We start from the raw sequence: 121,896 nt of genomic DNA, 5'->3' as shown, positions 1-121,896 counted from the left end.
ACTGTACATTTCATTTTAAAAAATGCTTTGAATTTGCAGAACAAAGGGGTGGGGAAGGATTGGTGTGGTGCGTTTTTCTACTTATGGTGGCATCTAAATTTCAGACTGACATTTTCGAAGAAGCAGCAACTATTATTATTTTAAATCCTTATCCAAACCTCCCCACAACTTCTCCTTTTGAACTTGTGGGATGATCAAACAGCAACTTTCTGATCTAAGAAACCTCTTATGTGGATGGTGGCTGCAGAGAGAACTTCATTGATTCAGAAATGGAAAACACTGCAGGACTTCAACCTCTCATTGTGGTACAAAAATATGTGGAGTCTGGATTCATGTTTTATGGTAAGAAAGACCTGTAAAATTTCTGTGCCGTTTGGTGGGATTTTATTTCTTATGCAGTGGTACCTCATGTTAGATACGCTTCAGGTTACATATGCTTCAGGTTACACACTCCGCTAACCCAGAAATAGTGCTTCAGGTTAAGAACTTTGCTTCAGGATGAGAACAGAAATTGTGCTCCGGTGGAGTGGCAGCAGCAGGAGGCCCCATTAGCTAAAGTGGTGCTTCAGGTTAAGAACAGTTTCAGGTTAAGAACGGACCTCCGGAACGAATTAAGTACTTAACCCGAGGTACTACTGTATGTCAAATTCTCTTACCCAACCAGATTGCAACATTTGGCTTTCATGATGTGTTTTCCTTTATTTTTCTCTCTTTATTTGGAAAATACAGCCTCTGTACTGCTCCTGTGCTTTGTAACTTTATTTGTTTTGTTTTGCCTATGGTTTTGATTTTATGTTAATAAAAACTTTATTTAAAAAAGAAAGAAAAAAGCATAGAAAGCCCTCTAGCTCCAAATTGCTGATTCAAATTAAAGTCTAATTTTATAATGCCTCCCCTGCCACACAGGTGGTTTGCACATAGCCAAACCAGTTCCTTTGTTAAGGTAAGGCAGCCTTAAATACAAAGAACCCATCCACACCTTAGTTCAGTGTGGAATATGTATCCCCTGTGCACCCTTTTATTCCCCCACCCACCCATCCATGCAATGGTTGCCAGAAACTGCTGCTTCCCCCAATTTCTGCCAACAAAATCCATAGCAGGCCTACCATCAGAAAATACGAAAAGGATTTAAAAGTGCTCCTACCAGATTTCTTTGTCTCTCTCTGTGTTGTTGTTTTTAAAATGTGGGTATTTTTTTTTGTATTTCTTTATTTTTGTGGAACAGCTTTTACAGAGGCAGGGTTTCCTGAAATGACAAATAGTGGACAATGGGGAGAATGAACATAAAGGTTAAAAATCACATCCAAATATATGCTTGGGTATGGAATGTCAAGGGGGCAAATTGATTACATAAAATGTGGGATTTATGGATGTGTGGATGGGCCCAAAGCTGGGGAGGGGGAAAAATATAGAAATGAATAAAACTGCTTTTAGAGGAATGTTAAATCATCTAAGCCCTGTTCTGGAAATCAGTTGCTAGGTGGCAGCATTGCATAAACAAAGATGAGAAGAAGTGAGTTGCTGACTTTCTTGCACTGGGTGGCTCCTAGTTTCAGCTGAATTTAAGGAAGCCAGCAGCTCTGATCTGATCAGTTTGCTGCCTCAGGAAAGGGAAGATGCTCCCTGTTAGCCCTGGAATAGTTAGAATAGGGTATGGCGTGCAACCTTAATTTTTCTAGTTGGGGCAAGTCTACCCCCCTACTTTTAGAGTATTTATCATTATCTGTTCATGTTTCTAGTCCCTAAGCATGTGATACAGGGTTGGTGAGAGTGCCCTTTAATACCCTAGCTTGGGAAGGCTCTTCTCTTGTCCTTCTATGTTGTGATTTTCCCATCTTTTCCTTGCTGATTAATCTTTGGCACTTTATTGTACTGTCAGAATGGCATTAACATGAGGGAATTGCAGGGGAACAGAAGCACACACGTGAATAAAAAGGTGGGTGTCAGTGTGGCATGCCCGATGACATCCACTGTTGTGTCACAGTCAGCATAAAGGTAAAGGTAAAGGAACCCCTGACCATGAGGTCCAGTTGTGGCCGACTCTGGGGTTGCAGCGCTCATCTTGCTTTATTGGCTGAGGGAGCCGGCGTACAACTTCCGGGTCATGTGGCCAGCATGACTAAACCGCTTCTGGCAAACCATAGCAGTGCATGGAAATGCCGTTTACCTTCCTGCTGGAGCAGTACCTATTTATCTACTTGCACTTTGACGTGCTTTTGAACTGCTGGGTTGGCAGGAGTCACAGTCAGCATAGCATGGCAATATAATCCCCATGTCTGAATGTTCCCTTGGTCACGTCAGAGAGTCTTGCATGGACAGGACTGTTGATTGGCTATGACTCCCACATTCACTTTCACAGAGAAGAAAACATCTCTGTAAACATTGGGTTGTAGCCAATATTAGTCATACTCAGAGCAGACCCATTGAAATTAATGGACATGACCAGCTCATGTCCATTAATTTCAGTGCGTCTTTTCTCAGCGGAACTTACCCGGTAGTTGAAGGGAACTCATAACTTTCTCCATTGTAGGCCATGAAAGATTCTGGATTAACTCCCTATATTACCCTGCTGCATCATCATTCTGGGATGTTGTAGGCAATTTAAAACTGTCAGGTGCTGTGGAGACTTATTTGGTTCTCTGAAGGAATTGAGAAAATTGGGGTGGGGGGATTGGTGAGCCAGGATCTCTTGTTTAGGTTGGTTAATGCTGGAGGAAGTATGGGAAGTTCCATTTGGGACAAGAATTGGGGATGGAATGGAATTTGTTTGGTCTGCTTTCTGAAGTGGTCCAACTCAATTTAAAAGCCCTGAACTTCCTAGTAGATAGAAATGTAGCTTCTAATCAGATCATGCACTTCTCTTGGTTTTTCAATGAGGATCTGGTGTGCAAAAATAAACATTTTATGGTGAAAATGCATTTGACAAAAAAGTACATTGAATCCCCAGTTTATTCCTCATTGGCCAATCAACTGATCTGCATACACAGAAAATAAAACCAAAGCAAAATGGCTCTTTATGAAATACATTAAGGCAAACTATATTAGGATTAAAACTTGTGTCATTGGCATATCATCATCTAAGGAACTTTAGCTTCCCTAAAGCTAATATAAGAAACTTAACAGTCCTATATGTCACATAGCAGCAGAACAATTTTAGATAATTATATATGCTAATAATTGTCAATGAATGATTGCAATGGTATAATTTTGTAAACATATGTTCGTGTATTGAAAAAATACATACTTTGAGAGGATTGAGTGCAAAAATGCATATAATACATGCAATTTATATGAGAACTCATAATGCATTTTCTCAAAAAACCTGCAGAAAATGAGATGAAATGGATTGATGACTGAGCGCTAAATAAAATAAAATGGGACAGCCTTAGGCTGCTTTGTCTAACCTTAACTAGGGATCAACAAAGTGATCTCTACGGCCAACTCCCAGGCTGTTTTCATCCGTTAGTGTTAGTATTTTAAAATGTTGCCTTTTTAATTCTTTTCTTTTCTTTGTTTCTTCTTCTTTTTTTTTTGCTGACTCTCAGCATGTAAGTTCTTCTGTTTGCTTTCATAGCCATATCTTCAGAAACAAAAGAAAACAAAATTTCAAACCCCCACGCATCTAGACCTTTTCCCTTTCCTCCCCCCCCTTTTGCTGCCTTATTTTGTCATTCCCCCAAGAAGCATAAATGCAGATACACAATACTGAGTAAGTCCAATTATGCTTCATTTTTTCCGGCAAAAAGCAACTGAACATCAACATGGGAGAGCCAAATTAAATATGTACTTTTGTTTAGTGTAAGAGGAGCTGATGTTCTGGAATGTACAAGAGTGTTTCGGAAAGGAACAGCAGTTCTCAACATGCAGCCCTGCTGGCCAAAACCTCTGTTGTTTCTGTCTGAAATGCCCTTGTAAAGTCAGGCTTTTTAATTTCATGTTTCTTTTCTTTATTCTTTATTCTTTCTTTATTCTTTATTCTTTATTCTTTATTCTTATTAGCCAGGAATTCCTAAAATGAAGCAAGGTGCAAAAAAGAATGATGTTCAGTGTTGTGACATAAATATGCCCTGATTGTCAGGGAAAGAGTTCAAGGTGATGTGAATAGGTGATGTGCAACTAAATAGATCATTTGGTGCAAAGATTTCCACAGGGGCAGTTGAACTTCCCCTTCCTCTCCACTGGGAGACCCTGGAGAACTGCTGCCAGTCAAAGTGAACAGCTCTAGGCTAGATGGGCAAATAGTCTGACATAGAAACAGAATTATAGGGTTGGAAGGGACCACGAGGGTCATCTAGTCCAGCCCCCTGATGTATAAGGCATTGCTTTGCCTTTCCATTTTTCTTGTTAGCAGAGGTTTCATTCATTAAAACTATGCTGCAAGGGATTGTGAACATACCTGCTTATTCACTAATCTGTGCGTTTCACAAGGGTTCTTCTGCTTTCCTGCTTTTACCCCATGCTGCCAACCTCAGTGAAGTTAGCACTATGAAAAGGGATGTACCTACATGCAATTAGCTAGACACATGAAACCATGTTCAAAAAGTGCAAATGCCAAACTATTGAGACACTGGAGGATAAAAAAGCTCTTGTTTTGCATAAAAAGGTAAAGGTAAAGGTACCCCTGCCCGTACAGGCCAGTCTTGCCAGACTCTGGGGTTGTGCGCCCATCTCACTCAAGAGGCCAGGGGCCAGCGCTGTCTGAAGACACTTCCGGGTCACGTGGCCAGCGTGACATCGCTGCTCTGGCGAGCCAGAGCTGCACACGGAAACGCCGTTTACCTTCCCGCTAGAAAGCGGTCCCTATTTATCTACTTGCACCCGAGGGTGCTTTCGAACTGCTAGGTTGGCAGGCGCTGGGACTGAGCAACGGGAGCGCACCCCGCCGCGGGGATTCGAACCGCCGACCTTTCGATCAGCAAGCCCTAGGCGCTGAGGCTTTAACCCACAGCATAGCAAGCCGCAAATCGGCAAGAAGCAATATGCTAGAAAACAAAATGCTAAGCATTTAAGCAGTGCATTTGAAAAACACATTTAATACAAATCAACAATACATATTTCTGTCCTGAAGCAGGCACTGAAAAAAGCAGCAATGTAATGTTTCAGTATGTTTTGGTTTGAACTGGGGAGGGGAGAGAATGGTGGAGGAGGGTGCCTATTTTCTAGCAGCTGTGACACCAAGAACACATCACCTCCTAATCCCTGGGACAGTTTTGTAACTGCTCTGTGTGGTGTGTGTGTGTGTGTGTGTGTGTGTGTGTGTGTGTGTGTGTAAACCCTACATGCATATATGCTGCTTATCATTTTTTTCTAGGGTGGACAGCATGCCTGAAATAAGAACGGTGCAAGATGGTTGGCTGAACCAGACTTGACAGCATATATATATGGACAAGGCAAGCTGTGAAGCTGGGATAGCACCACAGGTGAAAGAGTTACTCTACCCACTGTTAAAATCTCTCTTCCCAGAAAAATGAGATATCCACCACTGGATGTGTGAAGTTTTTTCCATTGCATAAAAATGAGCACGGCATGAAAGGAATGTAGATGTTTAGATAAACATCTGTGCCACTGGAGGATCTCACATCTCTCCCAATTTTGTGTTTAGACAAAACAAATCTGATCTTCCTATCCCTCCTTTTCTGAGTCTACTCTCTGAAACTAACTGGAAATAATGGCAAATGCTGCACTGAATAAATGTGTAGAAATGCAGGAGCAGAGAAATAGTAAAAATGGCATTTTCTGGGCACAAGCCATGGAGCTCTGCTTCTTTGCAAATACCATTAAATGAATGTGGGACAGAGCAGGGAAAAGAAGGACTTTCCTTTTGGTGCACTGCATTTTCTCAATGTCTTTTCTCTCTCTCTCTCTCTCTCTCTCTCTCTCTCTCTCTGGGCGTGTGGGCGTGTGTGTGTGTCTTCCAGTTATCAAGAAGCAAAATACACACCCCATAAATACAGAATATAAAATGCACCTTTGAAATTCCATTTTTGGTTGCCATAGTCTTGTGGTCTATGTGTGCAATTCAGTCCAGCCAGGCAACTACAGCTGAAGTCATAACTCCACTTAACCTCCACTTACCTAGGGATGGAGCCCCATTTAATCCAACAGGGCCAACTTCTGAGTAGACATTTCAAGGTCTAATATTAGGTAACCAAGGTGTTCTGCTTGTTTGTTTTTTTAAGTAAGAAGATTCCTCATCAACGAGTTTCTTCCAGTAGTGTAGTGGTAGCTCAGCCAGGCAATGCTTTTGGGGGAATGAAAAGTTCTTAGATTTCAAACTATATCCATTTCTACCTGTATGTGGACTATTAAATATGTTAAACAATTTCTATCTTCCCAATCTGCGTGAAAGAGATTGTGAATGTGGATATATAGGTAGGAATTCAATGTTGTGCTATTCTGACCATTCCATCAGCAAATGTGTTTATGCTTGCTAAGCAGAATAATCCCTTCCCTACACTGCTCTGGGGATACTCCTGGCTGCCCTGAGCAGATGGGTGTGGAGATGGGGAAAGCCCCATTGTGCTAGTGGGAGCCCTCGTGCTGGCTTCTGCTAGTGTGCTGGGTTAATTCGAGTCATAACCCTCAATATGTAAAAGGACCATATCCTGCATCAAACCATTGATCCATGTAGTCCAGTACAGTGTTACTGAACATGGCTCCAGGTCCTTCTGTGTTTTGTTACCTGAGATCCCACTGGGTGCAGGCAGGGACTGAACTTGGACCTTTCTATATGCTCTTCCACTGACCTGTGCTCCTGTTTTATGCAAGCATGAAGTCACTATTTATATACAGTGAACTCTCCATTTACGTGGGGTTTACATTCCAAGGCACCACATATCTACAAGTGAAATCATGTATATTTCAAACACCATTGTGAAAGCATGCAAAGACCCTGTCCCATTCTGCCCCCTTTGAATGACATTTCTATGACATTTTCAGTTCACTTCAGGGTTCAGCGCAATGTGTGTGTGCATGGTCAAATACCTATTGAACACACGTAAATGGTAGGGGTTGACTGTATGATGGAGCTACATCATAATATTGCACTTGTAGTAAAGGCTGCACCCCTATGTACATATATATCTGGGAGAACTCCCACTGAAAGTGGGGCTTACTTCTGAGTAAACATACATAGGATTGCACTGTAGAGAGTTTGTCCAGAGGCACGCCCCATTGACTTCAACTGGAGTTGCTTCCAGCAGGTATTAAGGGTGGTTAACCTGTGGTCTACCTCCAGATATTATTGGTCCACAATTCTCATTAACCTCAACCAGCAACATGGCCATTGGTCAGTTGGAGTTGGAAGGTGGAGTCCAAAATGTGGAAAACCAAAGTTTCCTTGCACCATATTTATAGGATTGCAGCTTCATCAGCCCAGTTCTAACCTTGGACTCAGCTATACAGCTGCAAATGAAACGCTTTAAAGTGTGTTTTAAGTGCAATATACATAGTGGCACTAGTTGGCGATGGTGAGCCTTATGGAAAATTCAATGTATTTTTTAAAATGCTTTAAAAAAGCATTTTCAGAACGGTTTTTATATGTGTGTGGATTCCACCCTTGTCTAAGTAAGTCCCATTGAATTCAGTGGGCTCACACTCAGGTAAATGGGGTTAGGATTGCAGCCTTGGTTTTTTAATTGTTACATCTCCTGTACTGCTCTTGATTAGGGATGGGTGGATCTGTCAATTTTGTTTCCTCTCAGTTTCTCATTTTTCTAATTTTAAATTGTGTTCTCCATATTGCCATATTAGTTTGAAAATTCATTTCCTTTTTCAAAGTCTACATGAAAACCCACCAGCATTTTAGTCCTTTGCATTTTTGCAAAGCGATTTCCTCTACAATAATGCGTTTTTCTTACTTTCACCAATTTATGATTATTATTTTTTGGTGCACATTGTACCCTAGTACAGTGGTACCTCGGGTTAGGTCTGTTCCGGAGGTCCGTTCTTAACCTGAAACTGTTCTTAACCTGAAGCACCACTTTAGCTAATGGGGCCTCCCACTGCTGCCATGCGATTTCTGTTCTCATCTTGAAGCAAAGTTCTTAACCCGAGGTACTATTTCTGGGTTAGTGGAGTTTGTAACCTGAAGCGTATGTAACCTGAAGCATATGTAACCCGAGGTACCACTGTATATGCATTTCTGTTGACATTATTTGACTGCACAACTTAATTGTATAACTTGGGAGAAGTGAGAATTCTGAAGGATGACTGTGTTTGGTTCATAACTTGTTTTGGAATATGCGAATCAGGTAGGCTTCCCATCATAGAAACTAAATTGCATTTAGTCCCCCCATCCCGCTTGATACATTAGCTCTTGTCACTTTCCAGTAATGTTGCATTTGGCAGGAAGATAAAGCCCACTGTCGCATCTACTCACTGGGGCTGGAGAAAGATGATGGTGAGAAAATGACGAGAGAGGCTTCACTTCCCATTATAAATGCCAAGAGAGATACCCAGTTGCAGTCATACTCAGAGTAGATCCACTGAAAGTAATGGATCTAAGTTAGCGATGACCATTAATGTCAATGAGTCTACTATGAGTAGAGCTAACATTGGATATTTTCCATTTATTTCATTTGACTTGTCCAATCACTGCTTCTAGTCAGTGAAAATGGATTTTATTTTTAAAAAACCCTTCTAATTTAGTAGAGGCTTTAATGGGATGAGGAAGACATGTCGGGAGCAATCCTGAACTCAGCTCTCTGCAGAAACTATTGTTGGTCTCCAGCACATACTGCAAAAAGGGAATGGAAAGTTTTACTCTTCTGTTTTGGTACAGAGCAACCTGATCTGCACAGGCTTTGCTATTTTTGTTCTCCTTTGTTTACATTCTCAGTGCCTTTTCCTTTTTTAAAAAAAAGACATGCAGCCACTTATCCTCACATTTACCCTGATCATAATGAATACATCATAGCCAAGCACATCCAAAGGTATATAAATGGTGAGAATCATTGCTGCATTATTTGAGCTGACATCCCCTATGCAGGCCCTAGAAAACTAGCTAGGTCAAATATGTCCCTATGGATCTGGTTTATCAGCAGAAAGACCACTACATCTCCTGCCCATTCCCTTCCCCCTGCAAGCACTTTGCTGTGAATTTCTGACTACATTGTATGTTCCACACTGACGCCAGCACTCCTTCAGTGGAAGCCCTCTGAGCTGTCCTAATATAGCTGCAAAAGCAAAGCTATTGATTCTAGCCAAGGTGGTTAATCTCTGACACTGTGGATATTTAAGTTTTGTTATCTATGTTGGGAGGGAGCTCCTAACTTCCAGTCTTGAACTGAAGGGAGATGTGTGTTAATATCTCCAATTTATGGAAATATAAATCCAAAATATGTTGCTTCACCAAATCCAAAGTTTGCTTTTCGCCTTGCTTTAGCTAAAATTCTATTGAGAAATCCTGCTGTAGCTATCAACATATGGACTAATTTAACCCAGACACTATCTGGAATGCTAATGAGTGCTAACCTGGAAAGTTTCTGGCACTCCCCATAAGGCAATTTGATCCAATAAGTCGTTGTTGTGGTTATCAGTTCTATACTGATATAAACACATATATCCAGAACTAAATATTACAAAAGAAAGTTTAAAAAGGTATACGTTCTACATAAATAACAGGAAACTAAAATACTATCTTAAAGATTTCAAAATAAAACATTAAAAAGGTCACTACAGAATGCACATTTAACACAGCAAAGTTAAAAACAGAAAACGGAGCAAGGAGCAGCATGGCTAACAGCGATACCTGGAGGCCCCCATGAACCTGCAATGACTACTGGTCTGAATGGAAACATTGCAAGAGCATCCCAAATCTGTTCCATTACTACTATACCTATGGGGAGGCACCTTCCTGTAAGCAGTGGAAGAGGGATTATGAGAACTGCAAAGCATGGGAGAAGACAAAAAGTCCAGGGGCTAAGGACTCCCTATGCAAGAGCGAAAGAGAGTGGGTTATGGAGAAACAGAAGTATGCTCTGGTGTGGAACTTGAGGAAAGGTCCTCCCGTAAGCTGGTATCTGCCTCTGGATGAAGACAAACCCAAATGTTGAGGCCCTGGAATACCAGGTGTTGGACTTCTGGGCGATGCCTTCTATGGAATCCTACCACTGTGCTGCGTAGAAGAGTTCTCAGCCATAAACCAATGCTCCCAGCAACAACAACAACCCCCCCGAAAACATTACAAAAGGAAATCAAATATAAAATGTGCATTTAAAACAGCATAATTCACAAGATAATAAATTATCTTATACTATGTACTAAAGATGCCAAGTTTGGCAAATTAGCCAATGCTGATAACAGGAAAGATAGTGTACAGTTAGGTACTTGAAATATTGTTCTCAGGTATTGATTTTGAAAAGATTCAATTGTTTGCAAATCTGTTACCCCAGAGCTATACAGACCAGCTGTTACACTGCATTTGTCTGAAAACTTTAAGTGTAGTCTGAATTACTCGACCTCCTTTGCCAAAATAAGAATTGACTATTACCTTAATTGTTTGGCCAACATTTCTCTAGTTGACTATGCAGGCACTTTCAAGTACCCTGAACTAGTAAAAGTGATCTCTAAATATTTAAATTGTTTAATTTGAACTATGATAGCGTTCCATTCATAGTCCACCAACGTTGTTTCCAATCCTTCCCAACCCCCGTGCTTTACCATAACTGATAGCTAATAGTTCAGATGCAGAGTCACATCAAAAACACAGAGGCAAAGGCTCAGTGTAGCTTAAAAGTCAGGGGAGGGGAACCTCCGGCCTTCAAGCAAAATTTGGCCTGCCAGGCCATGAGCCCCAAATCATGCTCATTTGCGCCACATCTGCCATTACACCTAACAATTGGATCCTGAGCTGGAAAGCAGGATCGGACTCCGTGTCTGAGTGGCCCTGAGGAGACCAGAGAAGAAAGACGCTTAATCAACTGTCATCATCTAGCTCCCATAGTGGCCCCTCAGTGGTCACCACTGAAGAACCTGAAGAACCACAGAAGAACCTGAAGAACCATCTTGCACTGAGGGGAGGGGAGAAGAAAGAAGTCTGAGGAATTGTAACTATTTAGCTCCAGCCACACTCTCTTTCCTCAGAGCTAAACCTGGCACTGGCCTCCTTTCTGGTTGGCATGTGTCCTTGAACTCTGATTATGAGTCTTGCTTTCCTGGATGGATGATACGGAGAGGTGTGTGTGGAAACTATCCTACCACAAAAAGGTAACATTTACATTTGTTGCGCTACCCACCGCCTTGGGCAACTGGCCCCTGGAAGGTTTCCCTTGGCCTGGACAAAAAGGCTCCCCACTTCTGGTCTATATCAACGGGCAGCAGCTCCCTGGGGGTTCAGGTCAGAACCTTCTCCAGCCTTACCTGGATGTGATAGAGCCTGAAACATGGGCCTTTTGCATGCTCTACGCCTGAAGTATGGTCCTTTCCAGTAGTGGAGGAGTTTGTGTCCCAGAATGACTCCTCCAGGGTGAAGGTTTCCAAGTGTGGGTCTTGGGCCATGATCCGATGGAAAAATTTCCATTCTGCATTTGCACCGCCCTGCTTGGAAAATTTTCCATGACTATTTTTTTCCATGGAAATGTTTCCACTTTTGGAAACGTGCTGTTTCATAAAATTAATCAGTAACATAACATGAATTAACATAAAAGAGATCAAACTGGGCACCAGTAGAGAAATATGAATAGTTGGTACAAATTATATATTTTCCCCATTTGTTTTCCTCATTCATGACTTACTTTATTTGTGTATCCCCTCCTTACCCTTTTCCTTGCAATTTTTTTGTTATTACTCTTTCATCTTTTTTTTAAAAAAGTGTGTGTGTATTATATTACACACACACACACATACACAATTTTTTTTGTATACCTACAATACCCATGATTTTGTTTTTATTTTTAAAAGCAGTAAAGCTGTTGAATTAAAAATAAACAGTTAAAATAATTTTCTTTTTAAAAATGTTTTTTTATTACAGTAAATATTTCTTAAATATACAAAAACAGTATGATGTCTCTTTCTTCAAGTTGTGATTTCTACAATTCAGTTGCATTTGTTATGAGACGTTACTGATACATACAATGTTAGGTTAGGGGGGAAAGAGGGGGAGTGATGCGTGAGGTGGGGTCGGGTGGTTATGTTTCTATTCTTCTGTTTAGTGTATGTGTGGGGTTTTGTGTCAGCGTTACTTATATGGGTTTTCTTACTATTCACTTGTTTTGTTTCCTTGGTGATGAGAGAGGTAGAGGGTGGCCTAGAGTGTGATTGGTTGTCCTTGGGTGGCTGTAGTGAGATTTATTTGTGTGTGAGAGTGGTGTGTGTGTGTGTGTGTGTGTGTGTGTGTGTGTGTGTAAAATCAGGTTAACCAGATTGATTTGTATGCTGTTGGTGGAGTTTTGTCATTATCTTGTTGGGCTGTGTATGTGATAAAGGGGAGCCATACTGGGCTGAAGGTGTCTTCTTCTATTTGTCCCCGTGTCAGTTTCAGTTTATTGGTTAATTTTTCTAATAGGGCTGTTTCCCATACTACTTGATACCAATGGTCCATAGTTACTCCTGACAGTTCTCTCCAATGCCTGGCTATGATGATTCTGGCTGCTGAGAGTAGGTGGGTTATGAGTTCTTTGTGATGTGAGTGGGCATTATTGTCTTGGAAGATGTTTAGCAGGGCCAGTTCTGGCGTGACTTCTAATACTTGCTTAGTTATTTTGCATATTTCTTGTATGATTGCTGTCCAGAACTGTTGGATTTTGGGACATTCCCACCACATGTGGAGGTATGTGCCTGTGGAGGCGCATCCTCTTCAGCATTTTGGCAAGGTTCCTGGGTGTATTAGCAGTAGTTTCCTTGGTATTAGTTATCATCTATAGGTGAGTTTCAGGGTGAGTTCCTTCCTTTTTGCTGAAATGGATCTAAAGAGAGGTTTAGACCACATTCTAGTCCACTGAGTGGGGTTAATCTCATAGCCCATGTTGTCCTCCCATTGTTTTTTGATTACGTCAAGGGGTTTTTTGGAGTAGTATTTTGTATATTGTGATACTATCCCTTTGCCGTGTCCCTTTGTTGTTAGGAGGAGGTTTTCGAAAGTTGTCAAGGGCCTAGTTGCTGTTGATTTCACTACTGAGTAGTTTAGGAAGGCATGTAGTTGATGGTGTGATAGCAAGAGCATTTGGGTATCTCCTAGTTTGCATTTTATTTCCTGTGTTGATATGGGTTTACTGTTTTTGTAGAAGTCTGCTGGGCGGTATAAGCGCTTGGCATGCCAAGTTTTTATCTGGAGGTTTTGTTCTGCGTGGTGGAATAGTGGGCGGTGTGCCGGGGTATTAGTGGGGTTGGGGTTGGGATTGGGGACAGTTTACCTACTTCTTCTTTCCATGCTTTAAGCATGGTCTGTGTAAACCTGTTCAGTGTTGTGGGGATTTTCCTTAGTTTGTTTGGGAGGAATGGGTATGCTGTGTTGCGGGTATTTTCAATTGTGTCTCTTTCCAGGTGTACACATCTAATCATGCTCTTACTTGTAGCAGTATTTGTGGAAGTTGCTCACATGCATTTTACTCTAAAGTTTTGGTGGAGTAAGATCTGGGGATTTAGTTTTGGAGCAGAAATTGTCAGAGCACAATAGACAGCAGTGGCGTAGCGTGGGTTGTCAGCACCCGGGGCAAGGCAAGTAATTTGCGCCCCCTAACCTGTGGATTTGCGCCCCCTAACCCTAACCCCCAGATGTTGCGCCCGGTGCGGCCGGCCCCCCCTGCACCCCCACGCTACGCCACTGATAGACAGACTAAAAGGTAAAGGTAAAGGTACCCCTGCCCGTACGGGCCAGTCTTGACAGACTCTGGGGTTGTGCGCCCATCTCACTTAAGAGGCCAGGGGCCAGCGCTGTCCGGAGACACTTCCGGGTCACGTGGCCAGCGTGACATTGCTGCTCTGGCGAGCCAGAGCCGCACACGGAAACGCCGTTTACCTTCCCGCTGGTAAGCGGTCCCTATTTATCTACTTGCACCTGGAGGTGCTTTCGAACTGCTAGGTTGGCAGGCGCTGGGACCGAGCAGCGGGAGCGCACCCCGCCGCAGGGATTCGAACCGCCGACCTTTCGATCGGCAAGTCCTAGGCGCTGAGGCTTTAACCCACAGCGCCACCTGCGTCCCTGTGATAGACAGACTAGAGGAGCTCAAATATGGAAATCTGTCTTCATTACCTGGTACCCCTTCACTGTTTATATGAATAAACAAGATGGTAAATTACTTCCTCTGATTTAGCAAAGATCCTTGTGGTCAGACATGATTCCTAACCATTACTGGTCATTGGTTTTATGAGAACTTAGCCTATTTTACATTCTATTGTGCATTCTGCCTCAGTTGTGAGAGTTTACAGCATCAAATATCAAATCTGTACCAAGAAATGAAAAATTTCCTTAATAAAGGATTGTGGTTGGGGGAAGATATGTAATAACACCCCATTTCATTTGGGGGGGGGGGACTTCACATGGAAACATGCACACTGAGTCACGTGTGCACAAAGACACATCCTCCCATTTTCCAAAGCATTCCAGATATTTTCCTTTCACAACGCCACCAAGCATCAAAAGGACAGACTGCCGGCTCTTTGGGAAAGTTTTGCAACAAATAACTTCTGCAGCTGTTGAACATAATGGCTTAACACCACAGAAGGGTAACGTTTCCTTAAATAATTTGCCTAAATAGGCGGCACATGGCTGAAAGTGATGCCAACATTTAAAAAAGAACGAGACAAGCAGGAAAATTCGCAAAAATAGCCATGGTGTCAGCAGGGCCAGCCCAAGAAATTTCAGCGACTAAGACAAGTCATCAAATGCATCTCTTCCTGCCATGCAACCTGACTAGTACATTTTCCACATTTATATAGCACCAAGCACTCACCAGCAATTTGGCATCTCCACAGTGCGGAGCGCCTGATAGCAATTATAATAAAGAGGAATATTTCTGTGGTTGTACAACAGCAAGCACTCTCCAGCCCCTAGGCAGCATAGGCAGTGGTCAGGGATGATGTAACACTGAAGAGTCAGTGTGGTGTCATGATTAGAGTGTTGTACTAGGTCCTGGAAGAGAAGAGTTCAACTCCCCATTCAGCTATGAAGTTCACAGTAATAAAGGTAAATTAAATCACAGTTACCCAGTAATGTGCCACTCTGGTTTAATGGAATGCCAGGAATGAAGTGCAAAACAGGTGAGCAAGGCCACAGAAGAGCATTCCACTTTTACTCTTGTTACTGGGGTTGATAAACCATGGCTTGTGTGAATCTGGGAAAGATCATTCAAACTTAGCTTGTTCGCATTTCCACTTGTCCTGTGACTTCCACAGTTCCACAGCAGTTTTGCCTTTGCCCCACTGCTTTCCCCTGGAAAACACACTCTTTAGTGATAAATCTGAACAAACAGCAATTGATTGTCATTTGTTCTGATTCCACACTAAACAGTGGGTTTTCCCAAGGGAAAGCAGCAATGCAAACTGAAATATGGATAAGCCCCCAGTCAGTGAGGGCTGGCAGAAATGGAGTCAAAATGACCCAAAGGACAGCATACTTGGAGATCCTTGATATCTTCCTTTTTTAAAAAAGAAAGGAACAACTCCCCATTCCCTTAGCATATGTGTCAATGGCACTGCAGCCTTCTGAAATCATTATAGATTTTATTATAGAGATTGCGAAACTATAATTTCCAGACTGACATGCATCTTTTGTTTTAATTCCCCCTCTTCAAATGATGACACAATTTTAAAGCTCCCCCCACTCCTGCTTGTAATGGGAATAAAAGGTATCATTTACTTCAGTGACCAAAGAAAGGCTTTTCCAGGATTTCCAAAGACACTTTCCAGTTGACTCACTGTTATATTAACTTTTTTTTTTTAGTCTTTCTTTTTTGGAGTTGGGATAGTGGATGAGAAAAGAAGTGGAACATGGTTTGCTTTCCCTGGTTTTTATATTATACTGGCTAACCCCACTCCAAGAAACCCCTTGTTAAACACTATCAGGGTCTCTAGGCATGGTGTTAATGCTGGTGGCACTTTGAAAGACAGACGTGGGTAGACAGCCAGCCTATATAATCCTTCCTAGGCTGCCTTTAAAGGTCTATAAAATGCAATAAAGGAAAGAGTCTCATTAGTTGGAGGTAGGGGGGCTGATTGCATTGCCGACCACACTCAGCTTACAGCTGCTTCGTATGCAACTGTTTACCCACACAGCAAGACATGGGCTTAATTCACTTAGTAGACATACCATTTTAATTTTCTTACCTAGTGCAGCTTGTTCCATATTACCTAGCATACAGATAGGTAGCCGTGTTGGTCTGCCATAGTCAAAACAAAAAAATTCCTTCCAGTAGCACCTTAAAGACCAACTAAGTTAGTTCTTGGTATGAGCTTTCGTGTGCATGCACACTTCTTCAGATAACTGTATCTGAAGAAGTGTGCATGCACACGAAAGCTCATACCAAGAACTAACTTAGTTGGTCTTTAAGGTGCTACTGGAAGGAATTTTTTTGTATTACCTAGCATGTATCTCAGACTGCAATCCTAAACCCACCTACCTTGGAGAACACCCTTTGAATTCCCTTCCAGCTCTAAAACTCTATGGTTCTATAAGACTTACAGTACTTCTGATTAGACATGATAAGGATTACTGCCTAAGTGAGACTGGTGGTCTTTGTCTCATTTCAGTTTAAGTCTCTTCTGTGTTTGAATGCATGTTCATTTTGGATGCACTCATCAGAATGTCATTTCTGACTATGGGGGGGGGGTGAGAAGATTCTCAGGGAAGTTTGAAGGTCTGCTTCTGTATATGTTCTGTGGCCCCCCCTTTTGGGTAGAAACACTTTTCTTCCTCTCTCATAATACTGGAACTTGTGAACATCCCACAAAGAATGTTGGAATATTCAGAACAGATAAAATAAAGGACTCCTTCACACAGCACATGGCTAAACTATGTGGCAGTGGTGGCCACCAACTTGGATGGCTTTAAAAGAAGATTAGAGAAATTAAGGGAGAGCAAAGCTACCAATGACTACCTGCTGTGATGGCTCTGTTCTACCTTCACTGTCATAGGCAATATGTCTCTGAATACCAGTTGCTGGAAATTACAGGTTGGCAGAGTGCTGTTGCACTCATGTTCTGTTTTGGGATATCCAACAGACATCTGTGCTGCACTAAATGAGTCATTGACCTGACACAGCAGGCTCTTCTTCTGTTCTTCTGTTCATACAGACTGACTTGAACTACTGGTATATTGGAAAACCAACAGGAAGTAAAGCCTAAAAGCAAGTGATCTACTTTACCAACAAGTTAGTTTGCCTTTCTGCCTGTTGTCGCACCCACCCACCGGTTCAGGTCAATTTTGCTTTACTCCCTATTAAAACAACATACTATTGAGACTAGGGGAACAAGTGTGCTAGCTCCACCCTTCATTCCTGATGCCCTGCACAAGTTGGAGGGCTATCTTGTTCACCAGGGAGCTGTTCTATCATGTAGCTTCCCTTGCATGACACAGAACCCTGGAAAATCACGGTTCTACATTCTAGAGCAGGCATTCTAGAGCACTGCAGGCAGAGGGCAACCAAGAAGGCAAATATGGTAGGATCTCCAGTCCCACATCTCTCCTCCCCTTCACGTAGTGATTTCATTCAGAAGACTAACATTTCTAGCTTGGGTCAGAAGGTAGAGAGGCCCTGGGAAGCAAACATCTGGAAAGTTAGGGACAAATCCTGGAGGAAATTGGGAAGGCAGGAGTGGATACAACATTGGTTCTGCAGAGTGCAGGGAAGGGCAAAGATGAAATCTGACGAAGTTCTGATCACTGCCAGAACTTTGATTTTACTGGATTTTCAGACACTAATACAGGCTGATACAACATTGGGCGTGATTTTATTTTTCTAACTCATTGGATCAGCAAAATACTGGCTGCGTTAACAAACAACATGAAAGCTGATCAAAGCAACAGAGGATTAATTTCATGCACAAATTAACAGTCACCATTGGCTGCAGTAGCAGAAAAAGCTTGCTTACATACCAGTAGCTATTGTGCAATTAAGCAGATCCTTGCACTACCTTTTAAAAAAATCTTACATCAATCCTTGATTATATATTTGAGATTAGGATTACTTCCCCCCTGCTGCCTGCACAATATGTAATAAATCTATTTCTTCTTCATCATAAACTGGCTGGGAAAAGAGCCACTGTGCTTGAAGCTGTTTGTCTGCTTTTAGTGGCTGACACATTAGCTCTTGTGGCTGACACATTAGCTCTTTTATGTTGTGAAATAAGTCTTCACTTTCTTAACATCAGCCAGGCCTGGTACATAAACCTCTTGCCCTGAGGGAGGCCTACCTTTGACTGCTTAAGTGGCAATGTTTTTGAAATTCCACCCCAGAGCTAAACTGGGCTTATGATCATCCCAGCATGCATTGCACCCATGCTGATGGCACAAGGCCTGCGGGGACGAGGTGAAGTGATTGCTGGCAAAATCCTCAAACTCTGTAAATTGCATTTCCACTTACACTGGCTTACAGGTGATTTCAATTGTACAAACACAGATTGGCCTTTCCTCAGATATATCACTTCAGACTGTAGTCATAGTTGTGGGAAGCTTCCCATGCATCGTTGTGAAAACAATAAGCAAACTCTCTCTGCATACCAGCAGCCAGAAAAACCATCTCATCAGGAAGGAGGCTAGGCTACAACATTATTTATACATTGTGTTGTTGTTGTTTAGTCGTTTAGTCATTTCTGACTCTTTGTGACCCCATGGACCAGAGCACGCCAGGGCACTCCTGTCTTCCACTGCCTCCCGCAGTTTGGTCAGACTCATGCTGGTAGCTTCAAGGACACTGTCCAACCATCTTGTCCTCTGTCGTCCCCTTCTCCTTGTGCCCTCCATCCTTCCCAACATCAGGGTCTTTTCCAGGGAGTCTTCTCTTCTCATGAGGTGGCCAAAGTATTGGAGCCTCAGCTTCACGATCTGTCCTTCCAGTGAGCACTCAGGGCTGATTTCCTTCAGAATGGATGTGTTTGATCTTCTTGCAGTCCATGGGACTCTCAAGATTCTCCTCCAGCACCATACATACATACATACATACATGCATACATAGTTATAACCCAGCCTTCATCAAATGGTCCCTGGGTCTCTGACTTACAGAAACATCACACTTAAAATAAGCACAATGTTCCTTTAAAATAATAAAGTAAAACCACAAACACCACCAATAGGAAGATTACAAAACAGGGGGACAGAACTGCAGTGCTCAGACATGCACAGGAATACAGAAGGATAGTGAACACATATGCAAACAAAGGTCTGGGCAAATATGTGTGTCATGACTGATCATTGAAATAGCACCTGGTCATGGCCCAAGAAGCATCCATTCAATAAATGGGGAGTCACCACGGAGAATGCCCTTGCATGTGTCACCACCCCTTGAACCACAGAGGGTGGTAGCACTTCCAACAGGGCCTTCCCTGCTGCTCCCCTTCACGCCTAGGCAGGTCATTATGGGAGGAAGCACTTTCAGATAAACCCCTCCCCCTGACTTTCTAGCTTTTCTTTCAAAGTAAATGGAGATTTTGTATGGTTGTTTTCAGCATGGAGGAGCACTCATGAAGGACCATACTATGTATGATTCCTACCTATTTGACTCCATATTTAGTCCTGCTGCTAAATTGGGTTTAAAAGCAAGGATGCTGGGTTAAATGACATCTGCTGTAATTGGCTGCATTCACACAGCAGTTTATTCCATTTTCCCGATGTTTCTCTAACAGTTAATTTCTGCATTATATTTGACTATAAAACACAGCATAAAAGCCACGTCTGGAAATATAGTACAATACTGTATAGGGCATGTTTAGCTCTTATTTCCGGGTTACTTGTTTTCAGAATAATCTGTTTGCAAATAACACAGAAATTAGCACTAAATTGCAATTATAAGTACTTATAGTAAGAACAATATATTAACAGTTAACTATTCCGAAATCAAAGTACTTTTTTGTTTGTTTGTTTGTTTACATAGAAGAAATTCAGATTCTTTGAGTGTATGGGGCACAATAGAATTGAACAAGTTTCCTCCTATAAATATCTAGGCATATGGTTTCATGAAACTGTAAGGGTGGAAGGTATGGGAAAAACATGCCAGGACTAAAGTGGAACGAAAACAATTTTCTAAAAGGATGGGGAATTTCTTCCAGTAGCTATCCAGGTTTATAAAGCCAAATATTGTTTTGGGGGCACAAACTTGGTTTCCTGATTTTAAGCATTCATTCAAAGAAACTCAAACTTTTCCCCCTTAAGGTTAATATTCAACATTTCAAGGCATGCCACTTGAGCCACCCTTAATCTGGAAGCCAGCCTGAACTCTTTAAAGTGCCTAGTGTGGATTTATTCTATTCATTTTTTGGCTTTGCTGCTATCTTGTGTTTACTCCTAATGCCTTGGCTTCTAAGGTAATGTTCTGCTCTTTTGAATCACATTGGCTGAAGGCTGTGGTGCAAAAGGTCATTTCAAGGGTTTTTCACCTTCTTACCTGTTAACTCAGGATCTAAATGGTGCCAAATCAATTGTTTAACAGTGGCTTTCTGAATATAGATTTCCAAGCGCTCCAAGGAATTGCACAGGGATCCTGCTTCTCCCAGTGGATGCGGTTAATCATGTCTCCCCTGCAGAGACTGAATGCCATATTTGGGATGGTAAACTATGTATCTCTGAACGTAGGAAGGTTTTATCTTTGGCAAAGTTTAATGTTCTTCCTTCCAATTTGTTATAAGGTAGGTACCCAATGAACCATAGATGCTGCCCTTGTAAAAAGGCCGAGAAGGAGTCTGTCTTCCATGTCCTTTTCTGGCAAGCAGTTACGAGAGACCTAATAGATCCCATTATACAGCTACTGCCTGGCCACTCTTCTGAGTCTCTTATGGTCGGTTTGCTCCAGGGATTCAGTCATGGGGCAAGTGTCAAAGTTTTTGACTATGTCCAGCCATACTAGACCACTTATGACTCTATCTTTCTATATCTAATCTATCTATCATCTATCTATCTACCTGTCTGTCTGTCTGTCTATCATCTATCTATCATCTATCTATCCATCTATCCATCTATCTATCTATCTATCTATCTATCTATCTATCTATCTATCTATCTCTATCATCTATCTATCTATCTATCATCTATCATCTATCATCTATCTATCATCTATCTATCTATCTATCTATCTATCTATCTATCTATCTATCATCTATCTATCATCTATCTATCTATCTATCTATCCATCTATCCATCTATCTATCTATCTATCTATCTATCTATCTATCTATCTATCTCTATCATCTATCTATCTATCTATCATCTATCATCTATCATCTATCATCTATCATCTATCATCTATCATCTATCTATCATCTATCATCTATCTATCTATCATCTATCATCTATCTATCATCTATCTATCTATCTATCTATCATCTATCTATCTATCTATATCTATCTATCTATCTATCTATCTATCTATCTATCTATCTATCTATATCTATCATCTATCATCATCATCTATCTATCTATATCTATCTATCTATCTATCTATCATCTATCATCTATCTATCTATCTATCTATCTATCTATATCTATCTATCTATCTATCTATATCTATATCTATCTATCTATCTATCATCTATCTATATATCATCTATCTATCTAATCTATCTATCATCTACACACACACACATTTAGCATTATATTTCTGTGTTTTTCATTTGTATTAATGTGTACTTTTATTACTTGTCAATTTTTATAAAATTAAATGGTCTGTTGAATGCAAATAAAGTGTTGTTGATGGTGACTACTGCAATGCATTGTTTGTGGGGCTGCCTTTGAAGACAGTTCAGGAACTACAGCAAGTGCAAAAGATGGTAGCTATATTGTTAATTGGGACAAGAAGGCACAAGTTCTAGCCTGACTGCACTGACTGCTGATTTTGTTGAACTCAATTCAAACAGCTGTTTTTGACCTTCTGTGGCTCAGGGTCCTGATAGCTAAAGTCGCCTTTCCCCAAATGAACTTTCCTAGACCCTGATATCAACTGAGGCCATTCAGGAAGGTCTGGTGAGTAACACTGAGAGAACAGGCCTTCTCTATATTAGTAACCCATCTACAGAATGCTTTACCCAAGGAGGTCATCTGGCATCAACTTTATTTCTCATTTGGTACCCGGCGAACATGTGTTTGTTTTTCCAGGGTAGCATCAATGAATGGATGTTTTACTCCAGTTATGTTTCAATTTGTTTATGTATATTTATTACTGTTTTACATTCCTGTTGTAAATCACTTTGGGACTTTTGTTGTGGGAAGCGATTCATAAATTCAATAAACCTAACCCAGCTAAGCCTGCCTTTCATTGGTCACCAGCAGTCACTGACTAACATGCCTCATGGCATTGTGGTAATGACCAAACAGAGGGGGAAGTTATGCATGTCTCCCTCAGTTCCTTAGAGGAAAGACCAGGATAGATAATGGAAAATGTTTGGCTCATTCTGTAAAGAATACATTACATAGATGTTGGTTCTGAGAAACTGCCAAATTAGAATATGTGTTGCCTCTTTTGTGTCAAAGACTGCTTTACAGAATAGCAATTGTCTAACACAATGAAATGCACATTAGGCCCATCCCCATGAGAGAGAAACTTTCCTGTTTGGAACAACTTCAAGTTTATTAACTTATAAAAGTGATAGAACAAATACATAAATAATGGTTACAAGTATGTGTCTTGGGAAGTGGGTGGGGAGAAGCCCAACCTAAACCCAGGCTATGGTGTATATTTGTTAATCTTAAGCAAACTCACTATATTGGTGCTTCCTTTTCCTTAAAAAGTTGTTATCATACAAATAAATACACAGTCTGCACCCCACCTTTCTTGTCACAAATACAGAAAGTAATTCACTTTTCTTTCAAAAATAAAAAATAAGTACTGTACACTTTCCATGAACTTCCCACCTCACAGTGGTATACTCCAGAAATAGGTATACCACACCTTATCTGCTAATAATTAGGCCTAAGTGCTCATTAAGTTTCCACTGAGAGAGGTGCTTGATGCTTCAGATTATAATTCCATGTCTGGGAAGAATCACTTTGTAGACCACTCTGGCTATGGTGGGACTAAATCCAACGCTTCTCTTCTGTTTGCAAAACAACTCCCACTTGCACAACATAACTTCCCCTCCCTGCTACAACCCCCTCATGCAAAATCTGTTCCAGATGGGTTTTTTTTTGGGGGGGGGGGTCCTCTGGAACAGCCTTTGTGTATGTATGGGGAGAAGCAGAGGAAGGGGAAGTGGGGTTTGGGATACAACTCCAGCATTGCACCTGACAAAGTAGGCCTTTGGCTATGAGAGCCCAACACAGCAGACTTCAAATGTGCACCAGCTGTTGCCGTAACTTTACTGTGATGCAGGAAGGTGCCTTCTGCTGAGTCAAACCATCAAGTTCAGTATCCTCTACAACAGGGACAAGACAACATGGTGTCCTCCAGGTTGCTGGACCACAGATTCCACATTCCTGACCATAGGCCATGGAAGTTGAGGGCTGATGGGAGCTGCAGTCCAATAGCATCCGGTGGGCTCCACGTTGGCTATCCCTGATCTGCACTACTGACTGGCAATGACTCTCCACTGATTCAAGCAGGAGTCCCACCCAGTCCAGGCTTACCTGGAGAGTGAACCCAGGGACTAAACCTGGAATAAAGTGTGAGTTCTACCACTAAGGTAAGGCCCCTTCCTTGCTGTGGCATTTGCCAGTTTTGGTGAGTGCTACCTTCCTGAAACGAATCATAACTAAAATATTGATCAGCTCCTACCTTCCGTTTTACATGGTGTGAAACAATGGACAGAAGCTGATGGCAGGGAGGTTGCTTAGAAAGCCATGTGCAAATGATATAGCAGTGAAGCCATTAGCATAGCTTAATGCATGAAGCATAGTATAGTTGAAAGGATCGGTGGGAATGTGGCCTGCAGTTCTGGCAAGAAATGATACTTCCTTCCCCAGGCCAAACTGGAGGCTCTTCCAGACCTACTGTTTACAGCACTATAGGTACTGTTACTTCTTGTTTTCTGGAGTGAAATTGTAGCAGACTGCCCACCCCATTGGTCACTTGTCATTGTTCTTTGGAGGGTGGTATCATATTTTCACATTGAGAAAAGTTCTGTGCCTGTAGCCACACCTCTTCCATTCTCTTGTTCCACCAACCAGTAAATCTCAGAATTATGAGCACAAACACAAGTTACTGATAGGCTTTTTGCAGCTGGGGTGTCTGTGTGCATGTGCATGTAGGTATATAACACTTGGAATTCTGACTCTATGGGAATTTAGGAGCATAGGCAGTAGGAACTACTTGAGTTCACTGCTTCAGACTCAGCTAGCCTCTAGTGTCACTCTATCAAAAAGGATAGGGGAAATATGGGAAACAGAAACTGCTGAAACTCACCCCCCCCCAAAAAAAAAGAAATTGGGAAATTGCATGACACCTTCCTCACAACGCAGATCTTGCAGAACTGTTCCAGAAATTCCATAAATGCTGGAAATTTTGTGACGGAAGAAAAAGTAGTCTTGAGGACTGCAATGTTGCAGAATAGCAATGGAATGACAATGATGCCATGTGGAAACACGCAGAAAAATCTGGAGAAACAGCAGCTGAAGGTATGATTGGAAGGTCCCTAAACTGTGTGGTTACATTGTGTGAATGTATTTTTTAAAGACTAAATAGCAGAAGTATGCATGTAAAGGAGCTGCAGCTCTTCATTTCCCAGCTACTCAATGCACAGGATTGGGCCCCCTGGCCTACCATTTACTCTTTAAAAAAACCATTCACAAAATGCACCATTTCTTTTTCTCCTCTTCTCCATCCCTGCAGAGCATCACAAGCAGTTTAAAGTTCTTCATGTGCTCCAGGGATTATGACTTCATTAAGGCTGCTTGGCGGCCAAGATGCATGCTAAAAGGGACCACAGGAATACAGCTTTGAGCTACCTATACCGAGTTGGAAACGAGTGAAAATGATTTAAAAAGGAGCCTTTCCCTCAAATTAGTAGAAAAATAGAGTGATTTGTGCTAATGTCTGCTATTTCAACAGTTAACAGGAAAACTATGCATTACATGCTCATGCACGCAACAACGCCCTGATGCCAGTTTTTGGAAAGCAAGGTTAAGAATGGAGAAGCAGGGGAATGGACAGGGAGTGCTTAAACTAAGGTCAGAGGCAAATTATGCCCTGCCTCCGCCTCTCTGTCTGCCCCTTGGAACTCTCCTCCAGCCACAATCCCATCACCCTGCCTGTCGCATGAACTGTAAAAATATCCCTGGATTGCTTGGATAGAGATAACATGCCCAGAAGGCAGCATGGCTGGACTGGAGCCTACTCTGTAAAGGTAAGAGTCACATCCATCGCCACATCCACCCCTGGCAGGTTGCACATGTGGAAATGTGACCCTTCAGCTGAAAAATGTTCCCTGCATCTGGCTTAATCCTTTCATCACCAGCCCTTTTTATGATGATGATGATGATGATGATGATGATGATGATGATGACGACTAAAATCATTTCCCCAAGCTACTCCACCTGGGCAGGGGGGTTGTTTTCCACATCTGTGTTTATGAGGGATAAGCACCTTTCCTGCCTGCCTGCCTGCCTGCCCCCACTCTTGAAGCTGCTTTGCTCTTAAAACAAAACAAAACAAGACCTGCATCAAGGCAGTATTGTACATTTTAACATGTAATGTGTCATTAGCCCCAGAGGCACTGCGCCAAAAGCCATGGTACCTGTTAGTCTGAAATCTCACTTTATATTCCAAGCTCTCCAATATTGCTGTCAGAGTCATTTCCAGATCTGCATATAGAACGTTTTCATTTTTGTTGTTAGGCCTTTTCTTGATCATTAAGCTTGCCGGATCTAATTACTTTTATTATTATTTTTCCCAAACCAGTAAAGCCACGACCCTTTACATGAAGCTAAACCCTCCCGTTGTCTCCTGCCAGTAACACAGCCTCCTAAGTCTTCCGGAGAGATACTGAAAAGCCTGAGACAGATCTACATGAAGGAGCAGGTTACATTGGGCATGAGATGAATATTGACTTGCATTATAAGTTTGGCTTTTAGGGCTTTTAGGAGAAGCAGATTAAGCCCGCAGTCCAGCTGCAGATCCATGCCTTCATCGGCTTTCTGGCGTTTCTCTCTTAGCAGTGGTCCTTCTCAGACTTCTCCAGGTACAAAACCTTTACCAAATCTTCCAGCTCTGTCCTGCACACCCGAGCTTCACACATTTGGCTTATCTGAGCTTCTCCCTCGCTGAATATTTTCCACTGGCCTAAAACAAAACACAAAGAAATATTTCACTTCAAAGCAGGGGCACCAAATATGTCACAGCACAGAGAAGCTTTTTATCACGTGGAAGCACATCTGAACGCCAGAAGGTTGATGGGAAGAGCCTCTATACGTTCATGTCTTTCCTAAGAGAATTTTCATACCAAAGACATTTGGGTCTCACTGGTTTACATTAGCATCACACAGTTCCCTAAAAGATCATGGAAACTGTAGTTTGCCCTATGCAGAGCTACAGTTCCCAGTGCCCTTAACAAACTACAGTTTCTGGGCTTTTTTGGGAGAAGCCATGTGCTTGAAATGTACGGTGTTGATGTGACCTATAGTTATCATTGGAGGAGGACATGGCTGCCTGTCTGGAAGCTTGAATAGCAGCACTTCTGCTAAGTGGTGAGGAAACACACGACAACCTTTTGTTGTAGATATAATACCAATGAAAGAACTACATATCGACTCAAACCACAAGGCTTTAAGGAGTCAGCCCATCCATTCAGTTGCCTAACATCAACTCTAGAACTGTGAAGTGCAGAGAGATTGAGAGATGTATGTGCAATGGTAAACTTTATATGCCTACTTTGCTACTCTTTGCTGTAGCCTTGATGTCAAGCTAGGCATTATTGGGAAGCCCTTGAATAAACTCTCTTGTGGGCTTCAAAGGCATTAATAATGGCTACAACTCCTGCCAACCTAGCAGTTCGAAAGCACGTCAAAGTGCAAGTAGATAAATAGGTACCGCTCAGGCGGGAAGGTAAACAGTGTTTCTGTGCACTGCTCTGGTTTGCCAGAAGCAGCTTAGTCATGCTGGCCACATGACCCGGAAGCTGTACTCCGGCTCCCTCAGCCAATGAAGTGAGATGAGCGCCGCAACCCCAGATTCGGCCACGACTGGACCTAATGGTCAGGGGTCCCTTTACAGACAGAAAACAGAGAAAATCCTGTTTGCTATTTGTTCTTTCCTGCAACTAACTGTGGAAACATAGGAAGCAATGCATAGGCAGAGGCAGGTGCTTTCCCTTTTGTATCATGCTCATTCAGTGGAATCTATTTGGATACCTCCAAGGTCTTCTTTACACAGCAAAAAAATAATAATAATAAAAATATATATATATATCCAGAGATTGCAATTTGAGAGCAAAGGCATCTGGCAGCACAGACAAGGAATTCTAGGGTGTTCTAGCTCTTTCTGACTATCTCTGGTCAGATTACAATTTGGCTCTAGGGAACTGTGTATCCCACCCACTTGCTACATATCAGAAATTCCTGGAAGAGATCAGTTAAGAAGGCTTAATTTTGCCAGTCATTCTTGACTTTCAGTAGGCTTCAGCTTTTGACTCACTCCACGTACATGTAAACAAATCAGAGGCTGAAAAGAATCAAGGGATTGTTTGTCTAGTACCACTGATCATGTAAACAACCCTTTGATTCACACAAATGAAATAAAGATCAGAATATTTTCAAAATATTCTGCCTTGGAATTTTTCTTGGTAGGGTCAGACTGTGGGCTTCTCTAGGCAACCTGTTTATTGAGCACCCATCAGGGCCAGATTTAGATGAAGAGAGGCCCTAGGCCGCTCCACTTGTGAGGCCCTCCCCATCCCCCATCTCACGACTAGAAGAAATGGAAGTGTTATAAACAAAACTGAGTGAAGCCAAGGATGATGATGGGTATTTAAAATTCTGCAATTCACAATTTCTCCTCTAAAGGACATAAGATATTATTGTTTAATACCACAGTGATTTTAAAAAACGCATAAATGTTAAACTTTTGCAATAACTGAACTTTGTAAACCTTTTGTGGAATAAGCATTAATTTTTAGGAAAATGAAGTTGTAATGTTATTCTTAAAAAAACCCCACATTGAGTTTACAAAATTTATTGCCTGGGAATTGTAAATAATATGATCATGGTTACCTGACAATGTAGCACTTTTAAAATCTGCTTTATGTTGTCATTAAACAGTCAGTTTTAAAATACATATTAAGAAGTAAACTACAACCATCAAATACAGTAAGACTAAAAATGTTTTCACCCTAGCCTTCTTTATAGCAAAATCACCCAAAACTTCATCAAAATTTGTTTGTCTAAGTTTGTCACTTTCAATGTACAAAATGCTAAGTACGGAGAACCTCTCTTGAGACACTGTGGCCCTTAATTCATTTTTAATTCTTTTGAGTCTTGAAAAACTCCTCTCTCCTGAGCAGTTAGTGACCATAAGGCTAAGAAATAGCCGCAAGATTGTTTCCACATTAGGAAAGGCCATCTGAATTTTTTCCTTGTATATAATTTGATAAAGGTCTGTATGAGACAGAGAGTGCTCTGCTGTAATCCTAAGGCTTTGTGTCATGTACAGGTGAAAGTGCAAAAGTTCCTCTATATGTTTCATGTCAATATCTTCTGGGTATGCTTCAACAGTTCAACACCTTGCTGAATTTCTTGCTTAGATGCTGTCAGATTAGCAAGAATGGAAAACAATTGTGCAATATCACTGTACACATTACTTATTCTTTTTAAAATGGCTTCAAGTGCATCTAATATAGGAATTAAGGATTTTATCCTAAATTTATCTCTTGAAGATAGTGCATCTAAGGCATCAGGTGCACTTCTGTCATTTCTTTACCATTCCCCCACTCTTTGTCTCCTTGTTTTGTAGTTGACATTTGGCAAGGTGGCTTTTGCTTGTTTCTCAAGCTCATCAAAATCTTCTCTAGTTTTCCTTAAAAAATCCAGAAGTGAACTGTACAAACTTGCACAAGAACTCAATAACAGGTCTGATTTCTGAAGGGCTTTGCTGACCTTGTGAAAATGACCTAGCACATGGGTCAAAAAATAGGGCCCCACTGGCTGGCCCTGAGTCTCATAGTTGCTGGGCCTGAGATCCCCTGCCCTTGCATGAAGTCTTGGGTTTGCAATTTTGGGAGAGGGCAAACTGCTTGCTGGGGGGTGGGTGAACTGGGGAGGCCCCCTAGATTTAGAGGCTCTAGGCTTCATCCTACTTAGCCCATACATAAATCCAGCACTGGCACCCATCTTGATTTGCTTGCAGGAAGCTTCTGTGGAAGTTAGATTATATCCCATCTGGACCGAGCACCCGTTCTGATTTGTTTGCCTTGTGCATATATGGCAAAGGACACCCTGACTTGCTCGGAGGGTGTTTATAGGTCTTCCTATTATTTGTTCACTCCACTTTCTAATACATTTGTCTCACTTTCTAAATTGCAAAAAGTCAGATTCTTTTTTTTAAAAGTGGTTTTGTTTCGCTAGGGTAACAAAGCCTTTAACTGTGGAAATCTAAAGTTCTGATACGTGCTTAAATTTCGCCCACAAAATAGTGACAATGTGGAAGCACCCTTTATCGAGACATTGGCAAGCGAAGTTAATTTGCTTGATGTGCTAATTCATATAAGGACACAAGAAAAGCCTGCTGGATCTCCTCAATGACCCATCATCCTGTTCTCACAGTGACCAGCAAAGCATGCAATCAGGATTCAAGCACAAGAGCACCCTCCCCTGCTGTGATTTCCAGCAACTGGTATTCAGACACATTACTGCCTTCAGCTGTGGCATCTCCACTACTGCCAGTAGCCATTGATAACCTTCTCCTCCATGAATTTGGCTAATCCATTTTTTAAAAAATCATCCAAGATGGTGGCCATCACTTCTTTCTGTGGAAGCAAGTTCCATAGTTCAACTATGTGCTACATGGAGAAGTACTTGCTTTTGTCATTCCTGAATTTCCCAACATTTGGCTTCATTGGAAGTCCACAAGTTCTAGTGTAACAAGACAGGGAGAAAAACATTTCTCTAGCCACTTTCTCCATGCCATGCATAATTTTATAAATGAGGGCTGCCATACATCCAGATTTTCACTTTTTAAAATATGGCAACCCTATATACTGTAAACATCTATCACAATAATTTTGCTTTATGTTCCAGAATGATCAGATCCAAACGTCTCAGAGACAATGGTACAATTAATCCAATAAGTAAATTGAGGATGCAACCCTACGTACACATTGAAACCATTGGGACAGACTGAAGACATAAAGTTCTAGGCTCTGCGTATGGTGTGTGTGTGTGTGTGTGTATGTGTGCGTAGGAGAACGTATTTCTTCACAACTAAGTTTTTGTGAAAAAATCAAAGAAGGTATTTGACTTACTTAAAGTGGTCTTTGTGATCTGCTTGAAGTGGCGTAGTTCGCTGAACTCATCTTTGGATACCGTTTGCTTGTCAAAGTGGCTCAGGATACCTGCAGCAAATGGTTAGAAGAACACACTCAAGAACCACCTTCTGCTTCTTGACGCAGCCTGAACCAGCAGCGAACTACACCATATTGTGCAGCAACTGGGCACCAGTAATTATCAGGATTTTCGACAGGCTTTAAATGTTTCCATTTGCTCCAGCTTTGCTTAAAAAAGAATACTCTCGTACAGACAGATCTGACAACAGGCTTTCCTTGTTTTATCCACAAAGCTTCAGCTCACCCTGGCTTGACTAAAAGCAAATCCCTTATCAATTGTGGGCTGGGGGAGCAGGTCTGCATATTTTCTGCTAAAATGTTTTAACAAGTAAGAAAAAAGTCGAAACATACAGTGGTTCAACACAACCCTCTGTACCTTGTAAAAACCAACAAGCCAACCAAACAACAACCAAGTAGACTTTGAAGATTGCCTACCTTTGTTTGCCCATGAAAATTTGTGTCAGAATAAAGTGGTTAGTTTGTTAAGGGGACACAACTAATTTTTTGTGTTTTTTTATGCCAGATGCAGAAACTTGTTTTTATATCACATTTGGAAGTGGTGCAGGGGGAGTGGAGAGACATTAACCTAGAGCATGGGTTCCCAAAAATTTTGGACCAGAGGGCAATCGTTTTGGACCCATGACAGAATTGCTGCTGTGCAGGAATTATCTCAGATGGATGTTGAAAGGACATATCATAATGGCTGATCCCTATTAAAGAGAGAGGGGACCACAAAATGCTGCATCAGTTGGGGGGAAAAGCACCTACACGAGCCACCAGCATGCTTGTTCATTTAGAGAAATTCTTTACACTCTTCTCTGCTCAGAACAGAACTGGGCATCAAATGAAACATGGGTATCCCTTTCTTCCCAATTCCCCCATTCCTTATCATCTGCATAGAATAAGGCTGAGAACCACAGGTTGCCAAGCTCTGCTTTAAGTTCTTAAAAATACCCAATTCCATTTTGTTTGCTTTAATCCTAAAGTCCAAAACCCACTTGCTTGGGAATAAGCCTCACTGAATTCAATACAACTTCTGAGTAGGCATGGTAACACAGATCCATCCCCCCCCCCCAAACACACACCTTGATGATGGAAAGAGAATGTTCCCCGCTCACCTTTTCTAATGGTCCACATGTGGATTTTGACTTGCGGTGGTTGATCTGTCTCCAGCGCTATCTTGCGTATGGTTTCTCCTTCTTCAGAGAGAACAGCTTCATAGACAGGGAGCATCTCTTCACCACAGAAGTAGTCTTTGCTGTCAAGGTTCTGACTTCCAATTTCATCTGTAAGGGAAATAGGTTGATGCATTCATATTTTACTTATTACATTTTATTCTCTCATTTACTCCAAGGATTCCATCCCCCCCTCCCCGTTACAACTCACAACAATCCTAGGTTGTAGGTTAGGGTTAGGTTAGACTGAAATGCCTGCCAGGTCGTGGCTGTTCCCCTGTGCCCCGTTCCACAGATGCTAAAAGACTCAGGGTCTGAGAATGGGGTTGTGGGCTGCCCTTTTAAACCCAAAGCAACCTGTTATCCATACCTGGGCAGACTTTACAGCACTTCCCTTCAATTTTCTTTGGATGCTTGCAAGGATATTGATCAGGGCAATTAATTTTTTTGCATTCTTGCTTGGTGACGTTGCAGGTGCACAACACACACTCCACAATTCCGTAGGACCGAAGGTTAGGGTGCCAGGATTCTCCGTGGGAGTAGGTTTTTCCATTGGAAACACAAACTGTGGTGAAAAATGAGAGGGACGGGAGGACAAAACAATTAGAACTTAAATAGCTGCAATAGGGATAAAGTATCTTGCCCATTAATTACTCAAAAACCATGGCACATTTTACCAGCCCATATTTTACCCGCTTTACCACAAGAATATTGTGTGGGACTTTATCAAAAGCCTTACTGAAATCAAGATACACTGCATCCACAGCATTCTCCTGATCCAACAAGCTTCTAATTCTTTTTTAAAAAAAGGACTGAGTTTTGTCTTGCATTATTTGTTTTTGAGAAACCTTCTCCCTCAACTGTTGGCTACTTGTGTATACTCTTCCTTCGTGGTTTCCCAATTTTTCCGTTTCTTATACATGCCCTTCTTAATTCTCAGCTCATCTTTAAGCTGCAACCACACTGGTTTCTTTAAATGCCTCCCACTTTTCTTTCTTGTTAGAATTGACTGCCTTGGTGCCTTCAATATTTCACCTTTAAGAAGCTCCCATCCCTCTTGGACTCCCTTCTCTTGGAGCATTTCTGACCATGGAAACACAATCAATAGTCCCTTAAAAGCTTTTTTAAATCAGCCTTCTTAAAGTCCAGAGTACGTCTCACTACACTCAGCTTTCCCTTGCCACTGTATAATGAAACCCAGAAGGACATGATCACTTATTCCCAAGGTTCCCTGTACTTCCACTTTGTTGATCAGTTCCTTCCTGTTGGTGAGGACCAGGTCCAAGACCCCCTTGCTGCTTCTTTCACCTTCTGGGAAATGAAATAGTCAGCGAGGCAATTGAGGAATTTGTTTCACCTTACATTCTTGGCAGAGTTTGAGTTCCAACAGATATTGGGGCAGCTGAAGCCTCCTACGACTACTATATCTCTCCTTTTTGAATGTTTGGTAATCTGCTCCAAGTCTTCAGTCTGGTTTGGTGGTCTGTAGGGTTAAGGTCAACATTGCTTCCCTCTCCTACAATTTTTAGCCATATACTCTTAATCTGCCTCCCATGCTCTAGGATCTCTTCACAATTGCACACATCATTTACATATATGGTCTGCAAATAAAAAGCCAATGGTGCAACTGTTTAAAAACAAAACACACAACCGACCATTGAGAACTGAGCATGCTCAATAGCCATGTAATGCTGAAAGTCAGTGGGGTGGGGGAGCCGAATGCCCTGTCTGAGCCTCTAACATGGCTGACAGGTTGGGATTCCAAACAGGAGCACTCCAGTTAGGAGGTGAGGAGGTACACAGCAACATTTTGTTGCAGTTTTATATGTCACTAGTAATCTTAAAGGTATGTTTAGGTTCTAATGCTTAATACAGTGCTATCTTCTAAACACATACAGTATGCATGTATGTTTAGGAGATCCATAAAAGTTTAACACTGCAGGCCTGTGCATGTCTACTCAAATGCAAGACTCACTAAATACTCTCAAGTAAGGTTGCAAACCTAAGCATGTCTACTCAGAAGTAACTCCCACTGAATTCAATGTGGTTATCTGCCAGGTAAGTACGTCTGGGATTGCAGCCCAAGCATGTGTAAGACTGCAACCTAAATGTGTCCCTATTTAAATAATAATAATTAAAGCAATACTTTCTGCATTGGGACTTGAAAAAGCCAAGCACATCTAGCTGTGAGAAGTCTACAAACCCAAGCCGAGTAACAAATTTGTCTGGCTGGCATCCAAATGTGCCTTTCAGACCTTTCTAAACATCTGCAATGAACTTCATGGTCATTGATTTGGTATTTCAGGAATCTGGAGTTGTGTCGTTTGGCGCCAAATGTGTGACAATAAGACCGTGACTTCAAAGGGGAGCCTCTCACCCAATGAGATGTTCTATCCCCTCTTTCCCCTGGATTAAGTAGCCAACCAGTCAGTAGATAGCAATATGTCTGATCTATTTGCACAGGCTTAATAGCAATTGCTTGCTTGTCGACTGATACAGCTGCCTCCATGTCTCTGCCAGCTAGAGGTGATCATTTTAAAAAAGTTTCAAAAGACTCTTATCAAGTGTATACATTCTATCACCACCAAATAACCATAGAAACCTGCCTTATTCCAAATTAGATCATTTGTCAACCTGGCCCATAATTTTTCAACACTGACTAGCAGTGGCTCTCCAAGGTTTCAGATAGGGGTCTCTCTTCCACCCTCAAATCTGGAGATGCTGGGAAGCTTCTGCATGCGAAGGATGTAGTCTGACGCAAGGGATGTAAGAAGGCATCATTTTCTATTCTGCCCTTTATTCATCCCTAGCAGAACTGTTTCCACTATGCTGCAGTTCAATTTCCACCGGAATTGATACTATTTATTTCACATTCTTCTGTGGCATAAATATGTAACTTACATAATTTATTCAATTCAATATGTCAGTTATTATGTTATTCCATGCAAAGGAAATGCAATGCAAATGAGGACAATACATAATCAATGATGTATTATTTGCAGATTGAAAGAAGCAGCAGCAGCAGCAACAACAGTGAATACTAATCATATTCATTGGTTTGATTTCTGTTCTGGACATGAATAAGTAAACATTAGTAATCTCCACTACCATTTCTATTTTCGTTGGAATTATTTGACATCCTTATCTCGCAGTTAGCTTTTTACCTTCCCCTTGCATGTTCCTAAATTAGGGGTGTGGCTCTGAGTCTTACTTTGGACCCCCCAGTCCCTCTTTTTCAATATTAGTTCTCAGGTAAAATCTGACCTCTCAACCACTACTGCTGCTTCTATTTGGATTCCCTGTTCTACAAATACCCCAGCACAGATGCCTGCATTTTATAAAAAACAAGATTTTGGGCAACTTCCAAAAATCATTGTTGGAAGTGGGGAGGAAGGGGGAGCACTGATGTTGGCATGCCCTTTTCTCGCTAGATAGGGTGGGTGCCTGTAGAAAGTGGAGCCCTTTGTCTGCATTTACAATGGGCCATAAGAACCTCAAATCCTATGGCATTCATGCCCATGACCTTTTTGAAGTTACCTCTCCAGTTAATTAATAACACTCACACTAATTGCATAGAACAAAAGGAAAAGACCTCATCAGCATTCTTGCTTCCATCTGGGGGTGGGGAGGGAATCTTGGACTCTGTGAGAAGCACATACAAGCCCCCCAAAACTGCCCCCCCCATTGATGTGGTATCGTGCATGGGAAATGTGCTATTCATTTGGAGGCTTTTTATGTACTGAAGCAAATCAGTTAGAAATTGCTTTGATGATATCTTCGTGTGTGAACTGGAGGTCGGAGACATTGCAGCGGGCGGGGATTTCTTGCTTTGAGATCCAACATGAAACATCGGCCTGAGCTGAATGTTATTCCATGATTGTTCAGGTGGATAATAGACTCTATAGCCAACATTCCTTCAGTTAGTTAATACCTTGAAAGATTAGCTGGCCATAAATCAAAGGCTTTTACCATATTGTAGGCCACTTTTGAGAGCCCGTGGACTGTTGCCTTTGTGCAGAACGGCTTTTTCTACTTCAAAACCTTTTTACTACCCTTTTGGGTTTCACTTTGCAAACCTCCGGGCTCATTCACACAATCACTAGTGGGAAATCCTATGCATAAGTTGGGGGGAGGGTTCTGCTTTGTGTGTGTGTGTGTCATCAAAGCTTTGGCACCATCCTTTAGTCTGCATATTTTGCTGCGGAGGTAGCCAATATGGCTCCCTCCAGACAGTTTGTTGGCATTCCAATTCCATCTGCTCCATCCAGCATGGCCAATGGTCAGGGCAGATGAAAGGCACAGTCCAACATATAGAGGGCACCACATTGGCTGCCCTTGCTCTGCTGTAACTAAGGATGCTTGTAGAATTCATTCTGCATGACTTCTGATCTGCACCTTGCAAACTAATATATAGATTGGAATGTGGTTATCCTGTGACACAGTTAGACATGGATGAATACCAGTTTCTGGGAACTGCAGGTGGAGAGAGTTGCTGTTTTGCTCATGTCCAGCTTGCAGCCTCCCAGCAGGAATCTGGCTGGCCATAGTGAGAATCGGAGGCTGGACCAGATGGGCCACTGGGCTGGTCTACAAGGCTCATCTTATCTTCTTATGAACCTCTCTATTTGGCTTTCTTTCACTTTCTCATTTTTCCAGCCTTAAATTCAGTTCATTATATTTCCATATCAGTTTGTGAATTCTTTTTCAAATGTCCTCAAGAAAATTCACCAGGATTTTAGTGTGAATTCATTTGAAGATACACATATTTGCATGCGATTTGACCCAATATACACTTTTTTGCAGAACTGTTTCTCCTAATATAATGCAAAATTTGGAGAAGTGTGAGTTTTGGAGGACAGTTCTTTTTCTGTTTGTATATTGCTTAAGAAAGTGTGAATTTGGTGGCTCTATCTTTAAATGCAAAACAGAATCAAATTTCTCCTTCACTCCTAGGTACAGTACTAAGGTGCATGTAAAAATGCATGATTTAGGATAAAACAGGGTTATAAATGCCTATTTTTGTGAAGATTCTTCAAAAAGTACATACTGAAATACCAATTTTAATGCAGAGTTGCTGTTTTAAAGTAGCAGATTCGTGCAGAAATGGAATGCAACGGACTTAGGGAATGAAAATATCTGAAAAACCAGAAAGAGTATGCTTAACCCTCCCTAATTGTAACAAGCTTAAGCCCATGTAATGGGGGTAGAGGGGTTAGAAATTGATATCCCTATCTACCCTTACTTTCATCTTCTTCCACCCTGTGCTGAAATTTAGATTGCAAGATCCTAGAGGCAGGGACCTGCCCTCTTATTCTTTGTAAAGTGCCATGCACACTGATGAAGCTCGACAAACAACAACAATAATGTGTGTATTGTGTGGGCATAGATCTGATGGGGTTTGCGTCTACTCCCTGCAAATTCTTCCCCCATAAAAAGGGTGGATATACTGCTGGAATCAAGCACATGTGATGTACATGCATGCGGGCCTGCTCTGCACTTGATGCACAGGAGCCTTGGCTGATGATGGTGTGAAATGGCCTTCAGTTATTTCACATGTATTTCTGCAGCAGTACTGTATGAATCCTAACACTTTGCTGAAGCTGCGCAAGTTGGAAGAGGCATAGCATAGGAACATAAGTAGCTGCCTTATACTGATTCAGATTCATTGGTCCCTCTGGCTCAGTACTGTCCACACTGATGGGCAGCAGCTATCCAGCATTTCATATGCAGAGGGCATTCCCAATTCTACCTAGAGATGCTGGGGATTGAACCTAGAACCTTTTGCATGCAAAGTAGATGCTCCCTCGGTCTAGTCAGTGCCTGAGCTTTTGACTACTGGGTACCACATGCTTTGGGTTCTGTGATGGAAAAATGTGGGATATAAATGTAAGCAAAACAATAAATATACTAAAATTAAAGTCCCCCCCTCCTTCTCCCTGCACCTGGAGAACAAACATTCCATTATAATAAAATGCTGACTGATGTTTGAGAAAACAAGGCACCACTCCTGACTAGTGTAAGTCACTCTTTGCTACACCTAGCTCAGGACCCCATCCCTCCCTGAAACTTTCCAGGTAAAAGTGCAGCATGGCTTGCTGACGAGAGAAAAAATGATTAAAATAAAAATAAGCTGGAGAAACAAAAATACTTTCACTAGTCAGCAAAAGCAAGCTGCCAAAGGTGTTTGTAGAAGCTCCATAAAATGTTCAGGAATCCCAGAGATTGCCTAGGGAAGACTTCCTCAGCCTCAGCCCTCCAGATGTTTTGAGACTACAGTTCCCAGCATCCCTGACCACTGATCCTGGTAGCTAGGGATCATGGAAGTTGTAGGCCAAAAACATCTGGAGGGCCGAGGTTGAGGAAGCCTGGCCTAGGAGTCCCTCCAGCCACAGACCTGAATCTGGGGCCTTCTGAGTTGTGTGTGTGGTGCTGGGTTCTTTCCTCCAAACCCTCTAAGAAGACAATTACAAAAAAAAAAAGACATTCCACTTACTTCGCCCATGCTTCTGTTTGCTGTTGAGGACAATCTGTACAATAGTTCCAGAGGCCTGTTGCATATCTGGCAGGGCTCCTCTGTTACTTCTGCCACCAGGGGCCCGTGGAATGCTGGCTGCCTGTCGGGAATTGCTGGGTGGAGAGTCATAATGGGAGCGATGAGGAGAGTGCCTCTGCATGAAAGAGAGAGAAAGAGAGGAAAAACCCTCTGAGAACAGGAATAGTAGAGCTTCATGAGACTGAAGGTTTTAGAAGAACAATCTTATGAGCTCTGTTATGGAGCTTCTGTTGTCAGGACCACATTCCAGGAGGGTAGCTCTGCCACGGGTGCCTCCAGACTGTTGGTATTTTGCAGGAAGGAACTTTAGGCTTGTGCCTTTAAAGTGGATTAATGTGCTCAGTTGCCCTAGCACGACAAACCCATTCCACAAAAGACTTTGCAGTTAGGAAAGTAATGGGGAAAGGCATTGAGAAGTGTGGGGTGAACTAATGATTAATGGGAAGAAGTTTAAATGCCACTTGAGTAAATCAGGATAATTGTTGGATGAATGAGCTTTGTTGAAAAACCTCCCAGCAAACAAATCATAAGAAATGCTTGGGAAAGACTGGGTACAATCTGAGCTCCTTGCAGGCTTTGTGCAAGAATCCATGCCGACTGGGGCTAATGGGAATTGGAGCGCAGCAACATCAAGATGCTAAATGGAAATAGGTTCATAAACAGCTTGTCTTCACTGTACTCTTTTTGGTGCCTGCTAAAAACGTTTTTGCTCCAGCAAGCATACCTAGATGTGCAATCTTGATAATGATGATGATGATGATGATGATGATGATGATGATGATGATTTTATTATTTATACCCCGCCCATTTGGATGGGTTTCCCCAGCCACTCTGGGTAGCTTACAGCATATCTAAAAACATCAAACATTAAAAACCTCCCAATACAGGGCTGCCTTCAGATGTCTTCTAAAAGTTGTATCTCCTTGACATCCGAAGGAAGGGTGCCACTACCGAGAAGGCCATCTGCCTATTTCTCTGACGCATGTTTTAATCTGGTTTTTAGCTTATTTCAGATTTTAATTATGTTTTGAATGTCTTAAACAGTTGTTTTTAATTGTTTCATTTATTTATTTTTCTCATGATTTTCTTAATACATTCTTTTTGCAAACTGCTTTGAAGTTTTATTGCAATCAAGTGGCATATAAATCTTGCGAAATAAATAAACACTAACAATAGCTATACCTGGAGGGCCACATGTTTTCCACCCATGCACCAATACTGTTAGTACAGAGTAAGGTACAACCTCTTCTTCTCTTGGACTTGGATAATCCACTTTTGGGGATGTTGGGAAGCATTTCAGGGAAAAATAACGCAGCTGCCTGCTCTACTTATCTCCAGGCAAGGCTACCATATGCATAGGCTAGCACACAACAAGCTACTTTCATAAGTGCTTTCCTATGGATGGAGTCAACACACCTAAATCTCAGTTTATGATGATTTTGCCCATAATTGTCATAGATACTTCACAGATGCATTTTGCTAAAGGTCTTAATATCACATAGGGATGGCTCTGGAGTTACAGGAGCTCTCAATAAAGTATTGTCTGGTAAGTCCCCATAGGGTTTATGGTGCACTTTCTTTGGTGATGCAGTGCTGGTGGCCAACCCAAATGGCCAATGAAGAATTTTCCATGTTTTGTGTGTGTTTAAAATGGTGGTCACTTCTTCCTGGTAAGGTCCTGGAAACTGTTCTAACTTTGTTGGTGTTGTTGGGTGGAGGAGATGGTGGCAGCTGGGAGATGGTATGAGCATTTTTTTAAAAGACAAAAAAGAGTCCAGGGCAGGGATCAATTATTTGCTCTAACACACTGGGTTCTCAGATTCTCCCCCTTGTCAGATTAGGTAGTAATTTGGGGTTCCTTTCCATTTCTTGCAGAGTTGAGGGCACTTGAGTCCATTGATTCTAGTGGACTTAGGTTTGCCTAAATCTGTTTTGGATTACAGCCATTATTTTGAGCAATGAAAACATTCATTCTCTCCATCCCCACCCCACCCCCACCCCCACCCTCCCTCTCTCTCTCTCTCTCTCTCTCTCTCTCACACACACACACACACACACAGAGGCATTTGTTTGTTTTTGTTAGGTTTTGCTCCTCACATTTCAAAATACTGAGCTTTCATTTCAAATTACTCTGTTGTAACAATCAGTTCTGCTGGACTGAATATCTGACAGTTTGGTTTCATAATACAGACACCAAAATCATTGCAGACCCAGATTTAGTTCCTCAGAATGAGTTGGATATACACACTTCAAGCAAGGACTTTGCTCCAAACTTCTGTAGCCCTGCGGCTGTGGTTGGGGAGGCATTCTTTATCATCACTGGCCAGAGGTCAAAGAGCTGTTGGGGAGTACCTCCATCTCAGCAAGAAGGCCAACACAGGAAAGGAACAGCAACAGCTCATTAGTAGAGCATCTGTTTTGCATTCAGAAGGTTCCAAGTTCAATCCCTGGTGTTCCCAGGTAGGGCTGGGAAGGTCCTTATTCCAAAATCCTGAAGAACCACTTCCAATCCTCAGCCTGTCCCCAACTGGACACAGAGTCATGAAGTTGGAAGGGACTTGGAATGCCACCTAGCCCCAACCCCCCTGCATTTCTGCCAATGCAGAAAATCTGCTGCTACCACATCACAGATTGGTGGCCACCCAGTTTCTGTTTAATAGCCTCTGACAAAGGAGAGTCCACCACCTTCTGAGGCTGTCTGTTCCATTTTCTGCTTTTGACCTTTGAAATTTATCACTCTGCCACTGTACTCCACCTCAAAAGTCTCCCCAAATGCTTGCTGATTCAGTGGCCACAGAAATGGATACAGACGCTCTTCTGATTGGCAATTCAGTATACTCCAACCACAGAAAATAAGCAACTGTTTATGTTTCCTTCACTGCTAATTTTTTTTCTTAAACAAAGGATGTTTTCTCTCCTTCCCTCCTCCCCAGATACATGAGATATACTCATGGCCTTGATTGCATTTCAACTATTCATGGGCTAATTTTTTTTTATAGATTTTCTTTGTCTTTTTTTCCAGGAAAAGAAAGCCAGGCCTCTTCCAGTTTCAAGCCAGTGAACTTCAAAACGAGCTTTAAGTTTTCTATCAATTTAGTCAACGCTTCAACTACCAGAGGACGTCTCAATCACAAAGATAAGTCCTGCTACTATGAAAACATCTGCCAGAAATTCCCCCTTTGAAACAGGATGGGTGTGAAATGAACAAAAGACACAACAGCCTTGGGTGTGCGCACAACTCAGTAGGAAAGTTCTGTTTCTTTTGATGAGATCATGGACTTCACTTACAGCTTCTCTGTTGGCTGGTTGCCGAAAGATGTCGCCATCCGAGTTGTCCCACGAAGACTCCCTGTCTCCTGTAATCAAGAGACAATGATGTCAAGAATTACTGGGGCCATTTGTGATCCCCACCCTGATGTCCCTGTGTTTAATGAATGTGAAGATATCAACATGGAGGAGTTATATTCCAATGATAGCCTTGAGGACATTTCTATGGAGCTTTCTACTGTTTAACTAAACTGGAAACAGAACTGTCCTAAATTCTGAAACAGCCTCAGCCTCACTCTTGAATAAGAGAATTGACTTTTGGCATGTTTCTGGGGTCTGGGGCTCCAGGTCTTCATGGTTTCCAGGCTCAGGCTCAATATCAGGACTTGGGCCACACACTTCTACATCTAGTACTGATGGCTAGAAGTGCTTGCAGATTTCAAAGCACACCAACCTGGGTCACATTCACAACATATTTTTTAAACCACTCCCATGCCACTTTTAACAGTCATGGCTTCCCCTAAAGTTCTGGGAGCTGTCCTTTGTTAAGGGTGCTGAGAGTTGTTGGCAGACCCTTGTTCCCGTCACAGAGCTACAAGTCCCAAAGTTGTTTTGCCAATCAATTCCTCTTCCTTGGAAACTGTGTTGACAACTAAGTATTGTGATTTCTGCATTACAGGGAGTTGGGCTAGATGACCCTTGGGATGCCTTCCAACTCTACAGTTATCTACAGTGGTATCTCGGATTAAGTACTTAATTCATTCTAGAGGCCCGTTCTTAACCTGAAACTGTTCTTAACCTGAAGCACCACTTTAGCTAATGGGGCCTCCTGCTGCTGCCGCGCCGCCAGAACACGATTTCTGTTCTCATCCTGAAGCAAAGTTCTTAACCTGGAGCACTATTTCTGGCTTAGCAGAGTCAGTAACCTGGAGCGTATGTAACCTGAGGTACCACTGTAATGCTATGACACTACTTAGCTAGGTGGACCAATGATCTGGCTTCTTGGCAAGGCAGGTTCCTGTGTAAAAGTAACTTTAGGGGAAGGATCATAGCTCAGTGCTTAGAGCTTTCTCAACATCTTCAGGTAGGGTTGCAAAACAGACCCCTGTCTGAAACTCTGGCTGGCTGTTGTCACTGTCGACAGAACTGAGGTCAATGGACCAGTGGTTTGACTCAATATAAGGTATCTTCCTTATACTTATGTTCCTAAGTTTCCTTCTACCTTAGTGGAAGTTGCTGATAAGGCTGCCCCAGCTACATTAGTCATGCTGATGAATTCAGTGTCTGAAGAAAACAGTGACATTCCAGCTGCCTCAATGCCATGCTTAATTGTCGAGCTCTTTCAAGACATGGGCAGGTTGGGCTTGGCATGTAAGAAATTGCATACATATATATTTTACCTCTGCAAACTGGGCAGCACGATTCTGGTGTGGACACTGGAGACGTGCAAGTTAATTTGGGACATGTCTTCAAGCCACAGTACACATTTCCTTCCTGCCATTAAACACACACAAACACAAAAAGATAAGAGTAGGGCTAGTTAGTGCTTGATGCAGGCGCACAGATTCAAATGGCAGATGGTTGCCATAACAGCAAAACAATCCCATGCGCATTCTTTACCTTTTATGAAGCGTTATTTAATTGCAACAAAGCTTAAAATGATGAGCTGCTGTCTCTCTCTATATATATCAAAGCTCTGGAATCCTCATAATGCTCTCATGTCACTGACCTCTCAAATAATCAGATGTAGAGGAGGACTGAGAATCTCAGTAGCAGGAAGAGGTACATCCTACCTATTCCCTTCAGCACTATGAAATGTGTGACAGGCTGAAACTGCCCAGTTGCCTTATTCTTGTGACTTTCAAAAAGTTCTTTTGGGCGGGATGGGGCACTGGAGTTTCTTTGAAGATTATAAATTCCTTAAAACAGGGATGGGGGACATGTGGCTTTCCAGATGTTGTTGGACTACCAACCTCCATCAACCCCAGCCAGCATGGTCAATGGTCAGGGATGATGGGGCTTGTAGTGTGGCAATGCCTGCTCCATCACAGGTTCTGCAGCCCACCTGATAACTTTTTCCGAGAAATGTTCCATGTTGGATACCTCATCTTTTAAAATAGAGAATGGAGAAAAGAATCACACTGGTTCAAAACCAGAGGTCAAAGTGACTTACAAAGGATATATATTGCTCTCCTCACCCAACTGGAGAAGCTGTTTCATAGATGAAGCCTTGGCAACGTATTCACTGATTCAGTTACTTGACAGTGTCCCTGCTCCATTTCCCTTCTATTATTAATAACATCAATGAATTTATTAGTCACTTATTTGCCACAGTAACTCAAAGTGACTTGCAACATTTTAAGCAAAAAAACCAAATGCACACATTAAAATCAGCATTTAAAAAAACATTAAAACATCCCACCCACAAAAAAGGCCATAGAAATTTGAAAGTCAAAGGCCTGATTAAAGAGGAATGATTTTGCCTTGGGTTTGAATATATGCAACAATGATGCCAGGTGTGTTTCTCTCAGCAAAGTATTCCACAAGTGTGCAGGCAGCATTGAGAAGGCCTGGTTCTCATCTTGCCACCGTCCAGACCTCCTGTAGCAGGAGCGCATGTAGAAGGGCCTCAGATGACAAATTGCAGGGGCTGGGTTGGTTCACATGGGGAGGGAAGGTCCTTGAGGTATTGAGGACCTAAGCTACATAAGACCTTATAGGTCAAAACCAGCATTTTGAAGTGCACCCAGAGACTAATTGGTAGCTGGTACAGTCAAGCCAAGATTGGTGTTATGTGCTCAGACATGACTGAAGTTTGAATGTAATGTTCTGCAGGTTTTGCTGAAGTTGACTGATGTCATTCTATTATAAAACTAATAAAATATTTCACGCACATGAAAATAATTCTCCCCAGACCACACACCTTCTCCTGGTTCAACTTTGTACCCTTAGTATTTTTGCCTGGTTGGAATGCGTCCTTGAACTCTGATAATCCTTCTTGCTTGTCTGGATGGAGATGAGTGTGGATGTGGAAACTAGCCTACTGTGCAAATGTAAAATTTACATTCCTTGCTTTGCATTTGCCTCAGGCCCTGCCCACCATTGGCACAAAGCCCTTGGAAAGTTGCTCAGAAGGGAATGGGCCACAACACTGGTTTAACACAATCACGTGACTTACGGAACAGCTGCATTGGGCACACTGGTTGGCTTGTCTGTTCTGGAAGAGCCCCTCTGCCACAAACATCTCCCCGTGGTAGTAGGTTGTGCCATTGTACTCACAGGACTTCCGGGTTATCTTACTGCCAGTAGAAAAAAGCGAATCATCTGCAAGAGGGCAGGAAGAAGAGGCAATTTACTAAACAAAGTTATCTCATGTGTCTCCTCTGGTGTGGCAGGTAGAAGGGCTTCCCAACTCACAGAGGGAACATTCTGCTCTCGCTCTGCCTGGATCCCTGCTCAACTCTCCCAACAGGGTAGTAATGGCAGATTAATCCCCCAGAGATAGACTGCCTTATCTCTTAGATCTGTTGTCTCACTTTCATTAAGAACATCAGAAGAACCCTGCTGCATCACGCCAAGGCCCACCTAGTCCATCACTCAGTTCTCACAGTGGCCAGCACCAGGGTTCAAGCCAGGGTTCCCTTGGGCAATCAGGAAGAGCACCACCAGCTATATCGGGGTACCAGCGTGGTGTCCTCCAGACATTTTTGGACTTTGGCTCCCATCGTGTCAGGCATGTGGAGAAGCGGAAGAACCAGATGGGTCTAATATGGTATTGGTGCCCCAGCTCTGGAACACTCTTCTGGAAGCATGGATAGTCACAGGTCTGTTGGGAGTTCAATGTTCAATGGAAGTTTGCTTGCTTTTTCTAGCTTTTGGGAACTATGGTTTAGAGCCTTGAATCGGTTTTGTTCTGTAGTTCTAATTTTGTGGTTCTGTGATTTATATTGATATTGCTTATATTTTGCTGCCCTCTCAGCTGTATTCTGTGGCTTGCAATTTATATGATTTTTTTAAAAAAAATGTAAACTGCATTTTTGAGGTCACTTGTGACAAAAAGCACATTAAATTAATGAAGTGAATCACAGAATTCTTAGAATCAAAGAGTTGGAAGGGACCACGAGGATCATCTAGTCCAACTCCCTGCAATGCAGGAATCTTTCACCCAATGTGGGGCTTGAACCCACAACCATGAGCTATCATGCCTGTCCATTGGCCCTGCTGACTGAGGTTGATGGGTGCACTAGGCTGAAATGCACTAGGCTGGCTTCATTAACAGATCTTAGTTAGCATGGCAATGAAAGACCCCCTATTGAGACCCTTGTTAAAGGCCAGCTAAAGTGTCACCCTCCAGAAGTTGGCAGATGAAAGCTCCCATCATCATTGTTCATGATGTCTGGAGCTGATGGCAGCTGTAGTCCATGACATCTGGAGGGCACCATTTTGGCTACCTCTGTCCTAGAACCACTGTGTGTCACAGCAGGCAATACAAGGCTAGTTGGACCAGGGGTCCAATCATCCCACTTGTTCATTTGAGTTTGTGTCTCTGAGGACTTCACAGAACAGAATTCTGGTTTTAATAACCCCAAGCAGCCAATTATTCCTTGCTAGTTCATGCTCAATCTCCGTGTTAGTTCATGCTCAATCTCAGCATCTCCAGGTATGGCTGGGAATGTTTCCAGCCTGAAATCCTGGAGAACTTCTGCCAATCAGTATAGACAAGACTGAGTTGGATTAGCCCATGGTCTGACTCAGTATACAGCATTTTTCTATGTTTCCTAATTTCTGTTCGATGTGCTTCTAGAGCATAGGATTAGTTTGCCTCCCCTACACACTGGAAATATTATACGTTTGCTTTCATGCACAGCCATTTGAAATAAAAGCTTTATGTAGCACTAAGAACAAAGTGTTTGTTTGTTAGAACTGAAATAATGTTGGCATGCAAGGAATTCATTGGGTTTGAAGGCCCAGTGCAAAAAAGATGCCCCCCCCCAATTGGGTTTCCTTGACCTCCAGAATTCACGGGTGACTGCAGTTCTTTTACATCAGTGGCATAAAATCATGTAAAAAGAAACTCTCCATAATTATTGTGCTACTGAGGAATGCATGAGGTTTTTTCCCTTCTTCTTCTTCATTTGTTAAGCTGGGCACTCAACCAAAGGAGCAAGAGGTTTCAGGTTTTAGGCATATGAGCTAAACAGTGACATTTAGAGGGCTCTGTGAACCATTTACTTTGTCATGCAGGCACCTCAAAGCCTTTGAACCACCTTCTGAAGTAACAGGAAAAGTAAATGCCAGGACCTCTGTGTTGTACAGTATGCACAAAATCCAAACAACTTACAGCCTCACATGCCTACTTGATCTCCTAAATCCTAGATGGCTCCTTTTGTTATCTATATGTCCCTGGTGCATTTTTACTACCACACATCTCATACACGAAATATTAAAATATTCAGCAATTTGAAAGCCAGAATCATGCCACTCAGTACATGTAAAAGGGTCATATAGAGCTATACTATGAAATACAAAAATGGTGCACAGTGTGAAAATAGATATGGGGTTCAGGGGACACCTCTCTTAAGATATTGTAAAGCTAAAATGGCACTCAGGTAAGGGCAAACAGGAGCAAGTACAACTCAGGTGTAGAGTTCCCACCTGCCGGACCGGTGAGGGTTTTTTTGCAGATGTAATTCTGCAACGTAATTGGCACAATTATAGTGCATTAGTTGTGGATTTATACAGGATCACACACACAGTTCTGCTTTATCAGCAATGCTTCCCCAATGTTATTGTATTACAGCTACCTGGACAGGGACTCTTGAACAAAAGCGCAACAAAAGTGAGAAAATAAATAAATCAGAATGTTTGCGTTATGAAAACTTACAGCATTTCAGGAAAACTGCAGGACATGCCCCACTTAAAAAGGAAGCAGCATTACTGTCCCAAAACCTTTCCACTGCAAACATTTTTGAAAACAGGAGCACCTAAATACCACCATAGTACCACCATGAGGACAAATCTTCATAAATATATTATGAGTGTTGGATGTTCGTGGGTTTGGTTGACCCTCTGACTTACTCAGGGAACAAAATTTACTCTAACTCTTTTATTTTCTTCATTCTTGGTTGATAAATGCAATGTCTATCCTTTGCGAAGAGATAACAGGGAAATGGAAGGAATGTGATGCTGGAAAAATTATATTTGCCTGGCTAATCTTTTTAAATGACAATACAATTAAAATAGCAAAAGGTTTAAACACTGAAAGAAGAAATGATATTCGAACCAGGAGCATAAACTCCTTGAATGAAAGAAAAAAACACTCCTGATTTTTTCCCTAAAAGGGGAGTTTGTTTTTTTACTAATTAACATCAGAGCTACTGGGCAATGTTATTTTCAAAGCTGACGGGAAACTTTCCAAGGATTTAAACGTGCTTTGAAGCAAATGGGGAATCCATCTGCCGATAAATCGAACCCCAGCAGTTCCAGCCTCAAATCCTTCAGCATGCTGTAATTTAATATTTAAATAAAATACAAAGTGATTTGGGTGAGAGCCCAAGATTTGCTTTCTAGAGTCAACTCACTGGGTTACTTTTTCAGCAGTGGCTGAGAGCAATGAGACAGGATTGGGAAGCGATCCAGCATCAAGCAACTGCAAATGTGGATGCTAACTGCCTCCATATGTGCAGCCTTAAGGCGCAGGTGTCAAACACATTATGCTACCCAATGCTTTTTGAAAGCAACTTCAAGGGCTCCGTTAAGCTTGCAAAAGCCAATCTATTCCAGCAACTTGTCCTTTAACACAGCCAGCCAGTAGCACACGCAAGATCACCCACCGCTTGGAGTGATTAAACCAGTGTGCGGGACGTGGCCAACCCAACTGTATCAAGTTATTGGTGAAGTTTCAGTTCTGATGCTCAGGTTTCTTCAAGCTTTTCCTCCTCAATGGTTTAATGTTTGTGGGTGCACATGTGGCTTAATTTCCTGTGTTTTTCTTTTTATAGTGGTCTAAATAAATCATTCAAGGAGAGCAAGAGGAAGCCTCCATTTCAATTTGCCCCTAGAGCAGGCACGTCCAACAGGTAGATCGTTATCTACCAGTAGATCACTGGACGTCTGTAGTAGATCACTGGCTTCCCCCAAGGAAGCTCAACAACTTTGGCTCCCCTAAAAGAAAGCTCAACAACCTTGACCTGAATCCCAGTTTTTAACCACAGTCTCTTGGAAGTTGGCCACCCCTGCCCTAGAGCATAGAAAATTCCAAGCAGATTCCATGGGGAAGATTCCACCTTGAACTAGGGATAGGGAAGGCCATCCTCTCAGTACCACCACCCACACAGATGTGCTTGGTGGGGACATGGGAGAGGACCTTCTCAGTGGCTGCTCCCAGACTCTGCACCAAAAGCAGCACAGCAAAGTCACCTACCTAATGTCCAAAGGCAAGGAGTCCTACAGTATCAATGCTGCCACACTGAAGGATTGTTGCCTTGAAGCAAACATTATATGGCACTTGGAAAAGTGCCAGCTCTATAGATCAAAGTGGACATACATGGGGTAAGGTGATCCTTAAAAAAAAAAAAAAAGCTTGTTCCCTTAAGCTGTTAAGGGCTTTACATTTCAACATTAACACCTTGACTTTGGCCTGGTAATGAATTGGCAGCCAACATCACTCTCAGGGCGGAGGTGTAATATGCTGGCAGGCTCTCACTCCTGTAGGCAATATTTAAAAAGCAATTTAAGCCACCCAAGAGCAGCTCCTGGTGCCGCCTGCATTATTTAAAAGAAGTACCTCCTTTTCTCAGTCGCACAGACTTCTAAGCTGAGGCTTGGAAGGACAAACATACATTGACTAAAAGCAAAGCACACAATCACTACGCCTCTCAGTGCTTGGCCACTCCAAGAAGGTGGGTGAGCAGAGAGGAAAAAGCAAGGAGGATGAGTTAGGCCAGGAAGCTCCAGAGATCAGCAATGGAGCCCCTGTTGGGATGTGGGCCACAGTCGGTGCCCAATGGTGAAACGTTCCTAGGAAAAAATGCCCCTTGTCTAGGGATGGGCCTAAAGGCATCCTCCATATTGAGCCAGTTTGTCATGAGATGGAACTAAAGTCTGTACCCTCTTATTTCAATGCAGGTTTTAAAGGACAAATTAATATAAATACTTTAAGATATGCATGGAACATGTTTATGTAAGAAAAGAAAAGGTTGTCTGAAGGCTGCCTATCTGACTTCTTTTGCTGTTTTACAAAGTGATTTCAGTTCCCTAAGAGCAGCTATTGTCTTATAGTTAAAGCTATGGTTTTCCCAGTAGTGATGTACGGAAGTGAGAACTGGACCATAAAGAAAGCTGATCGCCGAAGAATTGATGCTTTTGAATTATGGTGCTGGAGGAGACTCTTGAGAGTCCCATGGACTGCAAGAAGATCAAACTTATCCATTCTTAAGGAAATCAGCCCTGAGTGCTCACTGGAAGGACAGATTGTGAAGCTGAGGCTCCAATACTATGGCCACCTCATGAGAAGAGAAGACTCCCTGGAAAAGACCCTGATGTTGGGAAAGATGGAGGACACAAGGAGAAGAGGATGACAGAGCACGAGATGGTTGGACAGTGTTTTCGAAGCTACCAGCATGAGTTTGACCAAACTGTGGGAGGCAGTGGAAGACAGGAGTGCCTGGCGTGCTCTGGTCCATGGGGCCACGAAGCGTCGGACACGACTAAACAACAGCAACAACAAGAGCAGCTAGCAAGGTTATGGGACTCCTGGTGCTGTGACGCACATTGAAATCAATGTAGGAAGTTCTCTGAGAGTGACAGGTTTTGATGATGTGTTGTCACTCTCTGGGTGGGATTTATGTATTTAGTGTGTGTGTGTGTGTGTGTGTGTGTGTGTGTGTGTGTGTGTGTGTGTATATATTCAATTTCCCTTTAGTCTTAGAGCAAACTGAATGCAAAATACATAAAGTTTACGTTAAATATGTAAAAAAATCCCCCCCTTAGAGCAATGGCACATTGTTAAGATCATTTGCTCCCAGCAGATCTTGCCATGTTGATTTCAGTGCATATGACAGCAGGAGCCATATGCACTAGATAGCTGCTGGTAGGTGGCTGAAATTAGTTGTTAAAGATTGACAGCAGGAGTGAAACCCTGCCAGCATATTACACTTCAACTCCAAGAGCTGCTCTGGCCGCCACTTTGTTACCTGGCCAAAGTCAATGTGTTACTACTAGTATATAAAGCCCTTAACAGCTTGAGGGGCACCTTTTGAGCCAATCCAATCAAAGGGCGACTAATCCATTAAACATTGCAGCAATCATAATCATGCTGCTAATTTACTGCCTTTCCCAGGAGCTGGAATCTCTGTGTGGCTACCCCATGTGGTGAGTCACTGAACTGCAGGTGACAGCCTTCTCAATGAAAAGCTTTCTGGGCTGACTCTGCCCACCCTAGGGTACTCTACCAGAAGCTGCTCTTAGCCCCTGATGGACCCCAATGCCTTTGAAATGCAAAAGCATATTCAATGTGGGGAATTTTTAGCCAGGGTTGTGGCAGGCAGAGAAAGAGTGGAACTCACAGTGTTTCCCAAATGTGGGTCTCCAGCTGTTTTTGGACTACAACTCCCATCATCCCCAGCTAGCAAGACCAGTGGTCAGGGATGATGGGAACTGAGGTCCGAAAACAGCTGGGAAACACTGCTCTAGACCCAGTGCTCAACATGTTAATTGCATTTGGGCAACTCACATCTTGTCCAGTTTGGCCTTAAATGCCAGTAAAGGAGATGAGAAAGTAAGGATGATTTAGAACCATGCATTTCAGTGACTGCTCAAACTATTTTTGTCTAGGCAAGTCTATCCAAACACGTAGGTATTGATAGGTTTTTTTTTATCATCTTTAAAGGTTTTCCATTTTTCTTAACTGATTTTATTGACGATTTTAATATTTCTTCTAAACTGCTGAGAAGTTTTACCACCATCAAGCAGTATATACATTTTGTTAAATAAAAACAAAAACACCAAATGCTACATCCAGTCTCAACTTCTCCTTGTCCTTATGTGGGTGATCAAAAACTGTGTCTTATCTGTCCTGCTTTTGCTTGCTTTTTTGTTCTTTCCATACTGGAATAGCAAAAGAATAAAAGGGAGGGGGACTGAAAAGTGAGAAGGAAAACAGGTTGAACTTGAGACGTCCCGAAAAACCATAAATTCACAGGAGTGTGGGCATAAATATGTAGCTAATCATAAAAAGTTGCTGGAAGGCTGGATATAGTCTGGAGCACAAGCTGAAAAAAGTTCTTGGAGCCAGATGGTCTGACCCACATGGCAAAAGATGGTGGTATCCAGTCAAATATAACTGGAGATCAAAGCAGGAGGTGGAAGAACCAGTGGCAGTGCTAAGGACTGCTGTGTACAGGTCTTATTTATTCCTGTTGGAAATTTGTTTGACTTCACTGTCAAGCAGTCAAGATTTGTTTGTTACAGTTGGATTAGTAACACTTAGTTACTTTCAGATGTAAAAATGAAAGCCTGAATACACCTACCATGCTTATAGCAAGTCTCTAAAAGTATGAATGGTATTAATAAATCCCATGTGTATACATGAAGAGCTAATGATTCATGGGCACGTGCCAAATTTATGGTGATATTTATGAGAAGCTGTGGGCAAAAGGTTTCCAAATGGCCTGTAACCAACATAATGTGACCAACATAACACGAGACAATTAATTGATAGGCACCCACAAATAAATGCCTCCTAAGCAAGACACTGTGCATACATACAACACTTTGGAGCACCCAAACGTAGCACTAAGCAGGATCGCAAACTTTCTTAGTGCTGGACTCAGGAGAGTGAATGGGCACACTAGGGAGCTCCCTGCAAGGAGCTCTTGGGCACGTCATCATCACAGTAATAGTAATAGTAATTGTTGTTGTTGTTGTTGTTTATACCTCACTCATCTGACTGGGTTTCCAAACTCCACACTGAAAAGGAAAGAAGTCTCTTCCCTTCCCTTTTAAACCCAAACTTGTTGTGATCTTAAAGAGGGATGGAGAGACTCCCAAAACCTTTTCCCTCTCATCCATGTGAAGCCTGATCTTGTTGTGACCTTAAGGGGTGGATGAAGAATCACAAATGTTCTCAAAAGCCTTTGGAAGTCTCCTCTCTTTAAGACTTCAATAAAATTGGGCTTAAAGGGGATGATGGAGCTTCTTTCTCCTTCCCCATTCAAGCCTGATTTCTCTCTAATGGGGGCAAAAGGTATTCTGATAGGCTCGTGGCCCCGCACATCTGTGAAATTTGACCCATGAGGGAGATCCTAATAAGGACCTGGCCCATGGGGACAAAAGTGGTTCCCACTGCTGCTCCACATGAATCCACCTATTTAGCCTAGCTAGGGAGAGCTTGCCTTTGCCACATGGATCTTCCCACAGGCAGGAGGAAGCTGAATGAAATTGCTCCCCTCTCTACTCAGCCTGAGCAGCTTTTTGGTCTCAGTGGATAAAGATGAAATTCTGCTCACGTGAATTGCTAAAATGGTACAAGAGCCTCTGCTCAGTCCCAGTGTTCAGTCCTGTTCAACATTGGCTGCTATCAGCAACAAAGCAACCCTGTAGCCCTCTGGAGAATGCTGAATAAATACCTCCTTTGCAACCCTGTGTAACTAATACCCTTTTAAAACTGGAAATGGGGAGCTGGAGAGACGGTGGCAGGAGCAGAGGCCAAGCATCAAGCCTGCCAGACGTTAGGCCATGTCGGGAATTTTGCAACAAATCCAAGAGAGATCTCGCTTCGTCTGCATTGTACAGTGGTTCTTAACAATGAGCATATAATAAATGTACAGTCTGCAGGAGTTTATTACGCAGTGTATGACCCAGTTTATATAGCCATAAACATCACCAGCTCTCTGCTTCTCTGATTTACAGTTCCCCAGCCTAATTATGAAGCTATGTTACGTTGCAAGAAAGACTCCAGTTGTATATGGCTTTTATTTAGGGTTACTGCCTCTCCCAGACAACCATTCAACGACAATTTTCTGCTCATATGGGCATGGGGCCAGCCTTTGATATAGTCTGCCAGTAGGATTTAGAGCAGGACCCTGGGACTGGAGGACAAGGACGAGGATGACATCATCAGTGCAGGGTGGCTCCCCAGATGTTGCTGACCTGAAACTCCCATCAGTCCTAGCCAACATGCCGAATTGTCAGAGATGGTAGGAGTTGTAGTCCAGTAACATCCAGCAATATATGGACACTGGGCGCCATTTTGAATCACAATCGTGGACCAAAATGTCACTTTGGAATGACTTTGCCTGTTTTCTGATGTAGGTTTGACTGCCTCTCAAAATATCACTGCAAAACTCAGCACAAGGGGAGTAGTGGAGGAAGGGGAGTGGAGGGGGTGGAGCGCCATGGGTGGCACGGGGGCTGCAGGGCGCCCTCCAGCACGGGGTGTGACGTGGGACGCATGTGGCACACGGCCTGCAGAGCTCCAAAGTCACCGCCTCCTTTCTGGCCACCCTCCAGCTGAGGGGGAGGCAGCGGGCAGACTCCCTGCAGGGAGCAGTGTGCCCTCTCCCAGCTTGGCCCCCCCAGTTGGTGGCTAGCCCTATCCCCTGTGCGTGGCGCCTGGGTAGCTAGCTATGCCACTGCACAAGGGACCCTGGGGTGAAGATGAAGGAGATGTCAATGTATGGGTGCCATTTTGAATCAAGATGGTGGACCAACAATAGGACTTGGGCATTCTTGCACAAGTTTTTTGGCGTAGGTTTGGCTACCTCTCAAGATATAATTGCCAAACTTGGCATGAGGGTTCCTAAAGTGGGAGCAGCAAACGTCACTGTTGTTTGGATTCCAGGTGTCATTTTGAATCAACATGGCTGACCCAAACATCACCTTGGTGTGACATCACCCATTCCTCCCTGCCCCTGTTTTTTAAAATATAGATTCTTAGAGAGGTTTAGCAGCCAGTACCTCTTCACAGGGAGCACCATGGATGGTAGCTCTGTGAGGGGGAATAGTGGTCTCCTAACAAATCTCAGCACCCTTGGCAAACCACAGTTCCCAGAAGACATGCCTGTTTAAAGCAGTATAATAGTACTTTAAATGTATGCTGCATGAATGTGGCCCAGATGGGCCTTTGGCCTGATCCTGCAGTCAGGCTCCTCTTGCATTCTAATGAAATACAATTCCTAGGACAAACAGGACAGCATCTAAAAGGTGGGTTATAGTGCCAGATAAACAAAAACTGAGTGCTCTGCATGCACAGAGGAACAGCACTATTTGATGTGGGATTTATCTAGCCAGCTTGCTCTGATAAAATGAGCAGAGGCCATATAGAAATGGTAATGACGGCTTGTGGGGAGGGCTAGGCTCCCCTCCAGGCTCCCTCAGCCAGTCATCTCCTGAGAATATGGGCCTCTCTTGTCATAAATGGAGTGTATAACAGCGTTTGCTGCATGAAAGCATTCCATTGTTATTTTTAGATGGGGAATTTGTCTGTTTGCTCTGCCCCAGCAGCATCCCAAGCTGAGTGCAGTTAAGGAGCTTTGTTATACTGGAAATAAGACTTTACCTGGACACCGTGGGCAGCAGAGCTGCGGCACATGCACTGGATTGGGGCAATGCAAATTCGGGCACCTTATTCTGTTGCACAACACGTTCCCATTCTGGAGAAATAAGTTGAAGAGAAGAAGGGTTATTTCTGTTCAGCAACTTCAGCATGCTTAACATCCTGGCCTTGCAATAGCTTTCCCATTTTATGGATGAAGATTCATAAACCAAGCAAGATATCCTTCCTAACTTCAGGCAAGTTCATGTAAAATTCCACTATGGTGAACAAGAAATTGAGCCTGATGTAGAGTTATGCAAATGAATGGGTGGAGTTTATACAGACATTGGTCGTCATGATCCTCAATAACTTCCATTGAATTCTATGGGGCAAAATAATTGGGGTTCAATTTGAGATACCCTTGGGAGCAGGGATGGATTGATGTGCCCATTCAATATCTCCATTCCATTCTGCATTAATCTATGATTTTTTTAAAAAATAAAAAATGCATATTTGAATGTATTTTCTCATAAAAGGCAAAGGTAAAGGGACCCCTGACCATTAGGTCCAGTTGCGGACAACTCTGGGGTTGTGGCGCTCATCTCGCTTTACTGGCCAAGGGAGCCGGTGTACAGCTTTTGGGTCATGTGGCCAACATGACTAAGCCACTTCTGGCGAACCAGAGCAGCGCATGGAAACACCGTTTACCTTCCCGCTGGAGCGGTACTTATTTATCTACTTTCACTTTGATGTGCTTTCAAACTGCTAGGTTTGCAGGAACAGGGACCGAGCAACGGGAGCTCATCCCGTCGCGGGGATTCGAACCACTGACCTTCTGATCGGCAAGCCCTAGGCTCTGTGGTTTAACCCACAGCACCACCCGTGTCTTAGATACTTCTAAATCCACAGTCCCCAAACACAAATTTTAACATGCATTTTGCTGCATTGTTGAGTCAAGGATTGAGCCAAGGCTTGCAAAACCCAAATGATAACTGTGTCCCTCTCTACATATTAGCCAGGGCAGTACAAATCAGGTTACTTCACTTCAAAAGGCAAAACTGAATAACATCTTTTACAGTGGTACCTCGGGTTACAGACACTTCAGGTTACAGACTCTTCTAACCCAGAAATATTACCTCGGGTTAAGAACTTTGCTTCAGGATGAGAACAGAAATCGTGCGGCGGAGGCACGGCAGCAGTGGGCGGCCCCATTAGCTAAAGTGGTGCTTCAGGTTAAGAACAGTTTCAGGTTAGGAACAGACCTCTGGAACAAATTAAGTACATAACCAGAGGTACCACTGTAGTTGGATCACTAGCTAAATTGTGAAAATAGCATAGAATTTAGCTAGGTTTATAGCAATCCCTGTGACACATAGCTTGCCCATCATAACAAAGGACATTCCTCTCTTGTGCACAATGGTCACCATCTGGCTGTCAGGGCTGAAAAGCAATAGAATTAGCTTCAAGGAACGTACCTCTGAGCAGAGACAGTTAACGCAGTAGACAATCCCATAAGGCTCTAGGTATGGATGCCACCTTTCGCCTACACGATACTTTTTATCTTGGAACACACAGTAAGTCTCTGAGTCTGCAAAAGAGAAGAGGCCAAGATGTGAAGGGTGAGCAAAGGGGTCTGTGCAAAAGCAGAGTGGGTAACCATCATTTTAGGAACATAGGAAGCTGCTGTATACCAAGTCGGACCATTGGTCCATCTAGCTCAGTATTGTCTACACTGATTGGCAGCAGCTCTCCAGGGTTTCAGGCAGACAGAAGACATCCCCAGTCCTACGTGGAGATGAACTTAGGATCTTCTGAAGGCAAAGCAGATGCTCTACCCCTGTGCCCCTTGGGGATATCTTACTGTAGAGCTAAACTTCCACATGTTTATTGATTTATTTAGCAATATTTAAATTCTCCTTAATCCACAAATACCTTCACATGGCTTCCATAACACATAAGAAATTAGTGGTAAAATAAAACTTTAAAAGCAAGTATGCATAAAGATGGTCAAAGTATAGATAACACCAGCAGTTGCAAATTGGAAATTGCATTTGGAAATTGATCATACTTTTGTAGGTTTCCATTCTGTTATTGCATATTTTATTATTCCATTCTATTTTAGATTCTAATTGAAAATGGACAGAATATTTTGTGGAAAACCAAATGCCATTGTTGAAGAAGAGGAAGAGGAACTTAAAAGATGCCAAACATTTGCTGTTCAAGGAACCGGGGAAGAGGACAAGCTTCCATTTCTGGTTGCATCTTCTAGCCTTTGTCCTTAGCTTTGCCTAATCTCCTGCTAAGTGATAAGCTACTGAACCTGATTGTGTGTCTCTGTGTGCTCTTTAACCTGCTTGCCTTCCTTTCTAAGACCCTGCTTCTCTCCAGGCAGACATACAGTTAGCCAAAGGGCCCTGAAGCCTTAAAACAATAACAACAACAAAACCACCAACCACCTCAAGGTTGTGCTAGAGGGTAAATGTACCCAACAACCCACCCACATATAGTGTCCTCCTTTATAGAGAACAAGCTGCCAGAGGGCAGGGCTCCATTTGAAGGCATTCTCTATTTCCAGGGCTGCCTGTCCCAAGTCTTGTTTAAAACTAAAGAACACTAAGAAGGGAGAGCAGGAAGGCACTTGAAGTTGTTTATCAACAATCAGCACTTGGATAGCAGACTGAGCAGAGGAACATAGGAAGAGCCTGCTAGATCAGACCAAAGGCTCATCTAGTCCAGCAGCCTATTCTCACAGTGGCTGAACAGATGCCTTTTGGAAGCCTGCAAACTGGACATGAGTCCAATGACACTCTGTCTACTTGTGATTCCCAGCAACTGGTATTCAGGGGATGAATGCCTCTCTCAGTGGAGGTAGAACATAACTGTCATGGCTATTGCCTTGTCCTCTATGAATTTGTCCTGTGGGAGTGAGTTCCACAGATTAACTATGTGCTGTGTGAAGTACTTTCTTTTGTCAGGCACAGCAACCACCTGGTCACAGTCTCTTTCACTAGCATGACATATACTCCTGTTTAAATTTGCATTTATACATAGTAATCATTACAGTGCTACCTCGGGTTACATATGCTTCAGGTTACAGATGCTTCAGGTTACAGACTCCGCTAACCCAGAAATAGTACCTTGGGTTAAGAACTTTGCTTCAGGATGAGAACGGAAATCGCACAGCGGCAGCGGAAGGCCCCATTAGCTAAAGTGGTGCTTCAGGTTAAGAACAGTTTCAGGTTAAGAACGGACCTCTGGAACAAATTAAGTTCTTAACCCGAGGTACCACTGTATAAGCAAATGTTATCCACCTTGAACCCCACTATTGTTTTGAATATCTCCACAAGAGATAACATACATCACAGCAGTGGTTCTCAAACATTTTATTTTTTTAATGTCACTCCAATGGAAATTGCTGAGGGTCTTGGTGAACCACTGAATAAAGTTTTTGTTTGTTTGTTCTACAAATCAAACCACACATACAACTCATATTTTAGTGGCTGTGGTCTTCTCTTTGTAAAGGAATGGCCTCTTGTCAGCAGAGGCCTGTGACGCAGGGTGGAATTAAACTTAAAACTTCAACTCAGGTTCAGCATTCATTCAGCTTCTGTATTTAGGATTGAGGGTGGCAAAGGATGAAGAGCCCATGCTGTACTTTGGCTGGAGCAAAGCGGTCTCAATCTCCATTGCCAGAAATAAATAAAATCAAATGCAGGGCCAAGTAGGTACATTCACAGGTCTCGCTATCTGAGCACAATGCATTCTCAGGAAATTGTTTGTTAGGTGTACGTTCGCATAATTAATTGACAATTTTCATTGAACCCTATTGGAAAAATTCCAGTGCATCCTGGACCGTAGAATTTTGACCCCAAAATGATGGGGGGGGGGGCACGAAGACCCTTTGAAACTTTGCAAAAGGCAAACAAGAAAGGGGGAAAATTCTCTTATTTGTCAAATCTCCCTCCCTCTCCTCCCGCTCCTACCCACATGGTTTCTAGCAGCAAAACACAAAAAAGTAATGTTTGTTTAAGGTTGCTTATTTGTTTACAGTACTACACGCAGGTCTGACTGTTTGGATATCTGAATCTGTGCTGTGTATAGCAAGGTTTGGGTACTAATTCCTCGTGTTTGGATAAGTGAATTTTCATTCGAGTGTTTGGATAGCAGGACCTGCATGCATTCTTAACAATTTTGCAAGTTTCCTGAAAGCACTTGAAGGAGCCTGCAAAGTAGTATTAGTCAACAGACCTCAGATTGATAACTTCTGCACCATAGAAGAGTTGTTGAGAGATGGTCATTTAAACCTGGCCAATATGATCTGCTTTCCTTCCTTCTGCCTAAAAACAGAGTGCAGGCTGTGTGGGGCACTGTGGTGCAAGCTGTGTGGGGCACTGTGGTGGTTTGTGTGAAAAGATCTGCTTCCACTTCAGTCGGCTGTGGGATGAATGAGGCTTTCATGTCTGAGAAGCAGTGAACTGGGGATGCCACCGACAGCCCCTTGGTGATGCTCCTGCTTTAGACAAAGCTATTTGCACAGCTCGTTCTTGTGAATAAGCTCAGTCGAGCAGAGAGAATGCCTCCCTTGGATCACGTCCATCTTGTCCTTCCCTTTTGTATCCCTCTACTTGCCAGGGAAGTTTGGTTAGAGTTGGGAAATATGCTTGTTCTATGGTCAACTACTATCACATAATGTTGAGCAATACAAGAAATAAGCCAGAGAAAAGTGGCACCTACAGGTACAGCAAAGAATTCCATGGTTTACAAGTAGCTTCAAATGAGATTTCCATAGCTAGCCCTACCATGAGGCAGAGTGAGGCAATGGCCCCAGGTGGCCAATGCTATGGAGCTGAGAGTGGACAGAACTATGGGAAGAAATCAACATTGTGCTCTTCCAATTGCTCTGTCAGTGCAAGCGTTTCAGCTTGCCCAACAGAATGATCTCCCTCAGCTCCTGCCTTGCACTGTTCTGGGGGTTTCCAGACTCCCCAGAGTTTTGGGCAGGTGGTGAGGAGAGAGGAAAGGGGGGGGGGGGAAGTCCCACTGCACTAGTGGAATTCATTTTGCTGGTTCCTTCTGGCACATGTACATCTAGCCCTATGTATTCTACATGGTCTGTCCTATGGCCCCTAAGGTGGGAAATGTTGAGGGAAAAGGCTATCTAAACAATCAAAGGGGGCGGAGCAACTCTCCTGGGAGGAAAGATTACAAAATCTGGGGCTTTTTAGTTTAGAGAAAAGGTGAGTAAGAGGGGACACGGTAGAGGTGCATAAACATAATCTTGATATGCAAAAAGTGCACATTCTGTCTCATAATACTAGAACTCAGGGTAATCCAATGAAACTGAATGTTGGAAAATTCAGGACATTTATTTGCACAATGTATAGCTCAAGTGTGGAATTTTCTCCCACAAGAGGTGGTGATGGCCACCAACTTGGATGACTTTTAAAGAGGACGAGACAGATTCATGGAATGCTATTGCACTCAGGGCTTGCTTGCAGGCTTCCCACAGGGGTATCTGGTTGACCACAGTGAGAACAAGATGCTGGAGTAGATGGCCCGTAGTCTGATTCAGGAGGGCTCTTCCTATGTTCTTAAGCTAACCTGCTTTGCTCAGGTGCAGTGGAGGCAATGTCAAAGCAAGATTCAACTGTCACTCAAGTCTGGGGTGGGGTTGTACATGGAATGGGGGCAGCCAGTGGCGTAGCGTGGGGGGTGCAGGGGGGCCGGCCGCACCGGGCGCAACATTGGGGGGGGGGCGCTCACACTCGCAGCTCTCTGCCCCTACTAAAATCCACGGGTTAGGGGGCGCAAATTACTTGCCTTGCCCCGGGTGCTGACAACCCATGCTACTCCACTGGGGGCAGCAAAATGTCTTGAACAATTTCCAGTGATCACCAAGTATGTCACCTGCCATTCATGACTTTTGGCAAGCAATCTCATGTCCCATAGATTGCTAAGATCAGTGAAAACTATTCTCAGATATATACGGTACTTTTGTTTCCAAAGACCCCATTAATATGTTTTACTAACTGCCTAGGCAATTTGTTTCCTTAAATGGTATTGCATCTTTTATTTGATTTATCTTAGCTAAATATGACCTGAAAACTTCAGCACATGACTTCAAACTCATGGGATGGAACCCAGGTGACCTCGGTGATGTGTATAGCTGTGCTTAAAATGGAATGAAGCAAACTCTGCATTTGTTATATCTGAGGTAAAACAGACCCTCCAGCTATTACATTAGATTCTTGACAAGGCAATGAAAAATATACTCTTGGGGAAAACAAAGAGTTCATTAAAGATAAAATAAAATTTATCAGCTAGCTAAATAGGGGGAAAACAGTTAAACATGCTTAGCATAAAGGCAAATGTAACAATAGGAACATGCAGAGTAAGGCAATCTCGTGGGGAAACCAGTCCCAAATTATTAAATGTGAATCAATCCCCCCCATCACCACTAAGTCCCTCTGAACTCAGTGAGACTTACTTCTGAGTAGACATGGATAGATTTATGCTGTAAATGTTATATTCAAACAAATTCAAAGTTCAGTTTCTGTATTAGTTTTACTGCAGTGCTTATAAATATGTTAAGATTATGAACATGATAATTTGTCCTTTGCTGGAAGAGTTGTGCACATAAGTATATGTATTTCCTAGGGATGGTCACCTGACATTATTTAATTGCAGCTTTCATTTTGGATTGGGCTGGCATTGCATGCATTTCCAGATGCTCAAGTTGGCTTGCATCATGTTCATTCATTATGTTAGTAATTAATTTTATGATTGATGCATTTCTACAAATGGAAAAAAAAATCCATGGAAAAATAAAGTAGTGGAAAAAGTTGCAGAACATGTTTTCCCTTTCCTTTCCCCAACATTTCCCTCTGAGAACAGTCTACCCCACATAACTGGTGCTGGATGGGGATCAACAATGATGGTGGTAGTCACTGCTCTTTTCCTGGGAGCTTCAAACCAAAACTTGTGCTCTATTGGCCAACTATTAAGACTGGATTTTGAGAAATAGTGTTTTCATTTCTCTTCAATGTTCCGGAATTCATTGTCTACAGAAGGGAAAATTCTGGTGGGTGGGCATTCTTGCTGCCAATCAGCAGTGAATGAATCCATCAATACCAGTTGTTGGTGAGCACAAGTAGTTGTTACACTCAGGTCTTGCTTATGGGCTTCACTTTGGGGCATCTGGTTGAGCACTGTGGGAAGAGAATACTGAGCTAGATGGTCCTTGGGTCTGATCCAGCAGCCAGCCTCTCCTTATGTTCATCTACAGCTCCACCTGCCTCTCCATCTGGAAGCCTAATATCTTAGCTGTGTCATCATCTGCCAGGGGATAGACAATACCACCCCTATCCATGGATCCCTAAGATCAGCCTTCCCCAACCTGGTGCCCTTTAGAAGTTTTAGACTACAGTTTCCTTCATCTCCAGCCAATACAGCTGTGCTGTTGAGAAGATTAATCCAAATAAGCTGGAGGGCACCAGGTTGGGGGAGGATGTCTTATATTCTATATTTATGATGGATTTTAATTGTTGCAAGTTGCTTTGGAGATCCAGTCTTGATTGAAAAGTGGGGTGTAAATAAACCAGTTAAAAAAACCTTCATATCTTCTTTAGAAAAACCAAACATTTTTGGTGTTGGAATACCGTTAAAATGATATACACTGAAATTCAACCAGGGGGATACGAGGAAGTCACTTAACAATGTTACTAAGTTTGGTTGAAATATAGTGAGATTTTTGTTTGTTTGTTTGTTTGAAAAACTTTTGGAAAAACCAATAATTTTTTTTGAAAAAAGAAAGAAAAACAAAACATTTATATTTCTGGAGTATATCAGAACAAAATAAAAATGTTTTCCATGTGCAATACTGTCTTTGCAAAACAATAATGACGACTGTAATCCCTTGAGAGAACAAGACAACATCACCATCTTATCATTGGATCTTTTTTTCACTTCTCTGATGAATCAGATGGCCTTGCTCTCATAGGTAAAGGTAAAGGGACCCCTGGCCATGAGGTCCAGTCCTGGCCGACTCTGGGGTTGCGGCGCTCATCTCGCTTTATTGGCCGAGGGAGCCAGTGTACAGCTTCCAAGTCATGTGGCCATCATGACTAAGCCGCTTCTGGCAAAACCAGAGCAGCGCACAGAAACACCGTTTACCTTCCCACTGGAGCGGTACCTATTTATCTACTTGCACTTTGATGTGCTTTCGAACTGCTAGGTTGGCAGGAGCAGGGACCGAGCAATGGGAGCTCACCCCGTCGCGGGGATTCGAAACGAAAACCTTCTGATCGGCAAGTCCTAGGCTCTGGGGTTTAACCCACAGCGCCGCCCACGTCCCATGCTCTCATAACTACTGTTTATTCAATTTATTACTACAATTATATCCCACCTTTTCCCTGAGGAGCTCAAGGTGGAGTACATGGTTCTCTCCCTTCCCATTTTAGCCTGTGAGGTAGAACAGGCTGAGAGGCAATGTGTCCTACTTATTGTAAACTGCTACACACAGTGCTTTTTTCAGGGGGGGGGGGGACAGGGGTACGCATATTCCAAAACTTTTTGTGAATCTTTGTACTTTTGTCCATTTACTGTATTTATTTTTCCCAATTTGATCCATGATCATTTTCATTAAAATGTGGACCAAATCTAATTTCTCTCCCCTGCATTCCTGCCAGGGCTGGCCCAAGACATTTTGGCACCTGCGGTGAACTACAAAATGGTGCCCCCTCCCAGCCAGGGAAGAAGGGGCGACTGAAAGAATAAAGATCTACATAAGGACAGGCTGCACCTGTGGATCCTGCCACCTCAGCCAGTTGCCTCACCTTGCCTCATGGGTGGGCTGGCATAATCTCTACAACCCATCTGTCTGCCACTGCTGTCAGATAAGCTTTCCAGGTTCAACCTACAGAGGAGGTTGACCTGGAGGCTGACCCGACTGAAGAGCACTTTCCCCAGGGCTTTCTTGGAGCCACCCATACCATAGACTCTGCCCTTTGCAGGTTTAAGGGCCATGTGTGTGCAGAACCAATTGATGTACATCACATGCACATGCAGGGCATGGATTGTATATGCAGGAGCTTACATGTATTCAGGTGTAAGTACAGTACAGTGGCTCTTGATCACCTGGAGGTTGGGATGAGTCCTGTATCCACATTTTCAGTCTACACCTTTCCATTCTACACAGATGAATGTATGGTCAGGGCTAATGACACCAAAGACAGTAGGATTCTAGCTGGCCTTCAACAAGAGTTTTACTCACATTTTCCTTGTTCCGTTTTACTTCCCTCAATGAAAAGAAGGCAGAGCACACAGGCCAAAAGGAATCGAACGTTTTCCAGTGTCCACTTTTTCCTCATCTTTGCTGTAAAGAAAAGGAAGGGGGGAAGGAAAACAAAAACACATTTGCTGTCAAAGAAAGTTGGAGCTGTAGAAGAAAACCCAAAGGCTATTTACAATGAAGTCCTCAAAGATTATTAGACTCAGACTAGAAATCAGCGGAACTGCTGGAGCAGGAGGGAACTCTGTTGAGGTCTTTTGCTAGTGCAGTATTTTTCAAGCTTCCTACCCTCTGGGAACTCCTGACACATTGATTTGTCCACTGCAGAATCTCTTTGGGATTGCAAAAGATTCTGGGATTCTAGGACACACTTTCATCTGATGCAAGGCATGAGTATAGCTTGTTGCAGATACAATGCTAAATGATGGTTTAGTGCCCAGTGGGGCCACCTATGGCCCAACCTCAGCCTCATCTTAGCCTGCTCAAGTGATCAGTTCAGACCTCTAGCGAGAGTAAACTTTCACTTCCCAGGCTGCCTGCTAGGTGAGGATGGAATGGAGATTGTATGTGTGTGAGAGAGTGCTAGGTTAGCTCCGGCCCTTCCCACAGTCAAAATGTGCAGGTGTTCACTTCTAGTTTACCATCATGTGAATGCGGTTGTGCAAAGCTTGTGCTTGTCTGTCCCCCTCTCCTCACTTCTTATTTTGCACACCGCAAGGAGAAGATAGGAAACTTTAGATTTTCATTTTCAGTTAACTGCAGTTTAGCTACGGTTTACTGAAACAAGCCAGCTTCATAAACCAAGTGCTGAAGTTGGCTTGTTTTAGTAAACCATAGTTTAAACCAATCACAGTTTGTTGAGGTTCATGTGAAAAGAGAAAACTCTGGTTAGTTAAAAACAGAAGCAAAAACTTCTGTCTCCTCCTCACAGTCACTTCAGAAGAGGGTCAGGAGGTACTTGAACCTAAAGATCTTGCAGGCTTATTCTCATTACATAATAAACCATAATTTATCTTTATATCTGAGGGAGGGCAATGATCATGCCCTGCAAGGTACCCAATGCTCTGCTGAGGTCAAATTTGCAGGGGAAGATTAGTCATAATAGACATTGATCAAGCTCTGGTACCACCAGAACTGGAATCATGCTTTGAGCAGATCAAAATTGAACTCAGCATCTTTGCTTGCTGGTGTCTCAACATATATGCATGGTTAATGGAGACATATGTGGACTTTTTTTTTTAAAGAAACAATTGGAATTCGGATCTGGGTTGGATTTTTTTAGGTGTTATTGCTTTTAAAAACCTTAGAGCTTCTCATTTCTTATCAAAGAAATGAGATAAAAAGGTGTGATGAAACAACAGAAGCTGTCTGATACTATTTCGTACAGATTAATGAAAACTGCTTCTGAGAATTACAATAAATTAAAATTAAGAGCTACATTCAGTGCATGCCATGTTTTGGAATTTCTGATGCAACCTTTAATTCCATTCATCCACTTTAAAAGTTGCTTAATGAGAGGAATGCTACGGAAACCAGAATTTCCAGAAGACAATACTCTGCATGTGCATAACTATTTGTTAATTTCCTTTTTTTAAATCTGAAGTTTCCACTCTTATAAATATGCATAATTAATTTTAATAAGAATCACGTGGTTTTTTTTTAAAGTGTTTTCGGCAATAGCTTCTTTAATTCCTGTATTACTTTGTAGGCATCCGCTTTTGCAACTGTTTCCACCCCTCTTCATTATAATCAGACCAGCAACCCCCCTTTCACAACTGCTAAAATGTGGGGAGGAACATCTGCTTTCAAGGAAATGGATTAGCCTGTTAGCGCACAATATTACCCAATACAGTGTGTGACAGCTTTTACTAGTCCAGTGTCCTCCAGATGTATAAGACTACAACTCTCATCAGCCCCAGCAAGGCTGGCTGGGAGTGATGGGAGTTGTAGTTCAATATATTTGAAGGGCACCAGATTGAGAAAGACACGAGTATGGCAAAACCAAGCGAGTCATGCCAACCTCATCTTCACCACTGTCCCTGCTCCCCATCCACATGCTTTCTCTATCCAGACCCAACCCACACAATCACCCAGAGGAGAGTGCAAGGCAGGCAGAGAGAGCAGATCTATCTCTTCAACCTTGTCACTGCTTGCATACTCAGAAAGTGGAGGTGAGTAGGCAGGGACAGATTATTGCATTGCATTTATATCCCACCTCTTCTCCAAGAAGTTCAAGGTGGTGTACATGGTTCTCCTCCTCCCCATTTTATGCCATACAACAACCCTGTGAGGTAGGTTTGGCTGGGAGGCAATGACTGGCCCGAGCTCACCCAGTGAGCTTCATTGACATGGTGGGATTTGAACCCTGGTCTCCCAAAATGCTGCACTACCACTGGCTCCCAGGAGGAGCAGCAGCAGCAGGAGGAGGGACAAGAACACTGAGGTCACCAGTGGCAGAACTTGGCGTCTCAAATTTCAGCGACACCCTGTGCGATTCCAGAATCCATCATCTCCCCATCTCTAAAATGACCTTCCAACATAGGAAACTCCCTAATACCTGCTCAGATCATTGGCCCACCTAGCTCAGTATTATCTACACAATCTGGCAGCAACTCTCTAGGGTTTCGGATGGGGCTGTTTCTGAACCTTACCTAGAGCTGCATGAGACTCGTAGAGGTTGGTTTTTCTGTGATAACCATGTGCTCAGCCAATGAGCTCTACAGGCTCTTGCTCATCCCAGTGGGGCTTTAGATTTGTGTTTCTCAAATCCCTTATCAGCAACACTGGTCAGAATTTTGCAATGTTTTGAAGTAGTTCTGGGTTAGTCACTCCCTCCACCTAACCTGCTCTACAAGGTTGTTGTGAGAACAAGTGAGAAAAAAATGGCAAAGCATTTCACATGTTGTGAAGAAAGCACTGCAAAAGAAATTTCTAAATACTACTTCTATCATGGCTTAGCTGAATTTCCACCATGCCTTTGGAGATCTGCTCATAAGGTCTGTGTCCAATCTTAGGATGGAAACCACAAATCTTTAGCCCTCCAACTCTGTCTTCTTTCAGCAAGAATCCCTTATTCGATCTAAGCTAAAAAGCAACAGCCAATTGCCGGTACCTGCAACTTTGGCGACAAGGCAGATCCTTTCATTTAGCTGTCCCTTTATTCTGACTGTGTTTCGTGCCAAGATAGCATTCCAACACCATGTTACCAAGATCATATATCATCATTTAAAAATTGTTGGTATACCAGGGGTGGTATGGGGAAACCCCTGCCCCCGCTCCAAAAAAAGAGATACCAACTAAATAATACAAAGAATTTGCAGAAATGTACCCAATCAGCTCAATTTGAGCTGGGGGTTCCTGTCACTCAAAGGTTTACATTTGTACCAGAATCCACCCTAAAGCTGTTTCCAGTGAACCTGGTAGATTTTACAAAATGCTTTCCCCCATCACTGAGCTTCTGAAACCAGTGCCTAAGCTTTCCCAGCAAAAGGCATGGCTTAATGAAATGCAGAACTCAGCCACAGGGGCAGTTTAATTCAGTGCCAATGGTTATCTCAGTGTTAGAGCATCTGCTTTAAGTGCAGAAGATCTCAAGTTTAATCCCAGGCATCTCTAGGTCGGTCTGGGATGCTCCCTGCCTGGAACCCTGGACAACCTCTGCCACTCAGTGGAGGCAATACTGAGCTAGGCAGACAAATGGTCTAACACCAGCTTCCTTTGTTATCTCTGGAGCATGTGCCTCAGATCATGTGCAGAGTGTTTTTCCTCATCACTGGCTCACTGTAGGTGGCTTCTTTGTATCTGGGATTGGGCCTAAAGGTAAAGGTACCCCTGCCCGTACGGGCCAGTCTTGACAGACTCTGGGGTTGTGCGCCCATCTCACTCAAGAGGCCAGGGGCCAGCGCTGTCCGGAGACACTTCCGGGTCACGTGGCCAGTGTGACATCGCTGCTCTGGCGAGCCAGAGCCGCACACGGAAACGCCGTTTACCTTCCTGCTGGTAAGCGGTCCCTATTTATCTACTTGCACCCGGAGGTGCTTTCGAACTGCTAGGTTGGCAGGCGCTGTGACCGAGCAGCGGGAGCGCACCCCGCCGCAGGGATTCGAACCGCTGACCTTTCGATCAGCAAGTCCTAGGCGCTGAGGCTTTAACCCACAGCGCCACCTGCGTCCCTACTGGATTGGGCCTACTGGTTTCTTAAGCAGAAAGGATGCTTGGGGGATTGATAGTACCTTTCTGCTCAGTGGGGCAGGTGGGAGGCAGGTAAAAAGGGGCCAGGAGGACAAACTGCAAGGTAAAGAACCATTCAAACACATGCAGCAGCCAATCCATCTTTACCCAGATGTAAGCACCACTATTTTCAATACGACTTCCCACCAAGTGAGTGTGCATAGGACTGCAGCCCTAAAGTGCTCCAAGTGTATATTGAAGGGAGGGAATGAAAGAAAGGTTTGCTGCTACTATTGTTACATCAATGTGTTCAGTCAATTTTTTAAATGAAAAATTCAGGATGGGAGACCTAGTTATGGTGCTACAGGAAGCAAGCAAGTACACACACACACACACAAGAGAGAGAGAGAGAGAGAGAGAGAGAGAGAGAGAGAGAGAGAGAGAGATGGTCTCACTGCATCTTAAAGACCCACAGTTTCATTTTGGCCTTTTGCCACAGTTGTCCCAAGGGTACCACACGATATTCTCATTCTCTCTCTCTCTTGTCTTTTGCAAGATATTTCAAGCAATATACAAAGGATACCCCCCCCCCCAAAGATATCAGTTCCAACTGCAGCTAGGCAAACAATATCCATCTCAAAGGAAGCAATGCTAACCTCTCAGAGCCTATTTACATTGGAGAGACATCATGTCCCCACAATATGACATAAGAGTTCAGCTGGATCGGACCAAATGGGGCATCCAGCATCCTTTCCTCACAGTGGTGACCAACCAGATGTCTTTGGGAAGCCCACAAACAACAGGTATTCAGAAGCACACCTCCGTTAGGCTGCTGGAGGCAGGCAGAGTCTTGTGCCAGCTTAAAGCGCGTGCCTAAAGCTACTCACGAATTCAGTGGTACAGACTTACTCCCAGGTACGTCTATGAAGCCTATGAAGCCTTACCTGGAAGGGAAGTCCCAGGGAACTCAATGCGGCTTGCTTTCATTGTCGACATGTGCAAGGCTAGGGGTGTGCTGTAAAACTGCGGTCCTAAGCACACTCCCCTTGGAGCATGTCCCAAGGAACGCATTAGCACTTGCTGCTGAGTAGACATGTCTGGATTGTAACTCTCACACACCGCGATCCTAACCATTTCTAATGGGAAGGAAACCCTATTAGATTCACTGGCGCTTCCTCCCAAGTAGGTGGCGTTAGGATTGCACCCTGAAATAGATGCAACGCGTGCAGCAGTCGAGGACCAAAGACTGGGGTCCTCCGCACTTTTCTGCGGAGGCAAAGCACAACCAGGTTGGCCGTTGACTTGACTCTGCTCAGTAAAGAGGGACCGCCGCCCGATATATACTAACCTGACTTGTCAATTTCTAGCGTGCTTCTTGCGCACCCTCTGAAGCAGCAGCCTCCGCGACTTTTTCCTCAGCCCTGAACTGGTCCAAAACGCCGGGCGGGAGGCGCGGCTTGTTCCTAAAAGCGAAGCGCGCTTCCACAATGCACACACGCACGGAGGGCTCCTGCTCCACTGCAAAGGGACGAATCACACCGGCTTGCTCACTTGGTGGTATTCACCATCGAAGTGTGCTTGTGTGGAGGAGGAGGACTCGCTCTGAGAGCAGTCTTCAGAGAAGCAGAGAAGGAGCTGCTGCCGTTTCAAGAGAAGGAGCTGCTGCCGAACAAACGCGGAGGAGAGACGAGCGGCGTCGGGGCCGTCGGATCTCTCCAAAGCTTTTGGAGTGGCCAGAGCTCAGGGAGGGTGCGAAGGCTCTGCTTTTCTGGAGGGGGGCGGAGAACGAGGGACACCTGCTGTGCCGGCCGCCCACCGCCGCTGCCGCCGCCTTCCCCGCCCCCCAATGTTCTTGCCAACGAGAGCCGTCGAGTGGATGATGCGCGCCTCACCACGGATCCGCCTGTCGGGGCGGCTCTGCAAGCAGCCGCGGCTGACTGAGTGCTGAGATGCGCCTCCCACAGGCCTCGCTTTCTTTCTCCTCCTCCTCCTGCTGCCGCCGCCCCCACCCCACCCCCCACTTTCTTGGCACACAAATGGCGATTGACAAAGGTAGCGCCGGGTGGGGTTCCTTTCCTTATTGCCACGGAAGGTGGGGAGGTGAACGAGGACCGGTGTGTGTGTTGCACAGCGCCACTGCTAGAAAACATTGGATGGGGTGGATCAACAAAGTGCATGGGGAGGGGGAAGCGAGGGAGCACACCAAAAGTGTGTGTGTGTGTTTTGTTTTAGCCTGGCAAGTGAAGCAGCCAAGCAAGGGAATGATGCCACTTAAACAGTTACTTATTTATATAGTATTTAAATTATTTATAACCTACTCTTCATTGTTTGCACAATCCCAGCATGGGGAAGAGCATTAACATACAGAGAAACATACAATGTGCTTCCCTAAAACAACTTAAATGGAAATTCCTCCATTAGGAACCAAATGCTGGCCTCTCTCTTTCCTGATTTGCACCCTCAGAAAGCTCACTCTTATGTCACACTCTTATGTCACAAATCACACACACACACACACACACACACACACACACACACACACACACCCTTCTTGGTGCCAATATCCTCACCTCATAGCACACACCTTTAGACACATTGGCTGCATGGTTGGTTGTTTGGTGTTAAAGGAAGGTCACTCCAACTCAGAGTCCCTGAGCAATGTGAAAACTGCCTTTCCTTACAGGTTGCTACAGGGATCTCTAGCAAGGTGGGGCATGGAGGTGTTTCCCCCCTCTTCTCTCTCTAACCTGGCCTGTGATATACCGGTGGTAGCCACAATTTCCATGCATTCTGAATGGTGAGCTCAGTTGACTGTTTGCCAGGGAAATTAGGCTGAAGAAACCTAAGAGCTGTAAAAAGAAAGATGTGAAGGAAACAGATAGATCCCTTCCCCAAGTAAAAGATGTCATCCCCTTCAGTCTCCTTCTTGCCACATACCTTGGACACAGGGTGAATGAGTAAAAGCCACAGGACACAGGAGCTGTGCATTGTAATCAAAATCTACATAAGGTGAGAAATGAAGAGGGGTGGAGTTGTCCTCTTGATTTCCTCTTCTTCTGGCAAGGGTTCTCTGCTTCTAAAAGCTGTGCAGAAGAGAGATGTTCAGCACTGGTGGTCTACCAGGACAGGAATTTTGAGGTGAAGGCCAGGGACCAGCAGTGCAGAAGGAGTGGGTTGGGGGTGGGTGCCCAATGCAACAACAGGTCCCTTCCTGACTTATTGCCTGTATAAAAGTGTGGTTCAGCTGTCAGTGTTGCTGGCTTCTGTGTTTGCGAATAGGAACGTAGGAAGCTACCTCGTACCAAGCCTTTGCTCCTACAGATTGGTCTATCTGGCTCAATATAGTCTGCTCTGACAGGCAGCAGCTCTCCAGAGTTTCAGGCCAGAGCTTTTCCCAGCCCTGTCTGGAGACACCAATAAATAAACCTGGGCATATGCAAGGCAGGTACTCCACCACTAAGCTTGTTCCACACACAAGATGGGGTGCCATCTTGTTGTTATCCTCAGGCAACAAAATTTCTTGCACCTGCTCTGCAGAATGATGTCCGAGTGTAGATTTGTGGATGTGGATGGGTCAAGCAGCTAATTTTCCCTTTCCCATTCTTCATTGTCTACTTAGATGATTGGGTTAGTCTTGTGGCCCTCCAGATGTTGTCACAAACCCCACCATCCCAGACCACACTGACCATGCTGGCTGGGGCTGAATTAGCACCCCACCACATCTTGAGGGCTGCAGATTCCCCAGGAGGTGTCAAGGTCACCTTGACATTCTGTCAAGACTGGCTTAAAATCCTGACTCAAGTCACATCATATGCTTGGTCAGACTTTGACGTCTCTGGGCTTGTTGTGACCCATGGAACTAATAGGAAGAGATCAGGGAAGAAAGCCTGAGCAATGATCTGAGAAAAAGGGTGAGAAGATCTTTAAAAGGCATCATTGTCTGGAGGGAAACAAGTGACAGCTTATTTCCCCCTCCCCTTAATTTGGTAGCAGGGCATGGGAGACTTAACACTGCTGGCTAGTCAGGAGTCCCCCTCCCCTTGACCCCAAGACAGGCCAGTAAAACTGAACACTGTGTGTAGCTTGTCTCCCAGGAACTTAAGACCTTAACAAAGCCCAAGAAAGACGCAATACAGGGCAGTTAGAATTTGCCTAAAAGGTGTTTCTCAGCTTCCAATGTGGTAGGCCCTCTCATCAATGGAAATGTGTGTTCTGGATAGAGATAGGGAAGAAATCCATTTTTTGTCTGCCTTTAAAGGCAAATCCTTTACGAACTTCCTGAGATGATACATGAATTGAAACACAGCCATCCTTTGAAATACGCATATCTCCAAATTTCACAACTCAGTTTAAAGTAGTTGTTTTTAATTGTGTTTTTTTACTGAAAATTTCAATATTTTATTCTTTTTGTAAACTGCTTTGAGGTCCTTTTTTTTTTACAATCAAGTGTTATACAGTGGTACCTCGGGTTAAGAACTTAATTTGTTCCGGAGGTCCGTACTTAACCTGAAACTGTTCTTAATCTGAAGCACCACTTTAGCTAATGGGGCCTCCAGCTGCCGCCACACCGCCGGAGCACAATTTCTGTTCTCATCCTGAAGCAAAGTTCTTAACCCGAGGTAATATTTCTGGGTTAGCGGAGTCTGTAACCTGAAGCGTCTGTAACCTGAAGCGTATGTAACCCGAGGTACCACTGTATAAATTTTGTGAAATAAATAAAATAAGCATATGGTTGTGGACCAGAGTATCTAAGAAGCTGCATTTCTTCCGATATCCCACATGGCTTGCTTAGATCTATGGATGAAGATCTGTTAATGGTACCACACACCCCTGCAGTAAAGTGTGCAGTGTGTTGAGCATGTGCTTTTATTTGTTTATTTACTGCATTTATCATCTACCTTCTTCTCTCAGGACCTCAAGGTGACAAAATCATCCTCCCTCTCCTCATTTAACCCCCACAACAACCCTGTGAGGTAGGTTAGGTTGAGAGGCAGTGACTGGCCCAAGATCACCCAGTGAGCTCCATGGCAGAGTGGGGGTTTGCACTCTGGTCTCCCGGGTCCTAGTCAAACACTCTAACCAATATGCCACACTGGCCGACACTGGCTTACAGCGCCAGTTCTCTGGAATTTTCTTACCTGTGGAAGTAATCCTCAACATCATTATGTTTTCAATAGTTGTTGTAAATGGTCACTTATCCTCTTCCAGGTGGGCAATCCCCTTGCAGGTCAGCCACCATTCCTGGCAGCCAGGACACACGGACTCACCCAGCTGTTGAAAACTATCCAGCTGGCCACATTGCACACCAGGAATTGCCCGCCAAAACTCCATATCTGAATGGGCCAATCAGGGGCACACTAGTGCGAGGGGTCTCACTGGCGGACCGGGAATCAGATGTTTCCATCCCGGTCCACCAGTGACAATTCTTTTCTTTCAAACCTTCCCAAATCAGTCTGAAGTTTTTAAGACTGTTTTTATTATCTATATTACATTTTATATTCTAGTTTTGTGTAACACTTGGGGATTCTTTGAATATGGAGCAGGTATTGGTTCTGAAATAAAATACAATAATTAAAACAAACAGACCTTAAAGTTGGCTCGGCAGCATATTGGCAGCTAGTGCCGATCCTTAAGCAAAGATCAAGGGAATCTAGTTCAATGCTGATGAAAATCTTAAGTACTGGTAGGTGCTGGATAAATCTTAAGAAGTTCTAGCAAACACCTAAAATCCTATTACATGAAAATAAAAAGAAAGAAGATTAAAAACCATAAGGGAAAGAAACAGTTAATACCAGTGTTTGTAGGGTGTGTGTGTGTGTGTGTTTGTGTGTGTCCATTTGCAGTATTAAGGGTCCTGTCACACAACAACCGTTTCTTTGATTCATTCTGTCCTGCCTTCCACCTCTCAGTGTTTAGCCTGAACACACAAGGCTGTGAAATTATCAGGCCTGGATTCAAGCCAGTACAAACCAATTTATTGGGGTCCAGCTATTAACTAAAACCTAGAAAGCTTGATTAATTATGGCATCACTCAGCAGGGAACATTGATATACCGAGGGAGGGGGGAAGGGAGATTGGGTGTTCTTGCACAATTTCTATTCATTTCAGTGGGGCTTGTGGAGGGGGTGTGGTGCCCCCAAACAAATAATTTATGCTGCCAATAAACAGCGAATTCCCAGAGTCATAAGATGGTTGGTTGCATTTAATACTCAGAAGCTGCTTAATATAATATGTTCCTTTTTGTATCCATCGTAAGAGGCTAAAACCTTCCTTTTTGTATCCATCGTAAGAGGTTGAACACTGTTGCTATTGAAATCAGGAAGGAATCTATTGTCCTGCTGTTTTGTCGCCTGCTGAAAATGTTTTTGTTTTCACCAAAGAATTTTAAGAGAATTTTTTTCACTGTTAGTCATTTGTCTTGCATCTTATTATGTTACACAATAATTATGTTTAGATGATTTAATTGTTACCGCTACTACAGTATTTTAAAATTTATTTATTTTGCAAATTTATAAACCACTTTCAGAGTCTGAGGCTATCAAAGAGCTGTGTAACAAGATGAAAATAAGATAAAATACAAGTTCTACAAACATTTAAAACCATTTCTATAAAGTCTAAAAAACCAACAAACTCTCTACAAATTCTGAAAAGTAGTGAAACCATTCCTGCTGATGACATTTGGTGAGTTGGCAGAGTATAAATATTCTAAGGAATTAATTGACCTGAGTTGCTGTGTTTATTAATTTCTACTATGAGTGGAATTGGCATTGGGTACAAGTACTGTGAAAGACATATTATGAACATAGGAAACTGCATTTCACTAAGTCACATCTCTGGCCCATGCAAGGCCAGATCTACTATGAAATTAACGAAGCCTAAGCTTCAAGGCCCCCAATCCTGTACGAGCCGCAGAAGTTACTTCGGTCCACGCTGCTTAAAATTTTTGTGTCTAGTAGACCCAATTTCAGTCACACGACTCAAATTGGTTACTTTTTTGTTGTACAGTGGTACCTCTGGTTACGTACTTAATTTGTTACGGAGGGCCGTTCTTAACCTGAAACTCTTCTTAACCTGAAGCACCACTTTAGCTAATGGGGCCTCCCACTGCCGCCACACCACCACCGCCCAATTTCTGTTCTCATCCTGAAACAAAGTTCTTAACCTGAGGTACTATTTCTGGGTTAGCGGAGTCTGTAACCTGAAGCGTCTGTAACCTGAAGTGTATGTAACCCAAGGTACCAATGTATATATTTCAACAATCTCAGAGTTTGTGAGTCAGTACTGCAGATGTTATAAAGGTGTAGTGATCTGTCATGGAATAACCCCACTGTTGAAGATAGCAGTGGTTACCCAGACCTTGTTGTTGATTGCGAAGTGGCCCCTGTGACAGGTTAAGCTTCAGGGGCCCAAAAACGTAGGTCCGCCACTAGGTCCATGTTGTATTGTCCACACTGACTGAAAATGCCTCTCCAGGTTTTAAGGAGGCTTCTCTCTCAGCCCTATCTGAAGATGACAGTAACTGATTGTGGGACCTTCTGTGAGCAAGGTAGATGCTCCAACACTGAGCTATCATTCTCCTCCTCCTCCTCTTCCACCTCTCCATCTTCTTCTTCTGCTCCTCCTCAATTACATCTGCTTTTTGGTTCCATTTTTGGAAACTGGTGGAGCAGAGTAGCAAAAAGATTAAGTTATAAATCAGGAAGTTCCCAGTTCATATACCACCTCTCTTGTCAGGAATTCACATTGTGGTCTTAGGCAAATCACTTAGGAAAATCACATCCCCACATCTGCAGTATGGGGGATAATAATACAGACTTACCTTGTTTTACATGGTTGTTGCAGGGATTACAGCTAATAATGCATGATAGTGGGTTATTAGCAGCAGTTGTTGTTGTTATTTTCATATGTTAAACTATTCAAAAAGAAAGCCTATTAGCTTTCCCCTACCAGCAACCTCCCACAGACCTATGAAAAGCTTTTCCAGATATGCACCCCAATAGGCATGAGCAAAGCTGCTGGAAGAAAAAACTGTTCAAACGGCAAACAAGATTAAAAGTGCATGACCATTCAGAGTGAGGACAGAAAGCATTGCCCTTACTCTGAACTGGCTCTTGTCAGATAGCCAAAATACATTTGCTACATGGTTTCACAGCACTGTCACATTCACTATGTGATTTATCACATTCACTGTGTGATTTTATTTGCAGGAGGTATAAACTGCAGCTAGGAAAATGGCACCGAAGCAGTTATAATTCTTTGGGGCTGACTGCATCTTCCTAAGGCTCCAAATCTCGCCGAATACAGAACTGTTGAATTGTTTTAATATAATGTAGCCTAAATAACAGATTAAGGCACCTTATTTAATTATAGCTGTAGTTGTTGTGCTAATAATAACAATAATAATAAATTTGCTCTGATACAGGTAACTGTGGCAACAATGAAATATGGTCACCAGATAAAGGGCCTTTTTTCAGGAATCAAAAGTTGTTGAGCTTTTTTATTTTTATTTTGGTTGCTGAGGGGGCGGGCAGGATCCCATGATCAACCCATGATCGACCACAGATCCCCTGCGATCGAACAGTAGATCGCAATTGACCTGTTGGACATCCCTGCATTATGGGATGCCTTCCGCAGAGAGGCTCACCTGGTACACACCTGGATGCCTTCTTTTTGCTGCTAAGTAAAGATTTCTTTTTCTTTTTTAAAAAATTCCTACAACATTTTTAAAAATCTGTACTTTTAATCTCCAGTATTGTGTGGTGCAGTGGTTGTTAAACTCAAGGGTTGTTTTTGTTTCGTTTTTTAAAGAAAGTTTTGTATTCATTGCTTTTTGCTACGAGCTTTAGATTCTTTTTTTCTGGCTTAGGCTGAGGGTTTTACTTTGTAGAATGTTGTTACTTTGGAATGTGCCATTTTAATTTGTCTCTAGCTGCAGATCACATGGGAACTATCATTATTTGGGTGTCTGACAAACAGAATGGACAAACTCATAAAAATATATATGAAGACATTGCACACCCACCCACACCCAGGCTACAGGAAAGGCAGTTGGGCTTAGTCAATTGGCTCTGCTGAGAGACTGGCTGAAATGCTTTCATTCAAGCTAGTTATTCCCAGAACAAGCATAGGCATTCTATTCCCCCTTACAGATTGAACCACTCAAACAAGAGTAGAGATAAGCAGGCCAACTTTTCCCTTCTCACTGTCCTTGTCATGTTCTGTGACAGGCATGGAGAACTTCAGGTCCACTCTCCAGGAGTTATTTGGGCAACTCATGGAGAGTGAGAGAAACTGAAGCCAGATCTGTCATGCTCCTTCCCACTCTTCCTCATCACCTGTGGGATTGGAACACCCAGAAAGAACATAAGATCTGGTTCCTGAATTTTCTTGTTTTCCCCTCCCTTCCCCATCCCCTTTCCCTCTTGTGCCATGCCTGTTAGATTGTAAACCTTAAGGCAGGATCTGCTGTGTTTTGTGTTTTAAAAAATCTGTACAATGTTTAGTAAATGTTAGGCAGTTTATAAACGAGAAATAATAATGGTTATGATGACATGATAATAATGGTTTTCACATTTAAGTAAAGTTGTGAGACATAAATGATCCCAGGGCTCATTTATGAGGGCATCCTTCTGAACCACGTTCACAGGGCTGATGTTTTGGGATAGCCAGTGAGATAGGAAAAGCTGCCTCCTCCAATTTGGCTATGGACGTTGAGGATTTGAAGAATGTTATTTTTTTCCTCTCTCTCCCAAAGATATTGGCAGTGCAAATGAGGATTTGCGGAAGGTCATCTAATTCAATCTTCGGTTCTGGCAGCCCTTCACAAAGGCTGCCAGAGAAGGCCATGGTTTGCTAATGTTTAACTGTGAATACCCAACAGGGGTCCTCCACAGGGCTGAATAGAGTCAATTGTGATATTTTTCTAAATATGAGTGACTCAGCTGTCTCCGCTTGTGAAGAGCTGCCAGGGTCACAGATACAATCAGACAAGCCCCCCTGCCTTCCCTTACAACCAGTGGGTGGAAAGGAGGGGGTGGTGATGGTGAGGACCAGCCATTAACGAGACTTGGCTGGATCCTAAGAGGCTGCTGCTGTGGACTGGCTGGTTCTGTTCCCAGAGCAAAAGGTCACATGTAGGGATGGGGAAAGAATTTGATTCACTTTGCATTTTAAGGTGAACCTGAACCTACCTAATTTTCACTTTTCAAAACCACAGGAGAACTGAAACACAGTTGTCCTTCAAAATTCACGCTTCTCTGAATTTTGCAATCCAGTCAAGCAGTGTGTAGTAAAATGTAGCATGTGTATCAAAATTGCATATAATAATGAGAATAACATATTAGAATGTTAGGTATATTAAGTAAGATCGCTTTGCAAGGATGAAGCAAAATTGCATACAAAAATTGTATATTAGGAGAAATTCACACTAAAATGCTGATGAATTTTCGTGAGAGCTGTTTAAAACAACAACAACACAGAGATATAAAAATATGGAGAACTGAACTTTAAGTGGGGGGGGATCCACCACCACCCTTGAGAAAATAAAATGAACAGAATCACTCATCTGAGCTCTTAGGACAGGTCGCCTGACTGAATTGTAAACTCTCCTTGTTTATGATAAAGTTGGAGGCAAACAAAAATCCTGAATGCATTGCTTCAACAACCCACTATTTCATAATTCTCACTTTTCCTCTCTCTCAATTTTGCCTCACTCCCTGAAAGTTTAATGCCAACTACTGTCCTTTCATACTGAAATGTTATCTCCTGCGAGGATTATATGGGGGTGGGTGGGGGTAATCAAGTTTCCACTAGTTTAATTCTACCCCAATCTGTAAGCTGGACTCCTGACCCTAAGCAGGTTTTGTCCTGGGATAACGGCTGCCTTTTACAGTTTGATTGTATTTTGCTGGTGTCAATTCCCAATCCTTTGAGACATGGATCGCCTAGATCTTAATTAAATCATCAATCATTTTCTGAAGTGGGGGACATTGATACCAGAGGGAGAAGGCATTGCTCTGATGTGGTTAGCCATCTAAAATGTTAGATTCCTGGGAACACAGGAAGCTGTCTTATACGGAGCCAGAGCAGTGGTCCATCTAGGGCAATTAGGTCTGACTGCCAACAGCTCTCTAGGGCAGTGTTTCTCAAACTCGGGTCTCCAGCTGTTTTTGGACTACAACTCCCATCAGCTCTAGCTAGCAGGACCAGTGGTCAGGCATGATGGGAATTGTAGTCCAAAACCAGCTGGAGACCCAAGTTTGGGAAACACCATTCTAGGGTTTCAGACAGGAGTTTTTCCTGGCCCTCCCCGGAGATGCCAGGGATTGGACCTAGGATCCTTTGAATGTAAATATGCCGTCCACCCTTCATATTAGCAACTGACCCACTAAATGTGGACATTTGGAAGATATGGTCAAATCATTCGTATCTGGACACAGAGTGGCTGATGTCACATTGTCTCTGCACTCAGAGAACTTTGTTCTTAGGAGCACAGGGCTTTTGAGGAGCTGGGTATAAAGGTGAGAATTCTTCCTCAAAAGCTGATTACCTCTCCATGAAGATGCCAGTGTAGCAGTCCATGTGGAGCTGGACCTTCTGATTCCTCTCCCTTCATCCAACAAGAGGATGGCAGAGCCTACCATGAGTGAGGGCAGATCTGCAGCAGCTAGTTGTGCAAAAAGCAAGCTGGAATACACATGTGTGCCCCTCCACCACCTCTTGCCCTCCCCAGGGATGCTTTTATAACATGTTCACAAGAAGCAACAGGCAGAGATTAAGCCAGCTTTCAAAACAATATGCATTAATGTTTTCAGATAGCAGAAAAGTTATGTGGCGATTTCTGCATTCACTGGTGGACTCCAAGTTGTAGCTAAACAAACCCTACTCAGAACAGATCCATTAAAATGAATAGCCCTTTAATTTCTGGGGGATCTGCTCTGAGTATGACTAGCATTGGATACAGACCAATTTAAATTTTCAGAACACTGTGAAACCATAACTTAACCCATATTTCTTACCCTACTCACTAAAAGACAACCAATTTATTATGAATTTGTATTGTTACTGGCTTTTCTCCTTAAAACAACCATAGTGCATTAATTTAGAGATAGGGAACCTGTGGTGTCCCCCCTCCCCAGATGTTGCTGGGAATGAGGAATGAGGCTCCCATCAGTTTCAGCCAACATGGCCAATGGCCAGGGGTGATGGGATCTGTAGTCCAACAACATCTGGAGGGCGTCAGGTTCATCATCCCTGATTTCCCTTATTTATTCATCATTAGATGGTGTTTTCAATTTCCCCACACAATAAATCCTAACCAAGCCTATGAGGTCACTTCAGGAAGCCTGAGGAGTAGTCCACTCACTGATGCCACAACCCCCTGCTGCGGTCCCCCACCAGCCATTTTATGATGTTATACTTCTTAAATGAAAAGGGGGCATAGGTATCCACAAGTCTGCTGTGTTTTGCTACCTTATATTATTGCTAATGCTATAGTTTCACTGTACATTTTATGTTGTCCGGTATCTTGGAATCTATCGGCTGAAGGGTAGCATATGAACAATTACAAATGAATGGATAAATAAAATGTACTAAAATAAATAAGTGGAATTGAAAAGCATCCTATAAATGATTGGTGGATGCACAGGAAAGGTTGTGTGTGTGTGTGTGTGTGTGTGTGTGTGTGTGTGTAGACTAGCATCCAGAAGTGGTCTACCAAGTGGGACCTTGAGCACTGAACTGATGACCTCCCCACCACCTTTTGCAATTGTTAATGCATTGTCTTTAAATGTCATCATATTTTATTCTGCATGAGCATGGTTTTACCATGGAAAAGCAGCTTACAAATAAACTTACGATGTTGATGATCTTGCTTCTAGAATGATCTCACCAGGTAGCCTTAAGCAAGCCGTTCTTTCAGCCTCAGTCCTCCCCTTTGTAATATGGAGGTTGTTATTACTGCCTACTTTATAGGGCTCTTGTGAAAATTACATGGAAATAAATGTGAAGCATCTTCAGCAGTGAAAAGCACATCATAAAATGCCAAGAGTTGTATCCAGCCAAGTTTTACTCAAAGCAGACCCATTGAAATTAATGGACCCAATTTAGTCATGTCCATAAATTTAAGTGGGTGTACTCTGAGTAAGTTTAGCATTGAATAAAACCCTAAGCATGTAAAAGGCAACATTCTTCAAGCAGACATCAAATAGATTACCTATTTTATAATGTTTACTTTGCTGCTAGGGCAACGGATTTTGAAAATTCTGCTTTCTAACCAGAGCAGTTGTTTTGGAAAACTCTTCAGCCCACTGGGACTGCAAAAATGGAACAGATAAATGAGTTACCTGCCAAGGCACATTCTGTGGGGCGGCTTATGATAAAAAATTTAAAAGGAAAGGATTCTCTTGGAGCAAGATGCCTCATTTAATTGATGGTTAGTGGCATCTTGCTGTGATGGCAAATTCAAAATAAGCAGTGCTGCAGCCCATTGTGTTATGAAGTAGTAGCTGTTTAAATAAACAAAGCATTAAAGAGTACAAAGACTCACAGGCAATTAAAAAGGCATTATCCATTGTTAGTTACGATGGTACTTGGGGACTTTAATAGTGTCCCTCTCTGGTTTCTTAAGAGGGAATACTGACACTTAGTGGAGAAACCCCAGCATTACAATTAAGCAGTTTTGATTAAACAGGTAGTCCTATTGCCTCATGCTGTGGTCCCACGGTACATCAAATATGTTATTTTTTTTAGGTAGGTCACTAGTGTCATGATGTTTAAGCACCTACTGAATACAATTTTCTTTCCAAAGGTTTTCCCTGCGGTGTGACGTCAATTTTATATCTGAAAAATAATATTTTACCCTTCCCTCTCGCTGTGGTCTAGACAACTACTACTACTAAATGTTGCCTCTTCCCTGAACCTCCTGTTTGTATTAAGGGGAGGAAATCCTCACTGGTGCATCTTTGGGGCTACTCCAGACCAGTGGCCCAACTCACTGCAAGGCACGTTCAAATGGATCTTTCTGGCAATGCATTAAGAACATGATTAGCAGGAAGTGAATTAGGCAAATAAAACTATGAGAAATATAGCTTATTTATTTTAAAATATTTTATAGTGTGGTGTTACATGTTCTCCAAAATACCGCAGAGGAAAATTGAAATGAGTTTCTCTGAGGGCTGTGCTCCTGTGAGTCATGTGACTCATGCCAGAACATAGTCCCCCCCAAATGTTTTTCTTTGGGGGCTGCAATCTTGCAGGAGCCAAAACTGGGCAACCCGGGAACCAATCAGCCAGGATGGCTTCTGTACTTCTAGGATGTCCTGCAGAAAGTGGGACAGTTGAGGGGTATGGTATTTAGCCCATTAATTTGAAGATCCTGAACAAATTTCACCAGCCTTTGCCAACCTGGTATTCTCCTGATATTTGGACTACAACTCCCAGACTGCAGGGCTCTCCAGTCCAAGTGCAGTTTATTTTTTGGCAAAGAACCATAAGAAGGGAGAGCAAGCAGGGACCTTCTAACCAGTGGTTAGAACCAGGACAATAGACTGACCAGCCCCACAGGCATCTGCAGGCTGCAGTCATCTCCACTGCGGTGAGGTATATTTCTGTTTAAATCATACTAATTATTTCTAAATTTGCACCTATACTTATAAATCAGCACATGCAAATTTTAACTTCAAATTGCCTTAAGTCAACCCAGCTGCACAGAGCTTGTCTGAGGCCAAGGGTAGAAGTCCGGGAGGCATGGGGCGTTCTTGATATGACAGAATAAGCCTGGCAGGCCCTTGGCAGGGCCCTCCAGCCAGCTTAGTTGTCCAAGGCCCAGGGCAAGTGTACACAGCTGCCCTGCTCTTCACTGTCCTGCAGCTGAACTTGTGGCTTCTTCTGCTCATTCTGTTGAGTAGGGGTCCTCAACTTGTGCCCCAAAGTACTGTCCTGACTAGTGTAAAGTTTATTCAGGCACAACCCAAACTATGGATATTGCCTGACAGGGTTTAACCGAGTGGCAGAATCAACACTCCATCTGCATCCCTATTGAGGATATGTCCTAAGTAGAAGGTGTGTTGTTGTTGTTGTTGTTTTGGGGAGGTGTCTGGCAAATAGCTGCAGTCTGGACCTGGTGCAGCAATTGGATTTGATGCCATGGCCGGCTCAGGTTCCAATGGAATCAGGCAAGCTTGGCCCTTTCCCACTGTGCGATGCCTGATTTCAGGGTTTACCACTGGTGGGGATCCTGCCAGTTGCACTTTCACCACCCTCATGTTCCTTAAAAGGGATTGTGGGAAGGCATTGGCTTTGCATGCAGAAAGTCCCAGGCAGAGCTAGGAGTTTCGCTTGCCTGAAATCCTGGAGAGACACTGCTAGTCACTGTGCACAGTACTGAGCTACCTGGACCAAAGGCTTGACAAGGAAGCTTCCTGTGTAGGAGTAACTTCAGGGGAAAGGCTATAGTTCAGCCATAAGGCACACGTTTTGCAAGGTCCCAGGTTCAATCCCTGGCACCTCCAGGTAGGGCTGGGAGTCTCCCTTGGCTAAAACATTGGTGGATCACTGCCATTCAATGTGCACAGTACAGAGCTCGATGGACCAAGGATCTCAGGAAAGGTGGGCTATAAATGGTAAAAAGAACTCCCAGTCAACTATCATTGTGAAGCTTGAATTTGTCAGTATTTGAAGACATGCGCTTTAAATATATAGTGTGTGTGCAGCCTCTGTTAGCCATTCTGGTGCATATAGGAATGCATTTTGAATAGGCCACTGCTTCAGTGTGTAAGGCAGCAGCTGTGCAAAGCAACCATAGGAGGTCACTAAGGCGCTATCAACACAAGGGAGTGAAATATATTCTGCGTGCAGGGCAAGCTTACAGGAGCCGTGTTAGCAGTTAAACACCCACTTTTAACCTCGCTGTGATCTTGGCAAGAAAACCTCTATACATCTATTCATTTTTCTGTTGAACTAAGAGATGCCATCAATGCATTACTTATTTTCTTTCCTGCAAAATAAGCATGCAGCTCTGCCCTTGAATCTTTGATAAGAGCTGCCCCTCATACTAAGGTAAAATTGAGTATGCATATTGTTGTGATTGCTGTGTGTGTGTTCATTGTTGATTGAGATTTTTTTCAAAACATGCTGAGGTCAAAGGATACATGATCTACATATAGGTTTAGAAGGCTTCCTTCTGAGCTGCATGCAATATATATAATACACACACACACACACACACACACATACATATATAGTTTTTCCAAAAATATTATATTTAATAGATTTTAAAATGCCTTTCAGGATAAATTATCCTCCCAATGTGATTTCAAAATAGTAAAGAAAACACCACAGTAAGGTGACATATTAGTAAAACAACAAAATAATGAAACAGCATTAAAATAACATTAGAAAAATAAAAACAATCAGATAAAAAGTTCAGCTGCAGATAAAATGACAATATTAAAAACAGCAGCATTAGATAAAACAGTTATTGAAATGCAGAAGCATAAATCATCCAAATGCCATCTGGAACAAAGCTAAAAGATCTTTGGGGCTCTCCAAAAGGCAGACAAAGAAAGAGGGCAACAAATGTATTTTTCTGGAGGTAATATTTCCCCAGATGTTCTGGCCCAGCCCAGCCACCCACTCCCTGCAGGGCAATATTACAGAATATTTGCCATATTTACCTATAGATGTGGGCGGGGCCAGCTCTATCATTAGGTACAGCAAGACAGCAAACTTAGGCAGCAGATTTTGGGAAGGGAGCAGCAACAGCTGCAGGTCAGAGCTGTTTGCCATGCAGTCTGCCCTGTGGCCAATAAGCCACCTTGTTGTTGTTGTTTAGTTGTTTAGTCGTGTTGTTTAGTCGTTTAGTCGTGACCCCATGGACCAGAGCACGCCAGGCACTCCTGTCTTCCACTACCTCCTGCAGTTTGGTCAGACTCATGTTTGTAGCTTCAAGAACACTGTCTTAGCATCTCGTCCTCTGTCGCCCCCTTCTCCTTGTGCCCTCCATCTTTCCCAACATCAGGGTCTTTTCCAGGGAGTCTTCTCTTCTCATCAGGTGGCCAAAATATTGGAGCCTCAGCTTCCGGATCTGTCCTTCCTTTGAGCACTCAGGGCTGATTTCCTTCAGAATGGATGCGTTTGATCTTCTTGCAGTCCATGGGACTCTCAAGAGTCTCCTCCAGCACCATAATTCAAAAGCATCAATTCTTCGGAGATCAGCCTTCTTGATGGTCCAGCTCTCACTTCCATACATCACTACTGGGAAAACCATGGCTTTTACTATACGGACCTTTGTTGGCAAGGTGATGTCTCTGCTTTTTAAGATGCTGTCTAGGTTTGCCATCACCTTTCTCCCAAGGAGCAGGCGTCTTTTAATTTTGTGACTGCTGTCACCATCTGCAGTGATCATGGAGCCCAAGAAAGTAAAATCTCTCACTGCCTCCATTTCTTCCCCTTCTATTTGCCATGAGGTGATGGGACCAGGGGCCATGATCTTTGTTTTTGTGATGTTGAGCTTCAGACCATATTTTGCACTCTCCTCTTTCACCCTCATTAAAAGGTTCTTTAATTCCTTCTCACTTTCTGCCATCAAGGTTGTGTCATCTGCATATCTGAGGTTGTTGATATTTCTTCCGGCGATCTTAATTCCGGCTTGGGATTTATCCAGCCGAGCCTTTCACATGATGAATTCTGCATATAAGTTAAATAAGCAGCGAGACAATATACAGCCTTGCCATACTTCTTTCCCAATTTTGAACCAATCAGTTGTTCCCTATCCAGTTCTAACTGTAGCTTCTTGTCCCACATAGAGATTTCTCAGGAGACAGATGAGGTGATCAGGCACTCCCATTTCTTTAAGAACTTGCCATAGTTTGCTGTGGTCAACACAGTAAAAGGCTTTTGCATAGTCAATGAAGCAGAAGTAGATGTCTTTCTGGAACTCTAAGCCACCTTAGGGATGGACAAGTCTATCAATCTCCATTTCTTGCATCAAGTTAGTGCTAGAGACAGATTTGTGCTAAAGACAGATTACTTTGTGTGTGTTGCTTTATATCTCATACATTTGAATTCTCTTTTTCTTCTTAGCTGAATTGTAATGTTTTAATCTGAAGTTTGAGAGCACCAGTTTTCCGTTGGTGGATTGTGACCTGATCCAAAGGGTGCTGCAGCAGGATCACAGCCACCATGGAAATATATGTTAATAGATTAAGAAATGGGTCCCCAAATGCATGTTTGGGTTAAAAGTGGGTCCTGGGCCTGAAAAGGTAGAAGATACCTGTTTTAAAGGATACCTTGTTTAGTTGCTAATTATGATATTTGAACATGTGGGGTTTTCATTGTATTTTTGTGGTTTGTTTTCATGTGCAATGCTTTCTTCTGGTGCTTAAGACGATGTCCTACTTCTGTAATATTCTATAATGTGGGGTTTTAATTGCATTTCTTTTGTATTTGATCTCTCTTTATGATGTTTTAAGATACGTACATTGTGTACCACTTAGATATTTCCCCTCCAAACACAAAGTAATGTGATAGAAGTTCATAAGATTATACCTGACCTGGGAATAGATCAGCAAGTCCTAGGCTCTGTGGTTTAACCCACAGCGCCGCCTGCATCCCTAAAGTATGCAATATGCAGACATGTTAAATAAAACATATAACAATAAAATATGTTTAAAGGGACAGCGGGGTTTTTCCATTTTTTATTGGTCCTAGTATGCCGTGTTGCATGCTAAGATCTTCTCATGCCCCAAGCATGGTCAAAGTAACCCAGTAAATGATGCAAGCCTACATATCTACTCAGAAGTAAACCCCATTGAGCTCAATGGGGCTTACTCCCAGGTCAGTAGATTGCAGCCACTTTCTCTGGTATAACACATAATTCACCTTAGGTCCAGGTTGCATGTCTGCAAAATGGCTCATTCTCCCCTTGTAGTTAGTGGGACTCACTACCTGCTGAGCGAGTACAAGAAGATGGGGGGGACGGGACGCAGTTTTCTTGCTATGCACCGGATTGCAAAGAGCGCACCTTCCAGCCACCTGCCTTGGCGCTCTTCGCCTCTGGATGTCAGCCCTGCCTCAAAACCCGGCTCCTTCCTTCGGGCAGCTGGTTGAGAGCGGCGGGTGAATTGCCGGCCTTGCGGCGAGATGATGAATAGGGGAGTGACCCCCTTTCCTCCACCCGGCTGAGCTCTCATTGACTGGAGGAAGGGGAAGGGTTTCACTTCCGCCTGGTTGCAGGAATCAAGGCGCCCCCCCCCATATATTAGAATAATCCCAATAGATCATCTCCTCACCCCCCCTCCCAGTCAAAAGGGGAAAACATCCCCCTCCCCAGCCGTTCCTATGCGCAATGGGAAGCAGACGGGGCCTTAGACATTTCCCCGTCTCGCCCTCCGCAAGCCAAGCCCTTGAGCATCCTTTCTCTCTTCTCCCTCCAGGAGGCATCTTCGCAGTGCTCTCCGTTCAGCAGCGCCAGGGAGGGCCGACCGGTGTTTTCCTCCAGCGCGGAAGAGGCGAGAGAGAAGGTCTGTAACACTGGAAAAAGGGGTGGATGATGCGTTGGTTGTTGGCGATGGTGCCTCTGTTTACCTAGCCGGCTCTCTCTCTCTTTGCAAGGGGCTACTGTCTTTGCGCGTGCCTGAGCCTCCCTGTGAAACAACACTTGGTTTGAAACAAAGCAAAACAATCAAACAAACAACAAACCTGCACGGATGCCAATCAAGCAGCAAGCCAAGGCTGTTAATATCTGCTCTGTAAGAGACCCTGCCTCAACTCCCTCTGCAGTCCATGGGAGAGGGCATCCCCTGGCCAATTTCATCCACTTTGATCAAGTGCAAAATGTTCCCCCACTTTCTCCAAGTGGCATTGCTCGCAGGTGGGCAGCCCAGCCCTGTACACACTTACTCGGAACTAAGTTTCCCTGTGTTCAGTTAGTCATGCCTCCTGTGAAGAGTACATAGGACTGCAGCCAAGCAGCACAATTCTGACCAAGATACAGTGGTACCTCTGGTTAAGAACTTAATTCATTCCGGAGGTCCGTACTTAACCTGAAACTGTTCTTAACCTGAAGCAACACTTTAGCTAATGGGGCCTCCTGCTGCTGCAGTGCCGCACAATTTCTGTTCTCATCCTGAAGCAAAGTTCTTAACCCGAGGTACTATTTCTGGGTCAGCAGAGTCTGTAACCTGAAGCGTATGTAACCTGAAGTGTATGTAACCCGAGGTACCACTGTATTCAATTATGCCCCACTGAATTAAATGGTGCCCAAGTAAATATGCCCCGGGACCGTGGACCTCAGTCCCTTGTGTAGACACATCTGATGCATGTTTGCTTGGAAACAAAACCAGCCTAAATTATGTGGGGTTCACCCACTGAATATTTATATGACGCTGTATCATGAAGTTTTATTACAGCGGTTTACAACAACATAAAATATAAAAACATAAAATCGAAAGTTGAAAACAAGTTAAAAGCAAAAATAAATTAAAGCCAAATATCAATAGACCATTGTGGGGGATGTACTCTTAATTGCCTGCATAAGCCTGGCAAAACAAAAGCATTTTCAGCAGGCATTTAAAAGTTGGCACAGAAGGCACCTGCTGAATAAGGCAGCCTCCCCTGTTTCTATTTAATTCAGCCCTTCAATCATAACCATGAAGACTGGAATCTTTCTTCTTCTTCTTAAGAGAAGGAGCCATAGCTCAGAGCATCTGTTTTGCACACAGAAGGTCCCAGGTTCAATCCCCAGCATCTCCAGGTGAGGCTAGGAGACACTCCCGTTGTGAAATCCTGGAGAACCACTGCCAGTCAGTGTAGACAATACAGAGCTAGGTGGAACAATGAAGACGTTATCACATGGGTCAGTGTAAGACCTATGTCAGCAGCTTCCTATGTTCCTATGGGAGCAACCTTACTTGCTGGAGATACTGTGGTGCTGCATCATGTGTACATACATGACAGGAGTTAAGCACCACCAGTGCTGCAAGTACAGTTAAAAATGGTTTTGAATTACATGCTGCTTGAATCGGTGCTTCAGTACCAATTGAGGGTTACAGTCCATGCATCTGATGGACTCTCACCCATGAAACCCTGTGCAATGGTCAAATTTATTAGTTTTTAAAGTGCCATGATGTTCCTTCTTGTTGTTTTTTTAGCAACAGACTCTCATGGCTAGCCCTCTGGAATCTCTTCGTGAAGTAAGCCAGCATGTCAGGGAGAAAGCTACTGTGATCCTTACCTTACAGTCCTTATAGTGTGTGAATTTTTATGTAGGAGAGCATTCCATTATGTGCTTGCTTTGTTTGCATACTGACATGGTACGATCCTGGGAGGGCTGTACTAAGTGTTTGTTTTCTCCTGAACGCATGCACATGTGTCTTTTTGTGTTCTGAGATTTGAAGTTCTGCATAGGAAACTGTGTGCCAATTGCAAGTGCCTGTGTTTCATCCTATGAATATGTATACTTATGTCACACATGTGTTCACTTCAGCAGCAAAATGGGCATTTTATTTTATTTTGTTCACTTGCAGTGTTGCCTTATCCCATATATGCCCACCCAACAGATTTAATCTGTGAAACTACAGCTGCCACATAATACTCTTCCTGCACTTATAAGAAATCAATCTTTTAGTGTAGCTGCACCTACACTTTCACTTTGGAATTCCCTGCCTATTGACATCAGGCATATGCCTTCGCTCTTTTTCAGTGCCTATTATTTTTTAAAAAATGTTTAGGCAATCCTAGCCAGACACGTAAAAGTAATATGCTCTATTTCTTTTTAGCTGTTGTAACTTTATGTGGAAGGTGGGGCAAACACCCCCTTTTGTTGCTGCTTTTGTTAAACAACTCAGAATCAGAATCCCTTCTGATCTACTGCAAATCACTCAGAGGTCTACCAGTAGATCCTGATTTACATTTTGTCCACTTCTGCAAATAAGAGAAATGAGTGCATTGGATACTGAGCAATGATCCACATCACTGTCCCCAGACTAGTCATACTGGCAGGCCTCAAAGCTATTAAAATTGCCCAGCAAGCACATTGTACTTTTCTTAAAATTTGTCTCCCCTGAAAGCCATTGAAGGCTTGCTGAGTTAAATCGATATCTGTCATGGGCACAGAATAAATGACATAACCGAGGAAACACAAGAAGTGTGTGTCAGAGTGAGAAATATTATATAGAAATCTTCTAATAGAATCTGCAGGCTCTCCTTATGATTCATGTCTCTAGCTTTTCCTTGGTCAGGGCATGACTTGGTCACAGTACTCCATGCTCTGGTAACTTCCAGACTGGATTATTACAATGTGCTCTATGTGGGATTGCCCTTGAAGATGGGTCAGAAATTTCAGCTGGTCCAAAATGTGGTGGCTTCGGGTGCTCTGGGCCTCCTATAACCCCTGTTCTCAAACAGCTACTTTTGCAGACAGTTTGTTTCCTGGCCCAATTCAAGGTGATCAGTTTAATGTGCTAAACAACTTGGGCTCCATATATCTGAAGGACTGTCTCCTTTCCTATAGATACTCCTTACCCAGATCAGCAGAGGGGACCCTCTTGGCTGTTCCACCTCCCTCATAGGGTTGCCGTGGGGGGGGGGGTGAGGCTTGCTTGGTAGATGGCATTCTCTATGGTAGCACCTAAGCTGTGAAGATCTTTCCCATTGAGGTGTGCCTGGCTTCTTCACTATACAGCTTTTGCATGCTGAAGATATACCTCTTTACCCTTGACTCCTGAGATGTGTTTTCATCCTACTCCTGTGATTGCAATTTGTTTTAACAGTGTTCAACTCTGAATTTTCCATTGTTGTAACCTGTACTAGCACCTGCTAGTGAGGGGTGGGTAATATAATTAATGACATTAAATACTACTACTACTACTACTACTAATAATAATAATAATTTGGATGGCTGCTCTTACTTTGTAAAGAAGATAGAAATTTTTTAAAGAGAGAAATTCTCAGCTCTATTGAGATTTAGTTCAAGAGACAGAGTAAGGTAATAAAAGTATTATCAAAGGTTTAAACTCTTGCTGATGGTAAATAGACTTGGGACCAGTCTATTTAAGGAACTGCCTTATCCTGCACGTGCCTGCCAGATCACAGCACTCTTCAAGAGAAGCAGATTTGACCAGGCCACATACCCCTGAGGTCCCTTTCATGACCACCTGCAAAAGGGCTTTTCCCCAGCACCTATTTTTGAAATTCAAACACATGGCAAGCACCTCAGTGCTATGCCTTAGATCAGGGTTAGGGCACATTTTTCAGCCCAAGGCTTGCATTCCCTTACAGTCAATGTTCTAGGGACCATATGCCAGTGCTGGGAAGGGCCAGAAGCAAAAGTGGGCAGGGCAATGAATGTTAATTTTACCTTTATACAGTAGGCTAGTTTCCACACACACTTACACACCCTTCTCTACCCTCTGTCCAGGAGAGCAAGGTCATCAGAGTTCAAGGACACATTCCAGCCCAGGAAGGTGTGAAGCAGGGCTGGGAAAAGTCCCATGGGCCAGATAAAGAGACCTGGAAAGTCACCCCCTGGGGCTGAGTTAGATGCTTGCACAAAACTTTGCATTAATGCAGGCTTACCCTGTACCTGGGACGCGGGTGGTGCTGTGGGTTAAACAGAGCCTAGGACTTGCCGATCAGAAGGTCGGTGGTTCGAATCCCCACGATGGGGTGAGCTCCCGTTGCTCGGTCCCTGCTCCTGCCAACCTAGCAGTTCGAAAACACGTCAAAGTGCAAGTAGATAAATAGGTACCACTCCGGCGGGAAGGTAAACGGCGTTTCCATGTGCTGCTTAGTCATGCTGGCCACATGACCCGGAAGCTGTACGCCGGCTCCCTCGGCCAATAAAGCGAGATGAGCGCCGCAACCCCATAGTCGGTCATGACTGGACCTAATTGTTGGGGTCCCTTTACCTTACTACCATGTACCTAGACATGTTGTCTGTACTATTGCTTTACTATTTTCCTGCATTTTAGTTGCATTTTTTCATTAGAAGTATAAAAATTCCTCTATTTCGGTACCATATAGAAATTGAGCATTGTGATTGCATTTTAGTTTTCATTTATTTGTTGCAAATCTTTCCGAGATATTTGTCGTTACCTTATTGCTGCACCTCTCTGTTGATGCTCTTGACATTCATAATGGTCAGTGATTGTTAGAAGCTTGGGTGAAGTGCAGTTGGCAGGTATGGTCTGGTGTCCCTGAGATCTGGCGCAATGAATTAAGTCATTGAGAGAGGTTCCAGCTAGCTGCTCAGCTTGCCACCTTTTTCTCTGTAAATGCCCTCCAGCTTCCCCACTTTTATTTCATTTGATTGCCCAAGATCTAGACCACAGGCTTCTTACTTTGCTTCTCAGCCAACAAAAGCTGGGGAGGGGGGCTTCAACTTTTGTAGCTAAATGCTGCTCCTAAGCAGCTTATGGTGAGAGCCTGGCTTAAGCTTCAACGAATGTTAAGAATGAGCTATAAATTGCAGATCTCATCATGCTAGTATATACATAGAGAGACAAAGCTGAAGATCTCCTGTTTCCTTTGTCAGCTTCTTTTGGAGGGGAAAAGAAAGCATATATTTGTGCCCATGCTGATTGGGTGGCTGTTTGATGCTGGACACAGAGATCCTAATGCAGAAATAGCAATGGGCTTTCAACATCCCTCCTTGCAACCATGAATGATTACACCACTGATTTTGACAGGTGGCAGGATAACCCACCTGTCAATCACATGGTGTTGTAATGACATCTTAATGACAAGGAGCTGGCCCACAGAACCAAAAGGTTTCCTTACCCCTGCACTAGATATTAAGCTAAACATGTGGCTACTAGTGAGAGCAGCAGTACCTTTCTCCGGTCCCCGCTCCATGACCTCTTGTTATAGCTTTTCTTTCTGCCCCTGCATCATGATAGCAGGAGACCATGTGATGTCAGCTTGGATTTTAAGATGCTTTGAACAAAAGATTCGGATAATGGAGCTCCAAGCTCTCAAGCCCTGCTCAGCCATGTACATCGTTATTTTATTTATCCCAACTTTTATATCCCACCATTCTGTAGCAGCATAGAAACTTTAAAAAGATGCAATGAAACAAGCTGTGATTCCGTCGGAAAACAATGGCAAAGAATGGCAATAAAATTGCAACTGTAAAGTATAGCAGCTCCAGCACTAAAGTGCATCATCTGGATAACCTAATTAAAAAGAAGAAAAGCCCACTGCAATAAAACCATTTTCAATGTGCACTTAAAAGCAGGCATGGAAAAAGCCAGATGAACTTCTTTTGGGTGGCCAGTCCATTATTTCCATTATTTGGCATCATATCCAAAAGGATGCTCTCTGTCATACTCTTTAATCAAGTTGTGTAATGGGAGAAAGGAATAATCATTTTATTCTCTGCCCTTACGTTTTCTCTTGTTAAAATTGTTTTAATAAAAGTTAAGCTCTTGATTGGATATTAAGGATTGCAGCCACAGCTCACGCTGCAATTGCTTGGTTTCAGGATTTTCTTTTAACGTGAATCAGCTAGCTGAGCTCATTTGGTCAGTCAACCTGGCGTGATTGAATCTGATTTGGCCAGAGGGATTCATGCTGGCACAGACCTCTACAGTGTATACTCATTCTGGGTAGAGCATAGTCATCTGGGGTACCTGTCCTAAGGCACCTCTGATTTTGATTATGAATCCTAGAGACTGGAGCTTGATTCCCCCAAATAGGATGCACCCTTCATTGAAAAGCCACAGTAGGGTAACAACTTTATTAGGATCAACTAGATCCTTTTCACGTGTACTACTAGAAAGCCAGATGTCCCCCATCTTGTATATGTGTACCTAGTTCTTCGTGACTAGGTGTGAAACCTGACATTTCTCACAGTTGTAAGTTTGGGCCCAGTTAATTTTGGCCCAGTCATGGTCTGCTGTGCCTTAATCTCCTGCCTTGCTTTTTATACTGATCTGAGCATTAAGGTTTTTGGAAGAAACCATAATACAAAGTTGAGTACTTTATCTGGCAGCAATAAGGGCAGGCAGGGAGCCAGGGCCAAATAATCTGAGTCTGTGCTGAGTTGTACAGGGGCAATACTGAGACTAAGGAGGAAGAGGAAGCTGACAGGCATTGCTACCCTCTAGACTGGTTGCAAGTAGGAATATGAGGCTTGGCTGACATTAGTGGGCCAGTGCATTATTTGCTCTAAGGCTCTAGTGCACCTTTGGACAGAAGTTGTTGTTATATTTGTATCCCAGCCATCTGACTGGGTTGCCCCAGTCAATCTGGGCGGCTTCCAACAAAATATAAAAACACAGCGAGGTATCAAACATTAAAAGCTTCGCTATACAGGGTTGCTTTCAGATGTCTTCTAAAAGTCAGATAGATATTTATCTCCTTGACATCTGACGGGAGACTGTTCCACAGGCAGGCTCCACTACCAAGAAGGCCCTTTGCCTGGTTCCCAGTAACTTTACTTCTCACAGTGAGGGAATCACCAGAAGGCCCTTGGAACTGGACCTCAATGTCTGGGATGAACACTGGGGGTGGAAACGCTCCTTCAGGTATACAGGGCCAAGGACGTTTAGGGCTTTAAAGGTCAGCACCAACACTTTGAATTGTGCTTGGAAACATACTGGGAGCCAATGTAGATCTTTTAGGTCTGGTGTTATATGATCCCAGCGGTTGCTCCCAGTCACCAGTGTAGCTGCCACATTCTGGATTAGTTGTAATTTCTGGGTCACCTTCAAAGGTAGCCCCACATGGAGCGCATTGCAGTAGTCCAGGCAGGAGATAACTAGGGCATGCACCACTCCGGCGAGACAGTCTGTGGGCAGGTAGGGTTTCAGCTGGCATACCAGATGGAGCTGGTAGACAGCCACCCTGGACACAAAATGAAATAAATCTTATAATTATACAGTTGGAAGAGGCCTTACAGGTTTGGCCTCTAATCCAAGTTCCTGCTTGGAGACTGAGGGAGCGACCATAACTCTCCCAGGCACTTGATTCCATTGTCAAAGTCGCTATTAAGGCATTCCTCCTGTAATTTAAGTACCGGTAATGCTGAGCCATCCCTATTTTGGAGGTGGAGGCAGCTGACAGCCATCATCATGCCCTGGATTGGTTGTAAGAAGGCAGGCAGGCGGGTGGGGGCTGGTTGGGGGCAGACTGAAACTGATGGAGTGGTACCCCATTTGCCCTAATGCAGCAGCCTCCGCTGTCTTGAAAACTTTTGGATGGAAAGCTGAGTTCACTAGAATGTGTAAATTCGTGTTACCTTTTTCTGGAAAGTGGAAGAAGGGGAGGGGGATCTCTCTCTCTCTCTCTCTCTCTCTTATAGCAACTGGGTTTCCATGTTGCGTCCGGCTTCCATCCAACCTCATTTTTAACCAGCCCTGGTTTCTTTTCAGTTAACAGTGTGATTACAGGGCGATTCATATTTTACTAATGAAACCTTTTCTGACAGCCTGGTGAACCTTGACCTTTGCATGACAATGTATTTAAAAAAACCAGGTGATTGTTGATTGGATTTTTAGTGATGTTCTGTGGGTGAGTGGCCTTGTGGCTCATTTGATGCAGAGGGTGGCTGACATCTATAATGGAGTGTCATGTGTCTTCCATAACACGACAGGTGCTGTGATGGATGCACAGAGGAAGGATAGGATTAACTCTGCTTGCTCACAGGCACAGTGAAGGTTTTCTAGCTCAGTTTGTGAGGCAGGAGAACCATTAGGATGACATGCAAATAATAATAATAATAATAATAATAATAATAATAATAATAATAATGTTCTAAGGATTTAGCAATCTGCTCTTTAGCAATATTCGCCCTTGGGAGGAAAGAGGCCCATTCAGTGGGCTGTGTGAAGTTTTGCTAATGGAGTTTAGCTGTGCTTTGTATGAAGAGGTGCCTTCTCTCTCTCTCTCTCTCTCTCTCTCTCTCTCACACACACACACACACACACACACACACACTGCAAAATGAGCAGTCAGACATATTCATCACGTTGCTAGACAAGCCAGCAACTCTCTCTCCTCAACTACCCCAGACAGCCACATCTAGCTCTTGTGTTGATTTAGGAACAAACGGCATTTATTATTGTTTAATAAAATGATATTAATTCACTCCGGCAAAACACAGGCTTTGTTGAAACTGATCTATATCATTTTATTATAAAATCAATCATACATGTGTGCATATGTACAGACGCAAACTTCATAGGTAACCTCTAACCCAAGTGAGCTGCTGGAAACTCTATACATGCTTTTAAAAGAAAGCATAGACTCCTTCCAAATTAGTATTTTCCCCCTTTGCTGTCCAGGCATATCATGCTGCTCCAGCAGGGCTGGCCCGGGACATTTTGCCACCTTAGGCAAAAGAGAAACTGGTGTGCGCACCCCTCTGCCACTGCCACCACTGCTTGAGGTGACTGGAGGTGGTTTGGGGAACCCCTGCAGAGAAGGAAAAAAAGAAGGCTGGAGAGGAGCGGGGGGGGGGGGGGAAGCAGGAGAACTCCCTCTCTGGAAACATTTGTGAAATATAAAGCTACAGGATTTCAGCAGTAAGCTATGGGACATGCACCTACTGGAAATGAAGCTGTATATCTACCCTGAAACTTTTGCAGGCATGAACAGTAGTGAGAGCAAAATCATGTATAACTGCCCTGATACCATCATGAGCACAAATCATCCAGAAAGCACAATAAAAAGGATGCCTGAAGATGCCCATGGAATGTGTTTTGAAAATGGAAGCCTGATCTTGAGGCACTTGGTTTTATTAATGATGAGACTAGCACAGATCTGCTATACCTGTAGGGCCAAGCATTATCTATACCTCTATATATGGTGACACCAAGGGGGCTCTGCAGACAATGGAGAATATAGGGAGCTGCCTTAGAGCAAGTCAGACCTTTGGTCCATCTAACTCAGTATTGTCTGCACTGACTGGCAGCAGCTCTGCTGAGTTTCAGGCAGCAGGTGGAAGGCTGCAGCTTCCGCATCCCTGAAATAGATGCGACTTTCAAGTAGAGGATTGCACTCTGTGAAGTAGGACACATGGGACCCGGAGTAGCAATTCCCACAGCTGGCAGTTCTAAAACTGAAACCAGCTTGGCCATTTATCTTCAAGCTGCTTAGTCTCTTTTTCTGCAAAACACAAGTTCCCCAGCTAAGTCTGATATGAGCAGGCTGCAGAAGCTCAAATTGTAAATGCTTCTTTGTTGATTATTCTTCCTGTCTGTTTTATGATTTGTTGCACCCTCCCTGGAAATTGAAGGAATAAAAGACAGGATTTAAGGAGAACATAAATGCACAAGAAGTTTGGAGAAGGTGTGTAGAGTTCCTTGGAAAGGAGTAAAGGTCATTCTGTTTTCGAGCATATTTTGAAAGTGATTGTGGTGCAATGGAAAGAGAATTGGCTTTTGCCAGCTTCACTTGGTATACCTGTTATGGCTGTATCCGAACCAGGATAGCCTGGACACTGTAGTCCATGCATTGCTGACCTCAAGGCAGGATTACTGCAAGGTGCTATATGTGGGTCTGCCCCTGGTCCTGGTCTGGAAACTCCAGCTAGTGCAGAATGCAGTGATTTAACTGCTGGTGGAGGCAGACAGCTGACGGTGTATGACAGCTCAGCTAAAACATCTGCACTGGTCAGGAATGATGGGAGGCCAATGCCATCTGTGCTGGCTGACCATATGCTATTGGGCCAAAATAAAGGTTTGTGTGTTGACATACAAAGCCCTGAACAACTTGGGTCCAGGATACCTTAAGGACTGTCTGAGACCTTATATCCCAGCTGAGATCACAGAGACCTTTGTTTTTGTCCCTCATGTTACAGAGACCCAAGTGGCTTCCAATAGAAGTCCGTCATTTAGTGATGCCAGCTCTCGCAGCTGTTTATTCATTTATTTCATTTGTCAGTCACTTTAACAATGATCTGTATTGTTTTAATGGTGTTTTATGGAGTATACCATCCTGATATTTTATCATATTGTGGGATAGAAATACTTCCATGGGCAAGCAAGCAAGTAAAGATATTGGGAAGTTTAGGTATGGAACCAGGGAGTCCCAGGTGCAGTAAATTCTTACATTGTCATAAAATTCAGTGGGTGACCTTCATCCAGTTCTTCCTTCTCAGACTAACTTACTCCTAAGGATGGGTGAATCTGTCCATTTTAAGTTTCACCTTTTCCCAATCTTAAGTTCACTTCTTCACATTTCCATATCAGTTTTTGATTTTTTTAAGGAAACAAAAAGAACAAAAAGAAAAGTCCTCATAAGAATTCATCAGCATTTTGATGCAAATTTCTCTTAATACACACATTTTTTTTTAAAAAAAGCAATGTCCTCTAATATAATGCCTTTTTTGATTGTTATTTTCAAAAATGTGTGCATCTTTCTGCACACTCTATCCTCTTATCTGTGTTTTTGTATACATAACTTGGCTGGAAACCTGCATTGCAAAATCTGGAGAACTTTGAATTTTGAAGACCATGCTTTGGTTTGAGTACTCTTTCAGAAATTGCATACTCGGTAGGTTTGCCTTTAAATGTGAACTGGCTCCAATTGTTCCTTCATCCCTGCCTACCTCACAGGGTTGTTGTGAGTACAGAATGGGGAGTAGTCTCCTGATTCTGAGATCTGTGGAGGAGGATTGGAATAAAAACGTAATAAGTAAGTTAACGTCACATATTTTTAACAGGCATATGTTTTTGCATCTTCCTCTCTGCCTTCTTGATCAAAGGCTATAATAAAAGGCTTCACACACACACACACACACACACACACACACACACAACGCTGGTACCCCCCATTTCCCCGGTATAAAAGAAACTCAATGTGGATTTTCAAAGCAGCAATCTTGCCAGTCTCAGCACTTGACAGTACCTAGATGGGGGCAGGGTGTGCGATGCCACCCCTACACTGCAGCTGTAAAACATGGGGGGGGGGGGAGAGAGACAAGGGTGAGGAAATGGAAAGGAAGCATATCCCCAGCTTGAAGCATTTTTGCTGTGCTGCTTAAAATTAGGCTTTGCTAAATCAGCTGCTCACATGCGCACAGCCTGGAAGACAGATAAAAGGACAGATATAAGCAAGTACTTATTCACGCAGCACATAGTTAAACTATGGAACTCACTGCCACAGGAGGCAGTGATGGCTCCAGCTTGGAGGGCTTTAAAAGAGGATTAGACAAATTCATGGGCTACAGATGGTTACTAGCCATGATGGCGGTGTTCTGCCTCCACAGTTGGAGGTACCAATGGTTCTGAATTCCAGTTGCTGGAAGCCACGTGAAGGGAGGGTGCTTTTGTGCTCGGGTCCTGCATGCAGACTTCCTAAAGGCATCTGGTTGGCCATTGTGAGAACAGGATGTTGGACTAGATGGGCTACTGGCCATTTCCTTCTTGTGTTCTTTTGTTCTTGCTGCTGTGCAGATTCGGCTCACCTGGATGGTGGTTGTGTATTAGCATAAAGGAAGCAAATGCCTATTACAGCGGTACTTCAGGTTACAAACGCTTCGGGTTGTTGTTGTTGTTTAGTCGTTTAGTCGTGTCCGACTCTTCGTGACCCCATGGACCAGAGCACGCCAGGCACTTCTGTCTTCCACTGCCTCCCGCAGTTTGGTCATGTTTGTAGCTTCGAAGACACTATCCAGCCATCTCGTCCTCTGTTGTCCCCTTCTCCTTGTGCCTTCCATCTTTCCCAACATCAGGGTCTTTTCCAGGGAGTCTTCTCTTCTCATGAGGTGGCCAAAGTATTGGAGCCTCAGCTTCACGATCTGTCCTTCCAGTGAGCACGCTTCGGGTTACTGTATTTTAAAACTGATACTTACCTACCACTTTATCCTGCCCATACTCCATGGAGCTCAGGGCAATGTATACATCATTCTTCTCTTCACTATTTCATCTTCACAACAAACCTGTCAGTTAGGTTAGCGTGACTAAAGCAAGATCAACCAATGAGTTCATGGCTGGACAAGAACTTTGACCAAGTCCTCCACTCTATTCATTCTGCTCTGCTCTGTTCATTCATTCTTGGGAGAGCAGACTTGGTAACTAGCAAACCAGCTCAAGTAAATGTCTTACTTGGGAATAGGGGCAGGGAAGGGGTATTCTCCTGAATCCCTTTGTGTGTTCTTTCAAAGGGATTCAGGTGGGGTGAGAGGCAAGGGGTTGCACCAGTTAGCCAGACCCCCCTCTGCCAATGTAGACACAGAGCCCCATCTGTTCTATGCTTGGCGGCTGTGTGAAGGAACCCCATGGGCATACATTGGTTCCCTTTATGAAAGCGGGGATACTGTACCAATTAGGATCCCTCTTCCCATGGATGATACTTGTACAGCTAGCAGGGCAGACAGGGCACCCATAGGGAGATGCCTCAGGGGATTCTGCCACCTGAGCAGTTGGCCTTATTCTGGCTATGCCAGCTGTCAACACCCCCAAATTCCAAGTGACCACTCCCAGCAGCTTCATATAGATATTTGATTGCACCGGGGATGTGGCAGAATACCACTGTCTATGGCATCAAAAGCCATAGAACAGAGCAGGCCCAGCCATTGCAAGGGTGGCAGAGAAGCAGCACTAGCATCAGCACCAATTTCTGATGAGATCTTGCCCAAACCACACAAGATCTTGCAAAGCACACGAGATCTCACTGGAAATCGGTGAGCTCTCGCTGGAAATTAGCCCTGGTGCCAGCTCTGTGTCTCTGCCACAGAAACATCAAGAAGCAGGTGCAAGTTCCCACTGCCCCTGCCTTGCTCTCTGTAAAGGTCACGAATAAAGAAAAATAAATGTGTTCTTATGGCACCATGAGATATTTTTAGAAGCTTTTTAGTTTACAATGGCCTCAGCTTATTTGAGTCTGTATACAAATATCTGTCTCTCTGCCTTATGTGCCATACAGAAGGCCCCTTGGAAAGCTAAAACACATGCTAGCCAATAGATTTTTATGCTTATAGTGAAATAACCTTCAGCAAATTGATTTTGGGAGTGGAGTGGGTGGAAGAGAAGTGGGGGAGACAAAGCATCAAGAAGGTCCTTTGACAGGTTTTTCTCAAACGAATCAAGGCCTGCAAGATGGTTCCTTTGTGCACTGGGCAGCAATCACTTGGGAGCTATCACCTTATTCTGGTGCATTATTGAATGCGACAATCCCTATACGTTCGTGACAATTAGAACTCCTATTACCATGGAAAACAAGCAATGTGTCACTAATGTTCTGGATGGCCTAGCATTAATAAAGCCAACTGATTCTCTGTGCCCAAGGCTGAGACCTTGCGAGGAGCAGATGGTGTTTAGGAAGACTTCTACGCATTAGCATGAGAATAGAGACGTGGGTCACACATTGCCTTGAGGCAAAGCTTTCCACTGCCTATCTGTGTAAGCTCCCCCAGTTTATTAAAGCATTTGTTGTTTAGGCTTTTTATTATTATTATTTCTAATTTAGGTAATGAGCATGTACTTACACAGAGCGAGAGAAACGGGTTTCATAATCAAGGCCAGGGGAAATGAAAAGAGGGGGGAAAGGAGCTACCTCCCTTGCACTCCTTGGAAGTTACCTTTTGCAAGTGTAGTGGAGTGCAAGTGGAGAAAAATGAGCAGTGGCTGGTGGATAATAAGCATTTGTGAGCCACATGAATCTGGTTATTGGATTCACAGATGGTGATGTTTGTTTCTAAATTGCTGAGCCAGTGTGGTGTAATGGTTAGAGTGCTGGACCAGGACCTGGTAGACCAGGGTTCAGATCCCCACTCAGCCATGAAACTCGCTGGGTGACGTTGGGGGCCAGTCCCTGTCACTCTGCCTAATTTCCTTCACAGGGTTGTTGTGATGATAAAATGGGGAGAGGAGAACCATGCACACCATTTAGATAGATAAACAGGATATGTTTAAGATGAGGTACTTTACAGAGTTAATTTTACCTGCATGTTTTGGAGCAACAAGTGTTCTTATTTAGAATAATAACCATCACCACCATAATGAGGAGGGATTGAGCTGCTGCACAGGGGGCTCTCCAGCAAAGTGCTACTGGTGGTTGGGAAGTGGTTCTTTTGCCTGCGGCATCAAGTGGAAAGCTCTGTGGGGTATGGGTGGCGGCTAGGCAGTGGTAGCTTTGGATCTGCTGGGTCCTAAGCTAGTCAGCCCAGGTGGGCTTGGTGGTGCTCATGATGGTCCAGGTGCTAATGCAGGGTTTTTTGTTTGTTTTTTGGTGTTGCTGCCTTGCCACCTCCTGGGTGGTCATTTGGGGTGTGTGTGTCTTCCTGGGGCTTTGGACTCAGACCTCAAGTCCAGAACGACACTGCACCCATGTTCACACCCCCTAATTCCCAGATTTCAGCCAAGTGGTGCACACAGAATCCAGCAGGGCCAAATCACATCCTTGCTCCTGCATTTTCAGTTTGAAAGCTAGGCAGTTGCCCTTGAGTCACTTCACCACCGTGAGACTTCAAAGGATCCAGGGAACAAACTGGAATCAAAACAATGCATCACAGTGACAGATGTTGACTTTGCCAAAGACATTGGTCTTTAATGGAACCAGCAGAGCACCTAGTGTGCTCACTAATCATTTGGTTTAAATAGAAATTGCTAAAAGGACCCTCAACTTGTTCCACAATCATTTTTTAAAGCGCTGGGGAGCTTAAGTGACATTCTGGGATATTAGCTATTAGGAAATCCAAGGCTGTTTTATTTAGCATAAGGCCCAGCTTAGACACAATTTGGTCACCTCCATGTGGTTCACGTGCTGAATATTTCTTAAAATGAGTTCCTATGTGACATGAGAGAGCCAAGCCACTGGTAGGTATGCTGGAACATAGGGATGCCTTACACAGAGTTGGATCTATTCTATTGGTCCATCAAGCTCAGTACTATCTATTCCGACTGGCAGTGTACCACCAGGATTTCACCCAGGATTCCTTCCCAACTCTACCTGGAGATGCCAGTGTTTGAATCTGGGGCCTTCTGCATGCAAGGCATAAGTCCCATGGAGACATCCTGGAAGGGCTGGCTGGATCAGGACAAGGTGGTGGAGGAGCTTAAATAGTTGAAGATTAATGAACCATGGAAAAGGACCTAGCGAGTTGGGATGGGCCAAATCTCTGCCCTGGGAAGTGTATGGGGAGGAGGCCATTGGTTGCAAATCTGATCTGGGCAAAGGGACCCAGTGGGCTGTCAGAGGAAGTCAGTGCCAGCACTGTAGGATCCCCTGCCCCTGCATTTCACCTCCTTTGCTAGACCTGCCCCTACCACCCACTCTTCTTGATGAGCCTTCACCTATAGAGGAGGCATCAGAAAACAAGTCTGGTTCAAAGCTGGCACAGTCTCATCTGCTAGAACACAGAGACTCCAGCGCTGGCAAGAACAGGTGACTCAGGCCCAGCCCACCAGAAGGAGTGCTCATTCGTTTGCCCAGTCCAAGGATGCTTGCTGTTTGCCACACTAAAGCTGTGCCCACCCCACTCAGTTCAAGGGGCATGTCAACTGTTGGATCAGTGTCTTAGCTTGCCTAGTCATGAAATCAACTGCTTTGCCTTTTAACTCTTAACATGTCTGTGTACCATGCTGATGTAAGCATTAAAGTTTCTGGCAGAAACTGTAACTTGAGTATGAGTTCTTTGTCCAGTGAGAGCCAAGGCATGACTGCTGAGCTCACTACAACCATGCTTCTACAACTGAGTGTGGGAAGCAGAAGCCACAAACCAGGTCAGGCTCTTGGTGCTTGTAATCCCCATTATGGTGAGCCTATTCACATATTTGCATGAGCTCAAGGCAGCAGTGAATGGCTGAGTGGAGCAATGGCACTCACCTGACCTCTGGTTGCCCATGTTGCTGCTGCATACCGGGACATAGAGGGGGCTGGGTGAGAGGGTTGCAAGGCTGGTGAAGTGCAAACACATTGGCACACTAATGTGTTTGCACCACATCAGCCTCCCCAACCTCTAGCCCCTTCTTCATCCCTGTTATGTAGCAGCAGCATGGGCTACTAGAGATCAGGTGGGTGTGAGCACCCCACCATCCACTACTGGCTCAAGGTCTGCATATCAAGATGAACTACTAGAAGAAATGAGAGAAGTATGAGCTATAGTGCAGTGATAAGGCATCTGTTTTGCACATGGAAGGTCCTGCAGAAATCTCTGGGATCTCCAGGTAGAGTTGGGGATGTCTTCTGCCCGAGACCCTTCAGAGCCAGTACAGACAATACTGAGATAGATGGACCAGTCATTTCTGACTGAATGTAGGGCAGTTTCCAATATGAAGAGAATAACGGCAGCTCCAAAAGGAACATTTGCTGTGGGAATGGTTCCTGCAGCTACTGTATAATGTATTGACTCAAGTGTTAGTTATACTAAGAGTGCACCCAGGGCAATTAGTAGACCTGACTAATGAGGTCCTTTTAATTTCAGTGGGTCTACTTTCACTGCACTGGGTACATCCCAAAGGGTGGGCACTGTACAAGCATTTCTAAACACCTGTATATATGTCATAATCATGTGCTCAGCAGCTTTTAAATATGTATGTATTGCATATATGAGTGTATGGCACTTAAACATTAAATGTTTGCTATGGGAAGTACTAATGTTCCCACAGTAGCCCAAAAATGTGTTGAACTCCATATATAGCTCACAGGGAGTAAGGAAACAGCTTTTTTACTCTCTTGCATAAAGTGCATGTTAAGAGATGTAGTAGTAGATGTCAGGGAATAAAACTATCACAAGAAGCCAGAATTATTTTCCTGGTAGAAACTACTCCCCACACTATGTCAGCCCTTGACCGTGATCCAGAAACCCTTTGAAAAATATCCCTTCTGATTAGCAATCCACTCATATAAAATTCACATGCTCCCTCCCTTCACTCTCTGAAGGTTGCTATTCTCTGCCTAACTCCTGTTAACCAGGAAATTTGTCAACTCACACCCTGCATCCAAATCGAATGCTGTATATTCTCTTGTCGCGACAACGGCACCCCTCTTTTCAAGGCACTGCTGTCAACACTGCTTATTCTAAGTTTAGCGGTATATTAGTTGGTAAACACACACACACACACACACAGTCTAAACCAAAGCCAAGCCAAAGAAGAAAAGGCACTTCTCCAAATTAGATAATAAACTATCTCTGACCTAATCCCATGGGACAAGTAGTCATCTCTTCCACAGGAAGCTATATGGGTGTGATTCTGGATTGCTTATATGGATAAATAGCAGGCTAGGAGTGCAGCTAACTTTCACCCCAGTAGCTTCCAGGTCAGAATATTTTTTAGCATTATTATTACTATTATTAATTAAATTTATAAACTGCCCATATCCGCAGGTCTCAGGGTGGTTCACAGGATAAAAGCACAACATAAAAGCACAAAATACAAAACAAAAACCCAATAACACCCCCCCCAACACACATTTTAAAAGAGCATTGGATGCCAATCAACCCAAGGCCTGGTTAAAGAGGAATTTTTTTGCCAGGCGCTTAAAGGTGTATAATGAAGGCGCCAGGCGTCTTCTAGCCAAGTCACCACTCGGTTAACGGTAGTGTCCATCAAAGGGCTTAGGCAAAGGTCTTTCTCATCACTTGCTCTGTGATCCTTTAACAGCCATGTCATACCCCTCAACTGTCCCAGTAAAACATCCTGTTTTTTCATGTGAGAGAACAACGGCCATTTTGGACCCCATGATCTTCCGTGATCTCACACCATGATCTTGCCCCGAAACTTTTGTGTGTGTGTTTTGGGGCACTGAAAAAGTATGTCTTTGGGGGGCTGCAACCTCACACAGGTCACATGGTAGCCCCAGAAGACACATGCCGCTCCTTTTTTTTTTTTTTTTGCGTGTCTTTGTTGGAGTGTATTCCATGTATCAGAACTGCAACCTTCTTTGTGCAAAACATATGTTCTGAGCCATGACCCCACTCCCCAAGCTGACTTAATGTTATAATGCAAATGCCTGGCTTAACTTTCATGCTAGCAGTGGCGTAGCGTGGGGGGTGCAGGGGGGGCCAGCCGCACCGGGCGCAACATCTGGGGGTTAGGGTTAGGGGGCGCAAATCCACAGGTTAGGGGGCGCAAATTACTTGTCTTGCCCCGGGTGCTGACAACCCACGCTACGCCACTGCATGCTAGAGAAGCATGGTCACTTTTTGCACATTTGCAACACGTCTACCTCTCTGCAGAGGATGGAGCTGCAATTGCACCTTTCACACACTGAATCACATTTCCCTTTCATCTGCTTCCTTCTGAACAGGTGATTGGCTGAAGGGCCCGATGAGGGCTGGATGAAATCCTGCTGCAGGCTGCAGGCCCATGGGCCATGGTCCCTCACCCTTGCCTTCGGGGTTTTTTTTTTCAGATGCCCTTTCAACTACATTTCCCAGGCACACTGGCCATTGTCATTGTGACAGTCAGGGTACAATGCAGGCAACCACTAAGATATTCTTACAAACCCCTGAGTTCTGTAACTCTATGGGAAAGTCACCATGATCAATTTGAAATATGTGTTCGGCATTACTTCTATAGTCAAGAGCCTTATTCAGAAATCTGCTTCCATGCATTAGTTCTGCACATGAGGACAGAGTGGGACCATCACTCCTTCTCCTGATGTTTATGTGTTGAGCACCAACATCTGAAAAGAGGCATCTAAGCAGCAACAGCATCTTATATGCAGGCACTCCATGTAATCAGGATCCATGAGCAATTGATACTCTGGGAGGGGCAAGGGCTAATGTGTAGCCTTTAAGCAAATGCCTAATGTGTAGAGGTCAATTTCTGAAAAGGACTTTGCTCAGCAAATATTCTTTCCAGGAAACTCATGTGCTTGAGCATTTATGAAAAGTGAAGGGGAAAGAAGCATGAAAATAGCCAAAGAGGCTCCATTTAAAAATTCAGCGGCTTTGTGTGAACACCTGCATAGCCATTTGTTGAGCACTGGCAGAGCAATTAAAGTAGGATTAATGTATATACAGTAGATGCTCAGAGATCCCAAACTTAACCAGCTGGCCCAAAGCATCAGTCATTCAAGCTATTATTAGAACAGCGCTTCAAAATGCTTTGAAGTGGGGCCACCCTGTCATCTTCCACCACCTTTCAGGCCCTACTTCTCCCCTCTAGCAATACCAAATGCAAAAATATCACAGCCGTAGTTACCACTGAACAATTTTAACTTCCATTTTTATTGTCAATGTATGTGGGCAGTACTTGAGTATGGTAAGCCTGCAGCTTACATGGGGATTATGTTCCAAGGCTTTCACCTAATCAAACCCCATTGGGTTCAATGGTGGGTGGAATTAGGATAATAGAATCATAGAACTATATAGAGTTGGAAGAGACCACAAGGTTCATCTTGTCCAACCCCCTACAATGCAGTACTCCTCTGCCCAACAAGGGGCTCAAACTCAAAACCCTGAGATTTAGAATCTCATGCTTTACTGACTAAGCTATCCCAGCATGTCATTTCCCCCAGAAACCCACTTCCTTCACCCTTTATTTTTATTTTTTAAAATATTTGCCACACACATAAAGCTGCATGTGCACATGTTAAATGAGCGTCAGTTGCAGGTTTACTGTAGAACTGAAGCATGCCTGTCTCCTTCCACATCTTGCTGGACTGCACCTCCCATTATTGCTGGCTATTGGCCCTGCTGGTTGGGACTGATGGGAACTGGAGTCCAGCAAGAGATGTTAGCCACAGGTTCCCGAACCCTGATATAGAAGGAGAAAAGGAGCCTGTTACTGCATGGCGCTACACAACAGTGAGGGTGCATTGTCAGAAGAAGAAAGAAAGAAAGAAAGAAAGAAAGAAAGAAAGAAAGAAAGAAAGAAAGAAAATGCCCTTTGATGTGCAACCATCATCTAGGAACATGTTCGAACTCACAATCTGTGAAGCACTGAATTGGACCATAAGTTTGCTCTGAGGAATGAGAACGCAATAGCAGTAACGTTGGGAGACACAGCACTGGGTTAAGTTGTTTGTGTGCCACTGTATTCACCTCCACTCTAGACAAATGAGCCTTGGAAGTCAGCCTTGTCAGAGGAATCAAAATGCGTCTCTGTAGTCTCTGCTGTATAGGCAGAGACATGGCTTTCCCGGAACATTAAGCTCTTATTTTTGCTAATGCAAGCACAGAGCCTTGGGGGGGGGGGGGGGACAACAACTTGATATAGCTTCATGGTTTAAACTTTTTGTGTTGGTAGGTGTACAAACAGGAATGTTGTCAGTATTGGATGACAAAATGGATCTGGGCCACTCAGCTGTTTTCTCTACTGGCTGATTTGCTGCTGCCTACTGGGGCAGAAAGGGGGGGTGCAAGGGGAAGGCAAGGTGGGTATGGTGCAAACATGGTGCTAGCAGGGGTTTGGATTGGCTCTGCTGGCGTGTTTGCACCACAACAACCTTTTTTCTGCCTCTCTGCCCAACAAGCAGCAGTGGCTCAGCTGGCTCAAGTAAGTGAAACATCCCCACTGCACCATTTGCTGCTGATTGCTTTCAGGGCTGAGGATGTGGCATATGTTGCTGTTGTTAACTTTGCTATCTGGTCTTTGACCACAATAAAGATGGATTGATTAAGTCTTCAGAGCCAACATATGCAACAGTGTGATGCAGCAGCAAAAAAAGCTAACACTATCCTAGGCTGCATCAAGAGAATTATATAGTGTCCAGCTCAAGGGAAGTAATAGCAGCATTCTATTCTGCCTTGGTCAGACCACACCTGGAATTCTGTGTCTAGTTCTGAGCACCACAACTTAAGGGTGTTGTCAAGCTGGAACATGTGCAAAGAAGGGCAACCAAGATGACCAAGAGCCTGGAAAACAAGCTTTATGAGGAACAGTTGAAGGAGCTGGGGATGTTTAGCCTGGAAAAGAGGAGAGTGAGAGGAGATATGGTAGCCAAATTCAAATACCTCAAGGGCTGTCACTTGGAAGATGAAGAAACCTTGTTTTCTCCTGCTCTGGAGGATAAGACTTCAACCAATAGCTTCAAGTTACAAGAAAGGAGATTCCGACTAAACATTTTGGGGGGAAACTTTGACAGTAAGAGCTGTTCGGCAGTGGAACAGACGCCCACAAAGGATGATGGACTCACCTTCCTTGGTGGTTTTGAAACAGAGGTTGGATGGCTATCTGTCATGGATGCTTTTGCTGAGATTCCTGTGTTGCAGGGGGTTGGACTACATGACCCTTGGAGTCCCTTCCAACTCTGTGATTCTATGCAGGTTTGGTTCTATTTTTAGGAAGAGTGAAGCAACTGCCTCAGGCAGCAGTTGTTGCAGCGTAGGGTGGGGGCAACAGTGGTAACCTAGCCATCTAGGTGTAGACTCTGTTTAGAGGACAGAGCTGTGTGAGTGCTACATGGCCCATTCTACACCCTCCCCCAATAACCAGTCTGCTCTTTTAGGTGTTGTGGAGGACCCTGCCTCATTGCCAGTATTGGAAGAAAAAAAATCATTTTCTGTCCAGTTAGTTTCTGCAGATGGAAGGGTGTCCTTCACCTCAGGCAGAATTTTTTTTCCTGTTGCTATGCAGCAGGATGAAGCAACCTGAGGTTATATGACTGTTTTAAAATGTTTTTAATTTTTATTCCTTTAATAATATTGTTGTGCTGCTTTGTTATTTCCTTTGGGAAGGGTGGCATAGGAACTTAGTGCTTACAAGTTCTGGTACTAATAATCACAGGAGGTGAAATTGTAGGGGCATTTCAGCTCTTTTTCAGGGGCCAAATGGAAAAGCTGTTGAAGCACACCAACAACAGTACTCTCCTTGTTGATTGGAGACCTTCATTTCTTCCAGGCATAAAAAACAAAAACAGAACTCTGGTGTTTCATGGAAAATATATTTCAAGTAGTGCTTCTACAACTTGCATGTTATGGATCAATAGTTTCTCACTGGCATTTGCCAGTGTGTCGTGGTTCATCAAAAACCTAACAAAGAGAAAGCAACCTTTTTAACCTCTGCCTTGTTTATGGTACATTTGTAGTCTGCGCAGATGCAGACCAAGCCGTTGGGCTTGATGGGCGTGATGATCATTGTTTCCCAGGGGGTGTTAGGCACCGGCTCGAGCACTCCTTGTGCCACAAGCTGGCCTAATTCCTTGTCTGTGCGGGGTTTCAGGGTGAACGGGACCCGGCGGGCCTTGAGCCTGATGGGCTGTCTAGTTGTAGGCTGATGGAGGGAGGGGGCAATATATCGTCCCAACACCCTGTCAGAAACCTCCAGAAACTTTTTGCATATGGCGTCCACATGGGAGCTGGTGTGGTTCACTCCGGTGATGGCTAGCCCCAGTGGCCCAAACCATGCCAACCCCAGTAAGCTAATGTAGGGCCCCTTGACCACGATCAAGTCTAACCGCTGCTTCCACCTTCGATATTGTACATTGAATGTTCCCACCTCCACTGTGGGGACCTTGCATTTTTGGAAGTCCCAGAGGGTGAATGGGGCCGGCCTAAGTTTGGGGCCTCCATTGAGGCACAATTTCCTCAATGTCCGTGCTGAGATTATGGACAGAGTTGAGCCTGTATCGAGCTCCATGCAGCACAGGGCTCCCTCTATCTGTACCTCAATGTAATTTCCCCCCGCATTGGAATGAGGCAACTGGTATACCTGACAGTCTGTGATCTCCGTCGAATTGCCTTGATGTGTCGGACTGTGGGGCCTGGGACTCTTGGGTAGACCATCTGATGTGGGGCATTGGGCGGGCTGGGTACAGCACACCTGGGCAATGTGTCCCGCTTTTCTGCATTGCGGAAACGGCAAGTCCTCCGCTTGTGGCTCTCCCTGCAACTTGCACAGTTCCCCTCTTCCGGATGAGGCTGTCGTGGTGGGAGTGTGGTTTGTGTGCACTGCTGCACTCAGTGCATGTCCTCCATGTCAGATTCTGAGTCATCAGTGAGGTCCTCATGGTAGACCCTCTGTTGGAACAACAAGTTCGGCCAGAATCCTTGCGCTGACCTCTCGGTGGCTTCGGTTGCCAGTATCTCATCTAGGGTGACCTGGAACGTCAGGTCCTTCTTGGCGTAGAGGCGCCACTGCAGCTTCTCATCCCTCAGGCTGCCCACTAGGCAGTTGCAGAGCATGTTCTCCAGCTCTGTGAAGTTGCAGAGCCTGGCGGCCTGGCGGAGGGAGGTCACATAACCAGTTATGGTTTCTCCGGGGTCCTGCCGCGTTGCGACACACTACCACCAAGGGCTGAGGGGAGAAGTGCCCCTTCAGCCGTTCCATTATCGGGTCATAGGGAATGGTCGCAATATTTTTAGGTGCGAGGAGGGCTCGGGCAATCTCGAACATTTCTTCTCCGCAGACGCTGAAGAATATCGCCCTCTTCTTGGCTGTGTCAATGATGTCCTTTGCCTCCAGGAAGAACTGGAAACGGGTGGCATATCCTTCCCAGTCTCCTGAGGCTGGGCAGAACAGCGCAAAGCTGTTGTCTGTTGCCATTCTGGGTCCTTGGGTCCCGGAGCTGCAGCCTGGATGTGTGGTGCAATGCAGCGGTGTTGCCGGTGACAGACTGCGGTGTGGTGCATGGCAGACAGCTCAGCGGGATCCCACCTTCATCACCAGTGAAATATACTCGAAGTTGCGTAGTGATTTCATGCTCTTTATTGCAGCTCGTGAAACAGTGAATGGATTTCCCCCAAACCTCAGGCTTTATATACATCATTTACACAGTGAGTCCTGTCTGATTGGTTGATTCTGTTTCCCTCCTGGGGTCTGATTGGGCTGCTCCTGCAGGCCAATCAGTTGTTGCATTCTAGGATCCTACTGGCCTAATAGACTGATTAACTTTCTCCTGGGGTCTGATTGGGCTGCTCCTGCAGGCCAGTCAGGTTGTTGCATTCTAGGATCCTACCTGCCTATTGTTCTAGGATCCAAGCTTAGTACATAACAGCTGTGATTTGGAAATCCTTAACGTTCACCTGTGGCAGCAACATCAACTGAAATGAATGGGAGCTTCCCACTTCAACTGTGCTTGGCAGGTATTTCTAATTGTGAAAGGGCTTGAATGCAGGTTTCATCGTGGCATTTCCCTTTTCCCTTTTATTGTTTGCAAAACAAACAAACAAACAAACAAACAAACAAACAAATAGTGGAATTGGTTACATTTGCTTGGCCCTTACCTAATAATAAATTACCTCCTTGAAATAATGTGAAACAAGTTTCAAGACTTGTGAATCTGACTGAAGAGCAGCTTTCCAGTAGGTAAGATTAAACTCCCCTAGGAACAGAAGCACAGAACATATGAAATGCTAAGAAGGTCAAGCTTCCATAATAGTCTAGACTGAGTATATGTTTGTTATCAGAATTAATTTTCATGGTTATCTGAAACAATGGTTGAAATACAATCAAATTATGTTTCTTAAACATCCTAGAGGGTTTTTAAAAATAATAATAATAATAATCAAGTGGCATATAAGTTTTACAATATAAATAAAAGAAATATGGAATATTGCCCTTGGTTAAACCATTGTTGGTTCTAGGTGGCACAAATTGTAGCCTATGGATGAAATGTGGCAGGATTATTTTTTTAAGACCAAACACTCACAGATGGTTGTAGTCATATTAATAGTGAGAAGAGAAAGCAGTGCTCAAGGCACATACTGATGTTAGTTCATACAATTCTCTTTTAATTCCTTGCAGATCAACCCCAGTTCACTGAAATTATTCCTCCCCGCAAGTTAAAATCACCATCTAACCTTTAAAAGTCTTCCTTTATCATGAAAGAGTTGACATCTAGCCTAGAGCCAGGTTTCTCTTAGCCCAGTAGAGATGAGTTTTCAAACAAGGATGAAGATAATGTTTGAACTAGCACATTATAATAGTGTTCTTTTTCCAAATACAATTGTTACTGAATTTCAATATGTTTTGTTCTGAGCTGCAAGCTGGCCTCAGAATGCTGTCTTAGGGTGGCTTCTAAACACTGATAACAAAGAAACAGAATAATAATAAACTACCCCAGAAATAGGAGCAGCTAAAATAGAAATAACAGGCAAATCACAAAGTTATTCATTTATCTTCTGCCTAAAATTTTAAAAAATATTTGGGGCTCCAGTTCCAGTTTTGAAAGGAAAAGATAATCGGTTTTTGTATTTATATTTTATTTCATTTATACCCCACCTTTTCTCCAGGGAGCTCAAAGTGGCATACATAGTTCTCCTCATTTTCTCTCCTCAAAACAACCCTGTGAGGTAGGTTAGGTTGAGTCAGTGGCCGGCCCAAGGTCACCCAGCGAGCTTCATAGCCAAGTAGGGATTTGAACTCTGGTCTCCCAGGTCATTGTCCAAAACTCTAACCACTATACCACACTGTCTCTCACTCAGACCCTGGAGAGATGCTGCTGCCAGTCAAAAGTACAGTAGATACCACCTGGCCAGACAGACCAAAGCCCCCTCCAGACTGTGTGTGCATGTGGGTGTTTGGTGGGTGTTTTCTGCAGTATATCATTGGTGCATTAATTAGTAATGTATCAGTGGTGGATTTATACTGGACTGTCACCACATCATTTCACTTTATTCATTGTTCTGTGATGTTTCTCCAGTTTTACCACATTTCTAGAGGTGCAGTCTGGCACCATAGCACAATAAAAGCATGATACAAACCAACCAACCAACCAACCCAGCTTCAAAACTTATGCAGTATGAAACAATACATTGGACGTTCGGGTTGCGAACGTGATCCATGCGGGAGGCATGTTCGCAACCTGCAGTGTTCACAACCCACAGTGCCGCATCTGCGCATGCGCAGGTTGCAATTTGGCACTTCTGTGCATGCGCAAAGCATGATTTAGCGCTTCTGCACATGTGCAAGCGCTGAAACCCAGAAGTAACCATTCCGGTATTTCCAGATTTGGCGCAGTGTGCAACCCAAAATCGCACAACCCAAAGGTATGACTGTACATGATTCCAGTCGAAACTTATGACACATGCACTGATTGGAGACAAAGCAGTATGTCTGCCCTGAAAAAGTCCTGCACACCTGAGGGGTGCTGGTTAGTTTAGGAGATACAGGGCACTCCTTCTTCTGCCTTCCAATGGAGAACAGACAAGGATGTGGTACTGTTGCAGCCCCTCAGCTTCTGTCGCTTGATGCAGATACAATTCCTATCCTCATGCTCACAATCTAAAAAGACATGACACGAGGGAAAAGGAATGGGGAGGGAGAAGGGAAATGCAAGCTCAAGCACAAGTTCTGGAATGTTGCAGTTCCTAAAGTTACAGGTGATGTCAGTGATGGTTGTGTCTTGATAAAAATAAGTCCTCCCTCCCCAGATCAGATCGGTACTGGAGTTGGTGACAATGAGCAGGCCAGAAACATGGGGCAGTTCCTGTCACGAAGTTCTCTCTAGCACCTGCCGTGATGGCAATTCAAAGCTGCACAGGAGGTGCCTTGATGGAGTCACCCTCCTTCTTTGCCAGTGTCAGTAGCAGATCTGGCTGCCTCAACCCCACCCCTGAAAGCACTCTTCCACCCACCAGATCAAATCCAGGACCATTGCTGGGGGTGACAATGTCTAGGAGGGAAGGGGAGGGAATCTTTTAGTTCAGACTTTTTTTTTAAATTGTTTTAAACAGCTGGAAAATATTTATAAAGGGTCTTTGGAATTTTTGCCACGTTCAAAATTTTCTCCCTATCTCAATCATGGCTATTGGGTGTAGCTGTAGCTTTCGACGTGGCATTTTGGATGCATTCAAATGAGCATTGCTGATGAATTAAATGCAAGCAAAGGTCATCCACTGAGTCATGTAGAGTGCTAATCAACTCCATGTCTGCTGAACTGGAGAGAGGTCTTGCCTGGCTTACCATCCGTAGGATTGCAGCACAGAATCTGCAAAATAAGGTTAGATAAACAGGGCTGAAATTAAGCCGCTGAATAAATTTGCAGAAATGAAATCAAATTTGTTGCGAAGAAGGACATTTTGCAGCCAGAAAGCCAGGATAATTGTAGGCAAATAATCCCTTTTTATTTGGCATATTTACAAAGGCTAGAAGCTTATTATGCTGGAAGACAATTGAGAGGCAGGAAGCAATTGCATTTGCTTCAGTTCTTTAGCATTTTTAATATTCTAATCTTTTTAACTTTACACACACACGCAGACACACACAAACCCTGCGAGGCAATTATCATGATGTGAAGTTCATAAGAGTTCACAAGTGAGCCAACATTTGAACCCAAGTCGACTACAAATAGCTACTGAAAATACTTTGGCCACACATTGTGGCAACATTTACTGTTAGGTAGTTAAATAACATATTTGCTTGTAGTAGCTAGTGCTCCTGGGAAATAGTGGGGAACATGGGAAATTTGGTGAAATAGGTTTTCTGCTTCCTCCTCACGCTTGAATTGCCTTTTCTGTCTTAGCCTAATCCATCTGGGGTCCCCAATCTCTTTGGTATTGGAAAAGTGTTTTGGGCACATTCACAAAATGGTGACTGTGAGGGCATGGCTGGCCAGAAAATGGGTGCTGTTGGAGTGTGGTCAATCACATAATTTACTACTGCAGCACTCATTTCATAGAAGGCAAACTGGTGAGGGTGAAACACAAGCTTGATACTTCTACCAGGCACCAGCGATCTTAGGGACTCCACTCCAGATTTCTGTAGTGTTTACTCTTGAGCCTTTCCTTTTCTTGAAAGAAATCCCACAAGGCAGTGGAGGTTTAGGATTCCTTCCCCTAGATGGGCTACCTTCCCAAGTTGACGAGCCCCACCGTCCCCTCACTTCCCTCTGCCTGGGCAGAAACTGCCTTCTTGACCACTGTACCCACTATTGGTCTTGCGTGGCAAGTCCCCTCCCCCCATGTGAAATAAAGACACGGACACTTTAATTAAGGTTAATGGGCGTAAAGGGCCACAACTTTATTGATTAAAGAATTGAAGGTATTGGCCTTAGGCAATGCCTCCTATTGACTACCCGGCATGGTGACCGGGAAGGGTTGCACACAAGCCGTGGGGGTCCTGTTGAAGTATGCCAACTAGGATCCCACTTGTGTCACCGCTCGGGGGCGTGCCGGAGGCCCTACCTTCCAGGTTGCGGACAAGGCCACGCCCCCCGGAGTCCTCTAACGGACTACCCCTTCCATTGGGGGAAGGTGATGGCAGTTCCTTCCCCCCTGTCTATTTGCATAACAATTAACCCCTGCCAATGCCTAACCGCCACTCGAGCAGAGCTCGCCGCCAATACCTTCAACCCTGTAACCAATTCCTAATCCCTGCTACAATGTCCCCCAACCACATATCATTACCAGCATCTGACAGATGCACGCCATCCCATCTGTAGAGGGCCTCGTTGCTGTACTGGATGCCTGGGCGATCTATGATGCACCCCCCAGAGCCGCCACTCTACGTTCCACTGCCCGCTCCAAGACCTTTCTTGCCTTATTGATCCCCACCGGGCTCACACAATCTCTCCATGTCCTCCTTTCAAGCAACGAGGACCACAAGATAGTAATGTTAGGGTAAACCGCCAACAAATCTGCAAAGTCGTCAAAAATATTCCATCTTAGATCAATAGCTTTGCGGTACGCCAGGTCATTTTCCCCCAATTGTACAACCAGGGCGTCGGGTGGCCCCTGAGCGGCAGCTCTCGTCATCACTACTGGCTTGAATTCGCTCCAACGCATCCCTCTACGCGCTATCCAGGCCAGTTCCACATTTCCGGGCAGGTTCAGATTATGCCCCAACCCAGAGCTCTTGGCACGCATCCTAGCCCAATGGACCAAAGGTGGACAAACTACTGCAAAAGAAGTTCAGTGTATCCCCTACCAGAAGTACTACCCCTTCCCTAACACTCCATCCTCAAAACAAAATGACAAAATATTATTATTTTTATTATTTTTATTTTAATAATAATAATAATAATAATAATAATAATAATAATAATAATAATATTTATATCCCACCCTCCCCGGCTGAAGCCAGGCTCAGAATACAATTAAATATAGTATGATAAAACAACACAAAGTCTAAGCATTTCCAGCACAGAGAAGAATAAAATCACATGACTGTTAATAAAAAATCACAACACATAAACAGTGGTTTTGGTTTAAGATATTAAAATCATTTATTTTATTTTACTTTTTAAAAGAGGGCTGGGAGAATAAAAGGACAGCCATAAGGGAGGCACCATGTGAGTCACTCTCACACCTCCATACATATCCTATTTCTCCTAGGATTAGCATCAAAGGACATGCAATCACATTGCTTTTTCTCTCACGATGGAAATTATGTGAGAATTAAAAGGAGTTGAGGGGAGAGAAACCTGATGCTACCCTAAGCACCTTGGTGGGAGGTAGGATAACGTGTACTGAATAACAATAAAATAAAGTAGCTGCTTTTGCTCGAAACGTCCTTCCTAGAAAAGCTTTCCACCCACACAGCTGGAAAGCATCCATGGGGTCGTTTTTATAACTCTTTCCTGTACCTACTTCTCACTGAATCAGAGGGGTTAGTTAGAGTGTTGTGCTAATAACATCAAGGTTGCAGGTTTGAATGAATGAACTTTATTACGGTCACAGACCAAGTTGCAGGTTTGATCCCCTATGGGACAGCAGTATATTCCTGCACTGCAGGGAGCTAAACTATATGATCCTGCAGATCCCGTCCAACGCTAAAGGTTCCATGACTCAAGACAGCAGAATATAAAGCCCATCTAGTAAACAGAAGGCACTGAACTTCAGATATCGTACACTCAGCAACAGTGGTGTAATGAACCAAGTGACTGCAAGGTGGGAGGTCACTTGGCTCATTTCCCTTCCGTGCAAGCTTTAATTCAGAACGGTCTAGCTTGAGAACTACTGTACTGTTCTTGCAGTTCCCACTGGGGGTGGATTCTGCTGTGCTCAGCAGGCTGGCCTGGCAGGCAATGGGGCTGAGTACCGAACTTGCGATGGGAAATCTGGATTCAGCACCTTGGTCAGCGCACAGTGGGAGCTAGGGGCGAGACTACAACTGCAACCTTGGGCATGCTTATTAGGGAGCAGGTTCTATCAAAGCCTGTAAGACTTTCTTCTGAGTAAACATGCTTAGCGGCTTAGTCTGCCAGCAGCAACTTATAAAAAAATTAAGGGCCATTAAGGAATGCTACTCAGTGGTTTGAGAATCTGTTGTGTATTCAGGTCATTGGTTCAATTTCCACCATCTCCAAGTAGAGCTGGGAATGCCTCCCATTCGAAATGTTGGAGAGCTGTTGTCAGTCAGTAATAAGCTGGATGGATCAATACTCCTCAGTATAAGTCGGTTTCCTGTGCTCCTGTGAACTTTGGAATATAGTCCAGTGTTGGCTTTGTATGTTTCAGGTGAAGGAAACCCATGGTGTGCCATTTTGATAGGTGGGCAGGGTATGCCCACTTGTCAATCAGCTTATGTCACTACGATGTCAGGAGACCCATTTTCCTTTGTAGCAGGGAATATCCAAGCCAAGCCCAGCATAGCAAGGCTTGAAGTCAGGATAAATAGATAGAGTTGTGTAATGGTTAGAGTATTGGCTACTACCTGGGATACCAGGGTTCAAATCTCCAGCTAGGCATTAAGCTCGTTGGGTGACCTTGGACTAGTGACTATCAGCTTAACCTACCTTGCAGGGTTGTTGCGGTGATAAAATGGGGAGTGGAAATGGTGGGTGTGGGTGGGTGGGGATGTGTGCAGTAACTCAAAACAATGCAACAAACCACAGAATAAAATATATTTTAAAACCTATTACTAAACACTAGTTATTGAAATCAACAAACAGTTGATGGTCTTAGACAGACACCAAAAACATACTTAAGGGTGGTAGCTGTCACATTTGAGGCAGGAGGGGATTCCTGTGGCCAAGTGCAAGAAAGAGAAAATCCTTGCTCTGCATTGCAGGGAGTTGAACTAGATTACCCTTTGGGGTAATTGGACCTTCCAATTCTACAATTTGATGGTTCTATGGTTGATGCAAGATGCACATGTGCAGAAGGGCCTGGTTGGTCTTTCTCAAGGAATGGGAAGGTTGATGTGCTGAAGATGCTCTCTTGTGTAAATTGTTAGCTGCATATTTCAGGTGTGGAAGGGTCTGCTATTTTATATAAGTTGCTAAAAAAACATACGGGGTCTTTATAGTATTATGCTGGTAATGTGGACACTACTGTAGAGATTTTTGAGATATTTCGTGCGACTGTGATTTAAATGTATTTATCTACTTATGTTGCAGTAGGAGTACCTAAGGGGAAGGATCCTTACATTATATCCAAAATTAGAATAATGCTGGTCAACATAAAGTGTTGGTAAATAAGTATGTTTCCTATTGAAAATGGATTGCTGTACTGTAGTGGTATTGTTTTCTGAATTAACTTCAAAAAATGCTTAACTTTATTTAAAGTCAATTACTATTGTCTGTAATTATGTAGACCTTCTGAAGAGAGATAAACATAAACTGCATATTTTATACCAATACTGAGGTTGGTTCACAAAGCTGAGAATTTTGTAAAGAGGCCCTACTGTTTTGTTTTGAATTGTGGGTAGAGATATATTCACTTTTTAAGGGGAGGGGAATTAATAGGATGAATGCTTTGCTTCTGCTTTGCTTCAGTCCCACGTATACTCCAGTGGGATTTTGATGTCTTCTGCTGCTTTCTCTGGACCTGATGGGGTGGAGATGAATAGGATAGTTGGCATCATGAGCCATGGGCAAAGACTGGAAGTGTTTCTTCTCTGCATCTTCTTTGGCAAAGCGTTTAGCTGTTCAGGCTCCCAACATGGTTTGGGGAAGAACATCCTTCATCCTTGGAGACCCAGAGTAAGACTTCTTACTAATGAAGAAGTGCCTGTCTCAGGCATGGATCTCAGGTACCTTGTCTGTTAGCTCAGATCTCTTCTGCCTGGCCCTGAAAGGTATGCAGACAAAATGAGCTGGATGGTTTTAACCCTACATGAAAATTATCCATTGGCAACCCTTGTTGAGCAGAACACTGCAATTAAATTATCTATGACCCAAGATGTTGAGGCCAGGACACCGTTACTATATTAGGTTTAGTTGAGGCTGTGTGTTTTAACTCACTGCTTACCTTTTCAAACTCCAAATAGGTTCATGGAATTTATTTCTCATTTGCTGTTGAGGTTCTGCTGTGATGTTTTCCTGTTGTATACATCTGGGTAAGGGGGTAGGATTCTTTAAATGACCTTTCAAAGATAATTTCTGCCTTTGAGTAATGTTCAAGACATTGGTGGTTAAACTGATAGCCTTTCTGCCTGGTGGACCATTTCTAAATCATTTCTAAAAAGATACATTAAGACTAGGAAAGGATTCAGCCACATTCAGGCCATACATTTAAAGTGCTAGGACACCACATCAAACAGTCATGGCTTCCCCCAAAGAATTATGGGTGCTGTAGTTCATTAAGGATGCTGAGAGTTGTTAGGGAACCCCTCAGGGAACTACAATCTCCACAGTTCCCTAGGAAGAGGGATTATCAAACCACTATGGGAATTGGTGCTCCTAGCAACTCAGCTAACTAGCCACAGGCCCCGGGATTGTTCAAGGGAAGTCCTGACTGTTTAAACAAAAGAAAGACCCCCCAAAATTGGAACATTTATTGTACAAAAAGTTACAGATTTTTGGCAGGGAATTATGAGTCATGCAGTGATTGGAAACAAAGCAGTATGACCACCCCAGAACTTTTCCAGGTGCAAACAGTACTGAAGGCAGGATTGCATATGACCATCCTGATACCACCATGAGCCCAAATAATCATGAATGCAAAATAAAAGGTATGTCTGAATCCTTAGCAAAACCTTAGTAAATTTAGTGATCATTACCAACATCTTGTCAATCTGTCCTAATTTACTCCCAGGGTGGTGTAATTCCCTCCTCCCCTTTCAAATGCCCCAACAATTTAAAAGCCAGAGTTTTGACTACCAGTACTTCCTCCCATGGGATGCAGGTGGCGCTGTGGGTTAAAGCCTCAGCGCCTAGGACTTGCCGATCAAAAGGTCGGCGGTTCGAATCCCTGTGGCAGGGTGCGCTCCAGCTGCTCGGTCCCAGCGCCTGCCAACCTAGCAGTTCGAAAGCACCTCCGGGTGCAAGTAGATAAATAGGGACCGCTTACCAGCGGGAAGGTAAACGGCGTTTCCATGTGCGGCTCTGGCTCGCCAGATGCAGCTTTGTCACGCTGGCCACGTGACCCGGAAGTGTCTCTGGACAGCGCTGGCCCCTGGCCTCTTAAGTGAGATGGGCGCACAACCCCAGAGTCTGTCAAGACTGGCCCGTACGGGCAGGGGTACCTTTACCTTTACCTTACTTCCTCCCATAGCTCCACTATTGCAGATAGAACAAATTCCACCTGAATAGTAAAGCCAGAGGAGAGGAAAAAACTCTGAGCTCTGGGTTGTGATGTTAATGCCCA

At 43.6% G+C, this 121,896-nt stretch overlaps 1 protein-coding gene across 1 annotated transcript; it reads right to left on the bottom strand.

The window, feature by feature from the left end:
- Nucleotides 1-22,683: 22,683 nt before the first annotated feature.
- On the bottom strand, nt 22,684-70,528 carry CHRDL1 (chordin like 1). Its single transcript, XM_083722361.1, has 12 exons — nt 69,943-70,528; nt 64,407-64,508; nt 56,611-56,723; nt 55,160-55,253; nt 44,780-44,925; nt 43,002-43,095; nt 41,623-41,690; nt 38,275-38,449; nt 32,152-32,346; nt 31,725-31,892; nt 30,526-30,615; nt 22,684-26,354 (listed from the first exon to the last, which is right to left on the bottom strand). Exons 2-12 carry the CDS (start codon nt 64,501-64,503, stop codon nt 26,224-26,226), a joined length of 1,371 nt encoding a protein of 456 aa, XP_083578487.1. The 5' UTR covers nt 64,504-64,508; nt 69,943-70,528; the 3' UTR covers nt 22,684-26,223.
- Between the last annotated feature and the right edge of the window lie 51,368 nt (nt 70,529-121,896).

This window comes from Podarcis gaigeae (genome assembly GCF_964106915.1).
Source record: "Podarcis gaigeae genome assembly, chromosome: Z".
Lineage (NCBI taxonomy): Eukaryota > Metazoa > Chordata > Lepidosauria > Squamata > Lacertidae > Podarcis > Podarcis gaigeae.
This window is presented reverse-complemented; position numbering and strand designations above follow the sequence as displayed.

Coding starts and splice junctions, on each gene's coding strand:
- CHRDL1 (XM_083722361.1), bottom strand. CDS start 64,503: ATGAGGAAAAAGTGGACACTGGAAAACGTTCGATTCCTTTTGGCCTGT. Junction 43,096..44,779: donor GTGCCCAATGCAGCTGTTCC/GTAAGTCACGTG, acceptor GTTTAATGGCAG/GAAGGAAATGTGTACTGTGG. Junction 26,355..30,525: donor GATCACAAAGACCACTTTAA/GTAAGTCAAATA, acceptor GTTTTGTTTTAG/GCCAGTGGAAAATATTCAGC.